This window comes from Tympanuchus pallidicinctus, unplaced genomic scaffold (genome assembly GCF_026119805.1).
Source record: "Tympanuchus pallidicinctus isolate F22 unplaced genomic scaffold, pur_lepc_1.0 scaffold2, whole genome shotgun sequence".
NCBI lineage: Eukaryota > Metazoa > Chordata > Aves > Galliformes > Phasianidae > Tympanuchus > Tympanuchus pallidicinctus.
The window spans coordinates 45,567,318-45,711,496 of NW_026294721.1; the positions used below are offsets into that span (position 1 = coordinate 45,567,318).

The following is a 144,179-nucleotide window of genomic DNA, read 5'->3' on the forward strand; positions in this document are numbered from 1 at the left end:
AATTTGTTGCAGTGGACCACATTTTATCTCCTTTATACATGCCTCTCAGCCCTTTGCAGATTAGATTCAACTATAAATTTCTCTTAAAGGGATGGGCATTTTTCAGGTCAGAATGTTCACTTTTAACATACTGTTTAGTTTCACAGAAAGCTGAACAGCTTGTTGGTCATGTGGTCTGCTTTTGTCCTTGGTAGATACCCGTAATTGTAAAGCTATTTGTCATTTCAAGATTCTAAAAGTGACCCTAGTTTTTAGGGCTCATGTAACAAATAAACACTTGTGCCCCTTGGGAGTAGTTCTACTAGCCTATTACTGACTTTGGCTTACTATACCAAGGTTACTGAACATTTAGTCCTTTTGATGTACTACACGCGATATATGAGAGAATGAGTTGCTTGGAAATACACTCTGTTCATCTATAATATAAACAAGCCATTCTTACTAGTCCCTAGGTAACTAGTTTCTGGCTCAGTGTTTAATCTGCAGTCTCCTGGAAAGACTGTATTTTGGACATGTTTTTATCTAGAGTTTGTTGAAAATATGAAGATTTACTATACAGGATTCCAGAATATATAACCTAAGTTAAATGTTCTGATAACTCTTTTATGTATCAAAGGCACTTAAAGATCAGAATGACTTATTGCTTGAGTTAGGCAGCAGACGCCTACAAAATCTTTTTTGCCTCAGAGATTCCATCCAGTAAACTGAAGCTTGGTAACTCATGAGCTAATAGTACTGTATTTTGCAGGTTTTTCCTGACTGTTTTCTCCCTAATTCTATTACCATTGATGTTTTATTTTTTTTAAATCTACTAATGATTTATGTACAGCATATGATAGTAATTTGAAAATATTTCTCCTAATTTTCAACCCTGTTATTTCAGTCTTAGAATTGGGAAACTGAAAACTGGAGGAGGAGTTTGTGCTCCATCAATTGTTTTTTCAAGCTCTTAAAATGTATTTGTACTGCATTTACAACTTCTTGCTCTGATACTGCAACTTTCTAGCCATCCTATCTTGTCTCCAGACCATAAATTATCTCTCCTTTCAGAGAAATGAAGTGTTTCACATTGCACTTTCTTTTCCATCTATGTTGTCAAACAATTAGGAGAAACAGATCCCTTGTTCATTATCTTCTTCGTGAGCGAAAAGAGGACCTCCAGCATGATATGTTAGGACTTCCCTTTTATGAATACTTTACAATTTCTGAAATGTCTTGTTCAGTGAAGTCCTGCTAGATAGTGACTGGAGTATTCCAATCTTGTGCTACTGCACATTGAGTTATTACAGATGACTTCAGCTATGCTTGTAGTGCTCTCTTTTGTTCTGTTCAGACTGTTTGCAAGCCAGGTGACTATTCAGTAAATAAAAGCATTCTTTTTACTTATAGGGTGAAGCATGATGGTTGCTTTGCTCTTCTAGAGTTACTGAAAAGTATTTTGCTAGTCCTGGGCTTTATCTGTACTGTAATTTCCTATCCTGATCCAGAAAAGAGAACACACTATCTAGTCAGATTCTATTCTGAATATAAACTGACAATGTTTCTTAACTTTTATCAGGACTAAATATCTCCTTTCTCTGCACTCTATCCTCTCTCGAGCACAAACCTTCAGCCTTCACTCCTAGTCCTTGTGCACTGCATCTTCCTTACTGTCTTCAGATGCAGAAGAGAAAAATCATCATTATCTATGTATCCACTTTTTCTTATGCTCTAACATTTCTTCCTTAATAAATACTAGCTTGCAGTTCATATGTCGGGAAGAAGTCATTTCATTCAAAAACAGGGAAAGACTTATGCGTCTAGAAGAGCTAAAATCATTTTCTCTTTGTTTTCTACATATTTGTCATGCAATGTAAAGAGAGTTCCCAGTGTTTCCTGGTATGGTTATCCATATACGCTCTCCTGCAGGTTATAAATTTTGCTTCTTAGCAGCTTGACACAAAGGGGTTAGTCCTCTGAGGCCTGGATTTAGGGCAAAAAATAATCTCCCTTGTCAGTTTGGTTCATGAGCTTATTCATCATGAAAGCAAAACTCAGCAACCCTAGATACTCTAGTTACTCCCTCTCTTACAGTATTTGAGTCTTTTCTCCAGAAACAACAACAAAATAGAACAAACTAGCAAGAAAACCCCATACATACAACTTTCTAGCAAATCCATTTAATCATCAAAAGCTCATCAGCAATCATGTCTCTGACACCTGTGTTCCTTTGTAACAGCACAGCTGAAAAAGTATGGGTGGAATGCAATACAATATACAATAATCTCAGCCTAGGGATTTCATTGTGAGATGAGTTTTTGAAGAACCCTATTACTCAGAGATTTTCAGTCTGAAAACTCTGGCAGCTGTTGATTACTGTATAAATGTTAAATGTTACAGTGAATGAAATAGGCTTCATGAATTTCAGCCAGCATCACAGATATTGTTGCCATCTTACATACAGTTCAAGCTGTAGCTTAAAAAATTCTGGACATTTACCATGACTGTTACTCAGATGTTCAACACTCTCCATTCTTTCTCTACTTTCCTTTTTAACTGCTGTAGCTATTAGTAAACTCTCCTTCCAGTCTAGTTCCTGGGGAATTCACATGTATTCTGCAATGAATCGTGTATCTTTTTCAGATCTTACCATATAAGAGGGAGGACTAGAAAAGTCTCTGTATCATCAAAGAGGACAGAGGTTGTCTTGCTTTCATGCTACAATAGAAAGTACCATACAAGTCCAACTCGAAAGATATAAATGAAAGCAGACATAAAATCTTCCTGTTTAAAGCTGAAGACAGTTCTGTTTTTTTTTTTAAAGTCACTTGAAGACTTTCATATTGGAGAGTGAAAAAATTGTTTCTGTGTTTAAGAAAAAGAGAAAACAAAACAAATGTTGCAAAAGGTAATTCTTTTTTTTTCTGATCCTCCAAGTAATTAAGAAGAAATGTTAGAGGAAACTTTGCATAATTTATAGCATTGTGTGTTCAGAAATATTGGTAGCTTAAGTCATATGATAGCAAAAAGATGATAGGATCTCTTGACTGTTCTTTTTTTTTTTTATTCTTCTTTCATAAAATTCAATTCTAGTATTATCTTCAGAAATTTTCTTGTTAGGTAGAGCCTCAAAGGCACAACAAATAATAATCAGAAGTAAGGCATGTCAGAAATGGGGCTCATTGCCTACTGGTTTTTTGCTACTCCTGAGCAAATTAATTTGATAATTCAAGCCATTACAGATACTTTTCTGTCATTTTATCTATGTTTGCATATATGTTCCACAACGAGCTGCTGAAAAGGAGAAGCAGAAATGTAACGAGCACAGGAAATTATAACTGGCAGTTTGGTGGTAATTAATATAGCTAGAGCTCTTATCTGAAGCTTACACAGCTTGTAAGATAAACGTAATTAAAAGCATACCTAACTGAGTCCATATTACACACAAGTTGAAGCACTATGGGCTTAATAGTGTGTTTTTACTGTTTTATAGCCCCTAATGTGAAAGTACTCTGCAAAAAAGAGTGCTATTAAATTTAGCGTGTTCATACTTATAATTTTGAAAGGAGAACAATATGCCTTTCAAGCCTTTCTCACAAGTTATTTTCTCAGCTATGAGTGCAAGGCAATCTGATTAAAAATACAGATAGCACTAATATTTTATTTTCTTAGGAAGCTTTCCGTGGGAGGTGGGTGAAAATCCTGTGTTCCCAGGTCTGAATCTGATCAGACTAGCGCAACAACTTCATATAAGAAATTATGTTGTGTCTTGTAACCTGGAGTCTGACTTCAAGAGTGCCCTTACCTGACTGGAAGACCTGTAGTAATAGCTTGTATTGGTGAGCACCATGTTCTCCAGTTAAAAGTAAATGCCTTATGTTCTGTAGTACTTACCTTGGTTTTCAGGGTCTTAGTGGTATATTCATGCTAGATTAACTGTTGTTATTCCTGAACTTCCATTGCTTTGTGGCTTCTTTTGTTTGTTTTGAGTTTACTAAAGCCAAATGCCTGAAATAAGGGTAAGACTGGGCTTGCAGCAAGACTGAAGATGTATCCTTCATCTTACACAGTCATTTAACTTTTTCCTTCTCTTTAAGAACTCCTAAAGGCCAAGACAAGAGTCTTAAAGTGATCTCTTGTACTGCAATAAATTCATACCAAAAACTACAAATCTTTGGAGAGTTGACAGTCACAAACAACTTCTTACCATGAATCTAACGGAATAATTTATCTTACAAATACATATTGATGTCTATGAATAGAGTTTTCCAGAAACGACTGCCAGTTGAACGACTTTGACAGATGTCACCGTTAGTTGCTGGTCAGGCGAGGCTTCCATGTATTTTCTGATTAGTATGTTACCTTCAGCCTTGCAAAAAGATGAATGTGCTAGTGCAAATGAAAGTTCTTGCCTTGGGTCTTGCAGGCGTTTACTGTAAGTTGCTGTCATTACTTAGCAAAAGACTTTTAGTCTAGTGGGGTAGCTTGGGGAAAAAAGAGATGGCAACAGTAGCTCCTGTTCTGAATTGACCAGCAAGTGTTTTGATAGCCCTTCCATGTTTTATAATGCAGTTTTGAATCTTTCTCTTATCAGTAGATTCGAAATTAATGTGTCATGTTTCACTTATGAACTGTGAGCTGCTTAGGAAATAGATTTCAGGAAAAATGAATTGTTGCTCTATGAGAGTGCCATCCTGACAATATTAAAATTACAATATAGGAAATATGTTTTTTATTTTTTGTTGGTTACTATTTTTTTTTTTTTTCCATTGTATGGCTCTTAAAATATTGGCTGAAAATTAAATTCTAGACAATAAAGTATAGCATCTGTAACCTTCTAGTGACACATAGAGTTAAAGCAGGCTGAGTACGGTAAATAATCAGCAATACAGCTACAAAACAATGCAATTTTCAATTTCACTATTTAAAAAAAAAAAAAAAAGGAGTGATTTTTCATCTTTATTCTACTTCCAAATGTCCACAGTGGAAAGCAGTGGAAAGGGGGGGGGGGGGGAGAGGAGGGTTTGAAAAAAAATAAAAATTAAAAAAAATAAAAAAAAAAAAATAAAAAAAAAGCAACCCCACCAAACAATAATTTCAATTTTGCTCAAATCTCTGCATGCTATCAAGTTTTAACTCCATATTTAGGTAAAATTTCCTTGTCCAACAGTATGTGGCTGCATGTGATCTTGAGTTCTGCAAAGGTTTTGGTTGCTGCAGATTCATTTTCACAGAGAATGACAGAGACTAGAAGAATTGCTGAATAATTGTCACAGGGAGTCTGTGCTCTCATGTAAAATTAGTTCCTACTCTGTGCCACCAGTAGTTGAGTATAATGTCTTTCACAGTCGTGGAATCTCTCTTCACCAGTGACCCCTGAAAAAGAGACATTGTTTAGTGTTCACTAAAGAGAAACTTTTCTCTGGGAACAGGAACATGAAAGGTACCATTTCCTCCAAAGAATCCTGCAATGAAAGAAATTGCAGAGATGCTGTTCAGTCCCCTGTTGTGTTATACAGAACATTTGGAGTTGTTGTTCAAGATTAATACAGGATGTATGAAGAGTGGCAGCATGTAATGTACAGGCAATCATCTGTGATTTAGACAAAATACTATGTGAGTCAAGGTTGCTTAATTTGAAGTTTAATTTTCTTAGATATGTTTTAATGCAGATTTTTCAAGTGCTTGTGAACTGTACTTTGAGGTAGGTGTTCTTTGGCCTTAATGTGGCTCTTTTTGTTGGTTTTGCACCCGTGTACGTATAATACACATGAAGTGATGAATACCTTTCACTGCATTTGAAGTAAAGTGACTCGTCTCTAAATAAATTTTGGAGATCTACAGGGTTCCTGGCTGGGGACTCTCAGAACACTATGTCAGCTGGGTATATGAAAGAGTTTTATAAATTCAGTTTATAAAGGAGAAGGTGAATGCGGATTGATTTTGATGCCCCTACCACTGTATGAATGAGAAGCATGAAATGAAACCACTGGCGTCCAGAACAAATGACAGAAGATAGTTTACATCTCATTAAGCTGCTGCACAGTGTTGCAGATAAAAGAAAATTTACATGATCTCAAAGAGTGGCAGTTAAAATTCCTGGAACAGAAAAAAGAAACTTTTTTTTTTTTAAAGTAATATACTTCATTTATAGTAAGTATACTTTATTTAAAGTATATATATTTTTTAAAAGTAATATACCTATATACTTTATATACATCAGTTCTGTTCAAAGTGTCTTTGAGCTGCATCTTGCTTCTGTCTAGAAAAATATTACAGAGAATTATAGATACATGATTGCCTGCATCTTTCCAAAGGAACTTAGGGGTCATTGGTCACTGTAAGAGTCAAGACAGCAGGCTGGACAGAATTTCTCCACTCTGATTAGTTCTTTTTTTTTTTTTTTTTTTTTTTTTTTCTTCTGTGTATAAACTGCATCTCTTTCAGAGATATTTGGAGATGCCCAACTGGAAAATGTAAAATAGTAAAAACATTTGGTGTACCTATGTCAGAATTTACCTCTGGAAAAAGCTTTTCTGAAAATGAAATGTTACTTTGAGGTCACAGCTTTCTTAAAAAGAGTTAACTGTTTTTTGCTTCTCAGTCATTTTTGGTTCAAACAGTTGTGGCATTGTTTTGTTTGGGGAATGGGGATAGGTGGTGGACAGGGAGTACTGCAAGATATTGTGTATGCTGGTAATAATTAAGTTAGGCTAGTAAAGGTAGGGATAAGATGTGAGTGATTGTTGTGTGGTATGAGTGATACAAGGATGCTGAAGTATTTCTCGTTTAAATTCTGAAGGCGTTATTAGCTATGGAGGCAGTTTTGTGTTAATTTGCTCAGCTAGTTTCTCAAGGACAAATATATTGCATCAAATGTACTTTTGTGTTTTTAAAGAAGTGCTTAAATTCTTTGAGATCCTAACTGAATTCTTCACGAACAGCTTAAGTAATTCATAATTATCCTGTTGAATAACAATATATTTTATATTACCTTTAAATGAAAAACAATCCTAGTAGCTTCCGCTACATATGTGTAGCAAACACAAATTCATTTCAGAGAGTTTAAGAATTGACATAAAATATTTCTCAGTTGTGGGATTACATCTTCTTGACTGTATCATGCACATGATATTTTTTTCTGATCAAATATATTTCATTTAAATGATATAGTGCACTCGGTTGTAACTTTGAGCACTGTCTTAAAAACTCATAAACCTTATATTTGTGGACTATTCATTATGACTGAAAATAAATCTTTCTTAGTGTCTTTGTCATGTAAGAATGCTTACCTTCTGATAGAAATAAGAGGTGATTTTTGCTTGAGGTTGGAAAGCAGGACAAGATTACATAAGAGCTTGCATTTCAGATAAAAATTGCACTTTATGTGATACCACAGAAAAGAAACTTGGTAGTATGTGGTGTTGGTTTAAGTTTCTGTTCTGAGGTTACTCGCTGCAGGTTCCTGGTAGTCATCTGTAACTGTACTGCTTAAGCTTTTGCAGAGGCTGCTACAGTTTCCTTGCTTGTGATGAAGTTAATGGCTTTGTAAATGTTGCTAGATCACCTTTATACATCTGTGATGATATGAAGTTTAAAGAAATTTAATAATTCCTCTTTGAAAAGAAAAATATCTTAATGTAGTAAGTTCTGGGTGTCTGGGACAAAACTCATGGCTTTAGAAGCACTTTCACATATTATATACCTGTTTATCACTAGTCCCTCTTCTTTAGTGTTGCAAGATAAAACAGAGCACTAAGCTACACATATATTTGGGGAGGAGGAGTTTCATTGCTTTTCTCTTCAGTGACAAAGTATAAATATTTCCAGAGGCACAGAACTGTGTATGACATTGTTTTCCCTGCTCCCTCAGTCACAATAGAGTCAGGGCTGAGGATGAGGGTCCTGTTTTGCTGGAGGAAATCAACAAGTTTAGTGCTGTCCTCGCTTTCTGAATGCATGCATCTGTTCATTATCACTGTGGAAAAAAAAAAAAAAAAAAAAGTAATATCTTTTAAGAGTGCTGTTTGTCAGAATGGCATTACCTGCCTAGATTCTTTTCTTTCTTTTTTCTATTCAAAATAAACAGTATTTTTTTAAGCCAAGAAAGAAAGTACTGTTGTAATGATAAAATAAAATTATGGTAGACCTATTCTTGTCCTTAAATCACATTTTCATTCCTATAGAATGAAAAAAACAGAGTTGCTTCTGAGCATGTGAAGATGGAGAAAGAATGTTTCCCTTTACTTCAATACAGGACTTGATGGAAAATCAGGGGTTGTATTTGCTGGAAATTAATCTTTGTTGCTGTCAGTTTTGCCCTGCCAAGTCCAAGACATTTGAAGATCTATAGGTTTCTTTATGTAGCTTTCTGCCTAAAAAGAAAACACTAGGAATGACATTATCTCAGTGAGGATAGGATCATAGAAAACTGTTATTTGTTGTTATTATTAATTATTAGGTAAACGAAATTTTAATAGCAATAATATCGGAAAATTTTTCAAGCACAAAACAAGCACTTTTCTAGCTACGTATCAGATATTAAGGGGGAAATAATATGTTTAAATTCATATTTATCACTTATGTTATGAATTTACAAATACTGTGCAAGACGTTTTTTCTTTTTTTCTCTCCTGCCCTTTAGGTAGCCTGTCTTGAACATTTCAATAACTGTCAGTTACTGAAACGTAGGAGTATATGTTTCATTTATTCGTGTTATGTATTCTGGTAGCGTATGTATGACTAAGCAGCATGATGTCTTTCATGTCCAAAATGCTTTCCAAAAAGCAGTGAAACTATTTATGCCAGTGTTAAACATAAGCTGAAAACTCATAGGCCTTAACAGATATAATAAAGGCTTGTGTTGTTTTCTGGTGTTGCAGGATGATAAGTCTATGAGAATAACAAGCTTAAAAATTCTGACATGCAAGCACAAGCAAGTAATTTCATAAAATATAAGTATACACTTGTTGTATTAGTGCCATTACTCACTTTCTGTAGATTCTTTGTGGACACCTCTTCAATGTTGGAAAACAATAATTGGGACACTGGTGTATTCAGTGCCTCTTGTATTAAAACCAAATGCCAAAAACAACAGCAAAAAAACAAAAATCAAACAACAACAAAACACAGAAAACAATTTTGAATAAGATATTCTATTTAAGATGTATTTGGACAAGCCAGGGGTAAGTCTGCCTGGGAAAATGAGATTTAAGTGTCTAGAAAATGAGATTAGCCTTTTCCATTTGATCTTTAGTGATATCACATTGAACTGAGATGTTTCAGAGCTGACAGCTCCTGGTGAAATCACTTTTTCTTCATTTTACTGAATTGGAGAGTAGAGGCCACAGACCCTGCTGCCCTTTTATTGTCTCCTGGCTCTCTGGAGTCATTTTGCATGCAAGAACTGCTGCGTGCATTGAGAAGCTAAGGGCCTCACTAATAGTATGTGACACTGCAATAGCATGCAATAGCTTTCTAGCCAGTCATACAGAAAGATTAGGTGGACTCATATCTCTGTGATTATGGATATGTTACTTCACACAGCTTTTTGTCTCTTTGAAGAATTCATAATGAAGGCCATAATGTAGTTATAGTCCATGACCTAGAATAATTTTCTTACGTACAGCAAAAAAAGATAAGTAACAATAATCTCTTCCTTCTTCTAATAAACATTAACATAAATAAGCCTCAGTAGTGGATGTAAAAAGCAGGTTATGTACCTCTTATTGCATTAATTAAGTAATGACTGCGATCACATACATGGTACAGTGTAAAGGGAAAGTAGAATTTTATTGTTCATCAGACCAACTAAATTCAGGAGAACAAAATGTCTTCAGCAGAATTATTGTCTGTTCATAATTTTGTAACAAAATTACCAAAAGGTAGCCTGTAAAGTGTAGTGAAGCCTTGCATGTATAAATCTCTCACATGAAAGTTGTATCTCAGTTGGCTCTCTTTCTGTTCTGCTATTAATTCGGTTGAGTAATTTGCATTTATTGCATAAGGAGCAGCATAGATAAATGTTGAATTTATTTCATCTACAAGTAGATGTGCTGTTTGCAGTAGGAATTTCCTTTCAAACCTTTCTAAAAATCATGAGATCTATTATACCTTTCATTCTTTGTGAGGCAGGGGCTTAGCTTTAAAAAAAAAAAAGGGGGGGTGTGGGGGGGGGAGGAAGATGAACAAGAAATAAATCTAAAATGAAAGCATGAACTCTGTTGAGAAACATTCCTATTTGGTCAAACATATAATTCTGCTGCTTCTTGGTAGTTGAATTACCAATTTGGAGACTGATTTCATAATTAAATTTGTGTGACTTATGTTCTTGGGCATCTTCTTAAATCATGGGGGCTCTCAAGGACAGGATACAGATTCTCAGTGTGAGGCTTTTCTTCAATGTTAGGTATCTCAAAGTTAGATGCATATTCTAAATTACATGCAAACACCTGCTATCACTAACTAATGTATTCTATTGCATGTCCTAAGACTAGTGTCGAAGAAAGGGAGAAAGAGTTCCCCTTTAGCAAGGGTCCATGGTTCTTCATGAGATACAGTGCGACACCAAATATTTGGCTGTAGTCTAGAACCTTAATTCTGAGATGACAGTGGGGAGGTGGAATCCTGCTCCTTGTGCTTTATGGTATGTATATGGCATATAACCTGGTGTGGTTAGTTTTGTTGAATATATGCCTGCACATGACTATTGCTGAGAACAGTTGTTATTCTCCTTTTGGATTTTATGTTCTTTGGACCCACATGAGTTAGTGAATGCTGGCATGGTGTAAGAGGAGTATGGAATAAGGCAATGATGCCCTGAAGGCATCCTGTCATTTGCATGAGTTTTGGTATTTCTTTGTATTGTACGGTCCAACTGCTGAACTGAAGAAAAGTTCAAGCAAGCCAAACTTTTTTAATCCTTGCAGATATGTAAAAAAAAAAAAAATAGTCTGCAATTATTACTTTTTAAACTATTTTGTAGTGAAAGACAGCAGTTTAATGTGAAATGTCTATTTGACATTTGTTTCATCAGAATAAAATAATTTAGCTTTTCTGTGGGGTGAAGGGGTGATTGAGGAAAGAGTTTGCTTGTAAGGTCAAGTGTTCAAGCCAACGTGAAAGAATGAGTAGTGTCATAATTACTCCCGTTGCTGTGCAAATGTGAAGCTGATTGAAATGAGTTGTAATTATAAACTTCAATAGTGTATACTTAAATTAAGCTTTTGAAAACTCTGTGAGCCACGTCCTAACTGTTGTTGAACTAGTCTGAGAGTAGGACAAACTCGAGAAATCTTTTCTTTCCTGTTGTCACTCAGAATTATTATTTAATGAGGCATCAACTACAGAGTTAAACTAAGCAAAATTTCACATGAGAAATATGACAAAACAAACCAACTACCACCTAAAGTAAACCACCTTAAGCTGTCGCACTGTAATGTCTTGTTCTGACTGGGATTAGGGGAAGGCACACTTTTCCTCTGCATTTTTAAAGATCAAATAAATTTTTCAAGACCTTCCAAGAATATGAACAGACTTGCTTTTAATATCACTATATGAATACATCTCTTTCCCATTTGAACAAGAGAATTTTATTTTTTTTCTGATAGACAGTACTTGGATAAAAGCAAGAAAAGGAAAAAAATCAGTTTTTAAGAATTGTATATGATTTGAAAGAAGCCTATTACAACTCAAAAGGATATAATTACAATTAAGAATTGCTCCTAATTCCCACTGTCTGCTTTTGAAGATTTTAGTGTGAAAACTCTGGGCTACAGGTATTACACTATCAGGTGAACAACACTCATTTCAGATCTGTGGGAACAAGCATGCCTTCAAACTATTTCAACCTCTATATTATGTTACCATCTAGAATAATGAGGAACCAAAGATCTGCCAGAAAACACCAACTTTAATTACAAGACATCAGAGATTTACTAGGAGAAACCTAAGAGTAAGAGGTTTGTGGTATGGCCCACTGTGCAATCCCTTGTCGGCATAAAAACACGTTTAAAACTATAATGTAGCCCAGACCTTTTCTCTGTCAGCTGCTTCCATAGTAGCCAGCAGCCTCACATCATTCATAACCCTACAGCTGAGGCAGCCCAGAACCCACCAGCACTGCATCCCTTGTCCATGCAGTGCTTCAGCCATGCTGTCCTGAGGGAACAGGAAATATGTGGATGTGTAAATAGGATTTTTCTCTGTCCTGCTTAGATGTAGCTACTTGCAGCTTGCTAAGTTATACAAATGAGTGAGAATACAACTATGACTAACCTGCTGGTAGGAGAAGCAAAACTGGGTTCCAAACTAATAATGAAAAGCTGGCTATTTCTGATCACACAAAATTAAAATAAATAAATTACTTAACATAATAGTTTGTGTTCTTGTCCAGATGTTTTGTATAGAAGGCTAGGTTCATCTTTGTTTTTTTGTTTTGTTAGTGAATGTATCTTTTCTTTTTACCTCCTCTGAGTTGCTTGGTTGCCCTGGGAAGGTGCCATCACTGCACGGTGTCAAAGGAGCTGGGATTGGTTTTATTTTTGAATACATCTGGGCTTATATTCATTATAAATGGAGAAGATTAGATTGATTTGCACAGCTGGAACCTGCTACTGAAAGTGGTCTGTTGCTCTACCCTTTGCACTCCAGAGTTTTACCCTGGGATGGATTAGTTGAAGTCTCCCTGTGGAGTGCAACAGTAGGACTGTGATGGGATAGGAATTTTTGAAATAGATTAGGCCCAGCATGCTACCTGCTTTTTAAATCAGTAATAGCTGCTTAAATTCAAGTACAAAGAGATAAGCAAGCAGACGGATGAGGGATATGCTGTACTGAAGGCTTCTTTTCTCAGGATGAGCTGGGTCCATGTAGCCTGCATCAGCTGCCTAATCTAGCCTGAAGTACTCAGTGTCTACAGGAGACTGACTAAGGTAAAGATATGAGTAGGTCATGCTGAAAGGAAGGAACTGTTAAGAATTGGTTGCTATATCCCTCGCTAAATAAATTCATTAAGAATAAGGGGGAAAGTTAGCACAGCTTTCACTGTCACAGGAAAGAAATTTCCTGGCTAGACAGTGAAGGAAGGAATTGCTTGTGGCCTCTGATGCAATGTACATCTCAATACACCTTTGGTCTATAATTCTTTGTCACTGCATGTTTGGTGTCCTTATTTCTTCATTTATTTTAGTGGATTTTGGAAAATTAAATGCTTGGCAATTGAATTTTGAATTCTCAAAGATGGTAGCTCTTGATCGTTCTGATTTTGTGCCCAGAATATATCCTTAGGAACAACAACACACTTTATTCAGCACAAAGCACAGCTTTTGAAAGAAACATGTTACATTTTTTTATTAAGCAATTGTTTTAGCAGAGAAGAAAACCTCTGTAGAAACCAATGTACAGGTGGTGTCAGTTCAACTATTTGTGACTTCCTCATCAACAAATGGTGCATGTGTGTATTTCTTCTTAAGATTGAATGATAAAATCTGGTTTCAACTGTAATGACAATAGCACTCCATATTCAATTCATTGTAGATGATAACAAGTATTTTATAGATGGGATTTCTTGTGTACTTTCCTCCAACCTTATCTGTTGGACTAACTACTGCTGCAATATTGATGTGTAAAAATAAGTGTTTTTGTTATGACTAAGTGTGCGTGGTCTGAACATGAGATGGAAAGACAAGAACAAATTCACTTTGTGGTTTGGACCTCAATCAATGAAGAATTGATTCAGTTTCCCTCAAAATATAAGAAATGCCATGCCCTGTTGGCTCAGACTGTCTATACTACCTAGTTTTGTTTCCTGTAGTTGCAGTTGGCAATGTTGTTTAGGGAGAGCATGCAAGACTGTTTGTTTCTGCTGCCCACTTCCCTCATACTCTTCCAACATCTGCATCCATTGAATTAGAATTGCAACAGTTTACTCCTCTATTTTTACCATTTTATTTTATTTACTCATTTACTCAGTACATATTTTTTTATCCTGATCTGATTAGATTTGTAGATGTGTAGCAGCCATGCTGTTAAGTGCTAATACATTTTGTTGACCCTAAATTTATATAGTGACATTACTTCAATTATATACAAATTAGTTTATGCAAAGCTATCAGTGAAGAGGTTACAGTCGGTCATTTTACTGCTGCAGCCAGAGATTCTAACTTGGAACAACATTACTACATGGAGAGATTAACTAGTTCACAGGAAGCTAATATTCTCTGCGTGCCTGTTCATGTGTACAAGGACTCACACAATAGAAGGTAAAATATGATAAAGAGAAACATTTCATTCAGCTGTCTTACATTAAAATCTGTGTGAGAGCTCTCTCTATTCAAATTTTTTTCCAACATTAAAGATACATAATTTGGTTTAGGGAATTCAAGCACTTCCCTTAAGATACTGCCTTGCGCTGCCCATTTTTTTTGCATCACATCAGCCTCTTCCTATGACAAAATTTGCCAGGGTTTTATGCTCTTGCAGTTATCCAGAAGCATAAAGGAATTCTAATGTGAAATGCCAATCATATTAATTTTAAATGTTTAGAAAGAGGATCCCTGAGGACAAAGAAATCCCAATAATCCTGTAATCCTGGGTATCAACCAGTGTCAAAGGCTGAAGATGAAGGATTCCTGTTTTGTCAGTTAATTTTCGAGAGAGGTGAACACGTATATCAAAAGGAAAAGAGAAATTTCCAAATAATAATAAAAAGTTCTGGAAATAATAAAATCCAGAAACACAAAAACACTTGGCCAACTGCCACAGAAAATGGCTTTGCAGATGTGACATCTCTCATTGATTTTAAAGCTATTCATCTTGTCAGTATTTTTAGGTTAAAGCTACGTTGAAGAGTTCTTAGCTGGAAGTTTTGTAAAGAACAGTTTCCTATGGTTTATGGTATATGGTAAGAATGCCTGATTAAAGTCAGAAAAGATTTCAGTTTCTTTTGGTGATCTTCAGGCCCCTTCTCTTTTAAATCCTTTTCTAGGTTCATATAAGGAAATATCAACTGAATGCTTGCACAAAACCAAGCTGTCTTTCCATTGGCTGGTTAGGAATTAGGAAAGTTATTTTGAAGGAGATTGCTGAAACTGTAGAACTTCTAAACATTTCTGGTCAATCCGATATGTTTTGTACAAAGAAGAAGATTTGAGGAGAGAAGTGGACTACAGCATGGAATCCACTGCATTGTTCTTTCTCAGTAGCCAAATTTTCTCTTCTATAGGCTGGTTATATAAAATTGATAAGAAAAAAACACAGGATTTAAAGGTTCATTTGGCACAAAGTTCATTAGTGATCACTGTTCTGGTAGTTTGATACTGAACCTGAAATTCTTTCTTCTACATATATAAATCAGGCTTATTAGCAGTATTTTTACAATGGACTTTGATATTTAAGATATTGATCAATAAAAAATTTTTCCTTCCATGCTTTTAAGTATTGGAGGAAGAAAGGGAGAGTCAGTGCTACAAGGGAGTTTAGGACTAAGTGTACAACAATACTTAATTCCTTGGAATGGCTATAGAATTGCAATTCCTGAGTCTTTTGAGATGCTGCATTTGGGGAAAAAACTATTCTATATTTGATATTTACACTAAAATTATATTTTACTGGCACTCACCAGTAAAGATATGCGCACTGAAATAAAAGCAAACCAAAATGTCTGTCATTTTAACTCTTGGGTACTGTCTGTTTAAGAGGAGAGTGCAAGAGAGATTGATTTGAATCAAACACAAATATTTAAATGACATCCTGAAAGGAAAACGTTTAACAGATTATTATTCAGTCCTGAGACATCTTAAATAAGCAGACTCCACAGTACACAAATAAACCAAATTACAAGAGCATGCTACTGATTTTTATTGCTGCTGTTGATGCTTTCCTGTTCCTGGTGCTCAGCTCATGTTTCTTCCAGTGGTTCCTCTCTCACTTCTTATGTTGCTGTGAAGTGGAGATAGAAAGAAAGCAGGTATTGACATATATCCACTGAATACATCATGTATGTCTCAGTGCTGTAGAGGAACATGCTTCACAGATTGACTTTATGTTAGCTTCATCCTCAGAATGAAGTATGTGTATACTTTAATGTAACTTTAAAACAAGTCCAGGAAAATTAATCAGAAGAAATTTTACATCTGACATCAAATACTTCATTTCTTTTCCAATAGTATCTATTATTGCTGTTAAAACATAACCATTCAAGGCCTGGAATTGTACTTCTACACCATTAGGGACATCTCTTTAGTTTTTTGTGTTTATAGGGTCGATTCACTGCCAGGAGTATGAAGTGCTGCTTAGAACTTGTTATCTACAAATTGTCCTGTAAGCCTTGCATGGATATTTTCATGTAAGGGAAAGATATTAAATCTCCATAATGCAGTGGCTTCTGCTTAATTTGAAGACAAGAGGAAGAATATTAATCACAAGGTGATGATGGGGGGGGGGGGGGGGGGGGGGGGGGAGAAGAGAGATTCTAAACCAGAAAACTGTTAAATTTTCCTGAAAGAATTACTGAAAGAAGACTGAAAGAAATACAGTCTGAATTGATGGAAATCTTTAAAAGCAGTGAAATATCATTTGTAAACCTGAAGATGGTTGAAATCTATGATGCTTCTTATTTTAAAATCCTTATGCTTAGGCTGTGATTTGAGGCACTGTGATGCCTAATTTAAAGTGTCATGACCAGACACTCATAACTAGATTTACAGTGTAACTGGTGGAAATGCTCTCTCATGTAGAAATATTTAATGCTATTTAGGATTTCTATGAATCAAAGGGAAAAGGGAGAGAGTGTTAGTGAGGTGGAAAGTAGACAGTGAAGCCAGCTGATGCTGTGAAAGTACAGCATGAACAGTTTTGTTTTGGGATTTACTGTCAAAGAGATACTCCTTGAATGACAGACTGTCTCTGAAATAAACTGCCTGATTTTGTCATTTTCTACACCAATCTGTAATGCTTGAACTCAAGCCAGCAATGCTGCATTTCTGTGTAAAGGGGCTTAGCATCCTGCAGCATGCTCTTTGGCTTTAATCTGTGCTTTGATCTGCAGCGCTGCAAGGGTCCATTGAAGAACAATTGGATTCATAATGTATTTATGCTATTTTATATCATCGTAGCTGTTCTGCTTAACTTCTAGCCTGGTCCTCTTTTCATTGCTTCGCTGTGTTGTGAAGGTGTTTAAAAAACTGTCGGTGCTTCAATAACTTTGGAGTAACCATGAAAACAGCTTTAAACATTCCCATTGCAAATGGAATGGTTACTTCTTCCTTGCGACGGAATAATCGCTATGTGTAGCAGGAAGATGAAGTGCCATCTTGAAATTGATAAGGAGTAGCACAGACAGCACAGAAGGCGCCTACATGCCTGCTAGGGACCTCTGGTTGTGTAACCCCTGGGGCGCTGCTCCTGAGCGATCACAGAATGGGACTCGGAGGAGCAGGAGCAGTGTAATGTGAGCAGCCTGCCAGCAGCCAACCCGAGCAGCCAGGGCTCTGCCCACACAGCGCGTTCCCATACAGCATGGTACTAAACAATGTTTAAAGGCGATGCAGAATGATTTCAAAAGCTTTTCAAACGCTTACATGTTTCACTAACGCTGTCACGTCACTGCTAGTACAAGGAATGCTTCCGTTTGCTTAGCTGAGCCTTGTGTGGGCTGCTCTGTGTTACTTCATTAGCAATGTGCAATTTGTTGTGGTTTAACTTTTTTTCTTGTGAGCATTACTTTCAATCACAGTCTCAGTGGGGCACAGCATCTGTGCTGTTTGTTCTGGGCTCTGAACGGGATGGAACTTCTGCCAGCTCCAAGCTGTCAGAGATTAGGAGGAGGGTGCTTTTTGGGGTACTATGTCTTAATCTGACAAAATGTTCCACTGCTCTGCTGTCTCAGAGGGGCCACCACTACTCAACAAGGAGCTGATTAGGGTTAAAGAAATCTTGCATCATTCCAAAGGGACTTCAGATAGCATTTTAACCAACTTCATCCGGCCGTTTCACAGCCGATTTCCTAGTTGATTGACTGCAGCTCTCTGAGATCTTTGATTTTCCTCTCGAGGTCCCGGTCCCACTTCGCTTGGGCTTGGACGAGCTGGGCTCCGCTTGACCGCCGGCGTCTCGCTCTGAACAGCCGGCGGCAGGCGGCAGCAGCAGGAGAGAGAAGGAGGAGGAGGAGGAGGAAAGGAGGCTCCTCCCGCCGCTCGGAGCCGCAGGCAGAGGGCGCTTTCGCCATGCGCGGCCCCCGCGCCCGCCGCCGCGCAGCCCCAGGCGCCGCGCAGCCCCCGGCCGAGCGCTCCGCTCCGCGCCGCGCAGCCGCCGGGCCGGGCGGGCCCCGCGGGAGGGCGCCGGCTGCGAGCGGCCGCTGGGTCCCGCTTCCCTCCTTCCTCTCCCTCCTCCTCCTTCTGTCTGCGCTTTCCACCGCTCCCAAGCGAGCGCAGCCTCGGATGTCCGGTTTCCTGGTGGGTTTTTTACCTGGCAAAGTCCGGATAACTTCGGTGAGAATTTGCAAAGAGGCTGGGAAAGCTGGGAGCTCCCCTGCAGGCGTCTGGGAGCTGCTGCTGCCGCCGCATCTTCTCCATCCCGCGGATTTTACTGCCTTGGATATTGCGAGGGGAGGGAGGGGGGTGAGGACAGCGAAAGAAGAGGGGAGGGGGAGAAAAGGAAAAGAAGGAGCCTCGGAATTGTGCCCGCATTCCTGCGGCTGCCCCGCGGCCCCGCTCCGCCCTGCCATCTCCGCACAATGCACTTGCTGGAGATGCTCTCCCTGGGCTGCTGCCTCGCTGCTGGCGCCGTGCTCCTGGGACCCCGGCAGCTGCCCGTCGCCGCCGCCTACGAGTCCGGGCACGGCTACTATGAGGAGGAGCCCGGTGTCGGGGAGCCCAAGGTAAGCTGCTCCGGGCGTCCGGCTCCGCTCCTCCTTGGAAATGCTGCTGGGGAAATAGAGTTGGGATAGGAGACCTTAAGAGTGGGGATTTATTTAAGGGGAAAAAATAAGAATAATCTCGGGTTAAAGGGTTGATGGGGAAAAGAAAATCCCCAGATTTCCCAAGAAATGCGGAGCACCTGACTGGCAGCTCCACTGCTGCCCCTTTGCTTGGGGTGCAGCCGTGCCTGCCCCCAACCGTGCCCGGCGGTCTCCACGTAGGGCAGAGGTGGGCCCGGGGTGCAGCGAGGTGTGAGGAGCCAGATAAAGGGCCGGAGAATGAAGTAATGAGGGGCATGGGGTGGGACGGTGACAACAGAAGCCCAGCCTTGCCGTTTGTTGAAAAGTCGCTTGGAGTTACTGACACTTTGGATGACATACTGCTGTGTGACAGTTAGAGGAGATGTGACACCTTGGGCTGACAACGTGACACTCTGTCCGAGCACAAGGTTAAAGTTCTGCTCAAATCCTTATTTTCAGCCACAGATGCCCACGAGTCAGTGCTAACTTCTATTTGCATAGGAAGTTTTGTACCTTAGCACTGGAGTACCTTTCAGCAAGTGCTGTGGTTTTGCTGTTCCTGCTACATCTGGTGCATAAAAATGATGCCCAGCATGTGGAGCATAAGCATGTGACATTGTTAGGTACACCTTTGATGTCTGAGCTCCATAGCAGCCCTTACCCTCGGCTCATTGTTTTGGAGATTTTCGACATGCTTTCTGAGGGCGATCATGGCCCAGCTCATTCATTATTTGCTTGGGAAGTGGAGTGTGCGGATTAAAAGCTAAGCTGATATTCTGATTGCTTTTTTTCTAGGTTAGCAGCGCTATTTTTTTCTCTGGTTGGAGAAATAAATTGAATGTACCAGTGCTATTTGTTTTACTGAACTGAAATAAGGGAGATTGTACTGAAGCTACGTGGGAAGTTGTGATAGCGTATGTTAGCTGTACGTCTGTTTCTGATATCCAGACTGCTACAGACCATAAACCGCTCTCAGAACTTGTGCATTTCAAGTACTGTTGTGCATTGGAGAAGGTTACTGAGTCTCTCTCCAAATGTTTTAATTACAGTTGAATGCTTACATTGTAATGTTCTAAATGTTAGTGTGCTATCAGTGATCGTATTGCTTAAATGTTTATCCAGCACTCTTCAAAGCGAAGTGTTTAAAAATAGGAACACAGAATCAAGCCAGTGGTCCTCTTATCAAACTATTTATAAGAAAGGCAAAACTTACAAAAAGGTAAAAAAAAAAAAAAAAATAAAAATAAAAATGCTTCAACACTCTACAGTCCATGACTATCATCCAGTTATTTAGTGAGTGAAGCCCGTGTTTGAGTTGCCAATCCCCAGAAGAGCTTGTGCTAAAAAGGTGGAAAGCATGAAAGCTGGCCATGGAGTGTATTTACAGGGCAGAGGCAGAACAGCTGATTGTGGACAAATTCTCCTAAATGATGCTGTGTGGGAATCTATGCATGCACTGTAGATGATCACTGTGTTTCTTGAAGGAAGCCCAGAGACTTTTGGAGCTGCTGCTGTAGGGCACCATGTAGAAGTGCAAGTGTTCCCTAGAAAGAAGGGGGCTGTGAGCAAGTTGAAGAAGGAAAGGTCAAGAGACAGGGCAAGGAATATGACAGTGTGTGTTGAGCCATTGCATTAACAGGAAAATGTTTTTACGCCTGACTAATGGAGAGCAGTGAAGAATGAGAGACTGCATCCCAGAAGGCTTTGTCACATTGGAAGTCTTCAGCTGTGGGTTTGTTGCCTTTGCTGGAACTGTTTGAGGGAGTAAATATTATGCATATTTGTTCCTGCAATGAGAGAACATGGGATGGCTGTCTGAAGTGATTAGATAGGATTAAATAAGTAAACTGTAAGTAATTGTTTCAAGGAAAAAGTGATTATATTGTCAGTAAAAAGTCAGTAGCTTGAACTTTCTGAACTTGAATGAAAAATGTATGATCTCTTGTGTTTGTGGCTGCTGTGGTTCCTGTTTTTACTTTCCATCCATAGTACTGCATAGAATCACAGAATCACTTAGGTTGGAAAGACCAGTAAGATCATCCAATCCAACCATCAACCCATGCCTGTGATTGCATGGTATTACATAAGTGCAGGTCATACAGCATCTTGGGCCAACTCTTGGCACAAGATCTTTATTCCTCTTTACTTCTATTTAAAGAAGTTCAGCTGTAGGAACATTTTTGTGGAGTATGGTTGATGCTAAGGATACTCCAACATAAGAAGCAGAAACATCTAGGGAGGAAATAGAGTGTTGTATTTTTATGCAGGTGTGTAAGTGTTTCATGTTAATGTCCTGGAGATGTGCACCCTGGAAGTGTTACAGATAGATGTGAAGAACTTATTATTTATAGCTCTTGCAGGGGCATGCTGTGCTGCAACTGGGCACTGATAAGCATGTACAACAGTACCTTCCCCACCCTTCCCCCCGCCTTCTTTTTTCATCTCTCAGCCAAAGGGTAAAGTTCATTATTTGATGAGATGACAGGGTTCAGATTAATACTCCTGAGATGATCAGTCTGAGCGGTGGGACGGGAGCGCATCATGACCATAAATCATTTCTCTTGGATTTCCTGCACATGTGGGATTTCCCCCAGCACACAGAAGCCTGCACAACCAGCACCACTGCCTGGCACATGGACATGTCCTCAGTGCCTTGTGCTCCTGTACACTTTAGGAACTGAGAACATGCAATGAGTACTCACTATCTACCCAGGAAGTCAATATGTTCTCAATAATAATACCTTATTGTTTGCTGAAAGCTTCAAAAAGAGCTGGAGGGGCTACGTGGGCGTTCTGGGTATGAACTTAAATTATTGAAATGGAAGCTTGACATTGGCATGTACCTAGACTGAATTAATGGGATTATGGTAACAATAGCAGGAATAGGTTATTATGGTAACAATAGTGGTAGCAGTAATGCGGTAACAATAGTGGGAAAGAAGACAGTGACACAGCTAGGAGGGCTGCAGTCACACCTTCTTTTGCTTTGCACTCAAACCTTTGGGATTATGTGACCAAAGGCGATATTGATCAGCTGTTCCATGTGAGTTTGTAAATACAGAAGAATTCCTAGTTTTGCATTAGAATGAGAATAGCAAATGGAAGTTTGAACGTATGAATGTTCTGAGGTTCATCCCTGAAAGTTGTGATTGAACCTCTCTGTGCAGACGGCAATCCAGAACAGCCTTTGTAATTTGCTTTTCTGAAATGAAAATAGGTGTGCTTATGTGGTCTGTTTATCTTAGTGAGCTCTGTCTATCTTGGATGCTGTCTCGGCTGAGACATATCTTTATCACCATCATTTTATGGTGAAGCTGACCAAATCATGAAATGCTGCTAGTTGATGGCTAATGGAATTCAAATGCTGTTAGTGTGAGAGTGGAAGGAAAAGCAGTTTGATAGTTTCTCAGATTTCTTCCTTTCTTTCTATCCTGGTGGTGGAATCTCAAACCTACAGTACCTAAGGTCACCTCTGAGTTTATGGAGCATGTGCCTCAATGCTGCATGTGCTGCTAAGAGATGAAGGCAAGCTTTACACTCTGCTGGAGCACTGCTACTTTTCATAAACCTCATGCCTGATGACCAAGCAGTGCAAAAACGAGGAGGCAGGGAGAATGTTATCTTTTTTCCCTTTTGTCTCCTGCGACTTTCCTTTTTAGAAACGTGGCCACTCTCTTTTCAGATGTTCATGCAAAGATACTGTTTTTTAGTGACATGGTTTGTATCAAAATTAGCTAGGTGAAATTGAGTAATATAATCGAACTGACTGTGAAGACTGACAAAATCTTCTGCAAGTGAAATTGTTAAGCTTTTGCCTATCCTTCTGTGTGAGAAGAGTGCAATGCTAAGCTCTAAGAGCTTGTGGCACTTTTTCTAGTTCTTGATGTAAGTATGTACATTCCTGGGTATCTTGAGTAAGCACGCTTATGTGTCTGTGATGGTTTTCACAAGATTGCTGCTGACAAATAAGTGCATTTTTGGAGGCTCTAAAAAGCTCTGGGTATTATTTTAAGTAACTGTAGTATTTGGAGGATTACAGAAACATCCCTTCAAAAATATTATTCTTAAGCTCATTTAGGTTCAGTGTGTGTTAAGCTTTTACATGTTATTTCAGGGTGTGTGTACTCACTTATTTTAGAAAAAATAAACCCAGACTAGCTGGTTTTGCTGTTGTAGCTGAAGTGGAGGTAACAATCATCTCCCATAGATAGTCTACATCCAGAATAGGTAGTCTGTCTAGAACCTCATGCTCAGCAGCTGCTTTTTTGAATGTGGTTAGTGATTCATTAAAACAAAATGCTTGGAACAAAGGAAATCCATATGAAGTCAGACTGGTATCAACTTTAATATCCTTGTTTAATATAAAAAATGTGCTACAGCTGTTTGTAGAATGAATTATAAGAAATGCCAAGTAAGGTTGTTATTTGAAAGATGCAGGCTCTTTCCAAGTTGTGTAAGAATTTAAGGTCTTCAATTTTGTTTGATGACTAGGATAGCTGTAATTGATTTCATTATTACAAGCGTTCAGTACCTGTTATTTGCTGCTGAGGGGACTGGGGAGGATGATTTCCACCTTTAATTTTTTTTTTTAATCTAAGTGATATATAGTACCAAATTCCCCTTCATGCATATACAAACAGCAATTACTGTCTTTTATGCAGATATATAAATTGCAGCAGATTTTTAACTTAAAACATTGATAGCTTAGAGAGATCCCAGGGTGTTCATTGAATTCTTATTATGTAGGAATTCGTCAGCTTCTTTTCCTAATATGAAAGGTTTTGTGTTAATGTCACCAACAGGTTTTCTGGTGCCATGATACATAGATCACTCTGAAAGTAGTGCCTCCTATTTATTTCCATGTAAACTAGTATTTGATAGAGCAAACTTTCATATCAAAATGCTCTTCTGTAACATGGTCACCACAATTAACTATACATTTTCACAAGGGAGGAACTCGAGCCTGTGTGCCACTCTTTGCACCAGCAGAGATGACCCACTATTTCACAATTTCAAGAGAAAGGCTGTCTTTTTCTCTGGCCTGACTCTGAAAGTTCCCAGCTTTCAGCTTAGTCAGCAACATGGTGTAGCAGTCAGAGTTGGTAGGTTGTCTGGGTTTCAGGGAATACAGAAGGACCACCCATTTTCCGTCTCAAAAGGCAGTGCACATCACTTTATTCACTGAAGGCTGTGTCTTGTACTTTTTCTTTGATGAGAAATTAATGTGTTGCCACTTCATAGACTGTTGTTTTGACTCCAGCTCCGTAGTCTTAACACAAGATTTTGTCACTGGTAATGGTTCAATCCAGGAAACTGTCACCTTCAGCCCTATATTGGTTCAACAGATCCTGACAAACTTGCATATGCTGTTCTTTTTGTTCCTGTGTGAGTATTCATGGGACCCACCTGGTGCAAATTTTGCAGTATCTCAACATTGCCACCATTGTTTCCAGTGCATTGAAGCTGATATTCAGTTCCTTACACAGTTCTCTGGTCATAATCCTCTGTCCTGTGTGTACCAGCTGATCAGGATGCTCTTCATTTTGTACTGTGACAGCTGTGCATGGCCGTCCAGAACGTGGCTTATCTTTCACACCACTGTCACCACTGCTGAAATGCACTACCCACTGCCTAACTGTGCTCTCATGTACTGTTTGGTCTCCATAAGTATTCAGCAAGTTTCAGCGAATGTCAGTGGGTGCCATTTTTTTTTTCTGTGTGGAAGAATTCAGTTCCCCAGTTTTGTTTCTTATGTGATTCCGTGTCAGATACTGTTCTGTCAGACTGCCCCTCTGCTGCCATCTGCGTCATGGCAACAACAAGTAATGGGATATTGGTGGGAAGGCTCATCCTTTACTGCCATACCAAAAGCATCCACCTCTGACTTAGTGGGTCAGTATCATAAAAGGGCATTACTTTCAGATCAGCCCTCATAGTGATGCATTGTGGTATTTCTTCCCCCCCTTTTGTTGCTTTTCAGACATCAGTTAGGAAATAGCTAAACCACAAGTCATTTGCTGTTCTACTTTTGTATTGCAGTAACGGTGATGTCAGTCTCTCTAGTTTCTTAGTCATTTGTAGTTTTATTTTGAAATTTCTTAATGTGTCTAATGTGGCTGTAACTGCTGACAAGTATGTGGAGACTGCAATTGCCAATGGCGTGAGTGTTTTGGTAAGATGCTCCAGTAAGCAAAGTAACCAGGAGGAATGAAGCTCATTAAAAAGGAAGACAAAAAGTACAAGAAAAACATCTAATGGCAACTGGAAAAAAATAATAATAGTAGTTGGTAGATTTCAATTAGACTGTATGTATGACTTCTCTTTTTGTCGTCTTGCTACGAAATATGTTGTCTTCCTGGAAAAAGGTATTGATGCATTATCTCCTCTGAATGTAATTGTGCATACATTGTTTGGGGTGAATTCAAGGAAAAATTATTGATTCTGAAAGTAACCTGAGTTACCTGATACTGCTGTCACCCTGAATCTCATTGGGGATTTTGTGCAGCCTGTTCCTCCTAGAGGAGAGCAAGGCTTTTTGTTCTGGATGAGGGAAAATATTGACAAAGAACTTGGAGAAGCCTTAGAAGACACCAGAAGGCTATGCTGGGGAGCAGGGTACAGGGTGTTTGTGTTTGACTCATAGATGTTGCAGTCTCTGTTATCCTGCCTGCTTATGTCTGTGTAGTGAAATACAGGCAAAGACAGCGTCTTATTCTTGAAATTGTTGTCCGGAGCAAAGTGCTTTACACTGTAAAATGGTTTCATTTTTCTTTTAGCTTTCTTTATTCAAGAGCTGTGCTCAGTTCCCAGAGAGATTACTTCTAATAGCTGTAGTGCTTCGTAACTTTCTCAGTTCTTTTCCAAATGAGATCTGTAGCACTCCATGTGCATGTGCAAGAAAATTTCCAGCACTTGAAAAGATAGTCAGAAACAGTAGAAGTCCTGCTAAAAATCATTCAGAAGGAGCAAAATTAGTGTCTAGTTATTCTTCAAATTTATTTAACTGTAGAATTGAGGACACCTTCTTGCATTTGTGGTGGGCTACCACAACTGCCCTGCGTGTGCTTGTTGCATCCCAACAGCCTAAAGGAAAACTGGCCAAGTGGAACTTCATGCATTGTTAGCTGCTGTCTACTCATTTTGTGATTTTTTTTTTTTTTTAATTTTTATTTTTTTTCCTCCCATGGGTGTATTGTTTTGTTTTTCTAACTGGCTAGGAGAGATGCAGCAGGTAGTAACCTCTATAGTTTGCTGCAAAAATATTTACAATAGAGAAACAAAGAAATTGTAGAGGTTCAGGTATCACTTGCAGGTAAAATGTTGATTTGCCAGAGCAGTAATATTCTAATAAAAGTAAGAGCCATTTCCTTCTTTCCGTATAAGTGGCTTAACCTTCATTACCTCAAAGTATTCATATACACAGCCATGTGGGGAAAAGCTGATGGTGGCTGTGTAAGATGTGCTGTCAGCAGATGTTGAGATCTACGTTTCTGCTCCCTGCTTGGAGTCCTGTTTTTGCAGGATTCCTGCTGATGAAGCAGCTGAATACAGCTTCCTTTTATGGCCCCTCCTGGAACTCAAAGCAAGCCCAAGTGGACAACACTACAAAACTGTTCTTGTGCCCAAGGAGCCTTTAGCACCAAGACTTGAAATTTGCACTTAATTGTATTTAAAAGTTCTCTAATGATGATGGAGCTGCAGGAACTGGCATGTATAGGTGGTCTCGCTTTGTGCTACTTATGTATTATAGAAACATGGGGTAAGAAAAATCTCACAGTGGCTTAAAACCTAAGGAAAGCCTAAACCAAACCAAGCTTTAAAACATGCTTTAACAACTTAGCTTTAAGTGCTTGGATATCCTTTTGGTATGTATTTAAATATATATATATATATATATATATATATGTCAGTATTTCTTGGCAAATCTTGCACGTGGAGCCCCACAAAGGCTCCAAGAAAAACCTTGACTTGTCATTCTTCTTGACAGACATCTGCTAGGGATTGAGAACTGTGACAGTGTAATAGCTTCTGCAATTTGGTGACAGGGGATACCATGCAAGTAGGACTCATTGGAAGTCAGAGCATTGTATTTTGTATCTCTGAAATGATAGTTTGTTATCTGGTGTAATACTTAGGGTAGAAATCTGCAAGTTTCCAGTTTCTCTGTTTTTCAGAGAGCATAATTCCAACTATTTCTTGTTAGAAATAACACAGAAAAGGCAAATTATGTAACATCCATCATTCTGGTTGTGTTCTATATATTTGTTTCTGGCAGCAGATACACTTGATAGAAACTTACACTGCCTTTCAGTGCAATAGTGCCAAGACTGTTTATAGAGACTGCATGTATCTCTTCATGGAATTCCTACTGAGGGTTAGGTTGATGGTATAATTAACTAAGGAAACTAAGCAATGAAATAGAGGTAGTGCCTTAATGACGTTTGTCCTTTGCCTAGGGACAGATGTTTCCAAATGAAAGCAGAGCCCTGTGACTTCCTCTTCACCCCACCCACTCCCAGCAGATCTTGCATAACAGGCAGAGTGCTGCTGTGGTACAAACGTGACCATTTACTTCATGTTTCATTTTAATCATGTATGTCAAGGCATTCCTGTTAACATTTCAACGTTCCTTTGTCATGAGGAGTTGATTTTTGTTTTTATCTTTTTGTTTTTATTTTTATTTTTTTAATCCTCTGTATCTTTAATATTGGAACATTCTGTGATTTGGAAGAAGTGATACAATCTTGCTAATAATCAGCAGGCCTTTACTGTTGAATCAGAGCAGGTTCAGTGAAGATGGAGAAGTGCTTTTTCCAGGAAGGAAGATAATGATGGACAATGATTGTCTTTCCATTTGGGCATGTTTCTGGTTGGCTACGATGAGCAAGAAAAGGAGTTCTGAGAACTTCTTTCTCTAAATAGCTGTGGAGAGACTGATGAGACAGTAAAAGCACACTGAACTGTGATCTTGTAGCAGGAAATAAGCTGGGGAACACGGGAAGGATTTTCAGAGGCTGGGACCATATTCTTCAAAGGAGAAGAGAAATAGCTGCTTTATTTCATGAAGCAGAACTAAAGAGTTAGGCAAACTCTAAACTTGAACAGTCATGGTTAATCTGGATTAACAGCATAAAAAAGCTCTTTGTAGTAATGAAACTCTTTGAATATTTTAGCATAGCAGTTTCAGGAAATTAATGAAATTTTCAAATCCTCATCTCTTATGACAGATGGATGGTCTGTGTTTTTCTCTTGAACTTTTAAGTAGATGCTTTACTCCAAGAATAGTCAGCCTGTGGTATTTATTCTAAGTATTGAAGTAACATAAGACTAATATAAGGCTGCACCCAGTCAGACAAAATGCCTAATTAGACCTTCAGGCCTTTTCAGCAGTATTCAGTGTGACCAACCTCACTGCATATCCACTACTTTGTGTGTACAATGATGCCCACTGATGTGACAGGATGATGTGGAGAGTGATGTTGCTGTTGGAGACCTCTTCCACAGCATGTGACAAGGAGCAGTTTGTTCCCCAGTTTGTTCCAGGTGGAGGCTATCATTTAGCCAAAGGCATATCTCTTCTTGCAGGAAGACAGACGCGGTGAGTCCTGATTCCCAAAGGTTTCATTCTTGTTTCCCCTTGAGTTGCTTCTTGCACAGAACCCAGCTGCTTTTTCCCAAACCATTCCATGGCAATAACTCAGCAGGTTCATACCCCCCTTGCATTCTTTCTTCTCCTTTGTGTTCCACAGATTTCAGGAGGATTCCTGAAGCTGAGTGTGTGTTTGTGTGTGTGTGTGTTCCTGCTATGTGGTCAGCTGGAGCTGGAAAATCTGTCAGCAGGCAGTGGCAGGGGAAGTAAGGGAGATGTTTGTATGGTCCCGGGTTCATCATGTTGTTTTTAGTGAGAGAGCAACCATGGCAACATGCACCTGGCTACAGCCACTCTTCTGGCTCTTCCAGTACCTCTTAGTTCGGATTTTTGGCTGGACTTTTTCTTTCCTTTTTATTTATGCCCTTACCATTCAAGGCCCTGCCAAATTACAGGACCTACTTGACAACCTCCTTCTGAGCATAAGAAATGGAAAGTGTCACTACATGCTTACAGGCTGTTGGCAGCAGGGCAGCTTGTAGGCTTCCTTTTCTTCAGTGATGTTGGAGGGGATGCTTTTGTTTTAAAATGTTTCAGTTGACTTTTCTCCTGTGTATTGTCAAGGTGCTTATTGAGCCCATGGAAGCTTTTAATATCAGCAGCTCTTTCTATTAAGAAAACTTTTTCTACTAAGCTTTATGTAGGTGTTCTATTTGCCTGTGTATTTAAAATAAGCAATAACAAAACTGAAAAAACAGTTCCTTTTATTTGCCTTGAGCTTGATGCCTGTTAGTTATGTATGAATCTTCCTTCATCCTTATTCTGGCCAATGCAGGGAACAATTCTGTTCATACTTACCGTGATTTTATTGAGTTTCCTTCTCAGTTGCTCTTTTTGAGGTACACAATCCTTTTATATATATCCTGTTTCTGGTAATGAAGCTGTTCCTCACCTTTGGTCATCTGACTTCATAGCTTTCCAGGTTCTCTTTAAGACTGTGTAACAAGGAGAAGGGAGAGCCAGGAGTGCTCACAGTTTTCCGGATGCAGGACATCACGTTCGGATTAATTCCACTTACTTCACAAGTCTCTTGATTGGAGAGTATTTTGTAGCATTTCCAACACAAGCATGATTAAAGTGCCTCTTTAAAAGATCTGCCGTATTTATATTGGAGAATTGGGTGAGGAAGGCATTTCATAGTTATTTACTTCCTCAAAGTTCTCATAAAAGCTGTTCTTAGAGGCCTGCTTCAAGATGATGCATGGTTATTTAATCTATGCATTCATTATGCTCTGAAAGTGTTTTTCTGCCTGCCACATGTGCACAGTGAGAGTTAGTGGGACTAGCTATCTCACGAGTTATAAACCATGGTCTGTATGTTTAATGTCTCTAAGTACTTTCTTTTCTGCTTTTTTTTTTTTTTGTTGTTGTTGTTTTTAAATAAAGAAATGAGATGTATTATTCTCAGAGTAGTCGGATATATGCCAACAATCTTGCACAGGCTGTTTACACCTGTTAACAATAAGAGGTTACTGTCAGGCAAGATTTGTGAAACTTGGTTATGTATACTAACTCGGTGCATCTGACTAAGCAAATTTATCATGAAACTACTCACACTTGCAAATTTTTAGATGCATGCCAGGCCTAGCCTAAAGCCTAAGAATACATGAAATGCCCTATGGGGGCAGACTTAAGTTTGTCTAGACAAGTGTTTTGCCTCTGACAGTTTCAGCAGTGTGGTATTTAGGGAGAATGTCTGGACTTAGTTGCTCTCTGCAGGTCTCATGCCCTCTGACCATTCCCAGTTGTCAGACTCAGGGTATTAGAGGATGCCTTTGTGTACCTTCACTGTCCGTTTGTCCGTGGATGTGTCTAGATCCATACCAAAGACATCACAACTGGTCAGTAGAATTTTGAGTTATTTTATGACTCTGTCAGGAGCATTTTTTATTTTAATTACTTGCAGTATTTGAAATAACAATTTCTGCAGTTAATGTTCTCTATTCTTTTGTTCCTTGGAATCCTTCGTGTTACACTGACACAAAAGTTATTTTAGAAATTAGCAAGTAAAATTTACTTTTTGTTTTAGAATAATAGCCTTGATTTTATTCTTTTTTCTCCTCCATGGATAATGTGTACAATGAATTCCTCAAAATCCATTACTGTCTTTGTCATACAGTCAATTATTTTATTGTTTTATGGGTTGAAGTGCAGTGTTGAGAGACTTAAAGCAAAGGCAAAGTTTTGCTAAGCCATGGAATTAATTGGTTATCATGAAATTTGCACTGATAGCTGAGAAGCTATCTTAAAAGAAAGGAGGAATTTAATAAGCACTGGTTTTAGTAATCATTATGGTGACTGAATTTCATGCAAGGTTACTGTTATCCACTGCTTACTACTTATTTGCTAATGTCTATATATAAAATCAGAATTATTTTGCAGTCTGTGTCTTGATACTCAGAAATGACAGTGCTTTACCTGGGACCGGAATATTGATTTCAAATTCTTTGAAGAGATTGAAAGAAAAACAAACAAAACAACCCCACAGCCTATCTAGCTTTACTGGGTTTTGGTTTTAACACAGAAATTTCTACCATCCATTCTGGGGCAAATTCTTATGCCAAATTGTGGCAGACCTGTACCTGGGGAAAGACAATTTATGTTTTATTTATTTTGTTCTGATATCTTTTTTTGTTGTAATTGAAATTTTGCTCTTCTGAGAAAAATAACTTTTTAGTCAGCAGAAAAATTACTTGTTGTATTTCTTAAATTTTCGTATACAAGAAATTACAATATATGAAATAAAAGATGATGGAAACACTTTATGGAGGAGTAATTAGTGCCATGTTATCTACTATTGACTTTACGTTTTATACTTTTTTCTTATATGCATATAAAGTTCAGTGATATTCCAGCGAAGAACTGATGATATCAGACCACACTGTGAATTTAACTAGCCAGTTGTGCCTGCTGTAGAAGGTGGTGCAGGATCAACTCTTAAGCTCCAACTCAGCTTTTTTTTGTGATTAGTTAGTGCTGAGGGTGTGTTCTGTGTAGTGAGAGAGAGATCTGGTTAATAGCATTTGTAAGCAGCTTAATTACTGTAACGGTATTAATGCAGCTCCTGAACAGCTGAAGTTATGCTGATGGTTTGTACAGCAGTTCCCCTGGTCAATTGTTATTTGTGTTAATGTTGAGTGGAAGCAGTTACTCAAATGCATTCTGTGGAAGTACTATAACTGAAATGAATGTGATCTGTATTTAACTAAGGAAGGGCATATAAGGAAGTATTTCTTACCTTCTGCTTTGGAAATTGTCTATCAGTGATGTGAGTTCAGTGTCTGAAAGCCTTTTTCTTGCTACAGTGAAGATTTACAAATCCCTGTTTTCCTGTGATTCCATCTAAATAATGTGCTGCTCAACGGCCAAGTAGTATCTATTAGTAAGTAATAGTAGTACTGATGGACACTGCATCTTAAAATGTAGTATGTGAAAATAGATACTGATTTGCTATTCCAATTAAATCAAGCATTCAGAAGTTACAAAATTCTAGAATTAAAATTCTTTTTTTTTTTTTTTTTTTTTTTTTTTTTTTTTTATTAATTTTTAGGTTGTGTTAATACACTTTGGAGGTATGTAATTTCCAGCAACTTTAAAGAGACTACCAAAAATGCTTACAGTTATATCATCTGCATCTGCAGTGGACAAGGGCATTGTGTCCAGCAGGTGTGTTAGGTGCTCTGCCCTTCCCCTGATGCCATCTCTGCTGCCCTCCATGGTCCCACATGGTTCTGTCTTCTATCTTTCATGCTCTGCCTGGTCTTGCCTGGCAGAGTGGGGCTTAGGGTTAGGAGGTGTTAACATGGCCTTGCTGCTTCTGTGTTCCTTGCTGCTGCGTATCTGGGAGCTGTGAATCCATAACAAAACTGATCCAGCTGGTGGACAGATCATAGAATGACTTGTGTTGGAAGGGGGGGCCTTAAAGATTACAACCTCCCTGCTGTGGGCACAATTGCCAACCAGCAACTAGCTCAGGTTGACCAGGGCCCCATCCACCCCGGCCTTGAGAACCTCCAGGGATGGGGCAGCTTCTTTGGAAAGATGGAAGCCCATGTGTTAAGAACTTTTGTGTCGTCCTCCTTCCCCCCTCCAGGACACCTGTTTCTTTCTCTTCCCTACCACTCCAGGTCATACTTCCCTATCAGTTTAAGGTGCTACACATCTACAGTAAACAGGCTGTGTGGTTTTTTAGGACAGTTCCTAGTGGAAGAAAATCGAACTTCACGTTAAAGTCTGTCAAAATCTTTGAATAAACAATAAGAAGTAATGTCTTATACGTGGAAAAACAGGATGTGTTCCAGGTGAAGGAACAGCTTAAGCTGTTATTTGGTGCTGCTAGCTGAAGAAGCATTCCTGTTGCCCACCTACTTGTTTGTCCTTTCTGGAGAGCCAGTTTAGGTGTGTTGTGACACTTCTACAACCTGCTTGACCTCTTTGTTTCATGTGTGCGCACAGGGCACAAGGGCTTGGGGTGCTGGAACAGGAAGCTGAAAGCAGGTAGAGCAGGGCATTTCTCATGGCTAACCCAGGACATTTGTTGAACAATAACTTCAAATCATGGCAGTATGGCTAGCTCTGCTGCAGGGACCTTTTTTTTTTTTCTTTTTTTTTTCCCCACTTTGCAATCTGCTATGAAACAAAAGAAATAGCATGAGAGTACAAAAGATCTTGAATAAGGCAGTAATCCTTTGGAAGGAGCTCGGAATCACTGGCTGTATTTATCACACTTTATCTGCGTTGAAGTTAGGTGACTGATTTGTGCTGTCTGCACTCCTTCATAATAAGAAGGCAGAAACAGGCATGTATTGAGGAATATGGGAAACTACTTCAGCCACTGTTTCAAGTTCTTTTTTTCTTCTATTTTCAAGTTTCAGAAGTTATCACTTTGAATTGGGCTTAAAGATTTAGGGGGCCTTAAATAGTCACGTGCATGTGAGTGCCTGTATCTCATGTAACCAGAGCAAGTCCTTTCAACTGCATTCCATCTTCTCCAGGTTAGTTGCTGTGCTGATGTTTTGCTTGCCATTTGAATTACGTTGGTTGATGCTGAGTTATTAATAACAAGTGGCTGAAGGAGAGGATGACAGGGGTAAAGAAAAGCAGCAGCAGAACAGGGAGGAGGAAGGAGAAGGGGAAAAATCCATGTACTTATTACCACAGCCCCAGCAGTAAGTAAGGTTAATAGGAACACTATATATGATATGCTGTGCTGAGAATCTAAAGTACATTTAAAAAAAATAAACCTTGCCTGAGATCAATACATCTGATACCCAAGACCAACTGAGGTCTTTATTCCTGTTCAGTGCTAATATGGTGATATTTAAGGGGAGAGATAATTTTAGCATGGAATTTTCTGAGGTCATGTACTTTTATTTTAATGTATTGTTCAGTATCCGGATGCTGTTGCTTAATTTAGACCTAGCTGTAGAATATAATGATGCCTTTCCCACCCTATATGTATAGACACACATAAATGTGCACATACACACAAACTGTGTGAATCTGTATATACGGGTAAACGTGTGAATGCATATATATATACACAACCCCTTTTAAATATGTATTGTTTTCAGTGTATCTGATGTGTTCTTAAAACTGTCAGCTAACAATTCTGCTATAGCTGAAGTAAAATGACTCTTATCTTTTTCTCATGGGAAAATCTCTTCTAATTTTATAGTTTGGTTTCCAGTTGGGCAGTTAAAATTAGAAGAATCATAGGGAAAAATAATTTAAAGTTTTCTTTTGTTTTTAAATATATGCCTATTGTTAAAACTAGCTGCCAATTTTTATACAATGCCCAAAACTTTGTTGTCAACTCTGGTAAATGTGGAGGGAGAGGCTAATAGCAGATGGAGAAGTTTTTTAGGAGTTCATAATTATGTTACAGTATTTATAAGAATATCATACCTACATACATTTTAAGACTAGAGGATATTTGCTTCCTTTTTCATTAATATTTTATAAGTGTCAAGTTTCAGTCTGTATACTCTTATGTTAATGGTTTATTGAAATCTACTGCAGTGGAACACTGTTGTGTTAGTTGCTTGACTTGCACTCAAATCACATTGTCTACTTTATCTGGTGTGAATGGCTAGTAGACTGAGTTGAGCTAACTTCTGATCTTCTCACTTAAATATTGTCTTACTACTTTGAGGTATAAAAGTTAATAAAGGTATACACGAGGCAGACATGATCGATTTAATAATCTTCTTTTTATTTATCTGATACCTTCAAATAGTTTTTGAGCTCTTTATTCCCTCATCTGCGCTGATGGAAGTTAATGAATTATTATAGATTTTTCATAGTTCCCTTCATAATTAACTATGGTGTTTCACACGTGTACCCTTAAATACACTCAGAGATCTTTGTGGAAGTGCCAATGAAGCAATTGCCTGCACTCTACTGCTATAGATGTTTTCTCTTTCACTCCTGTTCCTACTCATCTGACCCCATCTTTGTTTTTCCCTAATTAATATTTTCTTTCTGAGTGGAGAAATGAGGCTTGTCAACATTGTCACAATAACTCATTTCTGTGAATTCATCTGAATCAAAAATGATTCACAGTGACCTTGTTTGTTTCTCATATTTTCTCCAGAGTGAATTGTAACTGAATGGGTCTTCCTGCTTTAGATCAGAGAAAAAGATGTTTTTAGTAAGCCACAAATAAGGAAATAAGGAAACAGTTGCTTTGTACTTGAAATGTAGTTCTCCACCCTAGCTAGCACTTCAAGAGGTTGTTCTATAGAAAATACGACCAGTGAGAGACACAGAATACAATTTCCTGTATTTCCCACTTGTGGTGTGATTTATTTATTTTTGTCGTTGTTGTTGTTACTTTAATGATAAGAGGCTGTCCAACTTTGTTAGAGAGAAAGTTGGAGTCAGTCAACTAAAACCTGTACTTTAATCAAATGGAGTACTCTAATTTTTCAGCTTGGTAAAGCTGACCCTGTCAGGCCTCCTGGTTATGACTGGTAATTAACATTAGCAAAAACAAAATATTAGATGATAAAATGTCTTTCTTGAAAGCTTGAGAACTTTATCTTAATAGTTCAACTGCTGTACCATGATAGTTTGGAGTTAGTAATAAATTGCAATAGCATTTTACGTGGCCTATAAAATGTCAACCTATAAAGATAGGGGGAGCGAAAAGCAAACATCCGTTGCAAAAGTACTTCCTATGTTATTTATGTGCTATATCTTATACAAACAGTTTCCATTCCATTTCTAGTGTAAGACCAAGGTGAATGGAGTATTAGTTTAAGAAGGTTGTTTTATTTTCATCCTGCTATAGTAAATTACTGGCAGTCCCAAACACAAGGAAAACAAAACAACAACAACAACTACAACAACAATAACAACAACAAAAAATAAGCCACCCAAAACCATATGGGTCAGACAAAACAAAATAGGGACTTCAAACAAAACTGTGATATAGGTTGGATGGGTTTTGCCTTCATGTGCATAAGAGTTGAGTATGCTTGATACGTAGATGACTATGTTTTGATAAGTAATGCTAGAAGAAAGATTTAAGAGCCTCAGGAAATATGTCTGTGTGTGATCCTTCATTAGACTGTTGCATCTGGCAAAGTGTCATAAGAACCTAGTGTAAAAAGGGAAGCAGTAAGCAGCAGCAGGGAAGTACCCTCCTCTCCTTATATGGATGTCTGCAGATGAACCTACACTGACAAATTGGGATGAGGGAGAGACAAGCATAACAATAAAAGGGGAAAAAGGAAAATAACTTTTAGTGAGTCTTAAAGAAAAACAGGTCAAAAGGTGACTGATAAAAACATATAGATGTATATAGAAAAGAGAAGATAGGAAAAATATATATAACAGTAAATTAAAACCTTAACAGTAGCTTTATTTATTTATTTATTTATTGAGCTATGAGGAGTGACTAAATGATGAAATAAACTGACATGGGAAATGCTGACTTTAGCATCTCTTCTGATTTTGTCAAATCTACGTGCTCTCAGATAAATGGCTTAAAGATTACAAGGTGCTAGATTCTGCATGCTGTGATGTATAAATGGAAGTGGCCATAGCACAAAAGTGTTTGGAGCAGGTGATCTATTTCTGTGGCACCTGACTCTTCAAGCAGCGTAGCTTCCTTGTACACAGACACATATATCAAGACGTCCCAAACTGCAAGTACAAATGAAACAAGAAAATCTGGGTTAGTTTTTCATTTAACTTGATTGTAAATGCTGGGAACTTTAAGGACTGTATTTAGAGAGACTGTATTTAGAGATCTTTATCCTTTTTTTTTCCCCCCCTCCATCAGGCAGCAGTTTAGGCCTGAAGCAGAGAGACTCTAGCCAGTCACATTTGTTACCCAGTTATACAATCATCCCCCAAGGTTTTCCAAATCCCTGGCTTCTGCAGCACTCCAGGGCAATGTGCTTTGGTTGCACAATGGATTTATCTTGTCAGAGAGGAGGAACTCACTTTTCTTTGTTTTCAGCTTGCTGTTTGGCTGTTTCTTTAGATTTCAGTCAGTTCTTGTTTTGTGAGAGATAGCGTATTTAATTGTATTTTTCCTATTTGGCATTTTGCAGCTCTCAGAAAAGGTTTGGCACTGTGGACATTTCTTGTTTTTATGCCTTCTTGAGACTTCTTTTCATTTTAAGATGGGATGATTCAATTTTTGCATGATGTGAGACAATGTGATAATTATTTGAGATATAATTGTACATGGCCAAAATGTAATTATTTCCTGTCAAATCAACAGATAACAGAAGTCTCTTTTATTTGCATGATGTAACCAAGCATGCCTTTCTCCTGAGACACTCATCAATGAGTAACGTGCAGGTGTACATCTCCATTGGAAGGGATATATATATTTCATCACGTGGATATGTGTTTCATCACAAAACTGGAGATTGTGTGCTGCCTCTTACCTGTCCTTACATGTCCTCTTACAAGCAAAGATGTTTCTTTTGTGTGAGTGAACGTTTGGCTATTGTATGTAAGTAAATATATAAGTAAAAGAGCAGCCATCACCATGACATGCCTGCTTCTGGTTGAGCAAAGAGAGAACTATGATCTTTACATTAGCAATCTAAAAGGAAGAGCAATTAATGCAGCCCCACCTTGCTCATATTCATATCTTCAAGTATTTGAAAAAGGGGCCAGGAGGGAGTAAGCCCTAGCTATCTGCTGAAGGAATTATTCTACAGGGTCAAATCCAGTCAGTAATTTGGGCATCTCAGTCCAACTGACTTCACTGGTTTTGGAAGGAGTATTACATTTTTGAGAGCTTTTTGTCATTTCTATGTTTTTTAATAGGAGTATAAGGGAAAGCTTGAATTGTGCTTGCATCCAAAAGTTGTAAGTAAAACAGTAAAGGTTGTGTTGGAAGATGAAAGTAAAATTTAGCAATATTATTTAAAAAAAAAAAAAAAAAAAAACAACATAAATTGTTCTTTCACACAGCATTTTTAGGCAACTAAAGTAACTTGTTTCATAATTCAGTATGAATGCACCACTTTTCTGAAACAAAGCATGCCAAACAAGCTGGGATACAATTTATGCATCAAAATAGATGAATTGTTCTAATTTGTTGGAGGGTTTAATAGGTGTAAACTAAAATAAAGTTTATAAGATTGTTTCAGCTAATGTTTTGTTAGAGATATATCTCAAAAAATTGTGTTAAGCCAGTAGTCTGCACTAACTTGGAAGCATAACTTGATCCCCATGATGTTATAATCTACAGATGTACATGCAGATCCGTGTGTAGGAAGGAACATAATCTGTTGATAATATCCCTACTAGTACAGATCTGAAGGCTTTACTCTTGATTGTATTTTTGAGTAAAAGATGAAGAATCTGGTCAGTAATAAGAATGGGGAAAAACGCTAATAAGCTGCTAATGGCCAGTCCTGGAATACTGGATTCCCATTTTTTAGTTAAACTATTCAAATAAATTTATTTGAATTATTTTATATATATATATATATATATATATGAACATGTTTTGATTTTTTTTTTTTTAAATATATTTTTATGCTGCTTTGAAATTGCAGGCCAGAATAGCAGTGACATGGGTGTTCTGCTATGAGCATTTTTGATCTTCCTTTTATTCCCTTACTAAGAGGTTCTGCTTGGAAAACTGGTAGCACTTGCTGTGAAATGCTTCTGCTCAAGAAAGTGCTCCTTGTAGCCAGACAGTCCCCTTCCCATCCCATAAATGCAGCTGAAGTGTCATATATGAAGGCGAGATCAAGTCAGACTAATTCCCACTTTAGTTGTTTCAGGCAGTTCATCTCCTGCATGCTGCTCTCCCATTCTTCCTCCTCAAAAGAGCAAGGGGGGAGAATACAATAAAGAAGGTCTTGTGAGTTGAGATACGGACAGGGGCATCACTTCTCAGTTGCTGTCACAGGCAAAAGAGACTTGGCATAAGGGAGATTTAATCCTCACTGCTTTATGAATAAAGCCAGTCAAGCTGTTTGTAGCTCTCACCCCTCTCATTGAACTGAATATGTTTGTTTGTTTATTCTGATTTTCTCTGTGGTTTGTTCTATCACAACTTTAAATATTTTATCACATTCAAATGGAGGAATGTAGGTGACATCCTGAGATCTGGTGTGCTGAAATTCACAAGAGCCATGTAGCTCTATCATACAACATCTAATACAGTCTCTTGTTTAATCTTTTTTGAAGCTAATTTTAGTTAATATATTTTGTCAGATGTTTGTTGACATGATATTTATTGTTGCTTAGCTATTCCAAAATCAAACCAGTAATATGGAGGAGTTTAAAAATGAGTGTGCATGCCAAGCAAATGTCCGAACAGGTGATGTGGATCACGTTTTAGTTGACTCAGATTTGTTTTCTTACTGTCAAATCTTTTCTTCTGCCTTACTCAAACCTTACCAAGGTATGTTTTTATCAGTGAATAGAAAGGAAATTACCTGTTGATAGCTATTGCAGTATGCATCATGAAAGGAGAAGAGTTTGAATACGTAAATGCTATCCTGGCAAATCTTAAGAGTTTTACTGTTGGAGATTTCTATTTGCAGCAAATGAAATTGGTCTTGGAGCTTCAAGTTTTCGTTTAATTGAATCCTAACGCTAGCTAATTTTTAAGGTGGAACTGTTTCAGAGAGCATTCAGAAGTATGTGGTTAAGAGTTTTATGTTGTTCTTCCATTTCTATGCAAGGACTTTAAAATGAACTTGAATTATAATAAAAGTGGGGTAATTTGTTTGTTTGTTTATTCTTTCTAAAATTGATTTAAAACAGCAAAATACTTGAGCAGTTATTTTAGAACAGTGGTGATACTGATTTTTATTATAGAGAAAAATTCCTTCCAAAAAACAAATACTGCAGGTTTGTGTTACGTAGTTATTACGAAAGATAACCACTGTAAGTTCAAGTTGTCGTACAAATCAAATAGGCTGATGTGATTGCAGTGGTTCTCCAGATTAAAGCCATAATGCAACAGTGACTGTGTTTTTATGCTTAATTAATACTGTTATCGGTTTTAGAACTTCAAAATGCTTCTGCTGCTAAGAAAATCGTAGCACTAAAAATGTATCTATCATTTAAATAATGCAGTGTTTCCTTCCTGACTCTTTTCAATTCTGGAAATGCAGTGAGTTGCTTCTGGTGTTACAGTTTAAACTGATATTGTAGTTAAATATTCAAGTACTTCAAAACATTATTTGGAAAGTGAAGTAAAACTGTGGTGTCCTAATTGTTCATTTTTAAAAATCCTTATCTGTCTCATGTTACTCGAGGTTCATTTGTTTTTGCTCAAGTTTTTTCCTCGCTGTGATGATGTGCAGGAAAGATAAATAGTGGACACACACATAAACTTGACCAGTTATCACTACATTATGAGCTTATTTAAACAAAGAAGGTCTATGGCAAAGGCTGTTCTAAGTGCTCCTGCAAACTCCCTGGAGGAGGTGAGTAAGTGTGGGTTAGCCTGTATGAATGAATGATTGCACGTGGCATTGAAGCTGAATGAGTTTAGGACCTGCCCTTAAGTTCTTTCCTCTTCTTACATCTTCCACTTGAGAATATTTTCTGCGTAACCCACATGCTGAAGGTTTTTGAAGTTATGAAGTCAGTACTTACCATTGTTCTTACCCGTTTCTGAAGTGTAGACTCAGGCAATCTTTCTATGTTTACTTCATGTTCCACCAGAACTGGAAGAAATTTTGCTCTTTGACTGCAGTGAGGTTTGGACCAAGATTGCTTATATGCGTAGAAATCTCTTTTTCATTAAAAGCTTGTATCTTAATTAGAAGCTTTACTTGTGCAAGAGTGTTGCAAACTTCTGCTCTGTTTAGCATCCCATGAGAGTTTCTTAGTTTTATTTTTAAGAGAAGAGGGATTTGATCTCTATTTTCCTGTGCCCTACACTACTTGATAGTAAGGTACAACTTTTTATTACTTTTAATTACATTGTGTTACTTTATATGGCAGTTTACTTATGATTTCATGAAGCTAACAAAATTCCTTATTTTTCACTATTTCGTTATAAGGTTACTGTATTATCACAAAGCATTTTATGAAATAAAAGGGCAGTGTGATTTTTAGAAAATGATGTCATAACATTTTTATTCAAACTAAAACTGTTTAGTAAGGAATCTTCTATTTAAATGCAAAACTTTTGACTTCAGAAAGGTCCTCAATATTATGTGTGCTGGCTCTATATACATCACTTCACCACACTTCTGTTTGTTGTGAATGTAACATTTTAAAACTAAATTTTACTTTTTCTTCTAAAGAACTTCAGATTCTTGTAATGAGTCAGTAAATCAAGCAGGTATATGTGTGTTTGTTTCACACTGTGTCTGTGTAATGCAGTTTGGAATAAAGGGTGGGTTTGTGGCAAGCCACAAATACGATTTTTTAAATAGACCCAGCACAGAAATGGGTGGCTTATGTTTGAATTCATGAATGGAAATAGTAGCCAGACAATGATAGAAGCATGTGTTGCTGGCTGAAAGATTACATTTCACTGCCATGACTCCCTTGTGATTTATTTAACCCCAAATATGTTTCTGCTTGTTCTCGTATTCACTTTTATATGTACCTCTGTATGTTGCGTTACGTGGTTGGTGAGGATTTTGTAGCCTGAGAGGCATAAATTCTATGGGCATCAAAAATAAATAGGATCCTTACATTTTAAATTGTATTTACATTCCCTGTGAGAGTGATGCTGCTTCTAAAACAGCATTTAAAATGGTTTCATTAGTCATAAGAAGATCTGTTTACCTTTTATTTCTTCCCCTTACCCTCAGCCTCTTAAAGTAACAGGTGCAGTCTGTTAGACAGAGTCTTGATTTTGGAACAGATGCTTAAATGATAGTTGTTAGGTCATTTTTTAACTGTAATGGAAAATAATAGTTTAGAAGAGCTTCATATACTTTCAGAAAGAGATTTTGTTGTCTGGTTTTGTCTAACCATATATCTACTGAAAAATCAATCTACTGGATTATTCAATGTGTATTCTGTAAGCAGTTCTACTTTTCTTCTAGTATATATATTGTATATATGTATTCACACACTTAAGAACTTTTTTATGGAATTAAACTCCACTGTTAGGACTAAGTATCTTGTAGCTGCCCATATAAAGCTGTCTACACCAATTTTGAGGCAGTATCTGGTCCACTGAATCTGGCTGAGGCCTGTGAAAAAAATAAATTGTGGATTAACACACCTTTATTTTGTTATATATACTTGGAATGTTAGCATGTAGCAATTTTTATAAGATATGTTGTTATATTTCAATTAGAGAAAATATTTCAATTAGGGGGAAATGCTTCTGCATCTGCTTCTGTTTCTTGTATCCTTAACCAGTGCAACATGTTGGAGAAAGGGCCTGTTTCTTTATCAGTCTCTTTAACTGGATTTCTATTGCATTGGCACCTCACAACATCATGTGTAGGAGTAGGATTGTGAAGAAAACAAACAGAAAAACACAGAAGCATATACAAGTGTTCTGTGTGCAACTATCACAGTTTTTAGCTACAAACTTTCATTACTGTAAGGAGATGGGCATTTACAGAGTATCTATAGTAAGTCTAGCAGCAAAAGCTACCTGAATGTGGTCGCTGCATCTGCATACTGAAATGGTGCAGTACTGGGAGAAGATTATTAGGAGCCATGAGTTGGAGTTATTGGCTGCAAGGAGGAAGTGTGGCTCTTCCCCACATGAAAATCTTGGACTGCTGCTTATTACCATGATGAGATTTTATCCTAAGTGATCTGATTCCGCATGCTGCATCTGTAATCAGTGTGAATCACTTCCCTGTTGCAAAAGGTGCTCTGTTGTTGTTTTTGTCAGATTTGAATGTATCTTAGGGAAAACTAGAGAAAGGCATTTGATTTTTAAAGCATCCAGGTAAACACATTGGAGAACACTTAGTGCTTTTCCAATTCCAAATGAAGGTCTTTGTGTTATTCATGTCATATGCAATTGCATGATTGCAATTGACTTTCTTTTGGTCAAAAAAGAGACTGAAAAATGTGTCTTCTGGTTTATCTGACAATAAGCTTCTCTCCATCAAGTAGATAATCAGCTTTCTTTCGAAGGTTAATGGACTTTTCAATCAAATGCTGGACTTCCTCCTTCACTTTTTGGACTATGTTTTCCCATATAGTTCAACTCAAATTTCAAAACAAGTTTTCTCTCTGTCAGAAAGATGTTGTAAGTACATAACAGAAACTGGCTGGAAAATCTCTTCTGTTTCATTCTTACCTCAGCGGATATAAAAATTGTTCTGGGAAACAGTTTGTGTATTTTTTTCATCAGATCTTGAGAATATGTGTCCTTCCCACTGGAACAGGTTGCTCAAGTAGGTTGTGGATGCCCCATCCCTGGAGGCACTTAAGGCGAGGCTGGATGTGGCTCTGGGCAGCCTGGTCTTGGTGGTTGGTGACCCTGCCTGTGGCAGGGGGGTTGAAACTAGATAATCGTTGTGGCCCTTTTCAACCCAGGCCATTCTGTGATTCTATGATTCCCATCTTATTGTTGCATCCTGAGCACCACACCTTTATTGTTTGCATTCTTGTGATTATTCAGTTACAATAGTCTGTTCATAAACAGCACGTGCTTCTGTAGATATGCACAGGTGGTATCTATTGTAATTGCAATGTGGACCAAAATCAGTCAGACTTATTAATGGTCCTTTTTACCAGTTATGTAAGAATATTCTGTTCAGAATGCAGTCACTGTGGTGGGGAAAAAAAAAAAAAATCTGTAAATTTTGTAAAATAAAATAGGCAAATTTTTCTGCCTCGTACATCATTTCAACTGATTAGAAGAACGAGAGATGGATTTAGAGTGTTATTCCTTTACATAAGCTAACAATCTGGTCTAGGAAAAGCAGCTTTATATTTGTAGGGACAGAAGGTAGATTTATCATAGTTTGTGTTGTTAGTGATTGATGTAGTACATAGACATAACAAGTGCCAGCTGTTCTTCCCTATTAATCAGAAACAATGATATTTCCTCTTATTTCAGTTTGAACTGTGTGACTTGGTTGAATTCCTTTTTGAATTCAAAGGACTTTTTATTTACAGTTACAAATTAAGGCTTTATCTACACTAACAAATTAGAAACATAATATTATAGTGAGATCAGAAAGCAACATCAAAAATACCTGCTTATTTCGAGGGATTGCTATGCTTCAAGAACTATGTCAATGGCATTTTTCCATTTTTGCCCGTATTTCATAAATATGTATTTCTGTCATTCTCCATTAAAGTTGTTCTGATTGTGGCTGCCCGCATCACTTGGTATTCTAGCTATGTATGGAAGCATCATGCTTTGTGTTGTTAACCAGAATGAAACAGATTTTACTGTCTTATTCCTTTTGATCTCCACTTTCAAAGTTCGTGCTTTGTCAGCAGCTGTTCAAGAAGTGATTTACATATTTAGCGTGAAAAAATCCAGATGTTTGACATAGTAACATATAAATCCAGTGATCTACATGCTGCAAGTAGCTGTGTGAAAATCATGATTGATCTGTTTTCTTTAGGCTTAACATTTCACTTCCATACTGTTTCTTTCAATTTTTTCTGCTACTAATGGTTGTGTAGATAAATAGAGTGTGTGGTATAATAGGTTAAAAAAAAAAAAAATCACATATTTGCATTGTGTGAAAGGTTGTGGAGTACATAAAATAAAAGCGAGTAAAGTTGAATTGAATTGAAGCACTTGTTCAGTATGCATAGTCATGTAACGTAACAAGCACGTTCTTGCTGCTTGTTAACAAATTCAATAAATGAGAGTTATCAACAGCTGGTATCAGATTTTATAGTTATCCAAATGAACAACTGGTGCATGGAGACCTTTGATAATTTATTTTAATTTTACTTTTAGTGGCTACTTAGAGTTCTCTGGCAGGTTTAGCTAATACAAATTCCGTATGCTGACATTCTTGTAGATAATGCGTGTCTTGCACTATTGCTTGACCTTCAGGTTATATGGATTTTTGTCTTTTCATTTCAAAACACACCTCTGCTTGCAAAACAAGACAAGGCCGCTCTGTTCATCTCTCTGATAAATGGCACCAGTTCTCTTAAAACATCTTGCTCAGTTCAGATGGCATTTCTAGGCCCATATTCTGCTAGCTTGTATATGCTCTATATAATGCAAATTTTACTAAATTTTCAACTTCAGACTGGGATAGGTTACAGATGGAACACGATATACCATGCTTTTTGTTTACATCTGAATTGTGTGGGGTTTTCTTCCTATTAGCATATATGAAAAAAGTCTGATTTTCTATTGTGTGGCTTTCTCATGTCCTGATTTTTAGACGAAAGTTAACTAGGGTTTTTTTCTATTTATGAAAACTCATGAAACTACTAGTTTCTTCTTAATGTTTTTTATTCTTTCATTTTAATCCATTTAGTCATTTAAAAGACTATTAGAAGTCATGAGACAGAGGTGATACTGCTTACAATTGTAACTGAACCTTTATTATTTCAGGAGTTGCGCTTTTCAGAAATATGTTTCTCTAATTTGACCCTCAATAACCCTTGAGAGACATAAGCACATGTTACAAACTAATTAAATGAATTGCTTTACTGGAACTTGTTAGGCATTTTCTGTTTATACATTAATGTAATATAAATATAGCTTAGGCAACAAAAGCCCTTGGGACAAATTTATGTCCTGAGTAACCCTGTTCTAATGACCTCAACAAAATTACTCAAAGTCAAGACAGAATTTAAATTGGAAGGCCAGATCTTCACCCGCTGTAAGTAGTCAAACTTCACTAAAATCACTGTAGCTGTAGTCACAACAGCTGTGAAGACAGTATCGTGCCTTCAACTCTAATTTGATTGGATTTCTTGGTCTGCAAGCACTTCTAGTAATGGGGAAAATTATATTAGCAATTAAACGGTCTTGCTTAAGTGTATGTAAATATGGAACTGTTTGTTTCTGCTTCCCAACAGCTTTGTTTCAAAAGTAAATTTTTAAAATAGCTCGTCTGTATTCAGTCCTACAAATATGTGTAGTGCTTTTAGTGCTTTTCTTTAGCCTTGGAGATTATCTTCTTGGTTGAACTGGAAAAAAAAAAAATGTGCTTAGTGTTAAGTCTGGTGAAACTGGTTTCACCATTGGAAACTTGAATTTTGCTTATAAGTAGCAATAAGCAATCTGTAATTTTCCCAATATTATTGCAGTAGCCCATCAGTGGAAGCTATCAGACAAGCATTTTTCAAGTCAGTAGTCACTATAAGTATTGATTATTTTTTTTTCAGCACATTGAGATGTGTAACTGTTTCTCCTCTCAGAGATTACCTAGCTGTAGCTACAGGGGAATATATCTGAGCTTTGGAAAGTGGTAGAGTAAGTGCTGCAACCCATTTTATGCATCTCAAAGAGTTCAGAAAGATTCCTTTTCTCTGTAACAGTGCAGTTACACAGTCACCTTCTCTGAGACATTCTCCTTGTAACGTGGTTTTACGCTGGCTTTTCAACAAACATTTCAGCTTAAAGGGACAGCTCTGGTCTCTTCTGAATACTTCATGTTCTGGTTCAGGGTTCATCCCATGCAAAGCAATGAAGTTGAGCAGTTCAGCTCTGGAATCTGTGGAAGTACCTAGGGTGACTTCTAAAAGAGGTAGCTGGAGTACCAGTGCAGGATGGCTGTATTTATATATTGCATTGAGTGAACAGTTATATTATTTCCAGCTTACCATGACAGTCTTTAAAATCACTGTGTGAGAATAGACTTAGGCTATGTTTAGTGTTTTGTCTATAAGACTTTGCTTCTATGGCCTGTATATTTAATACTAATTGAAAACTCTAATGTGCATAGACTTCTATAGTTTTTTCATCTGTATTTCAGTTTGAGCTCTATTGCTCAAATTGCAGTGTTCCCAAAAGGTAGTAATGCTAATTTGAAAGTGCGATATCTGCCAGGTAAAGCACTACTGTGGTCAGTTTGTCTATACTCTTCTTAAATTAATGTTTTCTTACTGGAATGCTGAGCAATTGAAACAGATTAGAGGGGGGAAAAAAAAATGTTGGGAGAAAAGATTCCAGAATTTGGATGACAGACAGAAAAGTATTGTCAGCAGACTGTCAAATCTGAGGAAAAACTCTGAAGCAAAACATAAATCTGGCTTATAGACTGTCAGGGAATAATTGCTTGCACAGAGATGGACGTGGCTGAGGAATCAAACAGGAGGAGGCAGAGTTTGGTTTCTTTAGAAGTGGGTGGGATCTTTGGAGGCATTGTGGTTTTGCTAGTGGCAAATCATGCTTGACTAATCTGATCACCATCTATAATTAAATTAATTGCTCTGTGGTTGAGGTTAGTAGATATCACCTACCTTGACTTCAGCAAGGTTTTTGATGCTGTGTCCCACAGCATTCTTCTATTCAAGTTAGGATGCTGTGGTCTCCATGGGTGAAAAAACAGGTGAGAAAGTTTGTTGGAACACTGAGTTCCACAGGGTAGCTTGCAATTTGCAAGTGTCTTTTGTCAGGGGCCTTTCCCAGGTTTTATTGATAAAGGTACAAAACCTCAATAACAGAAGAGTGCATTTTCATAAAGCTTGTAAATAGCACCAGATTAGAGAGGAAGAGGTGGCGTAACTGACATTTTTTATGGAGAGCTGACAGTCAGGGAGGCTTAGGAAGACTGGAGAAATGGACTGAAAGGAATCCAATTAAATTCAGTAAAGACAGATGTCTTTAACCTGAGAAAGAAGAATTCCCTGCAGTGATAGTGTCAGGGTTGGCTGACTGGCTGGGGAACAGCTATGTAGAAAAGGACTTGGACTTCCACCCTGGATGATTCTATGATTCTAAGAGGAATAGGCAGTAACCATTGCTGGTTGCCATCGAACAGCAAAACAAATGAAAGGAGGATTTGAAAAAAAAAAAACAACCTACTTTCAAACATTCTTCAGTTCAGACATTTTTGCTAGACTCAAATAAATGGTTAGTGAAGTATGCTGTAGGTTTATTACATACAAATACACCACACTATTACAACTTAAATGTGGTGTTAACAGTATTCTATGAAAACTAATATTTGGTAATGGTGAAGGGTGTAGGACATACAAAGAGAAATAAATGCATTCCTATTTTCAGAAACCATAAAAATTAATTCCCCGTATTCCAGTGGGGAATGTGCAGATGTCAGAAATATAGAAAATGATAATAATTAAAAGATCAGCACTTTGAATATTTGAATATTGCTATTAAACTGAATTATTGTTCTCCAGTCTAGTTTTTTTATTTGGGCTTGATGAGGAAATACGTTCTACTGACATTAATACTTTCAGTGTGGATATAGGTGCTCTAGTCTCCCTAATCATATCTAATGGGTATGAATTCGGGTGGTAAAATACTGTTCTTGACTCAGTATTGAAAGAAAGAAGATGAAATTCCAAAGAAATGAAATTTAAAATTGAGTATCCAGGAGAAGAGCGGAGAGGCGTAGACAGTAAGATTTTTTTTTTTATAGGAGTCCCGTGACACAAACTCAAAAATAGCACAAGAGACAGAATGTGAGACACATCTGTGCTGTATCATTGCTTTAAAAATGAAATGCAATCCATTGCTGACTTTTTTTTGTTTGTTAACTAATTATAATTTTAAAGTGGTATAATGGTAGAGTTCATCTGTCTTTCAAGATAAAGCAAGTCAATTCCAGAGTAACACTGTCTGGAGGTTAGCACTCTCAGTTTGTTTTTAACATCTGTCATTCAAATACATATGACTTCATAAAGTTAGTAACTTCCATTATATTCTCAGTGTCGATATTTTATGAACAAATGCATATAAGGAGAAATGTAATCCTGTCATAGACTTCAACAAATCTTGTTATTTAAAAGATTCAATCATTTTTAAAAAATCAAATTTTAAAAACATAGTAGTTATTGATATTCAGTTCAACTATTAAGGTGTTGGCATGTTCTGTTGCTTGGAATTTCTTCTGGGGTATCAGTAGGCATTAAATGCTCTTTTGTGTTTAAAGTAAATAACTGATAAAATATGTTGACAAGCATGAGCTTTTCAAACATGAAAAGAGCAGGTGCAAATGTCAACTTTTTTACTCTGTTTTGGAACGTAATGCAACCTAATGCACAAGTCAACCCGATTAAATTGTATTCTGATCATTCACATTGTGGTATCAGACAGTAGAAATCTTGAGCAGTGACTTTTTTCTGGTTTTCTGTTGCTTGCAGCTAACTGGTGACTTTATAACTAAAAGAATATACTTTATTCAGTGTGTCACTAGTTAATGCTGCTCATTCTTGTGCATCCAATTCTTCATCTTTCATCTACTTCTTAAAAATTCTTGTTCAAATAAAATTATACTGAAATGTATGTGTGCTAGACGATGAAAAATAGCTAGAGTTACATTTCTAACCACAAGAATGTAGGGAGAAATGGATTTGATGGATGGACCACTTGCTAGATAAGGAATTGGCTGATGGTCGTGCTCAGAGAGTTGCGGTCAATGGCTCAATGTCCAAGTAGAGACCAGCAGCGAGTTGCATTTCTTCTTGAAAATCCATTTTGGAGCCCATTTAATCTGCTAACATTGATTATTTTATTTTTTTCTCTATGTTTATATCGAAGTGTACTGGTACAACAGAAGAGTAGATACCTCTGAGAACATTACTTTGGTGTACGCAGTAGGGACTTGAGGTAGGACAGGGGATGTGAGGCAGTTCAGAGTTGTGAGACAGGTAACTAATATTTTCCTACTATAAGTACTTGGCTTTCCATCTGGGAAACACTGCCTGTAGTATCTTTGGTGTTTTGCTTGAGATGCTTGCAGTAACAGAATCTTTGATGTGTAAAGTCTGTCACCATTAATGATTTTCTGCATAATCCAGTGAAAGCTTTCAAATATTGCTGGTTTGGGAGTTTGAGGTAGATATATTTTCAGGCTGTGCCTCAGGGAGGATGATACTGTGTAAAAATCCATCATATCATAGAATCGCAAGGTTGGAAAGGACCTGCAAGATCATCTAGTCCAAATATCCTAGAAATTTATCTGGGAAGTACAATTATTATAGAGCTACAGCACCCTGAAGGTGCTTGGTTTCAGCCTACATGGGGAGCCTACATGGGGAGTGCTGTAAATCATATGCATTTACTCTTAAATTCTTTGATTTGTTCCCACTTTTTTGGAAGTCTTTGTTCCAGGCCTTATTTTGTGAAGCATGATGAATTAGTCACAATTTATAAAATTATCTCCTTGCATGCATCTCTCTTGTACGGTATTTCTAGGACATCTCTGTGGACTGTATTTAGAAGCAGCAGTGGTCTCCAGACTACTTGGGTGTGGGTCAGTTCTTGTCAATAATGCTGGAACTTAATACTGCTTGGACCACACGCATTTGGCCTAGCAGTTTATACAAGTCCTTTGGTCCTTGTGTAACATCTCTGAAGTGCAATTAATTTTGTTGTTGTTGCTTTAGGAGATACTTAAGAAATATTTTTTTGTCATTTTGAGGTGTCTATCACTGGAAAGGTGTTTGCACAGTGCAGTGTTGCAAAATTCCACTGTGTGCTTTGGGAGGTGGCAGGGAGGGCTCTCTGAGTGATAAAGCAGATGGGATGTGCTGGAGCTCAACTCATGGCATTTTGTGTTTGTGCTATTTGAAGTAGGCCCTTGAGTGAACTCTCTCATCAGCTGTGTCTGGGTTTCCTCATGCATTTGGTTCGGATGAGGAAGAGACCAACAGGCCTGAGCTGACAACACAGAAACACCCTTGCCTTTGAGTAGTACAGCTGGCCTGATTAAAAGATAACAGCATGCACTTTGTCTAGATTGTAGTGTTTGCTTAATGATAGAAAAATGCTTTATGCTCATATGTTGTGGGGTAAACTAAGGAAGGACTGCAGGCGACCTGATGTAAACATCTAAAGAAAAAAAAATGGAATTGGGAATCATACAAACATGCTGTGACAGGCAAAAATGTTTAGAGAAGTCAAGAAAATCTATTATGGGCATTGGTCAGTTCATCTGAAAATCAGCAGACTGCTTTAATAAGGAGCTGAAGTGCAAGCAGGACTTTTCGAAAAAGACTTGTATGTAGGAAAAATGTTCTTTGTGTTCAGACAGGATGAGTACTGATAGTTCTGTCAACAGTTTTTCAAAACAATTAGCATGTTTGAAATGAAAAATATGGCAGCAAAGAAATAAATGTTAGCCGCCAGATAGGTAGTTTAAAAAATTATCCAATAATGTGAAATAGGAAAAGAAAGTCAAGTATAACAGAAAGAAACTGAGTTTCAAGGCTTTTGGAGAGGCAAATACTTCTAAAGTCTCAATATGATATTTAGAGCTAGTAAAACTGGCTATTGTGACCAAAGGAACTGAAACATGCTACACATAGTGATGTATAGATGCAATACTTAAACAAGCTAGGAGGCTAAATCCTGTAATCCTCACTAAACAAAAATCCCATTGAAGTCAGTAGAAGATTTGGGTGAACAAGGAATGTGTAACTGGGCAATTAGAGACAAACTTGCAGCCTGACCTTGACTGGGCCTTTGTGCCTGTGATTAGCTGTACCCACAGCATCTGGGCACATTTCTTTAAAGACATAGTCAATTTCAATGAAATCACCAAACGATATAACAATGCTGCAGTTAAGTTTCTAATTAATCCAAATGACAAATTTGAATAATTACAGAGACACGAATGAAGGCCACATTCGTGAAATCTGAGTCTTGTGGAAAATCAGAATTCTACATTCTTTCTTTATTTCCTGCTCAGAAAGCAGGAATTTTATAGATACTCGTCTAGTTTTGTCCCTAATAATATAGGGTGATAGTTAAGTGCCTTTTCAGAAACTGAAGACAGCAAAAAAGATTGTGTTGCATGTCAGAAATGATCTCCAAGTAAACTAATAAAAGCATATAGCAGTATCTGCCATGCATGTTAATAAATCTATATTAATAATTGTACTCATTACTATTCTTAATCTATTTCATTACAAAACAAAACTTTCTTAAAGTTCATTCATCTATGTTTTGTTTTTTCTTCTTTTGCTATCATAATAAAAAGTAAAATTGAAAATAAAACAATTTTGTTTGAAACAAAATTTTGCTCAGCGTACTAGAACATCATGATCTCTGCTGGTTTACTCTAGTTGGACGTGTGCTCCTTCTGTCTGAACCTACTTTGTTTGAAAAGAGCTGTAGTCTCAAAGCATTGGGGAAATTGGAGTTCTCAATTCAAAAAAATGCTAGAAATGTGTGCGGGCACAGACAAACTTTTAAATGATTTCATCTTGTAAGTAGTAACCTCAGTAACTACAATGGGCTCTTGATGTCAACATGTATGTATTCAAAATTCCAGTTTCTGTGACTGTGATCCTGCAAAGACTTGTGTGTTGCATCATGGTGTGTGCAATAAACTGCTAGGAAAAAAAGTCAAATCCCACTACATCAGGTTTGTACACAAATAACTCTATCGTGGTTTTTATATGCAAATTGTTATAAATAATCTCTGCAGATTGACTTTAGGAAGGGATATCATATGCTTGAAATAGCTCTTCCTTAAGGGCTTCTGATCATACTACAAAATATGAAATTTGTCTTCTGCATAAAGTCTTCTGCTTTGACACTTTCTTCTACTAAAATCTCAAAATAAAAAAAATAAAAATGGAAACATATTTTCAGAAAACTGGGAAGTGTGATAAGATTTGTTTCATTCAAAAAGTTCATAGCCCTTTGATTTAATTTATTCCTTTTGTATTAGAATATAAAACTGTAATTAGAGGCCATCTGTACTTCCAAGTGCATCTTATACCTCAGAATGAATACTTTTGCTTCTGAACAAAACCTTGGGATGATCAGAACCTGACATGAGGAGTTAGCATGAACTATCCTTCATTACTCATCTTTTTCCCAGCGGTATCCCCATTTTTTCCTTGATATCTGGATTTATGCATTTCCAGTTTTTCAGTGCAAGACTATGTGATCAAGTGATTAAAAAATGCACTGATCCAAAGCAGGTTTAGTCCAAATGTTTTTTTGGTTTTTTGTTTTTTTGTTTTTTTTTTTCCCAAGAAATTATTGAAAGCTTAACATGAGAAAAATATTTTAACTTAAGGGTAAGAGATTTAGCATGTGCTTAGCTTAATTTTAAACATCTCCCTTATATCTTTCTAGAGGCATGAAATAACTAGAAACAGTGTTCGCCTTTTTTTTTTTTTTTTTCTGCTCTCTGTATGCCTTCTTTTAATATATATAATCCCTATAAATCTGTCCCCTTTTTCATTAGTTTCTAGGACTGGATAAGAATGCAGGCAACTCAGCAAGATATCATAGGGTACATTTCAGCTAATGGTACTGTCATGGATTCTAGGGTGCCATATTTTAATTTAATAATCAAAGAGAACGTATATTCTTGCAATGTAGCGGATTTTTCACGGCATGCTTTGTAGATCAGTTTTTGCAAAAACTTCATTCTGTAATCAAGACTTCTTTGAGAAGTCTTCTGTGTTCAGTACTGGATTATGCTGTGTCCTGTCAGTATAAATTAAAGTCTTGTTTTAATAGTGCTGATGTTCTCTGCCTTTTCTTTCTTTCTTTTTTTTTTTTTTTTTTTTAAGTAACATTACAGTACAATACACTATTCAGAATAATTTAAGCCAAAAATAATGGGCAACATATCTTTGTCCTGATTCAGTTGCTTGAAAGAGAATTGTGACCATGTCTCAGACTAGTTCTTGGATTTGCCTTTCTTAAGGATTCTTTTGCCTTTTCCCATCCATCGTGCTTTACTGACAAATCTCTTAATACCTGTCAGGTTTTACATGGTACAGTAAGCTTTCTCTTCCAGTGATGCACAAGACTTGCTTCTCTTTTTGCAATCAAAAGCCCCTGTTGTTTTTCATTTTACCGCTGTCTTGTACAGAAGGATGGGACAGTGTCACAGAACTATTGGTCTTTTATACTGTAGTTTGCAATGAAGTTAGCCTGTCAGAGACAGCCAAGGTGTGTGTTGCCATGTTACTTACCCCTTCTGTAACGAGGCGTACTTGGGCTGACTGCAGTCTGTGAAGCATTAGTCTGATATAGGCTAGGAGGAATAAAATGGTCTTCTTCCATGCCAAACTATTCCCTAGTTTTTAAATATTGAAGTGTTGAAGTGCTGTATTTACATGTGTTTAAATATTTGCTCTTAATGGAACAATATGGCCTTGTGTGTACTAAAGAGTTTTGTTTGTGTCTTCTGTTTTTAAACTGCTTTCAATGTAATGTTGCACTTAAAAGCTTGAGAATAAATCTTCTTCTCTTTGTACTGTTCTAATCCTTTTGGAATTTTGGGATTAAGATTGGATAGTGCTTTTCTCTGTTATCTGGCTATTTTTTCCTGCACTATCAAAGCATATAAAAAACCCCAGATATATTATAGGCTCAGTATCTAAACAAGTGCTTTTGCTTTTGTATAATTTCTCTGTAACAGATGTCAGATGGTAATCCAAGTAATGTTTCACACAGAATTTAGGATGAAACAAATTTCAAACCAGATTATCAGAATGGGCACAAGTGTGCAGTGGATAGCAAGTCCTTTTTATTCTGTGCCTACTGCAGGCTAACGAAATGCAGATGACCTCTTTGTTTTGTCTTTATTTAGCAAAAAAACTTTACATAAAATATTTGAGTAAGATTTTGTCAACAACAAAAAAAAGCTTCTTGTGGCATTTTTTGTATGAATGAAACCTCAAAATTTTATGACTTAGTTACCAAAGAGTTAGCTTTGTGATTTGTCAGTCTTGCGTGTTATTTTGAGTTACTAAATAGACTTTTTAAAAGTCTTCTGTACATGCTAAATAAAAGGATCAGATAGTAATGTAATTATAGCAGAATGTGCTTAGAAACTCAAAATTTAATGGAATGCACAGGTTTATTAGGATCTTTGTTTCTTTAATCATTTGTGCAAAGCCCGTCTGTAATAATTTAAACAGAGGTTTTGCAATTGGAATTGTTGTATTGTAACTTGCTCATTATTCTTTCGTATTTTTGTTGAGTTTTGAGTTGACTATTCTGTTTAGAACAGGCATATTTGTTGAAATAGGCAATGTTACAAAGTAGGTGGTCTTCTAATTAATATTTCTTTACAGATCTGTAAACAGTAAAAGGCTTGTTTAACAACACAGAAATCATGTCCTGTTAGATTAAGACATTTGTTTAGGAATAAAGTTCAGCTTTTTCTTTGAAATTCAATTGATCTTGTTTCATGGTCTGTGAAATTATTTATTTTAAGAACTGCTTTAAAAGTATAATTAATTCAAGAAATTTCTGTGACCCGTGGCTAAATATTTAGACCAGGGATTAATTATGTTTGCACAGAGCTTTAAATAGTGATTTAAAATCTTGGTGAAAGGGAAAGTTACTTTGCTGTGAGAGAAATTATGCAACGATGATAAGAGGTGATGTGTCCATATAATCCTTCTGTTCTATAAAAAGGCACATTGTTAAAAATTCAAGAATAAACAGGAGAATTGAATTTTTAAAACTGAATACTGTCATCATGGTGAGAATGTCCCATATGTGTTCAGCATAACTCAGAAACGTTCTTAAGAACATGCAATTTTTTATTCCAGCTGCTAGTAAACCTTTTTGCATGACAAAATGATCTGTGGAATAGATAGTATTACCTAACAATCTATAGCCACTGCCTTTTTTGACGCCCAACACTTGCTGTGTGGCCAGAACTCTGATTTCATACTAGCTTATTTGGGTCTAGGCTGTCTTCATGTGGTGAATGGCTGGAATGGGCCAGCTCAGATTAAAATGAAAGTTTTTTCCTTTACCTTTCATGCTAGTCTATCTCTGGTTGTGTTTCAGGGCTTTTTAATTCCCACTGCCAGTGTTAACAACTGATGAAGTGATGACAGATAATTGCTGTGCTACAATGCTACTAGTTTTCTTCAGAAACCTTCTCTGTGTTTGTTTGCTTTTACTGACAAAGTTAATGGCAGTTGATTTAAAAAAAAAATTAAAAAAAATCATGCCAATGAAAGTTCAGTAAAGACTGAAAATAAACAATCTCTTACAAAGTCATGATAGTTCTTGTATTGATTTTAATGAGATATGTCTGACTGTCGGAAAGAATAGGCTGAAACCTCATCAAAAAAGGCCATAGACATTCAGGGTCTGGCTATGGTGCTTCCAACATCTTTCTCTAAGTTACTTTCTGTCAGAGTCAGGAGTGGTGTTTAACATCTTTTCCTTACTAATTTCTACATGCACAAATTTGTGTGTTAAAAATAAAATTCTAGATCTGGTGGGTTTCTGTCACAGCACTGTGGCATTGCCATCTCTAATTGTATCAGATACCATGTCACCTACAGCACTGTCCCAAAAACTTAGGAAAATCAGCCACCTTAGAAGCTTTTAAAGAAACCATCCAGCAGAGCAGGAAGTTGATCTACAAAGGGAGAGGTGGTTTCTGGCTGCTTCCTGAGGAAATTAGAGTCAGATCAAAAAAAGGGCATTTTCATAAATAATTCCCTTTACACGAGAGTGCTGGCATTTTAGTAGGGAATGTTCAGATCTGTTCAGGAATGCAAGTGCTTGAGGCATAAGCATAAGTCAGAAAGTGTGTTTCAGAATCCCAGTAACACCAAAATGTTGACTGAATGCCTTTGTATAAATGTACAATCTTTGACTGCTTGTAGGCAATTTCTAAAAATAGCTAAATAAAATAAATGGTGATTCACATAAAAATTGGATTTCCAATTTACGGGAAATTGTACACAAAAAACTTAAGTGGTTGTACTCCTAAACAGAAGAGTAATATCAAACAGTAGATTATCGGCATGATTCTCCAGTAGTTTATACTCACAAAAATGCTCTGGACCAAAGAAAATGTGTGATTTGTAGGACAGAAGTGAAATTCTATAGTCTTAATTTGTCCTAATAGCTTAATAAATTTTTTGTCCTTAGCTTATGAAATTTTTAGCTTAATAATTCTGTCTTTCAAATCTCTTCACAAAATATTTCTCCTTTCCCGCACACTTTGCACATTTTTGTTTTCTTTGCCTTGTGTTGCTCTTGACATTTAAAATGGCAGTGAATAAAGGCCACTTAAAATATAATGTAATTCAGACAATTTTGTCTGTTTTCTAATTACTGTTTTTTTTTTTATATTTCCATTCTTATTTGTTATGCTTGTTTAATGTGTTTAGTCAGCTCTTTTGTAGCAGTTATAGATTCTCATCTCTTTGCTGTTTCTTATAGTGCTCTGATTTAGTTCAAATTAACTTCACTGGTTTTACTACATTTGTTCTGTATTATTATTTTTATTATTTTTTTAATACAGTCAGTTTTACTATTTTATTTCAGCAAAACATTGTTTTGTAACTTTATGTGGTAGAAACATTGAAGTTTGCAATAATGGACAGTCATTCAAAATCAGGGCTATTCTGGCATGGCTTAAGGGAAACATCACTCCCATATTCAAGAAGGGGAGAAAGGAAGACTCAAGGAAGTACAGGCCAAGGAGCCTCATGTCTGGGAAAATCATGGAGTAGATCCTATTGGAAAATATTTTAAGGCACATGTGAGATGAGGCGTTGATCTGAGACAGCTGGCTTCATTAAGGCACATCATGCCTGATCAATCTGGTAGCCTTCTGTGATGGAGTGACAACATCAGTCAACAAAGGTAGAGAAACTGATGTCACCTACCTGGACTTGTGTGAGACCTTTGTCATGGTCCCCCACCACATCCTCCTCTGTAAATTAGAGAGGTATGGATTTGAAAGCTGGACTGCTTGGGGGGTAAGGAATTTGGATGTTTGCAGCCAGGTGGTTGTTATCAGTGGTGGAGACTGGTGACAAAAGGTGTCCCCTCGGGTCCATCTTAGGGCCAGTGCTCTTCAAATTTTCATCAGTGACAGAGACAGCAGGATTGAGTGTATACTCAGTAAGTTTGCTGATAGCATCAAGTTGAGTGAGATAGCTGACACAGTAGAAGGTAGAGATGCTATCCAGAGGGACCCAGATGTGCTCAAATTGTAGGCAGACGTGAATCTAATGATGTTTAATGAGGCCAAGTGCATGGTGTTACAGTTGGACTGAAGCAATCCCAGATACGAGTACAGACTGGGAGAAGAACACCTTGAGAGCAGCCCTGTGGAGAAGGGCCTGGGGGATCCCCAAGGGTAAAAAGGTGGAGCCAGCAGTGTGCTTTTCTGGCCCAGAAGCCCAATTATATCCTGGGCTGCATCAAAAGAGAGGTAGCCGGCAGGGAGGTGATTGTATGCCTCTCTACTCTGCCCTTGTGAGGCCCCACCTGGAGGACAGTGTCCTTGCCTGGGGCCCCCAGTACAGGAAGGATGTAGAGATGTTGAAGTGGGTCCAAAGGAGGGCCTCAAAGATGATCAGAGGGCTGGACTACCTCTGCTATGAAGAAACATTTATGGAGTTGGGCTTGTTTAGCTTGGAGAAGGGATGGCTCTGGGGAGACATCGTTGTGGCCATCCAGTATTTGAAGAGAGCTTAACAAGTAGGAGGAAGATGAATTTTTTTTTTTTTTTTTTTTTTTTTTTTTTTTTTTTAATTTTTACATGATCTGATAGAGATACGACCAGGGGAATGGCTTTAAACTGAAAGAGAGTGAGTTTAGTTTAGATGTTAAGAATTTTTTCTTTTTACTCAGAGAGGGTGGTGAGGCACTGGAACAGGCTGCCCAGAGGAGCTGTGGATGCCCAATCCCTGTAGACATTCAAGGCCAGGTGGGGTGGAATCTGAGCAGCCAGATTGAGTGGGTGGCAACCCTGCACATGGCAGTAGGATTGGAACTGCATGAACTTGAAGGTTCCTTCCAACCTGAGCCATTATATGATGGTTGTGGGGAGAAAAAAAAAAAAAAAAGTTGATTTCAATTTTGAAGTCTGGATAATATATTTTCTCTAATTATGATATTTTCTCTTTTTACTGATAAGAACTCGTAAAAACAATGCTGAAATACATGAAAATAACAATGAAGTAGTATGCAAATAAAATGTTTATATGTACTTTTGCAATATTTCCATTTGTTTGAGGGGTTTGTTTCAACATTCTAATTTAACTGCTTGATTTTTAATGCATTTCAATCAGCCAGTAAATACAGAATATATACATATTAGAGTGGAGGGGTTTATAGACAGAATTTTCTTATTAAAGTTTGTAAACAAAATCCTTGAAAATAAAATGAGCTGACAACTATAATTGGAGCAGATGTGTAAAGTACCATTATAGCACATTGCACCATCGATTACGTGTCATGCATTCTGCCAGATATTAAGTGTTCTGACCTTTGTTATTAGTAATAGAGGCAGACACTGGGTATGTGAGAGACAGTCAGTGTAATGCATGGAAAATCTACTGGAGATGTGATTTTGTTAATGGTTGTGGAGCCTACTTTATCTCCTCTCTCTTCCTGAGCTATAAGTTTATGGAAAACTGGACATTCCATGTAGTGAAAAAACACATTGTGAAGTGCATGCTTTGTTAGAATAATATGTTCTCAAATAATTTATAATGGAAGATCTTATCAGCAAGCTTTACTGCATTTATGCATGTATTTCCCATTTTCCTCTGATCCTTAGTAATAATGTGGAAGAAGTGGAATGAAGCAAGACTTGTCTTTACTGTGTTCTCCATGAACTGTATTTTTAAATTGTTCTTTTATGCAGTATTTTCTGTCATCATGTAGAGACTGTGCAGTCAAAAGTTTGGCTAAATCCTAGCTTCGGGTATTTTTAAGCAACCTCTCAGGACAAAAAAATTGGTTATAGGAAAAAAAACAAAAAACAAAAAACAAACAAACAAAAAAAACCAACAATAAAAACAGTATAAAGGTCAACTAAAGGACAGCGATAGGCAGTTACAAGTTCAGTGGTCATACTTGGCAAGGAATGGAAAAAGAGTAGGGGAAAGGAGAAAGGAAAGGAGAAGGGAAGGGGACAGAGACTAACAACCTCTCAACTGACTTGCAAAGAGCAAAAGAAATAGAAATCATAGGTCAGAGAAAACTCCAACCTCAGGAGACACTGGTTTTAAGCTTCCTTCTCAATGTTGGACATAGAACACAGAATGTCTTTCCAGTAAAACATCTAAGCAATTATTCCAAGACTTAATGTGGAGTGTACTTAAAACTAATTCATGTGAAAATCAGTGGGTTGTTGTCATGTGGCTTGAAAGCATGATTGGTCCTAAAAGTATTAAACTTCACTTGTGAAAGACATGTTACTTTCAGACAACAGAGAATTATTTAGTATCCTTTTTTTTTATTATTAATTTGAGATTACATTTGGGAATAACAAGCTTGGTGGCAGTAACTGTGATCTCAAATGAGGTTACGAAAAAAAAGAAAGAGCTCCTCTGTAGCGCATTTTTTATCTTGTTACTTTGTCTTGTCATAAATTATAAGTAGGTGTTGAATTCTGGAATTCCATTGCATTTCTAGGTTTGAAATAATTTTTAAAGTGTGTCCTAAACTAAAAGCCAATTCACATTTTGAGAAAGAGGAAGTAATTTGGGACAGAAAGTAGGGACAGAGTCAGCAAATTTTGTGAAATTAGACAAAATTTGGACAAAATAGGAAATGTTGCCAGACAACTGTTATGTTTACAAAAGCAGTTGCATTCGATTCTTAAAACTTACAAACTCCTTTTAACAGTTCTAAATGATCTAGTGTTTTTACTATATGTAATATTTTTCTAACCAACCAAAATTTAAGATTTACTTTGATGTTCATGGCAAAAATCAAAATATCAAAAATCAAGTCATACTACAAGCTGTGTACAGTTATGATCTTCTAAGCAATTTGGCACAGATTAATTTGCCTCAATTCAAAAATGCATGCCTTTTGGAGTCTTACAGTGAATATAGCAAGAAGAGATCATAGAGCTGGGATACTCTATGTATGTGTATGTGTGTGTATATTTGTGCATATATTTCTTTTTGAAAAATACATATATGTGTCTATATATACATATGTGCACACACACGTGTTTTATATACATATGTGTATATATATATATATATATATGTGTGTATATATATATACACACACACACAGAGTTGACTTCCTCACCAGAGAGGGATTTCATAAGCAATATTATTTCAATCATATATAGTCTCGCTTCAACATACAATAGCTTCAACCAAGTCATTTTGAACTTATTTTTCTACTGATCTAGGCCTGTAATTCAGATAAGTAAAACAGCAGTAGCCAACATTTTGTCTACAGATGACTTAACAGTTTTTAGGAAGTGATTGGAAGGTGTTAGGTACCGGTTCCCTTTCCTATTCTGTGCCAGCCCTCCATCTACTGGGTGTAGCTATTAGATGCTAGATGAGCAAACAGTCTCCCTCTCTGCACCCTTTATGTAATGGACTGGCATCCAGCTTTGTGACTGGATATACAAGGAGCCTCCTAGCTGTGACCTCCTGTGTGACATATTCCCTCACTTGTCATTTCCTACATTGTTTCATCAGTGTACTTCCATTCAAGGGCTCTTAGGAAACAGCCTGGCAGGAATGAGGCTACTCACACCATTCTCTTTTCACATCTTGAGGGAGCTGGTAGCAGGCAGACGTTGGCTGAAGTAGTTGTTTGTTCAGCAGGGAGGTTCGTCTGTGACCCACTTGTTGAGAACCTAGGAGAGCAAGGAGTGATGGAATACAAGATGTTTTGGAGTGGTAACTTGTTGAAAACAGTGCTCAAGATCCTGCTTACTGCATGTCTTGGATCAGAGATGACTCCAGAGAGGTCAAGGAAAGGATTCAAGTCCTGAATGAGGCTGAGAGCTTGACTGAAAATCTCTAAGGACAAAGTTGTTTGTTATGACATTGTGGGTAGGCTTGAGTGAAAACTAGGCTTGAGTGACAACTTCTTTTTTAAGCCACAACACTTGGACCTGTAAAATGAGTTTGGAATCTGCATTTTCTCTTGCGTCTGTACTTATGAGAATGAGTTCTCTGAGTCTGTCTTACCAAAGCATTTCTCCTGGATTTGTTATTGGAAAGGAAGCGTGTGCTGTCCTGAACCATTTTTTACTCTTCTTGATGTTTGTGAGACAAGGAACAGTTTTAGTTTGGATGGGCCAGTTCAGAACTAGTTACTTTATTTGATGCATTTATTTGATAGCTTATGAAAGCTAATTGGGTGTTTAAGCACTGAAAAACTGACAGAATTATTGAGTTGAGATAATTTTTTATTTTCTTAATAGTGAATTTTGATAAAGAATCTTCAACGTGAAATTCTCTAGTTTCTGGTCTTGCATGTACATTTTATTAAAGCTGTGTTTCTTGTGTCAACAAAGCAGTAGTTTTCTAGTATATACATAAGGTCAGTTAACAGCTGGACCTTTGTAGAGAGCACCTCTATATTTCATGTCTCATACTGCCATCTAAGGGCCACAAAGGCTGAGAAGGTGACTAAAGTTCCTTTAATGTTTTCTGCTTACCGCTCTTCTTTTTGGGAAGTCAACAATTCACGAGTGAAAGGATGGGCAAGGAATCATAGCAATCACAGCAGACTCTTGGTGCTAAGTATTGTTTCAACTGAGGGCACAGATGAATCTTCTAGGAATCTGGAGTAAATGGAAAATCAGAATGTAAATCTGAGTTGTAGTCTTTTAGGAAAATGTTATTGCAATGAGTCTGTGTAAAAGTGAGTAAATAAGAAAGTGAAATTCATTGGATTTTAGATTTCTCTTCAATTAACTTGCTTGTACGATCATAGAATGGTTTGGCTTGGAAGAGACCCTAAGGACCATGTAGTTCCAACCATTCTGCCAAGGGCAGGGACATCTTGCACTAGATGGATCAGGTTGCTCAAAGCCCGATCCAACTGACATTCAACACCTCTAGCAATGTGGCATCCACAACTTTTCTAAGCAATCTGTTCCAGTGCCTCACCACTCTCAGTGTGAAGAATTTCTTCCTGATGTCTAGCCTAAACCTACCGTCTTTTAGTTTAAAGCCATTGTACCTTGTCCTTAGTCCTGAAGAATTTCAGCTGAAACTCTTAACGGTGCAGGAGTGTGCTGTTCAGAGTCTCAAAGGTACCAAAGTCCTTGATTCATAATAATGTAACGATTAGTACTTATAATGAGAAATTATTCACCATGGTTATCCTTAAAATGATACAAAATCAGATAAACTATTTTTTTCCTAACTTTGCTTTCATCCTTTTTGTATTTGAGTGTTTCCATTTTTCTAGACTTTTGGAAAATTGTCAAAAAAATTGATGTTAAATATTAAATAGCATGAGTTTAAGCGTTCAAAATTTTATCAGGAAAGCTTTTGTTTCCAGGAAAAAAGAATGCTGCTTTTTGTTTGTTTTTAATCTGAAAACTGTACTTCTATAGGCTTAATTCCACAGCATCTTTCTCACCCAGATGTTTTAAACTACAGGTATGATAAGGTTTCAGTATTTGCTGATAGGGTGCTGTGTTGACATCAACAGACTGAAGTAGCTGTTGTAATGAGGACCCCTTTGAGCAAAACTCTATTTTACAATATATGAGTTGTCTTTCAGGCTAGTTTCCAGCAAACCTTGTGTAATAGAGAAAGTAATTAATCTTGCATGTTACTTTGACAGGCTCATGCAAGCAAAGACCTGGAAGAGCAGTTGCGATCTGTGTCCAGTGTGGATGAACTCATGACAGTACTTTACCCAGAATACTGGAAAATGTTCAAATGTCAGTTGAGGAAAGGAGGTTGGCAACACAACAGGGAACACTCCAGCTCTGACACAAGATCAGATGATTCATTGAAATTTGCCGCAGCACATTATAATGCAGAGATCCTGAAAAGTAAGTGCAAGATATAAAATAGGTTGTAATATGCAATAAATTAAAATCCAAAGGCATGTCAGTTATGTCAGCAATATGCTAAAGATAATCATCATCAATAAACCACCCTCAAACACAATTCTTTTCCACAGAAGTAGTTTTGGTACTTTATTCCCAGGAAGGTATAGATTGCTTTATCAGCTCAGTAAACGTATTTGTCTTTAGGTATTAGAAATCCTAATTTGTAGAGACTGTGAAGATTTTTGGAAAAAGCAAAGGGAGCGTTAACAGTTCAATTCAGTGAAATGATTTTGCTCACTTTCTGTAAAATCGTGGCTGATAACATTTTTTTCTCTGACACGTTATCAGTTAGGAGATGAAATAATTCATTTGTAATAAATACTTCTACAGCCCGTTGATATTTCACATGGCCTGATTAAAAATATAATTCGCTCACAATTGTGAGGAGAAGGGAACACAGGATTTATAGCAATCGTTTTTGACTTGATATTGGAAATCATGGACCTTCGCAGAGCCTGTTTTCTGTGAATTGCCTACCAACAACTGGCTCCATGAGAGAATAAAGGGACTGTACAACTGCAGTTCTCATGCCTATTTAGCATAAGGTTATATTTGGCAAAGGCTGTATATGAAATGTTTGCCTAAATTTGCATTGATAATCTGGGCATAAATATGGCCTTTCAGCTTAACTCATGTTAATTTATAGAGATGTGCAATGCTTCCCTAGAGTTCAAAGTAGAACTCACCTGAAGCAAAAAAGAAAGGACAAGTATCAGCTTCAGCTGTGGTTTCTGTGTATCTGCCCAACTTTGTTAGGTTCCCTCTAAGCATCACTGTGACATCTTCTCCATGGCACATTCCTGTGAAGAAGAAATTAGCTCAAAGTTAACGCTGAACAACATGCATTTCATCCACTAAAGGATGAGACACTTGCAACACATATTCTGATTCTAAGCATGAAAATCCTCCTATTGATTTACTGTAAGAGAGTATTGTTTTTAAACAGCTGCTTTATAACATACAAAATTCCCTATAACTTGGCAGGTATTGATACTGAATGGAGAAAAACTCAGTGCATGCCACGTGAAGTGTGTGTGGATGTGGGGAAAGAGTTTGGAGCAACTACAAACACCTTCTTTAAACCCCCGTGTGTATCCATCTACAGATGTGGAGGTTGCTGCAATAGTGAAGGACTCCAGTGTATGAATATCAGCACAAATTACATCAGCAAGACAGTAAGTTCTCATTCTTACTATAGTCCACATGCACCTTGCAGATCCATTTATGATCATGCATATTTACATCTCTCTTATTGCCACTATGAGAAAAGTGAATAAATGAATGCCAGAATACCTAGGAAAAACAGCTGGAAAAACTACTGGCTGAAAAAAAACCACAACCTTTAACATTCTCTTTCCCCAAATATACTTTGCTTAAAAATAAATAAAATTATTATGTCCAGTTCTCATTTATGAGATTATCCATGAAAGTTAATTCTGTCCTTTTTTTTTATTCTTTTTCTTTCTCTTGTTTTGCATTTACTATTTGCCTGCTGTGTGACGCACGTAATGTCTGGAAAACTAGCCTGCAGTTTTGTTAGTGAAAAGTGTATTAGGACATGTGCAGACAGGATTCATGTTGCAGAAAGAGCCTTTTTAGAGCCAAACTTTGCTATATATTATGAGATATTAGTGTAATCTAGCTTTCTGTTGTGTTTTCATGTAACTTCGTTGGACTAGATCAGGGCTAGTGAGCAGGTAGGAATGTGGGAATTATGCCTTAAACTTCTGTTAAAGGAAAGATGTCATCTTAAGTCATGTAAAAAAATAATCACAATGTTTGTGAGAGTATTTTGCTCTTGTTACAATATTCAGTAGAGTTTTGTGGTGGTGGTTGAGAGTTTTTTCCTCTTCTATCTAATTTCTTCATTAAAAAAAAAAAAAAAAAAAAAAAAAAAAAGAAAGCTCATTTACTGTAAATCTTGCTTCATTTTCCAACCAGATACTTAAAGTTGAATATCGTAGTATGTGTTTATAAAACATATATACAACTGCATAGGCAGCTACTAACTACTAGGTTGGAAATGTCATGTCCCTGTCATGAAAGTTCTCAGTGCTCTGAACCTTCTTGAAAGGGGAATTAAAAAAAGAAAATTACAGGAAAAAGTATTATTCATTTTAAATAAATCTTCTGTATTCACTTCTCACCAAACCTGAAATTTGAAAATTTTTAAATCCCAAGTGAGCTAGGGCTAAAGAGCCACATAGCACAGGGATAATGCAACTCCAAATCGCTTGAGCAGGAAAAGTTACAACAGTGATAACTCTCAGCTCTGTAGTTATTTCCCCTAATGCTGTCCTAATTCTAGTTGCTTGAAAGATGCAAATATATTTTTTTCACGTTAAGAACGAACAAATATGACCCTCTATTGTTATTCAGTTTATATAAAGTTTACCTTACTGCAAGAAAGGATGACCTAGTTAGAGAAAGTTGTTACATTTAGCAAAGGTTTTCTGGTCTTGGAGTACAGCGTAAGTTTTGGGTAAATAATCCTTTTCTATTCATCTTTCTTTTCATATCTTTTGAGTGAAGTCATTAGTCATTTTGTTGCCTAGAGTAAAATGTTTAGACTAGTACTGAGTTTCTTTTTTTAAGTTCTTGATGTCATTGATGATACAGGAGTAATTAAAGTATTGAAAGCTCTGTAAAGGAAAATGTTACAGGACTTATGAGAAGAAAGAGGCAATGGTATTTTGTTTTCTTGCCTATCCTGCAAAATAATAATAATCTCTGCATTTTATATCTTAGGTTTCCCGATTCTGTCTGGTTTTTGACAGAATGAATTTAAAAAACAAACAAACAAAAAAAAAAAAACCAACAGCCTTATAAAGAAAGCTATAGCTATCTCTCTTTACCTGGTGTCATCTCAAATTCATTAAAGTTATATGACCACAGACACTGGGTACTATGTCAGATGAGCATTAGGAAGAAAAAAGTACTGGATTCAAGGCTCTTCTATGGAATTCAAGTGCCCTGCACACTTATTTTCACTACTGTTTCCTTCTGTTTCCTGCATGAAAGGAGAACAAATGCTTAGTAGCCAGTTGTTTTCTGTTTATTCATAAGTCACCATTTTTTGTACCCTTATTTTTGGTGTGTAAATTCCTGAAGACAAGTCTCACACTGATCGCCCTGCTGAAAAATGATTTAATGTGAAGCAAATTTTTCAGCTGGAGGTCTTACTGTGAAGGCAAACCATAGCATTGGTTCCAGACATTAAAATCTAAGTAAAGTTAATATCAGCTTTCATCAGAATTAGTCATAAAGAAAAGAGCTCATTACAGAAAATACTTTTATGGAGAGCAAATGGCTGATTGGCAGGAAAATGGACTAGATCAGATGTTCCCAGATTGACTTGTGAAACAGTGTGGTAGTCCAGAGAGAGGTCAACAGTTCTTTAGATCTGGCAGTAGTTCTAATGTTCCTCCTTTCTAGCTACTTAGCTTTCTTAGGAGAAAAAATAGAAAAATATTCAGCTTTGTTTTAATACAGATTGTTTCAACAAAATCTGTGGGTTTTTTAGTTGCTAAGGAGAGTTTATACAATCTTGGCTGGGTTTTGAAACAATTTCTTAAATAAGATGTGGTACAACATCTATGACAACATTTGAGGATCACCCTAGTCAAATTTGAAAAATGAAGTAGATCTTTTTCTTCTTCTTTATCCATGACACTGCAATAGCACAGGTTAGCAGAGGTTTGTTGTATGTCTTGGCTTGTCTAATAAAGGTCTGTGGGGAAGGTGATTGGATGAGTCATTTTGGGGTTTTGATTGTTTTTTTTTTTTCTAAATTGTTATCGATAAAATATTCATTCTCTTTTTACATGGCAAGTAATTCAACAATTACAGAGATGGGAACTACCTGGTGCAAATGCAGCCTATCCCTCAGCTGTACATTTAGTATGCCCCACCTATAAGTTCTTTATTTGTGGAATGAAGGGAAGCAATGAGCAGATGTCAAAAAGCCATCTCATTCCATTCTTCTTGGCTGGCAGAATGGAAGTTTTTTGGCTTCTTACAGATCATGTCATGTAAAGGTCCCAAATCGTCTTTTTTCATGTTTAGAGTAATAGTTCCACAAGGGAAAACATCTTTCCAAAGAGTTTGAAATGAGATTTAGAGGAGCTTTTCTCACAGGAAACAAGCTAGCAGCTTGAAATTGTTTGCCATATTTGAAATGCACATTGCGTTCCTTTGTACAACTTGGAGATGTATGTAACACAAGAATTTTCACTTGTTTTGAACTTTACCATTTATGTCTTTTCCCATGCATTTTTCTATGTTAGACTAATGATCATAATGATAGAGTAACTACTATTAATAGTGGAAGATAGATTGATATTCAATCTCTAATGTTCTCTGTTAAAATTTCTTGAAAAAAAATCTGAACTGATTCAAATACAAGAAGGTAGAAGGGGTGATAGCACATTAACAAATATGAAATACAAGATTTTATATAAGCTACCTGATATCAGACATAAGTTTTGAAATACAGTTGTTGGTATTTTTTTTTTTTTTTTCAAAGAAGATAGTAAAATATATAATGATAATACAAGATTTTTCACATAACCTATTTTCATTCTTTTCAGTATAGTAATGTTTAGTGTTTTTAAATCAAACAGCTCTATATCCTTAGCTTGAAAATCTCTTTAGACACATTGCGCTTTCTTAGGCAGGCTATGTTTGGCTGGCCTTACTGATGCTTTAGGAAATGCAAAGATCACAAGTAATGGAAACTGAATCAATCAATTTAAGGGAAATCTGCCAAAACAAACTGCAATCCATCAGAAAACATAATGTAGTTAATGTAAATCTGGGAAAAAAGTAGTACCTCTCCTGCAGAGAAAGGCTGGGGTAGCTGGGGGTGTTCAGCCTGGAGAAGAGAAGGCTCTGGGGAGACTTGACTGAAGTTTTCCACTACTTGAAAGGAGCTTACAAACAGGAGGGAGAATGACTTCTTATATGGTCTGATAGTGATAGGACCAAGGAGAATGGCTTTAAACTAAAAGAGGGGAAATTTAGATTGGATGTGGAGGAAATTTTTTACTTGGTGCGTAGTGAGGCACAGGAACAGGACACCCACAGAAGCTGTAAGAGCCCCATCCCTGGAGGTGTTAATTTACAGCCAGGTTGGATGGTGCCCTGGGCAGCCTGAGCTGATGGGTGGCAGCCCTGTCCACGGCAGGGGGATTGGGATTGGGTGGGCTTTAAGGTCCATTCCAATTCTGTAATCTAGACTGATAAACTTCTCTCATCTTAATATGGAAAGTTTTGTTATATTTCATAAATTACTGATAAATTTGTGTGCTGATACAGCTGCACGTATGATGATAACAGTGAATAAATAAATTTAGCTACTGAAGCAATGAAATATACTTTGTATAGAAATCAAGAACTATTTTTCTTCCGGAAAGTATGGCATGAGCTCCTATTAATCTGAAGGGAGTTGTCAATGCAGTGAATCAAAAATACATGTCTTAATAAGAATTGGTGACCATTACCATATGTGAATTTTTCTTTGACTGGAATGCTGATAGGTTTTTTGATCAAGAGTAGGAGAGTCCTCTCCACTGCTGGATTTAATTTTTTTTACAGTTAAAATCACTCTGAGTTCTAGTTTGCCCCCATCCTTGTTTCTGTAACTCCAGCTCTGTAAATGAATGAAGGAAGAATTCCAGCAGTGTGGGAGCTGGAAGCAGCCAGCCACATGGCAGTATATGTGGGACACAGTTCTAGCCAGGAAGATCTTGCAAGGGTAGCTGAAGGAGCACCCTTCAGGTTGGAAAGGAGACTGTTGCACTTGGCATCACAGTAATTGCAGATTGTGGAGTGCTAAAGGTCAAGATGGCTTGGATGGAACAAGTCAGAGCTATCTTTGCCTTGTATCCTCTGGCTGTTTCTCACCTAAGAAGTACAGCATAGAGCATATGTTCCTCTGTTTCTGAGGATTTAAAAACTAATTTACATATAAAAGAATTAAAGTTTAGGGAAAAAATGGGTTTTAATAGCATTCATGCTTCTAGAAAGGATCGAATTATTCTCTTACCTCTGTGTTTGTCTGAAAAGTAGTGTAATTGCATACCTCTTTGTACCAAGAGACAGAAAATACCAGCAAGAGAAGCTGACATTGAGATCTGTAGGACATGCTGCCTTTTAGTTTAGGCTGGTACAGTGGCATGAAGGTTAAGTATTAATTAAGCCAAAAATACACCTGATTACAGGCTGTGTTTGAGAAATTACAGGTCTCCTCAACTCCTCTGAACAACAACAAAATCAGACTTTTCAAGCCTTTTAAAGTACAAATTGTATTTGTATTTCAGTGCTGCGCCTTGCAAACAGAATGTGTTTTAATATTATACATATTCTAAAATTAAGATATGAGTTGAAGATGGATAGGTATCTTTTCCTGACATTGAAGGATTTATGAAATATATTGGATAGTGAAATATCTACTTGATTTTTATTTTTTATTTTTTTGCTAAAAATCAGTACTATGGAGAATAAAAAGTGATTAAGTGCCCAGATATTTATGAAAATATCTATGGACTATAACAATAGACCCTAAAGTCTGTAGTCCAAATATATGAAGAAAAATGAACCTTTCTTCATTTCTGAAAACAAGCATTTCAGTTTTGGCTAGGTTGAAAGATGTATGGTGGGATAAATATATTCAAAGTATTACCTGTAGATTTGTGATGTGTATACTTATTTATGATAGAGGTTTTCATTTTCTCTTTCTGTTCCTCTTCATTTTTTTTTTTTTTTGTTGTTGTACTCAGAAAAAATTGGACAGAAAATTACTCTTCTTTGTTTTAAAATGTCAAGATTTCTCAATCTGAGCTATCGAGTTTTTTGGTTCAAGAAGCTGTAAATACAGTATTCTTTAGTAATTTCTATGTGTAACTGTGGTTGTTTTCTATTTGTTTTCTGACCTTAATGAAGTGTTGGTAGCACACAGGTACAGAACAGTATGTGCAAGATCAGTCTATTAGGATCATTTCATATACTTTAATTTGCTGTCTCATACACTATAATTATTATTTTTCTCAAAACTGTGAGCAATAAAAGCTCTCCACCTTGAAATAACCTGACCTAATACCTACTACTATTAGATCTCTTGTTCTTTTGGAGATAGAATCTCACTCTTTGCAGTCTTTCATCTTGAATGTCTGTCTTTATTAAATGGCTCACTAAGAATAGACCTGGTAGAAATGTCTTTCACCTTACTGCATGTAGCATGAATTAGTCCAATTTTTTATTTGAAGCTGAGAAGGAGGGGAAGATATGAGCCTTTGAGCATACAGGTAAAATCAGTCCTTTACTGAATGGGGGCATCAGACCAAAACACTGGAGAGCTACTCTCCAGGAGCAGCTACCCACAGGGACGGTAGACAACCAGTGATAGTGTCAGGAAAGAAGGCAGGCTAAACTGGCTTCATACACAGATGTTATAGTGCCTTTCTCAAAGTTCTTTCTAGATCTTGATATTCGGTGGTTAGATGTTACCAAGTATGTCTTGTAGTGACAAAAGTTTTTGAAATCATTGTTCTGAAGAATAGCAAGAAATAAATTAGAGATGCTGACAAAACCAGAAAGCATCACAGGAGGTCAGATAACCTAACCTGAAATGATTTCTTGAGATGGTGATTCAAATCCAACTTATGTATATTCACTTTCACTTAAACAGCTTCATTGGATTTAGAGATGCTGCTAGCACAGCTCAGACCAGAACACTGGTTATTTTTCAGTATGAATGTGATTTCAAAATACCAAAGATTATTTAAGCACATTTTCTATAACAGTCTGCTTTTCAATTATGTTTTTCTTGTGAAATGCCTTCTTGATATTTATCTTTCCTGTTAGATATAGAAAACATGTCTCCTTTGTTCAGTATGCATCAGAATATAGTCTCCTAGTATATATGCAGACACGCTAGAAAGAGAAGGAAGAACAAGTCAACAAATCCAATTCTGTTTTTTTACTTCTGTCATTTCCATTGAGGAAGAACAGATCTGGTTCTATTGTTTTCAGAAATGCTGGCCTATGTATCATCTTCAGCAATTTCTAGAAATGAGGACCGGAGTGACACAAGTAGTATAATAATATAATCTCTAAGATAAATAGTTGTCTTTGTTTTATTGACTGTTTATAAACCGTAGCTTCTAGAGGGTATTGTAAAACACATTGCTTTTAACAGAATTTAGTAGAATAAATTGAAAGTGACCAATGAGAATAAGGAATCCAGTTTACATTTCTGTTACTTAGCGAGGTTTTTTTGTGGTGTACCAATGAATGGTAATACTTGTTGGCAACATTCATCTCTAAAGTGATACCTTTCTCATTTTAAGTGGGTGGATAAATGCAGATGAAACAGTGATAAACATGAATTCACATCTTCAGCTCATACTATGGAAGTGTTAGAATTTTTAGTGAAGTTTATGTTAGCGTATTCTTGAAGGCCAACAAGTGCTTAGGGATTGTAACCAGCATCCTACACAGCCCACTCCAGTGGTCTGGAATCTGTTAGATTTTGCAGTATGGCAAACCGACGCGCTCCAAGAACAGAGGAAGAACAAAGCATGCCCTTTTATTTCAAATAGCTGTAGCTTGTTTCATGCAACTAATCGTGCTTCTTTTCAGCTGTTTTTATTAGTCCTCTCTGTAATGGGCTTTTACTTCTGTTTTGGAGTAGCAAATTCATAATGTTATGAGAGCAGAGAGAGATGCATATTCATTGTCCCACACTTTAGTTCGTATGAAGAAGAATGTTTTTTACAAGGGACTTTATGACGCATGACAGTGCAGAAACATAGAATGGCTTAGGTTGCAGGAGATCTCAAAGATCGCCTAGTTTGAACTCCCTGCCATGGCCAGGGTTGCTACCTACTATACCAGGCTACCTAGGATCCCATCCAATCTGGCCTTGAATATGCCTCCAGAGATATTCATCCACAAAGTCTCCAGACAGCATGTCACAGTGCCCTCACCACCCTCTGAGTAAAAAATTTCTTCCTAACTTCTAACCTAAATCTCCTCTCTCTTATATTAAATCCATCCCCCCTTATTCTATCATTATCAGACTGTATAAAACATCTGTCCCTCAAGTTCTATTGAAGTACTGGAAGGCTACAGTGATGTCTCTCTGGAGCCTTGTCTTTTCCAAGCTAAACAAGCCCAAAAAGTAAAGGATCCAATATTTGTTTGTAAGCCAAAAATGAGTATAATAATAACAAAAAGTCAGTAGAAAGTCCATTTACTGAATTCTCTGTTGAACTTAATAAAAGCCCTGGAGGCTTGTCCAAATAAATATCATTATCACAGAGGGAAAAATGGATTTGCCATTCATTTAAATAGTACCAAACTTTAAACTAAACTAATTGACTTACGCCTGTACTCATTAATGATCCAGGATCAAAATTTTAAGAACGGTATTTTGCAATTGCAGCAGGAATCCAAATGTTAATATTCTTTGAAATGTCTCTCTAAAAAGAGGAATTCTTTCCATGCTAACTCCATAGAAGGGTTGTTTTTCTCTATTGGCACAGTGATTACGTGAAAAACTTTTTTTTATTTGGTTTTCCCTTCTACAGAATCAAATACAGATTAATTTTAATTTTGAGATGTTACTGGAAAAAAATTTTTAAACTAACATAATGGATGTAGTAGTTCTTGCATTAAAAGCTAATTGCATTGTAATTCTCTGTAACAGAGTATAATGCAAATATTTCTACCAACTCAGTTATTTTATGATGGCACTCCCATTTTTAAACTTTTAAAAAATTCAGTTACTAAATACTGCCAGAATTCATTTTGTTAAATAGATATTTGTCATAGTAGACAACGCTTTACAAAGTTTAGGTTTAAGCTGTATAATTTAGAATGGCAATAATATGATATTTATATGAGCTGTACAAGCACACTCATACCTTGCGGGTACTTGATGAGTACACACCACACTGCTGCACCTGCATGCCTGTCAGCACCCAGGCTCACTTGTGTAATTCTGTGCAAGATTTTGTGTTTGAGATATCTTGTAGATGTACTTTGCTTTTTGAATCATTTAAAATTATAGTTTTTTGGGGTTTTTTTCCAGTTACTTTAGCATGCAGTGTGTCTGCCATGCTATAAAAGTTATGGATTATAAACAAGGCTTTGACCTAAAAGTATGTCCTAACTTTTCAGTAGAGTATTGAGATTTTAGTCTTGAAGTGAAATCTCTTCAAGTTTTTCTGCTTTTTTTAGCAAGATACCATTGAAGTAATCTTTGTTCACTTGTTAAACTACATTTCCCACTAAAACTGGCATTTTATTCATTAGCATACATGAATATTTAAAAACTGATTATTTCTTTATGTTCTGGTAAAATATTCAATATATGTTCCATTAGATGACCATCTAATTTACATTTATATCAATACCAGAAAGAAAAACTATACTTTATGATGTATATCAACATTTCTTCATGCAAAAATGTTTTGTCTAAATCCAACATAGTGTTGTTATAAATAAGCTCTGTAAATTTTGCAACAATTTATTATTATGCAACATATATATTATTATAACCAATTGCAGTTTTTCCCTTTTAAAAATTATTCTTGTTTTCCAACTTTCCAATGCATATTCCAAGTACTATGTTTTAAATATTAAGAAGACTGGCAATTTGAAGTAATTTCCTCTAGAAGAATGAGTTCTTCATGCATTTTTCTTAACACCTTTGGTAACTTTGAATTGAATGCAGTAGTATGCAAACAGGCATGTAATAGGAGTTAACATTGAAAATATTAAATTTAATAATTTTTGTAATAATGATTTATCCGTTCAATTAAATATTTCACTGAATCATATTGAAGAAGAAAAAGCAGAGGTTAAGTTCCCAATGGCTGTGTCTATATATATATGTCTGTATTATCTTCAGTTGTACTGTTACTAGACTATAAACAAGTTCTTTTATTCTCTTTGCTTTCCCTTCTGTAGTTATTTGAGATTACAGTGCCTCTCTCTCATGGCCCCAAACCCGTAACTGTCAGTTTTGCCAATCACACGTCCTGCCGATGCATGTCTAAGTTGGATGTTTACAGACAAGTTCATTCTATCATAAGACGTTCCTTGCCAGCAACACAAACCCAGTAAGTATGAGACTTGTCTTTCCTTTCATGTTATGAGAAAGCCTATGTGATTAAATATAAAATATTGCTGGAAGCTTTCACAGTTAGGATGGGTAAACCTGTATGTATCAGTAGTAGCAAAACATATTTTGCAAAGGAGCTGATATTGTTTTACAACAAAAGACCGTTACTAAAGTAATTAGCTCAGTACCTTTCTGACCAATGTGCCAACTAGGGGTAGATCAGTAGAAAGTGAAAAGTAATGAGTTGGTTTCTCAATGGAAAGAGCTAAAGTGAAATTGAAGTGTTAAAATAAATTAAAAAAATCACTTGTAATCGTTACATTAAAGGAAAACTATCCAAAAACATTTATTTTTACAGATAAGGAGTTTGACATTTCTCCCTCAAACTGTATTTATTTTCCTTTTAAAATGAAACAGAAACAGACAAAAAGTCCTACACTTTTTAAAAGAAAAATCCTGCCAGAAGTGAAAACAGATCAGAGTGGGAAGAGGAAGTAAAGTGTTAATAAGTAGTCCATTGAACTGACAGATAGATTTGTTCAGTTAGTCCATAGGCTTGGTGATTTTGACAGGATTATTTCAGCACTTAAAGCACTCATTTCTATCATTTTAGAGGACTGAGTGTTTGATTTCATGACGAATAAATATTAAGTAGATGATGTGTAGATAACAGTCTAATGGGTCTTTATAGAAGACCAATGAATAAAAGCTCACCTGGAATTAATTGTATGCATTTTTAGTAAGGTGAATGAACAGTTTAAAACACTCATAGAAACTAGGTTGTCTTCTTTGGGTGTTTTCATTCACTTTAAGTTGGGATGTTCTCTGATGCGTTCAAGCTAAACACAGATTATATTCTGTTTGAATTCAAATTGTTGAACTGGTTCATCAAAATTTGGATCATGATTAGTGGATTAGAAGAGCATTAGGGAATAAATCTAGTGTTGGTTTAATTAATTGGATAATACACAGATTTTAAAAACTCAAAACCTAAGAGTCAATAATAAAGTCAAATTACGCTGACTGTTGGCAGCTTCTCAGTGCTTCTATGCTAAGAACAGCTGCAATTATCATGGTAAGGCTTTATTCTAGCCAGAAAACAACTACCTGTTAAAGAGAAGTATGGAGATGCCAGACTTCTGACTGTCCCATAATGCTAGATTGAACAAACTCTGTATAGGTTTTATTCTTAAGCACTGTTTTTACTTTCATTTCCAGGATCTCGAAGCAATTAAGATGCTTTTGTTTGTTTTTAATATGTTCTTTTTAAAAGAAGTCATAGCATTTAAACTAAAAGCAATTGATTGTGTTGCTAATGGGTGTCTGAACGCTTTTTGGAATCCCACTGCGTATTTTAGTGGAGGTTTTAGCCTCATGTATAGCACTCATGTTACAGGGGCAGGTCTGTATGTGCTCTTTTTAAGAGAGATGTGATGATCTCATGAATTATTGCAAAGAAAATCCTGAGAATAAACTTTTGTTTTTAGGGTTGTAATGCTTAGGATTTAGTAGTCTGGACTGTGTCACAATCCATGTTAGGAAGAAGAGAAAAACTACTTGTAAGACTGAATATAACTTGTTGACCTTTTTTTATGAAGTATATTTTCTGCACAACTTGATCATTTGAATTAAGGCCCATGGCTTTACCTGTTCTCCTACTTTATTCTATTTATTTCCTTTTAATAAGTAAGTGGTAGCTACTTCTACATACTTGTACAGCTGAGGCATGTCAGTTCATGCTAACTAGTGTTTCAGAATACCTTCTGGATTAATGACTTCTTACGCTGTATCCTTCTCTGCTTATGTAAAATTTCATTGAGATTTGCAGCTCAGAAAATTGATGCTTTGTTTTGGAAATTTGGTGATTTTACAGGCAGTAGGGGCTAGAAGTAAAGACCAGGTGCTGCTCTCCTGCTTCAATACATGTCATAGAGATCCAATTCTCTCTTTTTCCATGGTAGTGTAAGTAAAGTAGGTGCTTAGAAAGTTGATCTATATTGTAGGTGCTACATATTTCTCTCATGTGTCAGGTAATGGCTTAGCATACTATTTTATGTTGAAAATGTGAAAAGTAGTATTGAAATTTTTTTGAAAGTTTTTTGTCTGATTTTTTTTTAAGCACTCTTGAACTTTCCTAAAATAAGTCATTTTAATGTTTCAGTCATTTTCTGTAGTATCTTTCTTTCCCCTAGCAGCCAGAGAAGAACTTGTAAACAAGCAGTTTCATCCCTTTTGCTGTCGATCTCCAATTCTGATGTTCAACTTCTTGGCTTTCATATCACATTGCCTTAGTGTAGTTCATCTGTGCATAGTGTTTTCTCACACTGTCACTCTGGATGCCTTCTTTAATAAGTTTTAAACGTGTGGTATGACCAAGCTGCTCCAGGTGCAAGTTGTTTTTGTATTCAGCTTTTAAACAAAATAGCATTATAGGCCTGTAAATTCTCTGTGCCATTTCCCACGCTGAAACGGGAGACAGGCAAAAGGACATTGTGTGCCAAGCAAGGGAGCAAGGATGATCTCATTAGTGGAGTGAAATCAGGAAACACCAGCTTGATAAAGCATGAGGTGGTGCAAGGTGATGTTAAACTACAGGAAAAGAGCTGTTTAATGTGGTGAAGGGGAGTGGTATCCTTGAATGATAATCATGGAAGAATGTCTTAGCACCTGCATTTTTCAGTGGGTGAGTAATGGTGCTTCTCTCATGGAAAGGAGAAAGTGCCTAAAATGGATTATGTGTGTGTTGGTTTAACAGATGAGAATTTTAGAAGTACTACAGAAATAATGAATAGATTACAGAGCCTGGATGCATGAAATTAGGCATGACTCATTAGAAGTATAATGGCAACTGTAGTAATGAAGAAATTATAAGCAAGGAAGATCAGAAAATACTTATTCACATATCCTTTGTGTGGTGAACTTACCCATGGAGCATCATATCCTTTAACAGCTGCTGTTAGGACTTTTTAACTGTAATCTAGCAAATACAGAAAACTATATGTTAAATGGTTTATTTTCTCTCATGTCTAAAGTGACTTCATTAGTGCTGAAGTCCAAATCCTTAGAGTCGAGAAAGATGTCTGAGATTTGAGCGGCTGATAAGGAATAATCAGTTAATGACAACTTCTGTGTAAAGAAAGGATGTTAATAATTGGATTTTGGATTGGGTATGTTTTGAAGATTTGAGTTTGGTTTACAACAGTAAGTCAGAAATTACTGTCACTTATCTTATGCCTGTTTGTCAGAGTACCACCAAAAGTAATGTAGAAAATTTTGTCTGGTACCACCTATGTAGTATCTCATGTACAGATATCTTTACACTGATCCATTGATACGTAAGGTTTACATTGAAGGGTTAGAAAGCACTCACAGTGGTTTTTGGAAGCCAGAGCTAAAACTTGAAAGGTGAGATGATATCTTCAGCAAATGGTTGAACATTTCTGCACGGGGGCAGGACCTTGACTAGTTACTGATGTGATAGGAGCTGAAAGTAAGATTATGAAAGCTTTTTGTAATGGAGGGAAACAAATGGAAACAGCACTCAAAATCAATTTTTTGTTATTATGGCAATAAACCAGCAGTGTATTTCATTCAATAGGTGCCACGTGGCAAACAGGACCTGTCCAAAAAATCATGTCTGGAATAATCAAATTTGCAGATGCTTAGCACAGCAAGATTTTGGTTTCTCTACTCACCTTGGAGATTCTGGTAAGTAGTTTTGCTTAGAGGATTAATTGTAGTTCCATATTTTGATTTGCCTAAAGAAGAAATTATAAGAGTTGATTTAAGAGGTTGATTATTTTTCTTTATTTCTAGCATTAAAGAACATTGCTTCTCTTTTGATGTATATTTGTTCCTGAAATGCCTCAAAGTATGAATTGGATGTTGTTTTTTTCCATGTAAAAATACAAGAGTAGGAGTACAAAATCAGAATCAAACAAAACAAAATTCTGATAATTGTGCAACTTTTCTGTGATTTTCCAGACACGTCTGAAGGATTCCATATTTGTGGGCCCAACAAAGAGCTGGATGAAGAAACCTGTCAATGCGTCTGCAAAGGAGGTGTGCGGCCCTCAAGCTGTGGCCCTCACAAAGAATTAGACAGGGCATCATGTCAATGCATGTGCAAAAACAAACTGCTCCCCGCTTCCTGTGGGCCCAACAAAGAATTTGATGAAGAAAAGTGCCAATGTGTATGTAAAAAGACCTGTCCCAAACATCAGCCACTAAATCCTGCAAAATGCATCTGCGAATGTATAGAATCTCCCAATAAATGTTTCTTAAAAGGAAAAAGATTTCATCACCAGACGTGCAGGTAAAAATTCAGTTCTTTAGCCTTTTTAATCTATCTAAAGTATAAAATTTGTGGTTACATTGTTAGCTGTTTTATTGAATCGTTTTGTAGCCACAAATTGTAAGCCTCTCTTAATTCCGTCTTTATCTTCCATATCTTTCATTGACCCAAAAATAAGCTGTTACTTACATAGACTGAAGCAGCACGAAGTAATGTTACTCTCTTAGTTACAAAGACCACACTTGTGAAATAATCCAGGATTATTAGCACTGAAAACACTGAACAAGATATGAATAGTTAATAAATGCCATATTTGCAGCTTCCTCATTCCTTGTTGCTTTCTTCATAGCTCATTGGTTGAACTAACCAGTTTGAAGTAACTTAACTGTAATCCAGACCTGGTATCATAAACAAATTATTGCAAAGTGGTATCCAAATCAAGCATGCAGCGTGTTAACTTACCCGTAGGAATAACAAGATTAGCCTCAAGCCTGAAAAAAAATTGCCTGGGGAAAAAAAGGATTATGAAATTGTCTTAGAGTATACTGTAGTGGTTTCGAACTGAAGCTAGCAATAGATCATAACGTCTGTCTTTCACAAACAGGCACCTATTTAAATACAGGTTTCAAGTATAACTGTTGAAATTTGAAACTTATACTTTTCTCATTTGAGTCATTGCCAGTGTCTGGACAAAAAAAACCACACCAGACTTGTACTTTATCTCCATTATACACTAGAAAGTATTTAGCATTGTTATTGTAAGGTTACTTTAGGTCGCATTCTCATTGTAATAGAATAAAAGAATAAAAAAAGGGAAAGGAAGAGGAGTTCAGGGACAACCACAGATAACTATCTTTGTATAAGTTCTATTCTTCAGTCAAGGAGAAATTGTCCCCTTTTTTAGGTATGTATGCTTTAATGCTTGTTGTCATTGAACTTATTTGAATCTAAGAGAGGCTTTTCTGTTCTTTTTTTTTTTTTGTGAAGTTTGTCTTAAGCATGTAGTCACTGATCTTACTTCAGAATGCACATAGATGTAATATGAAGTACAGATGTAGTGCTACTGAAATCAGAGAGTAACTGAAGGAGTTTACTACCTGAAGGAAGTATGTTCTCATTTTCAAGATCATAGTTATGATGTGACATAAACATACATACCATAAACAGGGTAATGCACGCCCACTGCATTAGTAAAGAAGTAAGAAACAGTTCTGGGTAGGAAAACAGCAGACACAACTATCAACCAAGTCTGGATTTCCACCTCAAGCTTGACAGGATAGAGAATGGTTAGCTGATTGCAAACCAATTTAGAAGCAGAAAAATATTACTCTATCTTCAAAATTAGAGGGGAAAAAAACAAGGTTTGAATGGAACTACAACCAGGCAATACTTCAAAAATATTCCTGAGAATCTCTTGAAATAAACCTGCTTATCTACAATAATATAGCATTGTGTTTTGTGAAGAACAGACCAGCTAAAAGTGGTTGCAAGAATATGATAGCTGCATATTAATGCCCACTCTTTATTTTTTCAGTTGTTACAGACCGCCATGTACAGTCCGAACGAAACGCTGTGATGCTGGATTTTATTTCAGTGAAGAAGTGTGCCGCTGTGTACCCACATATTGGAAAAGACCTCTTATGAATTAGTGAAGAAAGCTACTTGCTATTTTGGTGTACATTTTTTCCATTAGAACAAAAGAACAACAGAAACTTTGCAAATACTTGGAATTTAATGTTCACCAGAGACCCTGTGGGGCTTTCACAGACAAATACATTGTGCTTTTCTCAAGATGTGGAAAGCAAATGTAGAAAATAACTGGGGTTCATGTTTTATAAAGAACTCAGTAAGGACTTATTTTCTGCCAATGACCAAACAGCCTAGGTTCTACTTCTTGTGATTTTTTTTAAAGAGATAATGACTATATAATTTATTTCCACTAAAACCATTGTGCAGCATTTGTTTATAGCAGTAACAATTGTTAAAGCTCACTGTGATCAATATTTTTATATCATGCAAAGTATGTTTAAAATAAAATGGAAATTGTATTATATAATGATGAGAACGTTTGATCCATCTGCCTATGGAAGGGAACTACAATTCGTCTACATTACCAGAGCTCGAAAAAAGGAGAGAAAGATATTAAGAGAAAGCACTTGTATAAGAAAAAAAATTCAGATGTTTCCTTGGAGCTGTTGTATATAGCATTTGAAATACAATGAGTTAATATTTCATAATCCAGTGATACTTCGTCTTTGGAATAAAATCAGCAAAGCAAGAACAGTTAGTAACTAATGAAAACATTGCAGATCTTGCACGTACCTTGTGCAACCATAAGGTCCACAGCAACTAGTTGTGTTCCAAAATGTACGTTCTTTAATTTCTTGTTGTCCTGGTTTTATCAGTATTCCATATCGTGACATCATGCAGCAAGCTGTTTGGTGCCGGAGCGCTACGATTCCCGGGTCCTGTGCTCCTATCAGTCTCAATTATTCTCACGTGAGTTCTGGCTTTCTGAGAGGAAGATAACTGAGAAGAGACAGACTACGCTTCCCAGACGACAGTTTTCCAGTACTCACGTGATTTCCAGTTCTGGGTGATGGGGCAGAGCGCTCTCCCCTTCCAGGAGGCCAGCTGTGAGTATCTGCTTATAAAGACTTAGACTCTGTCTGTCTGTCTCTGTAATAGTGTTGAACATTGCTCTGTAGACATGAGCCAGGCCCCAAATAATTTGTTCCTCCTTAGATTTGCTGAGGCTGCAACCATGCTGTCTTAAAGCTGCCTAAAATTTAGGGTTCTGTAGGTGTCCAGGAGTGAAACTTTAACACACCAGGGCTGCCCATTTCTCTAAGGTCTCTCCGAAGTCCATCCACACTCCCTGCCATTCAGTGTTCTCTGGATTTGGGGGAGGCTTTCTCCAGATACTGTAAATACAAATACTGAGTAAAATGATGTGGAATGATTCAGGGAGTTTCACAGCATGATTATTGACCAAAAATTTCAAAAATGTGTAAAGGAATTGAAGGAGAAAGTGGAAGCTTGGTTAAAAGTCACACGTTCTATAAAATAATTATTAACTCCCGCTGGGGCATAACCTCCAATGTTAAAATCATACCATATTGTATATAGACTCCAGATATATGTTTCCACCAAGTGATTATAATTTTTATACACGCTAACAGCCATAAAGAGCAAAGTGACAAACTTAAAAAAGACCCAGAACATTCTAAGTACCACAACCTGAAACATGATAGAATGTAATCCCTTAGCAAGTTGTATTAAAAGGGATAAAATCAGTTTCTTTTTTTTCTTTTAAGCTATTAAGAGCAAGTTGGCAAGGTGTCAGAAATAATAAAGAATAATATAAAATAAATATAAAATAATGATCTATTGAAAGTTATTACTACGAAAGTTAAAATGCCATCATCCTTTCTATGTTAGTATATATAGTAAAGGCTGTATACTACTAAAATAATTCAGAATGCCTTGATGTAGTTTTATTCTATCATAGAGTCAGTCAGATATCCTGGTCAAAAATCTGTGTGTAAAAAAATAATTTGAAGGAACACATTTTATACTATGCTGGGGACATGAAAGGGTTTCCACCAGTCCAGTATGGATCAACATCTTGTCTGCCTAAAAAGTTGTCAGGACTTCTCTTTGTTAAAGTGAGTGCAAAATCAAGCATCTACAACTCTGGGAAAAAGGTAAGACTTTTAACTTGTATGGTAATAACAGTGCATATAGAAAATCCACTCAAAATTAAAATGTTTCAGAAATTGGAAGGGATTTGTTAAATTACACAAAATTTATTGTGTATAGAAATCAAGCAAAGCAAGATTTTTGTAGTAGTGGGAAGATCTACTAAGATATATTTAGATGTCATTATTTTCAAGTACTGGTTCTAAGCAGCAGCTCTTCTCTTTTTTTAATAAGATGGTAAATAGTACTTCCAGTTATTTCCTACATTGTTGAGGTTTACTTTTCTGGATAATTGCACGCTCAGATAGCACAGCTCTTTAAACTGTTTTAAATAAAAAACCACCTATTTATTATTTAAACAGCATGAAGTTTAGGCATACAAATACTGAGGCATATCTTTATTACTGTATCGCCTCAGCAATCAAATGCAGGTTGAACTCCAGCTGAAAACTTTATGATAATACAACCAGACTCGACTTCAGTTAGATTGTTAGTCATGCAAAGCAGCAGTGATTAAATTGACAATGAGAGCCTAATAGCAAGAGACCAATAGCCAGAACTTCATCCAGTATTACTAAAGATCAAAAAATCTACTTCTATGTCTCAGCAGCTTAAAAAAAAAACAACAACAAAATACCCTAAGAAATCAATTCAAAAGCAATTGTTATGAAGATTTAAGTGAAAAAACTGTAGGTGAAGCTCCTGGAGTAAGCTTCCTAAATTCTATTAACGTCCAATATAGAAGAGAAGAAAGAATCAAAATCTGAAACCAGGAACAAAAGCCAAGTAATCCAATATCTAACAAGTTAGATAATACACAGTTGTGGTTCAAAAGGAGGAGAACACAAGCAACAACAGAGCAAAACCGCATTCCAGCAAGTATGTAGATTATAAAAACTGAATATTTTTATAAAATATATAAAATATATTAAAAAAAAAAAAAAAGCAAAACAAACCAACAAATGACCACCAAACAGAGCAATGCTCACTTTAAATAATTTGAAATGCATTCAGTAAAACAAAAGAGCTAATAAAAATCATTCTATTGCAGCAAATATTTGGATTTCTACTGAAGACGATATTCTAAAGCTGCTCTCCAAAATGAAAGTTACTTTCTTGAATGCATTTTTAAAAAATTTATAACCTGGAGGACTTTTGAACATTGTAAATCACTAAGAAAAACTAAGATATGAAGAAAGCAAAGACTTGGCTTTTGAAATATGTTACAAATCAGATTTATGTTTGAGCAGTGGACTGGCCAGGAATTCTTAAAGATATACAGATAAGCAGAATAAGACACGAATGCAATTGATGGCATTTTTGGGTAATCATGCTCTCCTTCCTTACATCAAACATATAGAAGAGCTGATAGATTTACAGCATTTCCAGATTGAGGTATTATTTCATTTTAATCTTGCAATTTTCAGCTTCAATTTAGTCCTTAATTACCTACTCATTAAATATATTAAAAAAATAGTAGATGTACCCTAAAAATATGGGTGATAATCATATATACAATTTATTTTGCACTAACTCTGCAATAAAAACTTTATACTGCCATTTTTGTAAAAACAAACAAAAAAAAACCCATCTACCATCTAGAAAAAAAATACAGGGAAAAGAAAAAAAGACTGCAGTCAATCATGCTTAATAGTAAGCAGGTTAATGCTTACACTGCATCAGGAATTTACAGCAGTTCCTGTATTTTTTCAATTATCATAACTGTATAGAGACCATAAAAAGCAGCATCTCTCTACCTTGATTAACAGAAGGGCATACAATTTACAATATGAACATTGTTAGTGCTCAGCCATGTTTGTTTAATTCATGTTAAACATGCTGATGTTAAATCAATTCTCTTAGATCCACTTACAGGACCAGTATGAAATCTTGTATGCCTATTGGAGTCATTTTGAAAGGCTTAGCATTAGTATTGCTTTGAATATTTTCATTTTTCAGTCTTCAAATCCCAATGATAACTTCAGATGCCTTTGAATTTTAATGAATTTTAACATCATTCTCTGTAATTTCCTGGCGTAATACATAGCTATCACATCTGTTCCAAAAGCTAGAAATGGACTCATAGAATCATTGAGGTTGGAAAAGACCTCTAAGATTGCCTAGTCCAACCATCCAGACACCACCAAAATTACCCACTAAACCACATCCCTCAGTAAAACCATCTACGCATTTCTTGAAAAACCTCCAGGAATGGTGAATCCACCAGCTCCCTGGCAGCCTGTTCCAATGCATTACCACACTCTTGGAGAATTTTTTCCTAATATCCAACCTGAACATCCCCTGGTGATGCTTGAGGCTATTACTTCTCATCTTATCTCTGTTACCTGATGAGAAGAGACCGGCTCCCAGTTCACCATAACCTTCTTTCAGATGGTAGTAGTAGTAGAGGGCAGTGTCTCCCTGTGAGCCTCCTGTGAGCCTCCTCTTCCGCAGACTGAACAATCCCAGTTCCCTCAGCTGCTCCTCAGAAGATGTGTGTTCCAAACAATGTTTCACAGTTTCGTTGCCCTTCTCTGGACATGCCCCAGGGCCTCAATGGCTTTCCTGTAGTGAGGGACCCAAAACTGAACACCATACTTGAGGTGAGAATATGCAATCAAAAGTAAGCTCACAAACAGATTTAATATAATATAGTATGTATAAATATGTATAAATATATAAGAATATATTATAAATATAAATATTCTATAAATATAAATATTCTATTAATCAGACTAAAAATTTTTTTTAACTTATTTGAAGGTATAGAACATTGATTGTGCTCAAATAGTTTCAAGGCAGACAAATCAGAGTTTTCAACTTTTGTAATTTAGTCAATATTGTATAGTCGTAATTTATAACATCAAAGGATTACTACTTAATTGGGAAAAAAAAAAAAAAAAAAAAAAAAAGTGATATCTGATAATGTATTCCATAGATTATTTCCGTTCACTTTTCCAATTTCAGATAAAACTTGAAAACAAAAAATACAGGACAACTTTCTGACTGGGTGATGAAGTAGACCAGGTATTTAATTACTTTTTTTCTTATGTAATAAATCTGAACAAAGGTTTAAGAAAATTAGGCCAGTTTAATACAGGCTAAACACTCCAGACTACTCTAGAGTCATTAAATAGCTCTAGATAGATGAAAACATTATACAGTATCATATCTAGACTCATCTATATTTTCACATACAAATATTGTAATGGAATCTGAACAGTAACAAGCACCGAATTCACAATAGCACAGTTTCTAACATTTAAATAACTTATCATTATAAAAATGTACATTTCATCTATAGTCTGCAACTATGAAGCAGGAAAGCTTAAGGTCAGGAATGCGGTGCATCACAAAAAAAAAATATCACATTACAGAAAAAAAACATCTTCAAACACAATACTTTGCTGTTTTACATGAACATTGCCATTTGTTGGCAAACTTGTCTGGAAATCTCTGCTTGTATGGTAATTGCATATTACAATTTATTCTCTATTCTACTAAGCAAAACACCGTCATGAAGGTTACATTGTGTAGCTTCAGACATTTTTCCTGGTAAGGGGTCTGAAGCTGTTCATTATAGATACTGACCTTTCATCCCCATTTCAGCAAACTGTATCCATTCTTTACATTTGTATCAGGCAATTGTGGTCATTGAACTCTTCCCCTTTGCCCCCTTTCTCAACTTAAATTACTTCTCTTAGATTTCTGGACCATATCTCAGTCTCCCCATAAGCAAGGCTAAAAGGGAAGTTCTATTATTAACCTATCACAGTTAACTCTATCTCCTCCAAATTGCCTTTTATGTCTTATCTCCCACTGAAAACATAATTGTTTTCCTGTATATTACTATTAAGACCCCTTTCAGATAATCATCCAAACAAGGGGATTTAAATGTTTCTGAATGTCTGGTGATACTTTTAGCTATACATACATGAAAGTGGTGTTAACAAGAAGTCTGAAAGTGAATGAATTGAAGCTTCACCTTCAAAGGCTATAAGTGCCATCTAAGAGGGAAATAATAATAAAAGTGATTACACAGTTGAGACCTTCCTAAAGCAAGCTTGCAAATAAGAACAACACAGACAGAAATGCTAGCAAATTATACTCAAAACATAAAAGCGGATTTTCATCATAAATTTACAATACCTCTGTACAAAATACAACTTATAGTTCTGCTGTAAGCCTTCTTCAGTCTAACACTGCACTCATACAGTCCTCAGTGATGACCAACACAGCAGCTTGGAACTACACTTAGCCTTGTAATTGGGTTGGTAGTCACCTCTCATACATACTGCATGGAAACAAGTCAGGGCTCAGGAGCAAGTAAGGTGACTTTAAGATCATACCTCCAAAAAACTTGAGATCTGTGCTGTGTTGAGATCAAATAGAAAGGAAAAAAAAAATAATCTAAAAGAAAATAATAAAACCTACTGACCTCTGAGAAGATCATCAAGAAGAATTTAGCCAAAAGCAAGTCAAAACCATTACATCTGCAGGAGACAGCTTGCTGCTGACATCACTGATTCTTTCCTCTGATTTAAATGTTATTATTCATTTTAATGGCATGACTGTGATCAGTCTCCACAGTAGCAAGGCCTGGTAAATGTCATCAAGCACTCCTATTCTTTACAAGTTGTTCTAGCAGCACTAAGTGTTCAAGGCATTGTGTCCATAATTGACTACAAGAAGTTTACCTTCAGTGCCCAACTCCTGATACAATCCCAGCTGGCTGCAGGAAGCTGCCCCCATCCAAAACTGAATTCACATCACGGTCCAGTTCTTGAGGAAGAGGGAATGGCTGCATCTGAAAAACAACAGGGAGGACCGTGAGAAAAATAATGCACTACAGCCCCAGAATAGTCATTAAGAAAATACTTTCCTCTTCCTACAAGAGTGTGATAATCAGTAACTCAGAAAGCCTTTTCTTTAAAAAAAAAAAAAAAAACAAAACCAAAACAACAACAACAAGAAAAAAAACCAAAAAGTAAACCAACAACAAAACAAAGAAAACAAACAAAAAATAACACAGCTTTCCTTCTACTTTGTGTAAATCAATGAATTCAATGAACATCACACAGAAGTAGATCTCAGATTAATGGGAAATACTTTATAGGCAAAATTTAGGTACCAACATCCAAGTCAAACAAACAGATACTTAAGTTAAGAGTGCTCTCCAAAAAGTAATTCCTGTATTTCGTATTCATACTTACTGTGTAAATAGAGTAATAGGAACATGATAACTTCTTTTAAAGTGTACAGCTAAACTATTTTTCTTCTATTTTGGCTAGTACCTGTAAATTCCTGAAGGCGTTCATTTAGATAAGGAATATATTTTGTCGCAGACTTACAGGGGTTGGAAGGAACCTCTGGAGATCATCAAGTTCAAGCCCCCACTACAGCAAGTTCCCCGTGTTTATAGATGAAAGTATGGCATAATTATACATGTATATAATATAAACAAAATGCAAATACATGCACATATGTATCCACGTTTATATATGAGTAAGCAAGGTCAACATATATCAGAGATTAGAGTTTCAAAACAAAATGAAAATTGGGGAAAAACTATTGTTTTGAACTGCTTCTTATTTTATTAGAAATTTATGTTTATGGATGAGCAAAGATACTAGATCTTTGAGATTATCCGTTACCACAGCAATTCTCAAAAATTGTCTCCATTTTCCCATAATGCACCATCTCCTCCCAGTAAATATTATGGAGGAATTCCAAGGTGTGTTTATTTGCCTACTATTGTATAATCTGTAAGAGATCTATATGTATGTTTAGTTTTTCTAAGAAAGTACGCATTATGCAGTACTTCTGAAATGTAATTCCATGTCAAATATTAAGTCTCTTTGAGTTTCTCTATCCTTTTACCTGCTGCACTTAATCTCACAGACAATCCTTGAATAGCGATTGAAGTCCCACTCTTGGGTTTTCAGTCATTGGCTGTATCATTATATGCTCACACCTCAGCGAGTGCTGTGTCATGCAATCTGATTACATATGCTGACATTGGAAGAATCATAGAATGGCTTGGGTTGGAACTGTGCTTAGTTTCCTCTCGTAGTAGAAACATACAGTCTCAAAATTTTACTCAATGATTCAGAATTTTGGATACTTACATTGCAAAACTGATACCTAGCATCTCTGTAATTACCTTCTTTAATAAGCAGATATGAAAATATCAACCTTCATGCAATTGTACATACATCATCTACTTTGATTACTGAAGTACAGAGATCAAACTAAGTTCTGTTTTCTCAGTAATGATTTTCTAAGTTCATGCAAATTGATGGGGGAAAAAAAGCTCTGCTGAACGTACATTTTCTTATTTCACTTTAAGTCTACATTTTACATTTTAGTTACAACCAAAGCTATGCTGTAGGGCATAAAATTATCATGAAAATGGTTGAACTGTCTTGATTATAAAGGGAACGAATGCATTAGCAAGTTAAGTTACTTCAGTGCTTCTCACCAAATAGCAGCCTATAAAAATATTTCTGAGCTCATTTATTCCCCAAGTATAAACTTGTACAGCAGTTGTTTATAGTGAATATATAATTCCAGCTATGTCTTTCTACACAGCGTAGTAAAACTGGTGAATGAAAACAGGAAACATGATTGCTTTGGATCAAAGCCATTGAGGTTTTTTTTCTCTGGTAGGAAAATTATATGATGTTAGGCTCATTAGTTCATTAGCACAACATCTGCACAGTAGTCAGGTATCCACCTATTCCCAAATGAATGACTGTAGCAACAGCTTCTCTTTTTTTTTTTTTTTTTTTAACATTTAAGCAGAGGAAACCTGTATCTGAATTTTTCAAACACAACACTAATGCATGAGTCACAAACCCATCACCATGTTGCTCAAAATGCTGAGAGAAGGCACAGCCTTCACAGTAAAAGCAGTAGGAGACAACTGCTCTTGGAGTGCCTCCAAGCAACAGGTCCCAGTATGCATCAAGTCCATAGGGTAAGCCCTGCCTCAAGCAGCCCATGCCACCACCAGTCACTTGGCCATGCCAGTATCAGTCACTTGTACTATGAGTATGAGAGCTTCCCCTAAAATCCAAGGCTCCCAAGAGACACATATGTACCATTCAACACTAGCTGATTCCCATATAAATTAAAAATTTAATTTATACTTACTTGAATTTGAACAGATGTTAGACTTCATTATTCCTTTTAACAGAAGTCACAGCACCTGGTGAAGAAAGTAGAGCACTCATTCTCCGCAAGTAGAATGACCACTTGTATACTAAGCAATAATAATAATCCTATTAAGACTAAAAAAAAAAAAAAAAAAGTGTTAAACATTGTGTGTTTCACACATAAAAACACTGCAGTTTTTTCCTTATTATTGCTACAAAAAATAAAATGCACATTTGATGCTTACTGTTGGGTCATTTGAAACCATTTCCAGTTGTATTTTTAATAGCTTGCCTAGGAATTATGATTGCACACCATTCACAATTATAAAACATTTAATGCATTTAATACTTTAAATAGTTTCACCCTCTATTTGGAATAGAGTTTTATTTAAAATAGTATATTGGATAAACCATCTGGCCACCAGAGACAGATAATGAGCAATAACAACACAGTGAAATTCAAATTTCTTTCAGCATTTTTTTTTTAGTTTAGAAAATCTCTCATCCCTGGAGGTATTTAAGAGACTTAGGGATACAGCACTAAGGGGCATAGTTTAGTGATAGGACTTGGTAAAGCAGGTTGATGCTTGGACTTCATAATCCTGGATTTCTTTTCCAAACCATATGATTCAGGGATGAACTGATCCAGGGTTAACTGGTCACTACTGAGACATATTTTCCCTTCAAATTTTTTCCATTGGAAATCGACTTTTTTTTCCAAACATTTTGCAAGACAAAGAAATTAGACCAAGCTGTAACCAGAAGTACCCAAGAAAGAAGGAAATATGAAAACCCAGATACTAGAAACACTTTCGAGCAATCTAGTATAATTGATTTTATTCATCATGGTTTATTAAATAAGAATGAATATTTCATTACTGACCTGTTAAGCATATATATCTATATACACTAATACTGTTCATTAATTAGTAGAATATAAGAAGATTATTTCTGTGACTGAATATAGGTATTTCTTTCCATTATAGACCACAAGTATATCTGATACATCAGTCAGGACTGGGAGATATAAATGCAAGGCCTAGAAAGATCATGATATACTTGGACATCTGAAATGCCAGCAGACGTATTTACTTTCTCAGTTAACCATTATAATGCTTTGGTTTCTTTCCTTATTCCTGTTTGAGATATTTAATTATTCAGTTAGGTTTTTAGCTAATTCAGACTTACGAATAAAATTTTACTATTTTTTAACCTAATATGCATTCAAATGTAATACTGTCTATCTCTGTAATACCTGCTAACCTTCTGCTAACTAGTCTAAATCAACACTAGTATTTGCATGCATATACATAAGGACACTCCTTGTAAGAAGTTCTTATTCCAGTTACACTGTTTCTTAAAAATTTTCAGTTACAACCTCCCCTCTGACTCACTCTAACCTCATGAACTAGGAACATTTTGAGTCAATTCCATCATTGTTCGTATCTCCTGCTACACCTGAGAAGGCATTTGATCTTATACAATATGAAGCTGTTGCTATTGTTCTAAAAATGGCCTCTAATGCATTTTCTGTGTGAACCATTTCTGAAAATTATGATGGTTGAATTTGTGGTCAAGTCAGTCATTCTGAGAAAGATCATAAAATCCCAAGAGACACGCAAAGAACAATCAATCCCTACACCAGGAAGCAAAAAGGAAGTGCCAACCCAGTGGAAATTTATTTATTACACGTTTGAAGTCTGCTGAAATAACAAAAAGTTGGACTTAACTGTCAAATGGGGCATATACAAAAGCAATGGGATTAAATCTTATTTTCAGACAGGGAATGGTATTCATGTAGATATTAAAAATTGATTTTTTTTTTTTTTTTTTTCAAATCTCTCCTATAGAAGTTAAAAAAAGAAAAAGCAAATGTGATCATATGAATTACATTAGGCATCAGTGAGAAACTTTCCTTGAACTATATCCTTGCAGGAAATTGGCTAAATGTAGCCCTTTGGCGCCAAGGAGGTCATGAGCTCTGCGTCAGTGCTAATTCATTTTTTGTGACCATGTTGTGTTGGGAAATCCTGATTCCCAGCGCTGATGTGTAAAACAAGACATTAAACTCTCTTGGGTTATACACCTGATATGCCTAACGTGAATGCAATTTAATTTCCCTAAACCTGTAAGGAGTGTATGAATATAGAACGTATTTTGTATACCAGTAGGAATTTTATTTTCTAAAGTTCTGGATACTTTTTTCCCTTAATGCATCCCTGAATACAGAAATCACAGCATTCAGCATAGACTTTTTTAGCGTGTCAAACTTTAGGCTATGTTTCCACCATGTTTAATAAAATCAGGGATAATTTTGGAGAGTTTCACTTAAGAGAGAAAAAATAATCTTTTCATCTACTGTGCAATTACCATAGACATATAGGTACAAACTAGAATTCAAGGCATTGTAATTTAGGATGGATTTTCAAAGCCTTGTTGAAACTGCCTGGAGGGTCTCACCAGTTCTAACACCTGCTCCACCCATCAGTTATTGCTGTCTGTCCAGAGCTGTCCTGAACTAATTTCTTCTATAAAAGGGATGAAGAAAAGCATGCCACAAGACACCGCTGAAGTCACGAGAGTCAATGTGTCTGTGAGGCACTGCAGAGTCATACCTGAAATGGCTTAATGGACATAATCCTGTATACACAGTCACAGAATCACAGAATCACCTGGGTTGGAAGGGACCTCAAGGATCATGTAGTTCCAATCCCCCTGCCTAGCAGGGCCACCAAACATACACATTCAGATCAGGTTGCCCAGGACCCCGTCCAACCTGGCCTTGAACACGTCCAAGGATGGGGCATCACACGTCCAAGGACGGGGCATCACATGTCCAAGGACGGGGCAGCCTCCAGAACTGCCTTTTGCAGAATTTAGAAGAAGGTTGACTTAATCAGCAGAGCAGAGAGGTTTAATAAGTTAAGTGCTCTTCCTGTTACTGAAATGGCTTGATAAAAAGTTAGTAGGCAACAGAGGAGCTCTTAAGACTAGGACGTATATGAATCATCATCAGGAGGGAGCACCAGTACATTAAAAAACTCAATGTATTTACTAGATATATTACTTGAGAGGGATAAAGTACATAAATGTACCTACCATGGCAACAGATACAACTTGATATTAGGGAAGAAGTTGACTGATAATTGCATACAGGAATTGATTTCCATTTCTCTCCTTTGTGCTTCCATATTGGCAAGAAGGGTAACTGCCTCAGGATTATATCACTGTTGGAACAGATTGAACAGTGCAATTCCTGCAGCCCAGAGCTTTCACTACAGCCAATGCACTGTTTGTTTGTTTTTGTGTTTTTTTTCCCCTTTTTCCTTTTTATTTTATTATTATTATTTTTTTTAAGTGGAAACCAACCTAACCTCTTCTACTGAAAACTTGACAGCAATTATGGAATTTATGCAAACAACTTCCTACCCAAGTATAGCACCAGTGGAGTTGCAAGTTCTCTTTACACTTTGTTCTTGGTCTATACTCATTCCCCATTTTCTTTGGTCTCTTCCTGCTCTGCCACCACATGTTAAAGGAAAATTTTTACCACATCCCACTGACAGTGGTTTTATTTGTTATCTGTTCTTCAAATAATCCACATAAAAATAACACACATTATGGAGGTCTGAATTCCAAAGAGAAATTAGATTTAGAACAGATTTTAAAATAATGACTATGGTGTCAGCACAAATGCCTTTTAGAAAGGAAAGAGGCTAAATTATTACCCAGTGGTGGCTTTTAGTTATCAAGATGACACAGGACTTTTGTGAGAAAAGCTAAAGAGCCAATCAACTGTGCTGGACTGAACACACTTTAAATATACATGAGCAAAGAAAGCATCTGAACTTACAGTTATGTGCTCTGGTCGTTTTAAAATCCATATATTTCCGATTTAGTACTTAAGAGCAAGTAATTTCATAGGTACTCGCAGCATAGACAAGCGATTGATTTTCAGAGCTGACAGTATCCAATACAGAATCACAGAATCAGAGTACAAATTGCCCCAGGCAAAGCAAAGAAAAAATGTTTAATAAAAAAAAAAAAAAAAGTAAACAGTAGGCATCTCACTCCTTAGTTAAACGTTAAGAAAGATTTTGTTGGCCAGGCCCCTACACTCATTTCTCCGAACAGTCTGTGAATAGTAGCTACTGTCTCTTTAGAAAAAAAAAAAAAAAATCTAATAAAATTTGTCTTCAGTTGCTTGTGAAAAAGAAATTGTGGTTCAAAGCTCTTGGCTTTTCTCCACAATGCCACTTGAAATAGGTGAATTGTGCCTTTGGAAAGCAGATTTTCTCCAAGGTCACTGGAGAGCAAGAGTTTCTCACTGTAGTCAGGGCATTAACTTCCATTAATAACCAGTGTTTATAATGCATTCATAATGTAGCCTTTAATCCCTCTCCAAACCTTATAATTAATTCCTTCTTTAAACATGGTAGAACTGCACAATCCTATATTTTGAGGGCTGGAGATCTGTTTCCTGCCTTGTGAGCAATAACATATATAGACAGGTTGTGACAGTAGGTAAGCAGGCAACCATTTACTATTATTTTCCACAAAATCTCAGACTACTATGGGTTGGAAGGGACCACTGGAGATAGATCATCAGTCCAACCCTCCTCTGCTATACCCAACAGTAGGTTACACAGGAAAATATCCAGATGGGTCTTGAATGTCTCCAGAGAAGGAGAATCCACAACCTCTCTGGGCATTTATTCCAATGCTCTGTCATCCTCACAGCAAAGTTTTTCCTTACGTTTGCATGAAAATTCCTATGTACCAGCTTGTACCTACTGCCCCTAGTTCTGTCACCAGGAACCATTCTATCACAAGAAGTTCATTCAGGAAGGGTTTTGTTTATGACCAGCTAGCATCACCACTTACATATATTTGCACAGAATACATCTTATAATGAGAGACAAGGCAAGAATTTATGTGGCACCCTGCATACGGGAAGAGAAGTTCCCTGGAGGAAAATTTCATGCAGGTGTAAGGCACCAACCCTCAGAATTCAAGTGATCAGGCAGAGAACCTACAGAGTCCACAGAAATGATGCACTCCATGCCAGCACAAAACAAGCCATAAAACATTGCACTGCTCCACAGCAAGTGTTGAACATTTAATACAAAGCACAATCCACAATGACCATGGAACACAGAAGTTATATATCAAAAGCTTGAACATTTAGTTAGTGGAATTAGAAAATAACTATACGCATGATCAGAATTAGAAATTATCTTAAAGGTTAAGCTAGTTCAGAAAGATATATAATTTATAAACTTAAATTGTAGCTTACTCTTTCAACTTCTTCCTTATTAAATGAGAATATTTGTTAAAATAATGTTAAGTAAACTTATTTATTTTCTTAATGCTTGCTAGCAGATCTGAAATGTCAAAAGTTTTGAAAGGACTTACCCCCTTTCCACCAAGAATCCATTTGGAACACTTCACATTCTGAGCTTTGTTTTGATCAATAAGAAAGTGATTTCTATTATTGCAGGTTTATAATGACTAAGTATCAAGTTTTGCAGACTTTTTTGCTCCACCATTTAAAACTAAACCAAAATACTGCTCTTGTTTTGGGACCAATGCAAATCCTTATTTATCTAAATAATCTTTTTGTTTGTTTGTATTTCCATACAAAGTCTGTTTCAGATCAACTTCTGGCAATTCTAACCTTTTCCTATTTCATCTGACCTACAAGATATGCCTCTCTTTCATGCTGTCTTACAGAGGGGAGATTTGGGCAGAGAGGAGAGAGCAAAGGGAAGAAATTTTTCTTAGGTCACCAGTCATCCAGATAAGCCTGGAGACCTTCCCTAACAGGGAATGCTTGAGGATCTATTTATTTATTCGTTTATGCTGACTTCAAAAGGCACTGAATTCTACACTGGGAAAAAAAAAGAAATCATATTTTCTACACGTATTTTCATTGTTTGTTTTAGTATCTGGAAATATTAATACTAAAATACAGCTCTTCACAAATTCAGATGATATTTTGATCCCCCAGGCTTAGTCAAACATTTACTCTCTTTTAAGTAGTATAAATAATTTGAAACCCAAGCAGAATGTCTCTTTCCAAGTTGATTAGTTTACTCAAGGTCTGACACACACGTGTGTAGTAGGTCAGACAAAACGCACATTAGGTGTTGTCCCACATCCCAAGGATGTTATTTGATGTGTCAACAGTACAGTTGTTATTAGTCCCCTGAGTTGCACTAATTTTGACATCTGCTAAACTCATTTTCTTACATTTTAACTGCTCTAAGAAGGTCATCATAAGGGGACAAATCCTCCTTCGCTTCATAACGGAGGAAAGTTTTACACAAGCTTTTTAAAACACGATGAAAGCAAAGCAATCAGTGTGAGTTTTTCTTTCCATTCAAGGCAAGGCAAACTGCCCAAAACTGTGATCTTTGTCCTTCTGCTGCTCCAGCCTCTCAGTATTTAGATGTCTACCTAAGTGCAGATCTTTAAAATTATGTATTCTGACATTTCCTAAACTGTAGGGATAAGCTAGTGAACAATTGCATCACTGACAGTTTTCTGAAGTCAATTACGGCATCAAATCACTACCATAACTCTTTAAAAAGACCACCTCTGAAGAAATATCTTACCCTTAGAATTTAATTTATATTTAAGTTTATTTATTTTAAAAGGAAGATTGGAATTGGGAAGACACACATCCTTCTGGAGAAACCACTGTTTTTTTCAGGTTAAGCAACAAGTAGTGAATAATGAAATTAAAAATTAATGAAATTAAGCATCCAAACTACCATCATACTCAAACTATGAGTACTTGATATTCATCGCTTTCATGTAAATGATTCTTTCAAATGAATATCCAGAAGCAAGCCTGAAAGCAAATTTCACAGGCCAGAATCTGAAGGTCTTGCATACGCCATTAGAGACATACCCTCTCCTCCAATTTTCATACCATGAAGCTATTCAAGATAACATGCCAACTATTCCAATAATTCTAATTACAACCAGTGTCCACCTGAAATACACATGGAAAGTTTTCACTACTGAGACTCCTTCTTCCAGTCTCTTAGAAGTCAGCAAAACCATTGTCTCCTCATCTGATCCCCACTGCAATTACTTTTTTCCTCTTTATTATAAGACAAATTATATTTATTGTATAGTTGGCTACACTAGCATTGTGCTTACAACAAGACACTCTACAAACCTTCAATACTGAGGCTCTCTAAGAATTTATTTAGCCTCCCCTTCAGAAGTCCCACTACTCTCATTAAATTGGCCAAAAAGCACTCCCCATTTACTTGCAGATTCACTAGAACGCTGCCATGACATCAAGACAGTGTTAGTAAAAAGCAATACGGAGAAATTATTAACAGATTATACAGACCTGTGCCAACTGCAAAATGGAGTTAACATGAGCAGATACCCACTGTCCCTCTCTTGTTCTGTCCAGGCATATTTCTCACCCCACAGCTGACTTCCATTGAAATGAAGCCTCAAGGAAAATATTTGATTTTGTCTTTACTCTTAACATGACTTATAGGAGAATGAATTATAATTGCCCTCATCGCTTTTAAGATTTCATTAAGAAATAATTCTGCATGCTCCCCTGGAAAATACTTTTGTTCTTAATTCACATCTTTTATCTAAGGTTGCACAACAGAACTACTTTACAGAGCATTCGCTTACAAACACCCTCAACGCCACCATAAATGTCATATCCTGAGATATTGTCATCTTGTTGCAGAACTGAAGACAGAGTCAAAAATGACTTAGTGGCTATTTTAAAAGGCTTTTCTTTAACAGCACCCTTAAAGGCATTTCCTGGTATTGTCTTTGGAAAGCTATATCAACTGTTCATTGTTCACCAGGGCTTAACTGACAGCATCATATTTCAGCGCATCCAAGTTTGAGTGCTGCCTTCCATTTTTAGTAATACTTAGGCTGCAAAAAGTTAACATATATAGTTTTCAAAACTGGAATTTCAACTTTTAAATCTCTTTGAAATTGTTTCTGTGGAGCACTACAGAGTAAAAAATCATCCTGAAGAACACATGACCTGTTTCCAAGGATCAGCAACCTCGTACAGTATTTTAGCAAATTTACTTCGTTTCTCCCAGCTCCATGCCACATCTTCATGCACATGTATTTTTCCTCCACAAATACCTCCTCCAGCATCTATTTAGCTAGAAAAGCATCTTTACAAATGTCAGGTAATGCATTCATGCTTTTTAACTCTTAAACTCTATTTCAATTTCAATGCATGCATTTGAGGATCATGTTTGCTTTAAAAATTTCATGAGGGATATCAAGTTACTCACAACAATGGGAGCATGACTTAAAAATTACACAGTAGGCTACTTGGGCTTCTGTGGACTGCAAGCTTAGTTTTAATTTACTTTCTCTTATCACAAAGTTAGTGTAAGCAAGGAGTTAAGTACATCACCATTAATATAATCAAAATCTCTCAGGATATACATACACAACCAGAATACTTTTCAGTGACTTGGACTGAAATAATTTTCTTAATTACTAGGCATTAAATAAATGCACAAAACTCTCACAGTGCACAATAGTCAAAACAATTTGAAAATCTGTCCATACCTCTTATGTTTTTCATTTCTAAGATGTTATAGATATTTTCTCCTCTTTTCCTGTACCCTTTTTTTTCTGCTTCGAGGAACGTATACCTACTAGTCTATGATAAAAGTATTACATCTCTCAGAAAGTAATTCAGCCATTTTCTGCAGAAAGCCCAAGAGTAGTTATGTATTTCTTCTTTCAATACCCAGTTTTTCTGCTGCTTAGTTCTAGAGAATTAGTTCTAGAGAACACTTTTTTTTTTTTTTTAACAACCTGTTCTTAAAAAAACTTCACTACATTCATCACACTTAAGGATATCTATTACATAGATATCTAAGGATATCTATCTACTCTTCAATAGTTCCACATGATACATTTTCTTGTTCCTTTTGTTTTGTTGTTCTTATTTGCTTGTTTAGATTTATGTCTTGATTATTATTATTTTGCTATGTATAAGGAGCCCATTCTACTTCAATTAGCAATCAGCACTTACAAAACATTGTATGTAATATGGTAGACCATGTATTGTGCAGACTAAAAACACAGCAGGAAAAAAAAAAAGAAAAAAGAGATAGTGGTAGAAAGTTTCTCCAAGTGCCCTCAAGATAACCTACAGTACATTCAAAAATGTTAAGAACCACCCACACTCAATTCTTGAAAAAAAGACAATTAGATTAGAAGGAAATATTCAAATAAGCAGTGAGAGAGATCCTGCAAGCTAGGAATTCTATTTATCTGCCCTTAACACTGACATGTTTCTGTCTTGCTTTTTTGTCCTTACTGCAACTTGAACCCAACTGATTTCTGTATTAACTGTAGACAAGAAAAAAATCCAAGAAAAAATAAATTTCCCTGCAAAAAATGTGTAAGACATTGTACCAGGAGAAATCAGCTTCAGTATCAACCAACAGAGCTGTAAATAGTTTACACAAGAAAAAAAAAAAAAGAACGTACTATTAAATGAAGAACAGTTTTCAAGGAAAAAAAAAAAGTGTAGTATCAGATAGTTATGATCATGCATCTAACCGGTTTAAGATAGAATTTACTCTGGTGGGTTCTTACAATGGGTAAAAAGTGCACAAGAGAAGTGTGTCGCTCTTTACTTATCTGTGGGATCCAAAAATGAGGAATTCACTAAGTCTGTCTGTACAGAAGAGAATTCCTCAAGCAGCAGATCCCACAGATGTCTCAATCTTTCTTCTGAAATACGCTCTGAATTGAAGTCCCAAGTGAAGCTTAGGCACACTAACTCACACTGTTCCTCCTTTTCATGGGAGTCTAAGAAATCAGTTGGAAATAGTGCACACAACCTTGCTGAAAGCAGATTACTACTAAATAAACCTTTGGAGCCAATTTGTAAACAGCCAGAAACATGCAGCCAGTTTTCTGTAAACAGCTGAGTCACGCACAGGCGGAGGACAGCAGTCTTCTGCAGGAGGTTTTGGTTGATATTTAACAGAGTTACCTTTCAAACCAGCCAGTACTCACAGGTATTATCATTGCAATTTGATTGCATAAACTAAAAAACACTTCAAAAAATTAGCCACAGCCTGTGCTGATCTAGTGACACAAAGACTGATGGGACAGAATAAATCAGAGGGAAAGTCAGCCATTCTCCTTCTAAAATATGACAGGTCAATTTATACCCAAGTTCATCCTCAGCCCTCATGGAAAAAAATTAATTCACCTTGAGTTTACTCAGAGCAACAGACTTAAGTGCAAATGCCTTGCTTGTTTGCTTCTTTCTGCTTTACACAAGCCCTCCATTAACATACTTCAAGAAGGAATTAAACTGATCATGCGAATGACTTCCCTGACCTCCAAGAGCTTGAAAGATTTGAAACTCGTATTTACTCAGAGAAAGAGAACATATTTTATCCAAAGTAATTCTTCTTATTTTGTTGGGGTTTCTAACTTTTTAAAAATTTTACTCATTTTTTTATTATAAAGTGAATGCATCATATCACACCCACAGGAATTCTGTTTAACCAACTCAGTCTTTTAATCTTACCTCTTCAACTGTACCTTAAATATAAACTAAATTACTGTAAAACAGTGCCACAAAAATAAACACTTAATGAATTGTTCACAATTCAGGTTCAGACTGCTCCTGCAAATTGCTTGGTGTAGCTTTTCTATCTCCTGAGAACTTTTAGCTTGAACAGCAATACAAAAATGAAAATTGTTGACAAAATGAATACATTTATATGTTTTTCTATACATTTTTTTTTTCCCTTGCAGAGATAAATTACCTACTATCTGCTCTTCTCTGTTTTGCTGATATAAACCAAAGGTGACACTGCAGGATTCGATACTCTGAGATTTTGAATGTTCATTTTCAGGCTTTACAAAAAGATATCCCAGAGCCTATTTCACTATTTTTATTTTATAGTAACCACGACTATTATTTGTAGCATAACCTAAGACAATACAAAGCTTAAAATAGTCCTCCTAACTCTCCCCTTTTTTAAAGAATGAAAAAAGGATTGTCTTCCAAAAACTTAAAGACTACTAAAGAAAATGGAAGATATCTAAACAGAAAAGCTTAAGCATAACACAATCCTATTACTAGTGCAAATTTCTTAGAAACTTCAGTCAAGTGTGAACCTAAAAGGAGGAGGTAAGTACTTTCAAGTACCTCCAAGCAAGAGGGTAAGACTGGTTAACGTATCTAGGGCACCCTGATATCTGTGATTAACATGCAAAAATGTTAGGAATTTTGTTTTGGCATGAATTCTGAAAACAATTTCACAAACCTAAATTTAAAAGATTTCTATGGAACTACAGATTTATTTCTCAGAGTTCAACCTATAATTCATCTTAACATTATCTTACATCAATTGTAAATTCAAAGGATGTGATATCACAAAGAAAAAAAATCATAGATTAGGTCATTGTTGACTATTCTTAAACAGAAAGAAAACTGGATATCTGGATTATTACTGGTCAAGCTAATGACTGATTTTTTAATTTATGAAATACTAAGGTCATGCTTACTGTAATAAAACAACATTAGAAGAATGCTACAGCTAATATAAACATACCTGAAAGTTTACAAAACATTTTATATCTGAAAACCACAGAAGTAATCTTTGTTCTTATTACCAGTAGTTGGATGCAGAAAACATAATGGTGGGCCAACGGGAGAGGTAGAAAGCAGGCTACACCTACTTTCTCTAGGTTTTCATGTTTGCATAGTTGGCAGGATGTTCTCCACACATGCCAAGGAACTAATCAAGGAGCACATTTAGCAGTTTTTACTGTGGATTGGCAACTACTGAACGTCATCTTTGGCAGGAAGAGTTTGGTAATTTTTGTCAAATTCATGTAAACATTAGGTATTCCCAAACCTCACCAGCGTTAACAGCTAAACCTTTATAGTAGGATATTATTAATATGACAGATATCAAAGAGAGATGCACTGGAAGGGGAGAATTTTGAGGGACTCAACAGAATTAATCTCTGAATTGAAGTGATATTTGATTACAGCAACTTCCTGTATTTATTTTGAAAACAAACAAGCCTACAAACGTAAGTGAAAAATTCCAACTAGCCTAATGCTCTGTCTTTAGATATTGAAATTACCAGCAACAAATTTTACTGTAAGCAAACAGAGAGAACTTTCGTCTTACATCAGTCCAGGGGGAAAATACACAGAGAATAACAAACTGAAAAGTTTGTGGCACAAATCACTCTTTTCATTGAACAGTTATGGAACAAGGAAGGATGCAATATGAACTTTTCAAAATCACAAAGATTCTCTGGAATGGTACTTCATTAAGCTACTAGCAGTATACCAGTGGTAAGTTATTTTCTACAAGATTCTTTTCCAGCTTTAATTATAATTTTACAATTACACAATGAGTATAAGATATCATGGTCTTTTGTCTAAAACTGATAGCATCTTTCTCATCTCAAAATAAGTGTTCATTGTTTCAACTTCCTTGAGGGAAATGGCATTTTCTTACCCTGACATGTCATATTAGAAGATGTAACATTACAGCTCATCCAAATTACTACAAGTTATCTAATTTTCCTCATCAACTGAAGGTAGCCTAAAGATGCGAGTTAAAAAAAAAAAAAAAAAAAAAAATTAAAAAAAATTGGTCAACTTCTACTGAGAACTGCATAGTATTTTGTTCAGAAGTCTAACTGCGAAAAGCAAGGTGCTTCCATTCATGATACTGATACAGCAAAAAAAATCATTTTTTTCTTTTGTAATTATGAAACCCTAAATAAATTCCACTTAACAAGATAAAAGAAAAATAAATCTCACAGACTGTATACAATTCCCATATCTAAAACATACTGCTCTAGAGATTTACTCAATTGATTACAAATCAATTGATTACAGCTCTTGATGCCTGTTGGTCCGAGTCACTATAAAAAAAAAAAAAGCATATGCATCACAATTTGTTCTCTGCAGGTGGGCAGATCTGGTGAGTTTACATGCCTAACTAAAGAAACGGAATCCCCTATGCAGCACAACTGAACTCCTGCCAGCGAGGAGCTGCTGCTGCCATTGCCTTCAGCACAGCAGTGGCTCCGGCACACCAAGAGTGGGGTTGAAAGCAGCAGAGTCATCACACCATACGAAAGTTGTCCATAGAGAGCAATTTTATAGAGGACTGGGAAAAAAAAAATCTCAAGAAGCTGGAGAAAAGATTTCCTGATATTTGCACTTTTTGTATCAAAGCTAACTTAAACTTCAAATACAGTCAGTGCTGACAGCATGCTTTTAAAAGGATTCTATTCATTGTTCAACACTGTTAGACTTAATTTATTGTTAATTTCTGCAATATATGTCTATATAAAGCAAAGAGAATTCTTTCTGACGTGACAGTAAACATATGATGAAACCTTACTTGTCAGTGGATATCGGCTTGTAATTACAGTTTAATATGGGACATTGGATAAGAGAAAAACAATATTTAAACAACCTAAAAATTTGTTGTAGTAAAATAGTATCTAATTAGTGTAAAACTAATAAAAAATCTAGTAGTTTTGATTTGCTTCAATGGTATAGATTCAAACTCTGTAACAAATGTTGATTTAAATGTTTGACTGGAATGCTCTCACATCCCCCCACACCATTTCCCATTCATGTCCCGAGGAGTATTTTCAGCTGTTACTAGCTTAACAAGAACACTGTGAATGCACACTACTCTGTAATCGATGCATACAAAAAAAATACATGTAATGTTTCCAAGATAATTTCATTTACCTCTGCAACAACCTTTGCTTTGAAGATTATACTCTCTTATTTTTACTTGTCAAGAAATTGTCTTAAGGTATGATGGTGGTACAATACTAATATTGCCTTAAAGTGGACATACTTAAAGAGCAGCAAGAAAGCGCTATGAAAGAATTATTAAACATTGCATCTTGAAACCTATACGGTATATATAAAGTCCTACACATCCTACTCCTTCAAATGTTTCGTCTCCTTTCCCCTCCTTGTGCAACGATCCCCAAGAGGGGTAAGTATAACAGAGCTGTTAATGTTTTGGAGATCTTACTGTTGCATTATGGCGTATGCTGACCATCACCTTGCTGATTGTTATCTCCTCCAGGAGAAGTGTAACAGTGAAGTTCTCTTTCACCTTTCTAAGATCTTTGTACATTTTTGATGTATTTTCTAACACAGCTCTCATCACTGGTTTACAATTCCACGTCACTACCAATTTATTGTATATAGTATGTTTAAGGTAGCTCTCTGTTATTCTCTTTGCAGTCCCCAACAGTGGTCTTGCCCAGCTTCCAGGATTGCACTTCTGTTGTGACCATGGGAACACTTCGTAGGACTGGGGCCTCTAGTATAGTTTTTAAGATTTCCACTGCTAATCCCTGCCCCTGTTCTCTGCTTCACATTTTATTGCAGGGTAAAAGATAGTCCATGCTACATAGAAGAATGTCATGATATTAGTACCAATTATTAAAATATATACACCCATAATGCAACACAAGACAAACTCATGTCCAAAATCTGGATCCTAAGTACAAAGAGAATCAAAATCTATTGGCCATGATTTCATTGACCAAAAAATTAAAATTTGACGAATGAAAGCACGCGATGCTCTTCCTAACAAATAAAAGATCAGTAACAGCATCTCAAAATGCTCACAAAGTATTTCAGTATTCAGTAAAATTTCAGAAGTATTTGTGAAACCATAAAAAGCTAACTGCAACAAGTTCTACCTTGACAGTAGGAAAGCACAACAAATGCATATTCAACAATTGCTATTAGGATTACAGCACCACCTAGCGTGTTCTGGTACAGCTCCTTCAAGAATACTTTTAACTTGTGTTTCACCTTAGAAATTGAAATCCAGATTTTCTGGATTTCTTTTTTCTTTTTTTCCCACAATTCTTTTGATTTGTATTGTACAATTACAGTTGGAATTTCATTACTTTCATGGGTTTTGACTCCATAAGAATGTCATCAGAGGAAGTGTTGCATATTGCTATGCTATTGTGTGCTCAGCTGCTAATTGAGGACTTACCCTGTTACATAATGAAAAGAGCCAATAGAACTTTTTCTCCTCCAAATCTCTTTTAAGTCAGTAAACATAATTTCCTCTACACTCTTTGAAGGAAGAACTGTGTAGGAACACAGCAGTATGACCAGCTGCCCTCATAACCCCTAAATTTGGGCTTTTCTCATTCCCAAATTTTTCATAAAGTAGATTAACACCTACTTTATATTTACCTTGAGCACGCTGAGAAACTATGGAATAAACCCAGTATTTGAGCAATAAAGTATATGTTGGGGTTTTTTTTGTGTTTATCCCAGCTAATCTTAGGCATAGTTTGATAATGATACCTGATATGCTCCCTTTTATATCTCTTTCTCTGATAGCAATGCTTATACAAGAGGGGACAGTGGTTAATTTCAACAGGTAAGTTAGGTTATTTATTTACTTACTTATCAATAAGGAAGAACAGAACTAAAATTTAAGAGGAAGAAGAAAGAACGAATTCAACAGGACCGAGTTTTTACTTGTGAAGTCACAGTTCAATTGTATCATTCAGCTACTTAGAGATCTGAAATGGATGCATTGGTATGTATTTTTTTATTTGTTTTCCATGAGAAAGAATGACCAGGAGGACTGGGAAACTGCAATCTTATGAAGTATTCCACAACATATTTGTAGATTTAAATATAATTAAATATATTTAACAATTTACAAGTTGTAACAATTGAAATCCAGCTTGTAAATTCCAGTTTCAAATTGTGTAAGCTCATCCTTGTCACTGCAAAAGCGGAGTTTGCAAAATTACACACAATTTTCTTTTCACTGCATTCCTGTCTCATACAGTGAACTTGCTGATGAACATAAATGCTTCTCAGAAATAATTGTTTCCTCTTCTGTTCTTTAGATACAACTTTTCTGTACGTTATTTAAACTCAATGCTGAAGATAAAGATAGTCAGGTTTCTCAGCTACGATTTCAGCCATGGAGAAAGGCAAAAAAAAAAATTGTAGCAATTGTAGCAGCTACCCATCTTTCTACAATCTTAGCACGATCAACTGGTCCAGGAATTAACAACCCTTCCTAACTGATAAGCTATGAGTGGGCTGTAATGACTGTAAGAGTCTGCTTTCCCTCAGTAGTAAATGGTTCCCTATGATAAAAGGTTTCAAATATTTAACTCACATGCGACAACCTGATTGAGTAGCCCAACAAAGACGACATTTCCCATGGGAAGCAATGCAGTCTTCTTTCAGTTTACTGCATCACTTCTGCACTTATCTTCAATGCCTCTGAACAAATTTCTCCAGGGATAACCTACAAAGGAATCAAAGATTCCATTTCCTCTGCCTACCGTAATTTACTTCATCATAAAAATTCAAAGCTGAAGTTCTACAGCTTTCTCAAGAATGAGCACATCATTTACTAAATATTAAACTAATAAAACCCAAGGATAGTCCAAGTATGTAAGAGCAAAACTGCAGACCTGACCATAATTACATTTATCACAATCTGTTCTACCTTACTAATATCTTTATTTGCACTGCTTATTCATTTTTTTTTTTTTTTAATTTTGCATGACCACACGTCATGATTAATTTTTCATAAAAGTCATTCAGGATGATTATTCCACCAGCACTTTTTTTTCCCTCTTTTTTTAATACATTGGCAAACTTATGCAAACATCAGACAAACCAGAATATTCTTAACAACAGGAATGCAGAATGAGAACCCCATCTCTGGAAGTGCTTAAAACCAAGCTAAATGGGGCTTTGTGCAACCTGATCTAGTAGGAGGCATCTGTCTTGGGGGTTGGGGGGAAATGTTGAACCTGAATGGTCTTACTACACAAACTTTATATTATTCTATAATAGTTCAAAGAATTCAGATTTTAAAGTGTTCAATGTAGAAGTGATCAATTAACAATCACAGTCTATCTGTACAGAATATGAGAGTCTCCAAAATCCATTTGGACTAATACGTTAAAATACAAGGGAATGCACTTCCAAAGATTTCTGTTTCTTAAATAAATAAATTAAATTGGTGGGGGAGGGGAAGACTGGAATTCACTTGTTATTTTAAGAAAATAAGGGCATCTATGCTGTTATAAACTATAGCAGTACTTTTTCAAAAAATAGTATCAGAGACATTAATAGTATTAAGTATATAAAAACATATTTCATTTCTATCAAGATTCTAATCAAATTAAGGGCTTAAAGTAAGGAATTGACTGAAGTGAATACTAAGGTTAAAGAAGGCTCAGAAGCTGATGATCTGTAACTTAGAAATCAAGAGACAACATATTTTGTTGGATTATGCAAAGCAGAAGTTGTTGAGGGGTATGGAGGGTGAATGGACAAGAAAAAGCCATAGTTACATTCACTTGTAAATCTTCATTTAAGTTATTGTATCTTTAGACTATGTGTTGGTATAAAAGAGTTGAACAAGACCTTATCCATATCATACACTAGCACATTTTTATACTGATTACAGAAATATCTGACTTGTGACAAGGCAACAAGTAAAGGAGAGAAATGAATAAGCCAAAGTAAACCAAAGTAAAGGCAGAAAAAATTTACAGTCAGAATTAAAACTAGCAGTATTTTTTATCTTGAATAAATGAGATATGAGATATATACACACACAATAACCTCTCAGGAACATAATCACCAACAAAAAGACACAAGACAAATACAAACAGACATGAAGTGCAAGATAACATTTAGAGCAATCTGTGATATTGTGAGGATGAAATATTCTCTTCAGATAAAATAAAATCATATCCTCCAAGGAAACAGACCTTCCTATTTATATGTCTTCATATGGCATGGAATCAATTTTTTTTTTTTCCCCATGGAGCTGTGAGTACAAAGACTGCTTGACAGCTCAGAAACTTGGCAATACTTAATGGTAGTATGTTACAGTGGCATATTTTAAGAACAGCTAAAGCCCCAATTTTTCTTCAGTTGTATTCAGCAAAGATAAATTAACCATGAAGTGTAAAAATTTTTTGTGAGCCTCTTTTTGTTGAAAGATGTGTCTGGTCTTTGAATTTCAGCCTAACAATCCAAGAAAAACAAAGAGAAACTGTATACCATTCTGGAATACTACTGAAAATATTCGAATAAAAATGAATATAAACGAACTTTTCTGCCCTAAAAATTCTTCAGTTCTTCACAATTTTAAGGGTCATCTTCTGGAGTGGAAAGACGATAAGTCTGTTCTGCACTGCAATACAATTACGACACTGCAGAAATTCACACTCAAAGACTACTATGTTTGTCCAGTAATTATTCAATATAATATTTTCTGTTCATTACTTTTAGTTATTAATATGATTTTCTCATTTTCTATAAGAATTTAAGTATATGAATCTCCCAGATAAATTTAACAGACATGCAATAACATGCATATTTTCCTTCTGCACAAAAATTCCATCAAGACCAATTCACCTATAAGTTCACCAACCCCCAATTTACCACCATTTGAGACGAGAGGAAAGCTTTTTGAGGATGACATAAATAAAAAAAACTCTTAGAATTTCTGTTGTCAGAGGAAATTGCCTGAAGTAAATACCTATCATAAATGACGTGGGCCTTATTTTCTTTTCACATGTGAGATTGAAGCAAAGAAAAGAAAAACCACAAGTCAAAGGTAGAAGTAAAATTCTGTCATACATTTCCTTATAATAACAAACTGTTCCATCTAGAGGCCTTAAAATGACACTACACAATTTTTTTTATCCTAAGCATTTTCCTTTTCAGAACCAGGATCTTGTTGATGTCTTCGTTTAATAAAATTTGAATTTTCACTTATATTACTAGTTGATCTAACACAGATGAATATACGAGACTGTCTCCTAGGTACAGGCAAGGAGAACAAGACGGTAGGAGAGGAATGAATAGCTTGTGGGTAGTATTTGAATTCCTTACAGATGTCTATTCTTCTCGCATATTCATATGCATGTCTTATGATTTTTCTTCTTGGAAGTTAAAAGTGTGCCTAGTTGCCTTAGAGACAAGTTAGTTGCACCATCAACTAAAATATAACTTGCTACAGGGAATTTACAGGAAAAATGCACTTAATAAAAGAGTTCAGAACTACTTGTGCCAAAAGCCCACCAAGTATAAACATAAGCTGGCAACCAAAAATGTTATTGTTTCTTTGCCCTTACAATACAACTTATGCTCTTCCTCTGAAGATGGTGTTTTTGCTTTTGGTTTTTACCCAAACTGGCTGACTGCATTGGTAAAATCTGGATCATCACTTGTTAAGTACTTGTTTAAAGATTTTTTCACACTCACATCATGATCGTTATCATGTAAAGAAGCTAAGTATGAATTTGGGAATAAAACAAAATTTATCAGTGGAATGTGTATTTGGCATTCCAGGCATGTAAACAATGTTGTGAAAAGTTTCTCTAGGGCTGATCAGAGTTTCATAGAAAAACAAGGTTTTTAAAAAATGCAATATAAAAAGCAATATGACAATCATGTACTACATGGATAATGATTAAATCAAGCACACTAAAGCTAATATTAACCAAGGAGCACCACCATAACCACAAGCAACAAAATCAATCTATGAAAAAAAAAAAAACCAAACTACTACAAACAAGAATGAAAACTAAGTTGATTCCTAAGAAATGCCTCAGATTCAGCCTTCTTCCCAAGACCTTGAGTTAATTCCCTGAAGGATGGTATGAAATGAATGACTCATTCTTTATTTATCTTTGACAAAATCCTAGTTTTCTCTCATGGTTTGTTAAGATTCTGATAAAGTCAATATGTCCTTGGGTTGTAAAAGAATTCAAGAGCCATACCAGGAAAGGTTCAGGCTGGACATCAGGAAAAAATTCTTGATTATGAGTATGGTCAAACACTGGAATAGGATTTGTAGTGAGGTTGTTGATACCTTCTGCCTGCCAGTGTTCAAGAGGCCTTTGGATAATGTCTTAATAACATCCTTTAATTTTTGGCTAGTCCTGAAGGGGCCATCTTAGACAAGATGGTTTTTGAAGGTTCCTTCTAGCTATCCTATTTATAAATACTTATCTAAATAACTCAGAAATAACTCATTGTTGTGATGTAGAGAAAGATTTACTTGTATAAATGCAAAAAGAGAACAGAAAATTGATTAGTCAAATGTGTCATTAGGTATTAAAATTGAGATTTTGCAATGCAGAGAAAAGATGAAGCTTTTGCAGGATTTCGCTTTTATACCAACAAAATGTGAATATCTTGTCTATAGTTAATTTTTTCTGCCATAGAATGTGAATATTTTCAGGGGCTTGTTAGTGAAGCCAGCTTTGAGACAGTTATTATCACTGTGTAATAGCATAAAGATTAACATCAGGTTAGTATAGCAGAGCAGTCAACTTGAGGACAGTTATGCTGTAAGTCATTCACAGCCTTGCCACTGCTGATGTAGAACAATGTAATCCTACTTGTGAGTGAAGGTGAGAAGAATGAGGCTTTTATCTTAATTTTTCACATTTTTAAGTCAAGTTTAGGTTAGAACATTACAGACAAATCTAGCTAATCCCATCACTTCCCACTCTAAGCAAGAACACGTCAAGCCCTTTCAGAAAACCTGCAATTCAAACCTGCTTTTTAGATAAGCAGAAACTGGTGTCGCATTCATAAACAGAAACTAAATGTTTCTTGTTTGTCCTTGAAGTAACAGCAATGTTATTGCACTGAATGCTGAAGCTCAGGATATCTATAGCTCTCTATTCCCACAAGTAACACCAACTGAAGATTCTAATTGTATTTCACACTACTAATTTGGGTTCTTCATAGATCCCCCAGAAAATCTCTTTTTTTTCCTACTCTGAACTTGTATCTTATGCTCTATAGACTCTATCAGCAACTCTTCTATGCCAAAATAGCTTCATAAACCAGCACAGACTTTCTCGTTGTCTTTATGCTGATGAATAAGATAACTACTTGTTCTCTTCAATGTCATCTTCCTTTGTCCAAAGTAAGATCAGTCTAGTCTCTTTCTAGAGGTACATTACCCACAGAAAGCCATCAGAGAACTGACCTAAGGTTTAAATCTCCCTTTCAGCAACATATTAACGAGGAAGTAAAAGTCCTCACGTACTAAAAAGAAAAATCTCAAGTAAGAGGAAAATGATGACAGCAAAAATGTTTAAACCATTGTAAGCCAGTTTGACAGCTTGCAGGCAGGCGTTATTGACTGAGGGAGCAGCTACAGATTTTGACATTTGTTCAGAAGATTCTTCCTTGCCAACCTTATCTAGATTGCAACCAAGCCAGATGGCCTTAGTCCAGGACTTGTAATCAGCCAAATGCAAAGGAAGGCAACTGCTCTAGCTGAAAAGGAAATAAAACAAAACTTCAAAAATACTAATGACAATCCATGGTAATGGTAATATGCATCCACTCATAGATCTTCTGCAGAAAATCTATTTATTGAAAAATAAAAAGATGCTACGTCTGTTGCTCTTAGTATTTCTGAGGCTGTGGCTTTACACGGAAAGGTAGTTGTCTCTGTACCACATCCTGTGATGTCTCAAATAAGAATGAATGGAACTACGTCATAATCTTTCCTTCTACATCAAAACACTCAAAATCAACAATAGCTCCTGCCAGCTAAAGTTGAAATTCGGTGAATAATAACATGCTTCAGTTCTCAAAATGTTATGTTTATAAGAGGCAGGGAGGAAAGGTCTGTTTTAATCTACCTGAAATATTTTGCTTAACTTCCCTTCAATTTACACTGATTTCTAAAGTGGAAATAGTATTTCAAAATGAGAGTTAAGTTTCTCCAAATAACAAATTAAACATTTACAAGTTTATTATTATTATTATTAAAATGAAAAAAATAAAAACAATCAAGAAAAGCAAAGCCTTGAGAGAAAAAAAAAAGAAAAAAAAAGAGTAATGACTTTGGAAAATGCCATAAGAACACATGATTTTAGCCAATGAAAATAAAATACCATTATTGAATTTAATTCATTTAAATCTGTTCTAAATATGCAGCATTCTTTTTTCCATTATATTTCTCATTAGGTCTTCTTATTCAGTAATATCTGGTAGTTATCAACAAGTCAGCTATATTTAAAGGCTATATTTAAAGGAGGTTTGCTTTTCAGTCTTCCCCCAAGAAACCATACATATCTTGATGGAGTATAGGCCTAGCAGCTACTTTTTCATCATTTGTTAGCAGACAAAAGGATTGGAGCTAATTTATAATTTTCACAGAGATCATCTCAAACATTCAACATTTAAAGAAGTTCTCAGCTGTTTCCTTCTACTCTGACAAACAACCATAGGTTTATTTCCAGATATCACATGCCTATCTGTCAAGAAGAATAAGACATGCTACTTACTAAAAATAAAAAAGAAATGAATTTTTACTGCATAGTCTTATTGCTGAAAAAACAGGAAAGATACTAGAAGTCTTCTAGATCACTTTTCATTACTTCTAATCCCATACAAATCAATGAACCAGATGTTTTCCAAAAGTTTCATCCTACTGAATGCTGCCACTCGGTAAGCTCAGACTTGCAGTCACATGTATTTCTGACATTTCAACTACATTGAAAAACAAGTGTGAACAGCACAGCAGGCTGTTAATCTCACAAAAACTTTCTTAAGTCAATATACATTTTTTAAATAACTTGAAAGAAACCTAAAAAAACAAACAAACAAACAAAAAAAACTTATATCAGGTTTTTGTCTTCACAGAATAGGAAAAGAAACTCGAAAAGATTTACCTTAGCACTCATCATCAGATAGATAATTTCAAAATCTTTCATTTACTAAGAAAATAATCTCACTACCAGATCTATTTGACATCTGCTTTGAACCACAGACTTTAATCTTTACTCTTAATAAGCTAAAATATTATTTACTGAAGTCAGACTTTAACCAAGTAAGATCAATCTTTAAAATATTTTACAATTATTTCCAAACAGGCAAATATTTTATGCTGTGTCATCACAGAGTTACTTTGACAAAGTTGATTCACTTTAATAACACTCTACTTTGCATTGATTTTCCCTTTTTGGGTATGTAATTATTTGTCGTATTTGGATGCCAAAAGCCTCTCTAATGAGCTGTAGGTATGCATGAAGAATGCTATCCTCTTCTCTTCTTTAAGAAGCAATGTTCAGTGGCCTGCCTGTACTCCAGAACTGAAATGCAAGCTCCGTATATTTGTCCAGTAACTACTGGAAATAATTATTTAAATAACAAAGATAATAATCCCGAAAAGAAAATAATCATTCTTATCTTTACAGAAAGTTGAAGCACAACCTTCATAATACAACATTTTTGAGATAGAGTCCTCTTGGTGAAAAATTGAAAGACTCCATAAATTTATAATCAGTCACCTGTTATACTTACGAAGAGCTAGAACTTGTTAGTACAGACTTGTCCCCTATCACAAGCCATAATCTTTCTCACAACTGTCTCACAAATTACTAGGTTCTATAACTTCTGTTGGCATATCATGCCAATTTTAATTTCTTCCAGTAAACATGAACTTACTTTTCTTTCTAATCTAGTTCATCAGTTTCCTGTTTCTTCTGCTACAGTTTTTACCATGATGGTTTTTCTCAGATTGTAACTGTATTTCTATTATGATCCTAACAATCTGTCTTGTCCTTACCCACCCTTCTTTATCTTCTTGGTCATCATTTGCTTTTTGTCTACTCATGAAATGATTTTCAGTGACAGACTCACCAGCAAAACAATCTGAGTTTCCAGTACAGACTTGCTCTAGTAAGCGTAAACAGAAAGCATCACTGTCTACCAAGCAGTTCTTAAATTTCTTGTTTGTGCACTTCTCCAAAAGGTAAATATCTGGTTGTAGGTGTTCATTAGAAAGGTTAACTGAAGTTCACCTCTTTCTTTTAATGCCGCATATAGAATTTATCAGGGACTCTTCCAAATGGGTCGGTTGTTCTTGTCACTGGCATGCATCTTTTTGAGAGGAAGGCAGATTACACCTTGGAAGATCAATATCTTTGGAGAAAATTTCCAGACAAGTATTATGTATTTAGCATTTCCCCATACTCTAATCAGTCAGTTGATCCATTATAAAAGCCCACGTCAATAAGTGCATAAAACTCTCAGCTTACCAAATAGGCCTTGAAATTGATCAAGCAAGAAAACACGCCCTTTTCTTTCCTTATTATTGAAACACTAAACACTCCACCCTCTAATTAGTGGAATAAGACTTTCAAACAATGTACAAGCTCTACAGATACACAGAGCCAACTGTATTTATTATTACCTATAATTCCTGATTTATTCATGGATTAAGTTAATTAATACCCTACTAGGGATTGAGCTGCTCAATTCAAGAATCACAATAGCCAGAGAGAGCTGCCAAGTTTCAGTAAAATATTTTAGAGCCAGGATTATTTTGAAATGATTTGCTGCTGCAATGCAAGCTTGTTAAAAGGAGAGGTATGCTAACTAGATTCAATTTTGACATCAAAACCGGCAGAGCATTTTCTGAATATGAAGCTTTTAAATTGATGACATGAGCTAAGTCAGTGTATTTTCTTATTATTATCATGTATTTTTCCTATTATTATCAAGGAAAAATCTAGTAACATAAAATAAGTTGTGCTCAATTGTTTTTTTGTTTGTTTGTTTGTTTTTTGTTTTTGTTTTTCTCATTCATGAGGGTGTGCAGGAGAAAAGTAGAAATTTTTAAATAAGATATTGTAAGCCAGCAAGTTTTCTTGCTTTTCTTGTATTGCAGCTCTTCATATATTTCATAAACACTACATGAAATCACTAGTCATTTTCATTGTTAAGACAAGGATGAGCAAGAAATTCATGATGAAACTACATATTAATACAAGCTTGTATTTTTAGATTCGGGATTTCTGCTTGCACACACCTGATATTGAGATGTGTGTACGCGTCTTTAAAATACTGAGAGGGAGAAAGACCAACCCTTCAACCTTAGCTTGACAGCCCCTCAAGCCCTTAGGGACATCCAAGTAACCTTTTTATCAGTATATCTGAAAGTGAACAGGAAGTACCAGCCCAATGGACCTCCACCTATTACTTGTTTGACAGCTATGAGGTAATATATGAGCAAGCGGACAATGGGCAAACATGATGGGGTCATCCTTAATGGTGATAAATGAAATCTGATAAAGCACAGGATTTTACAGGGTTGCTAATGAAGGCACTCCGGAAGCAATGAAAGGAAGACAAGAACTATACAACATTTTTTCCATCTTCAAATGTCTTGCAAGAGGAATCAAAATTTTAGACTGAACAATTTGCAGATGAGCTCCCTTCAAGCACTAATGGACAGGAGTATACGACATCCTGTTTCCTTCTACTCACAGAAGTAAAAACCCACAGCTCGGTTCCTGAGGGTAAAGGTCTACCTGAATACAAAGGAAATGAAATCAGATCTCAGCCCATTTTGTTGTCAAAACTTAGTTTTCCTAATAATTATGTTTAGTCAAGTTAGTTAACAAATGCAGTATTATTGTGAACTGCCTCATTTAGAAACAAAGCCTTAAAGTATAAAATCCTCAAAATCCTTATTATTTTAACTCTTCCAAGTGCCACGAAGTGACCAGAGTAGCTTCAATATTACACTAAGGGGCAAAGATGGCAAAAAATACCCAGAAAAATATTTAGCCTTCAATAAATTATTTATGCTATCCTAGGAAGACAAAGGAAAGATACTGTGTGTGTGTTAATCATACATAGATTTGCATAGCAGTTAAACTGCTATGTAACTTGGAAATAGACCATATGCCACTGAAATGCAGTTGATAGGTTCCAATGATACAAAAATATTCTACAGCAATACCGATTATTAAAATTTCTTTTTTCAAGTATGAGAAGATGTACAGAACATAAGACAAAATAACAGAAGACAAAGTAGTTTAAAATCTAACAAATCACATAAGAGCAGTGTAAATCTTATCTATATTTGAGAATGAAAACAAAATGTATAGAAATCTTTTAAATATGACATTACATATATTATTATACATTGTGTACTGTGTATAGATAATTGTGGTTAATTATGCCACAAATACCCAATGAATTTTGATGTTTTTGATGGAATAGCAATCTTGTTTTCTACACGTGTGAAATTAAAGAATCCAGGGAAAACAAATTGTACCATCAACCACTTGGTAGCAATTCACATGAAAAATCCTAGTATAACAGAAAACATCTAGTGAAACTGAATTGAATTTACCTTGCTGTGGTTAACTTCTATTTATTAGATACTGTCTAGCCTACAAAAAGCTACAGGATACAAAAATACTAACAGTAAAGTTAGGAACTTACATAAAATATATATATATATATATGTTGTATCTGTACATATATATACACACGATGGTATAATTTCAGAAAATGTTCATAAATATAGTAGAGAGAATGTATGCATAAAGGCCCTTAAGTATTTTAAGAAGTGTTAAATTTTTCTTCCTAAAAATCAAGTTAGACTTCAAAACACAACAAAATGCACCCTTCTTATTTATTTGTTCAACAGAAATTAATTTGTAAATCAGATTAATGACCAATTAACTCCATCAATATTTTGGGGGTTCAGTCTTCCTCTGAATTTAGCAGAGCTAATTTGGTTAATTAGATAATTTGCTTTTTTGCTTTGAAAGGCCATGAGACTAAGTAGGTCAATTATATTGTTAGTTTTGACTCATTTTACCATCACCAAAATTGACTTTTCCCTCTGCTTATTCCATGCCAGAGGACAAGCTTTCAAAACTCCTCCTCCTGTCCTCCCTAAAATTTATCATTTCCGGAACTCCTCTATCTGATGTAACCCCATCTTTGCACACAAGCAGTTTTCTGCTTTGCTGTGATCCATCCACAAATGTGTCTAAACTCAGGCAAAAAACTCCCTTCAAACTAGCTAGTTCTTCGCAGTAAATCCAAAAGTCACTTGTTTAGCTGTAACCACTACAGGATTTTAGAATGCAGAAAGAGTACTATCAACTTTGCCAGGTGTTTGCACATAGGAAAAGAAAAGTGCGCACAAAATGTTGACAGGGGCTCATAATTATATGGGAAAAAAACTTTGATGGCTAGGAAATCCTGCCTCCACCCTATCACATAACTTTCACTGCCTACCTAAACAAATAAAGCGTTGTATGACTTATGCTCCTTAATTAGTTTTCTTTTCTTGTTTCCTTTCAAAAATCAAATGAATGTTTTTAGGCATTTAAAAATGTTTGTTTTGTTTTCTTAAAAACTATAAGGAAAACAACTTGTAAATTAAATTTTGACATTAGAAAAATATGTCAAGGATCTATAATGTTACAGTAGTCAAAATACTGTTGGATATTTAAGAAGTATTTTAAGGATATGGAATAATACTCTGTATAAAGTGTGCAGCAATATCCACTAGTGACATCTTATCTAAAAAACACAATTAAAAAATGTATATAGATGTGTGTGACAAAGAGACTAGAGTTCATATAAAAAAATGCAGCTCTTAAATTATAAGTTGTTCTGCATGGTCAGCAAGGTGAGGGGGGTGACTCTCACCCTCTGCTCTGCCCTGGTGACGCCACATTTAGACTACTGGGTCAGTTCTAGGCTCCCCAGTTCAAGAAAGACAAGGATCTCCTAAAAAAAGTCCAGTGATAAGCCACAAAGTTCATTAGGCATCTGAAGCATCTCCTGTATGAAGAAAGGCTGAGATACCTGGGATTCTTCAGTTTGGATAAAAGAAGTCGAAGAGGGATCTCATCACAACTATAAATATCTCAAGTGTGGGAATCAAGTCCTTGTTTGTAGACTCTTTTCACCAAGAGAACAAGACACAGAAAGTAGAACACAGGAAGTTCTGTACTAAAATGAGGAAGAATTTCTTCACTGTCAAAGTGACAGAGCACTGGAACAGGTTGCTCAGAGAAGTGGAATAGTTCATCTCTGGAGATGAACAAGTTCTGTCTAGATGCTTACCTGTACAAACTATTGTAGGGAACCTGATTTAGCATGAGGTGGGCTGTATCTCCCCAGAGGTCCCTTCCAACTCCTGCAACCCTCCAACCCCTTGGTTGGAAACAATGAAACCCTGACTAGAGATTTTCATATTCTCTTCACATTTCTCTTTGTATTTGTTGCATTGGCTGTCAGTGAGTAACGAGAATTTATCAGGCTCAGCTCTCCCCACCATATACTTCAGAGAACCACGGTTCCCCAACTGCAGTTTGGATGTAAAATAAAGGCAATCTTTTTCAGCATCTATTCAAGTATAAGATATTGCACATTCCACTGCCAGGTAGATGAACGTCACAAGATAGTCATTAGGAGTATCCTGACATCCTGCCCAAAAAGGTAATCTTTAATTCAGTCCTTCCTAGCCTTATCATGAACAAAAACATTTTCTAATAAACATTTCAAATCAAAACGATAATAGTCCTTTCACATACAGCAGGTAAAGATTTTAAACTTTACAAGTTCCAGAGAAATTTCAAGCTGTAAGAGACCATCCATTTGTAACTTCTGTAAAGATTTCACATTACATTATTCTCAAATGCCAAAAAAAAGTCTAGCTCACCTACAGATTATTGTTTCAGGAATAGAGAAAGCATCTGAGAACTAAAACATTTTTTATAAACTATCATACTAACTTAATTTTTAGACTTGGAGACAGTTGAAGTTGCTGTTGAGAGGCTCTTACATTTAGATAAAATTTCTGCAAATTGAAGTCCTATATTTTTCACCTAATAGAAACGGTTTGGATTTATTTATTTATTTTTTCCTCTCGAGGTATTCAGAAATTCCAGGTCTTTATCTCATCTGATAAAAAGAAAAACATACTCTTTGAAATCCATGCAAGTTTCCCATAGAATCATAGAATGGCTTGGGATGGAAGGGGCCTCAAGGTCGTCAAGCTCCAACCTTCCTGCCACAAGTAAGGCCACAAACCTCCCCATTTAATACTAGACCAGGCTGCCCAGGGCCCCATCCAACCTGGCCTTCAACACCTCCAGGGACCCAGTTCCACCCAGGGGGAATCCAAACAATTTTCCATATGTCAAGAAATAGTTGTTTTAATTGAATTTGGAACAGGACAGCAGTTACTTTCCAAGCATGACTTAAGAATCAATCTCCCTACACTTCCATACAGCATCTGCAGAATTACTATCCACTGTTGTGAAATAAATAATAACCTTCGTAGCACTGTGCAAAATACCTTTTACTTATACTTTTTTGGTTTACTATCTAAACAAAAGAGAGAATAGCTGGACATCAAAACATAGCAAGTACTTTACAGTCTGCAACAACGTCTGATTACAATCATCTTGTACATACAACAAAACTGATTGCTAGACTGAACATTTAAGGAAGTAACTACTGTATGTTGTTCAAGTAGGAGTAAGATTTAGCTGTTCCTGTGTTTTGATCTTTATTAGTATTCAAGTTGTCATTTAATCAGAACACTGCCAAAGCATTTAATATTGCTAATTCTGCCTAATTACATGCAGAGAGTCAACAGAACATTGAAGGAGATTAAAATAAACTCATTGGTGAAATTAAGCTTTCCGACAAAGGAATATAGTTGTTTAAGGTTTTCATTTTCTTTCCAGCCTCACTTAAACAATTTATTGTTACTATTTCAGCTGAAATAAATCTGAAAAGGAATTGACATCTGCTTTCACTTTGTTTTGGCATAGCATTCAAAAAAAGACTTTGATATAATTTGATAAAATGGGTTGCAACTACTGCACAGAATATGCCATCATTATCACTCATTAAATCTAGCCCGCAATTTTTCTTTATAGAAAATTCACAAAAATTCTTTTCCACCCTTTTGAATTTTCTTCTCAATCGTTTATTCACTAATGAAAATACAATTACTACAGAAATCAGTTTCTGTAAACCTCCAATTCAGAGCGCGTTAGGTATTTTATTATTTAAAAAATGGAGAAAAAAAATACTGCACCTCAGATTGATTTTAGAGAATAAAATAAAAAACTGTTACAGAACAACTGCATTTTACCACACTGTAACACAGGTAGCCAATTAGCACTATGGGGAAAGAAAAAAGCGCAAAAACCCATGCAACAAAACAACCTATTTCAGAACAAAAACATTTAGTTTAGATATAATCTTGGTGAGCTAATCAGCTAAATATTGTTTTAAGGCCAAGGTGCTAAAGACTACAGTGACACTTTAGACCATGTTTGGCACGATCCAATAAAACAAATATTTGACAGCATGGTTTTCTAAAACTTTCCTAATAGAACAGGTGCAAAATGAAGTTAAAGGAAGTCTTACTGTGAAGTACACAAAAAACACCTTCTCACATGCCTATCTGTTGTTGTAAAGAAACAGGATTACTTATTTGGATCAGTTCAATTCGAACAATGAATTTTGATCACTTCCCTCTTTGGAAAACAAATTCTTGGCAAATGCAGCTAAGGCTTTTAAAAAATACCAGCCTTTATAAAAGCTGCCCAGTAGTATTTCCTGTATTCATGAAAATCCACATAGAATTATGTTGCTGAATATAATCAATTTGAACTCAGAAGATACTTAAAAATTGCTATCTTGCTAAGTAGCATTAATGCCAGTACTCAGCAAAATTACTATTTTGTTTTACATCTGCAATTACCACTGATAACATATTGCATGAATTTGTATTTTCCCTAATATTTTACTTCTGCTGAACAACTTAGAGCAAGAAAAAAAAAAAAAAAAAAAAAAAAAAAAAAGCTTGTAGGTTTTACAAAGGGAAATTATTTTATCGTGTTCTACTCACAAACCAGAAAAAAATCCTTGTTTAACCAACACAACATTCTTCAAATGCATAAAAACAACTGCCTTCGAAACATCGTAGAAAATCTGGGTGATCATTTGATCAGGCACATTGCAATAGCTTCTTTTTAGAAGCATGGAAAGACAACAGTCAATATGACTTCAATATCACAAAGGCCTTTTCTAGTGGTAAGAACAGCAAAACAGTCACAGCATTTATTCAGGGCTGCTGGAGATGCATGCACAGTTGGATCTTAAATACTTTTTAGGAGCTACAAATATACAAATATTACTCCTTTGGGAGTAAGACAATAATCTACACAATCTCTTTCCCTTCACTGAAGACAATTTCTACAGCTTTCTATGATTTCTGATTCAGAAAAAATAAAAGTATTTAAAAAAAAAAATAAAATGTGCTTTCAACACAGTTGCAAGAAAGACATAAGTTGTACAGTCCACCAGAGCACTGAGTGAATTTCACTGCTGTGACAGTAACCTGGCTTCACTCCTCTATTTCACAGACTGCTCTTCCTGTTATATATATCATGTCTCTGTGTGCATCATTTCTAATACAGAAGCCCCAAAGAACAAGCGAATTTCCTGAGAGGAGATCCAAGTTGCTGGCAAAATTAAAAGATACCTTCTTTGTAAAGAGGTGCAAAATATGTATCAATACAAAAACATGTCTACACACATATGTATACAGATTTCCCCTCCTGTAAGTAGTCATACTAAGTTTGGGACTTTTTACCTAATCGAAATGTACCAACAGTCATTTACTCCCATGGATCTCAAATAAATTTGCAGTGACTGCAATTGCATAATTTGATTCAAATTATTTATTTTCTTTTATTAGTTTCTGAATAGAAACTTAAACACTATTAAAAATATCTAAGAACATCATTATTTCAGTATTCTAAAGTAGATTTCCTGTGATAATTGCATTGTATTTAACCACGTTTCAGTGTTTTTAAGAGAAAAAAACTTGAGAATTAAAAATTACCTACAAATCAAATGTTTTTCAACAAGAAAATGTAAAGTAAAATTTACACAGAAAAAAAAAATCTGAATACATAAAGGAAGCAAATACACAATAAGCTGCTCACATAGCTTCTAGATTACCATCATGTAGCTGTTATAAAATGCACTTACGCTACAGCATTAATTCATTTCAGCTGTTTTATTGCTGGTTAAACATAACTATTTTCTTATTTTTGTTTTATTAAATTGATTTGTGATGTATTTTGCTAAATATATGGGATGTTAGGATCTTTCATTTTAACAAAGTCAAAAAGAAGCTGAAAATATTATTTTGATTGCATACAAAACTATATCCAATAGGAGTGTGAATATATTTATCACTATAAAAACATATATTGTTAAAAAAGTGACTACATATTATGGAACAGGAGCCAGAGCTGTACAGAAACTGAATGAGACTTATCTGTGGCAGAACACACAAACTCACTCCCCCTTCAAAATAGAACGTGGTGCTGTTTACATCTAGTTTACTTGCACAGTGGTAACCACCAACTCTGAAAATGACTAACCTCTTCGTTTTATAGGAAGTTTAGCAATGAAGAATCCTTATTATCAGTAAGCCATTGAAATTAGTGTCACCCAAAAGAAAATACATTGCAGTGTACTATCCAATTATTTCAGCATGTTTATACAAGATCAGAAAACTCAGATAAGGACATTGTTACACTACACCAACAAGAGCAGGTTTCTGCGCTGGCTTCTCCTACTTGCTGTATCATTCAGTATCACGTTAGATTAAAAAGAAAAATTAACTGAAATAGCATCTTAACTCCGGAGTTTATGAAGCATTACATCTCTCAATTTCCCATAAACTTCTGATGTTAACAAAGTGAGGTTTGGATGCACTGACTAGAGGCTAAGTTTTCAGTCAGGACTTGTTAAACATAATGGCAAACGGTTCTTGGATCACTAACACAGATATCAGGATTAGTTTCAAAATCCTTTTCAAAAAATTTTAAATGAAGTCTTAAATTTTCTGTCCCTCTCTTCAGCCCTTACAGCAGCACAGACAGCTTTAAAGTATTGCCTACAAGATAAAACACGGAATGTCTGTTGAAAACAACCTGGGGACACCAGATTGAAAGAAGTTTCATCATTTTCTTTCTTTTTGGTGTAGAACAGGTTACCCAGAAAAAAAGACCTCAGTGATTTTCATAGGACCAAACTATACATTTTTTCCCCATGTTCAAGACATGTTTTTTGCATTAAATCTGTTTGGTATTGTAATTTGCCTTTAAGTAGTGCATACAGAGATAACATTAAAAGTTGCCAAGTAACAAATGAAATTTCCTCTTATTGTGAGGAAGAAAACACTCCTCCTTAGTCACGTTTAGTGGAGAAGAAGGGGGAATAAAGTTGCAAGGCTGTTTCGTTATTTAGTTATGGTTGCCAAATTGGACCATATTCACGTTCATCAAGTATTTCAAGCAAGTTCCTTTCTTAAATTGTCTACAGTATCTCATTTTTGTATATAGTTCAATTATAAGAGAGGCAGATTAATGCTAAAAGTTAATTGCAGTATTGAATTAAAAACTCTGCTTTGTCAGAATACTTTTTTTTTTTTTTTTAAATGAACACAGCTTTCTGACAAAGAACATTAAAATATCCAATAATTCAAAAATATTTTATATTAACTTTTGAATAAATTCATTAAACTGTAAGCAGTCTTAAAGTTCACTTAGAAAAGATATCTTTTTTTAAAAAAAAAATATACTCTCTATATAGATGTTCCCTACAGTAGCTGGTACTGTAGCCTGTGTTACCAATACTAGAATAGAGTGTTTAATTTGATGAAAGCAACTGCCAAATAATATTGGCTTAATTTACAAATAACAGCAGCTTCAACTTCCTCTCTGATTTCAGCATGGGAATTTGATCTTTCATAAGGATAAGAGAAGAACCTAGTGTACACTTAACAACTCTTAACTGCAACTATCCTGTTAAAAATAAAATACTTGACAGAATAGATCATTCATGCTAACAAGGCCTTGGGAAACAGTTTCTCAGAAGTTACACCTTTGTTATGAGTTTCAGTCATTTCATATGAAGTTCCATTGTAATTCAAGTGAGAAACATTGATATCTTCATTCTGAATCATCTCATCATCATATTCAATCACCAAGGACTCCACAAGGACAATGCATAGTGTCTAATACAAATACCCTCTCTATTTCCTCCTTTATCTAACCACTAACCTACCTGTGTATGATTTCATGGGTTAATAACTTGTCCCCCCTTCCTCTAAATGAGACTCACACATACTAAACATTATTTCCATTCTGCTTGGCTGTCATTAAGGTACAAAGGTCCAGAATGTAGCTCATTAAATCTTCCAACAATTTTAAAAGAAATGCAGATAATACTGCATATATGCAAGCACAGCAGTTCAAGTTTTAGTTATATTTTGTAATGTGTCTCACTGCAAAAGAATAAGATTGCATCAAATCTAAATTTGTTGCTCTTAAACAAACTAAAGGAAATATTTTTTTCACAGAGTGCTGATAAAATTTTGTGAAAGGTGACAAGAGTGAAAAGCAAAACATACATTTACAAAAACATCCAGACTGTTAGACATAGTAGTTCTCATTTTCAACTTTTTGTGATGTTTTGCCCTGTTTATTTAATTGGAAGAATTTGACTACTGATTTAGGTAGTTTGCCCTAAATTGCCCCAAACTACAGTGCTTTTCCAGCAATTTTCCATGTAAGGTAAATAAAGAGATCTTTAAATGAGCTTGCTTGGCTATCAGAAATACTTATATACTGATACCAGGAACTTTGTGGATTTATGTGAGATCAGACCATTCCTTACTACTCATCCCTTAACATTTCCACAGTCCACCAATACAACCATCTTCTTTAGTTCTTTATTCCTTAAGGTTTTCTTTTTCTTCCCCCTCTCCCCCCCCATCCCCCCAAGAACAGGAACAAGTTCAGAAAGACCAAAATAAAGAATTCAGGTTCAAAATATTAATCCCAGAGCTTTAACCTAATTCTCATTAGAAGAAATGTAAATTCTAACCCCCGTACAGATGACACAAACAAGCTGTGAATGCAACACAGAACTCCTTGTATAACAAAACATTAACAAAAAGAAAGATCTTCCAAATCTACCTCAAGTACCTATGAAGAACACGGTTGTGCTGTTCATTTTTTTTTTCAAAAGAAATATTAATATCTCCAGAGAACACTTTTCTAATGGAGATCAAGAGATCATATTAAGCACATTTCACAAAATTTGTAAACTACAGAGACAACAACAGCATGCACGTTTTTCTGTGCCTGACTTTCTCACTCATCTATTATTTCTAACAGCTAGAAAGAATCCCCATAAGGCTTTCACTGATTGGAAAGCCAGTTGTTTTCTTTAGAGTCCAGTACAAAAGACATCACTCAGCACATAACCCATGACAAGGATTGGCTTGATAGCTATTCAGTCGTGACAACACAAAAGAAACTGAAGCCCTACTGTCCTCACCACTTCAGAATGAAACCTTCAGCTTAGGACCAGATGATGTCCCTTTACACCTCCTGTGCATTCAGTTAAACAGAAAATCAAAGAACGTTTCCGAAATTTGAGAAGTAGCATTTATATCACACACAAGAGGATGCACAGGTACACCATAATCAAATTTTATATGGTCAAGTTTTGGATTACTTAGAACAAATCTTCTTCTACTTGGTGTCTGCTTTTCATGAGACTGAATTACCCACAACAAAGACAGACCACTGCAGAACTTTGTCTTAAATTTGTAAAAGTAATTTGTATCATGCCATTTGTAATTATTCTTCATGGTATACATTTTTGCATGTTTCTAGCCATTCATATAAGGAGATCTCATTTAAAAAAAAAAAGAAAAAAGACAACTGTAATTGGGAAAAAAAATCAACTATTATATCTAGAGGCCAAGTCAATATCTAGTTAAGAAAACAATCCACACACAATGAAAGGAACAAAATGATCAACCAAAAGAAATCAGTGCACACAGCAAGTGTACAAACAGATGAGTTTGTCTTCAGATTTTAGTTAGTTTTGTTCTTCAAGAATTACTTAAATATAGGCATATCATTCCTGTTACTTAATTTTTTCCCAGCTGAAAACCAAAAAAGGTTTTTTTTCCTAGATAAATTCACTGTGACCAGAGTTCCATAATCTGTTAAAAGCAAAAACAAACAACACACCCTGATTCTGCTATATGGATGGTCTAAACTGAATATAGATACACACATACTAGTGTACACACATACTAGTGTACACACATACTAGTGTACACACATACTAGTGTACACACATACTAGTGTACACACATACTAGTGTACACACATACTAGTGTACACACATATGGCTCTCTAACACATAATCATTAACTGATCTAGTTAAAAAGACCTACAAGAAAGCAGTACAGGCTGAAGAGCAAGCAGAAAGCAGCATAAACTGAGACAGCAGAAAGCATACACGAACTCATCCTCTGGTGGGACACCCAATTACACCTCACAATTCTTAAGTACTATGAACTTGATGCTAAATCACATAATATCTATTAAGTGCTTGGACTTAAGTGCTTTCTGTGTTATCAGAAAAAATAGCCTGATATGCATGAAAATTGTCTTCTGGGGGAAGGTATAAACATTTGGAGTCAAATATGTTTCTTTCTTATTTATTATACTTAGTAAGAAAATTCTTATATATATATTAGAAGAAATAATTCATATTTATTATTTCTATTTTAATCAAGTGACCAAAACAATGCTGGAAAGAAATGGTAGCAAAGGCACAGCCTGGAACAACTTGATACTGCTCAGATTAGCATGAAAACTATCAGCATCAGAAAGCAGAAGAACAGAAACAGTCTATTTATTTGTTTACTAAGACAGTGAAACTCAAAAGTTTGTAACCCAGTGCTTAACATTTTTTTCAAACTACGGAGCCCCATGTCTAACACATAATGAGTTCAGTTTCATAGCTTGAGATCAAGTCAGAAAAGAAACCACTATATTTGACTTAGATATCCTGTAGCTCTTTAGGCTTTGAAGAGAGCACTTTGCACTTTAACATAATGAGAAAATAATTAACCAGAAACATTCTCTTTGCAGACACTGAAAATGAAAGGCATTTTACAGCTTATTCTTTAGGTAATTCAGGTATCGGATCTGAAAAGCCTGAGTAAAGTCCAATACAAATTTCTCACAGATTAAATTATTCCATAGATTACAACTTTTTTTTTTTTTTTTTTTTTTTTTTTTTTTTTTTTTTTTTTTTTTTTTTTTTTTCGGTACACAGCAGAAAGTCTCCTATGCCTCTGCTTTTTGGGACTTCATGTTTACACAGATATTTTTCTTCTTTCCTTGTTACAAGCTTATTTCTTTATAAAAGCCTCTGTAAGTTACGGAACTTTAGTCCAAGCCACATGCACTAGTTCTAGGTTTGGAGACCACTGTTGCATTTTACTTATTTCTAATACTTCTGCCAGACCAATTTGCCATTTAATTTGTCCAGCAACTTTTGCTGAAGGGATGTTGTAATTTTGTTTTATTTTTCAAGTCAAGAGTTGGCAAAACTCATCCAGCAGTAGCAGCAAGAGCTACATTTGCAACAGCTACCATTACAAGAAGTTAACACCCTTAACTCTATACCTTGCCCTACACTTCAAAATGATTACATTTAGCTAGGGATACACATGCTGCAGCTTAGAAGGTTCCCCTCCAACGTGAATTCCCTGGAGGCTTCCCCAAAGTTCCTACTTCTGCTAACTGCTACAACGGCTCTTTTTTCTTACTAAGCTATATTTTCCTCCAAGATCTGAAGCAGAGAGATCAGGAACCAAGAATTAATTTGGATTAGTATTTCCAACACCTCTCGTGTATGATTACTTTGATCTAAAGTTTGAAAATATTTGGCTGACTTAATACAGTGTGAAAGCACAGGCTCTGTGCATAGTTTCCGTGCCCATATTTGTTTTACACTAAATCCAAACCAACTGACTAGTGGCTTAATCCTGATTTAGGTGAATGCATGCATATTCATTAACAAAGAGTATATCCTATGGATAGTTCAGATCACAAGCAAGAGTTTTCCCCTAAAACTGTTGAGGTTTTCTGGGAGAGGTCCCCAGTCTGTTGAAAAGTTTCATTGTTTTGTAGCTGACACTATTTCTGTCTATGCATTTAAAGAAACTTCCCACATCAACAGATTTCAGATTTGGCACAAGAAAAGGGGGTTTGCATTAGTTTCTATATTTGGGCTGTCTCACCATCTGTACAAAGCTCATAAACCTAAACGTTAAGTTGCAGTATCAAAATTAAAGTGGCCTTAGAAGAGGACTGTCCTAGCCAGCAGCTAAGCTCCCTCCCAGGAGGAAAGTAAAACTAACTCATGAGTCAATACAAAGACAGTTTAGTAAGTGAAGTCAAAGAAAAACATTTTAAAAAAGCAACAACAAAAAAGCAAAACACAGGTGATGCAGAGATAACAACTCACCACCTTCCACCAGCAGACTGATGCCCACCTCCAACCAACAGCTACCTCTGAAAAGCCTACTCCCACCTTTTATTGCCAGGCATGACTCTACATGGGCTATCCCTTTGGTCAGCTGGGGCCAGCTGTCTCAGCTGCATCCTCTCCTAGCTCCTTGCCCACTCCATGATCCCAGGGATGGGGGGCCTTTAGGTTGTGCTGGCAGTGCTCAAACAGAGATAAAACAGCTTTATCAACACCCTTCTGCTCAAAAACCTAAAACGCAAAACATCAGGCTGCTAAGAAGAAAATTAAGTTAATCTACCATACCTAGGACAAATACTAAGCATGAGTGAAAGGTATTTTAATGGCAAGAAAAAATATAACAAAATCCAAACTTAGAAAATAAATTGACAGCATTTGTCTCAATAATGTTCAAAGCCACAACACCCATCAAGAAGTGTCTCTCTATTGATATACCTACAACTCTGGGTTCTGTTGATAGCCAGGTAAGAAATCAAGCCCTTCAAACTGTAACAAGCTCTACAAGCTCAACTCCTACAAATTAGCTATTATCATTTGGGCTTTATTAGCAGGAGAAAGAAAAAAAAAAAATCAGAGTAGCAGCCATATCTGAGATGCAAGTGAGTCTAAATCAGTTATAGAATTAGTTCGCTTTGTTTTAAATGGCATTTGTATACACCAAAGGAAGTGCTCATAATGTACAATTATTTTTATTTTAATAGTTAATGCCTATAAAAAGTAAATGACTGGCAGCAGGAAAAGGGGAGACAAAGGACAAACCTCCTGTCCCACCAGTGACCTCTACCATGAGTTACAGCTACTGCATTCTGCAGATGTCAGAAGCGATTTATTGTTTGTGCCCCTTCACTCCAAAGCAGCTCCCAAATGCAGAATGAAAGCAACAAACACCTGTGGCAAAGACACAGCATAGAGCTAAAAAGACCCCTGCACCAGCTGAAGCTAGCCACAGTTCTTTTGATGTTGAGATCCTGTTATATTAAGATTTAAACTACTATTCACTTAGACTTAAAAACATTTTGGGGGCAAACAGTTTAACTTTGCAAAAGGAAGAATAGCATAGCTGCATCACAGTCAGTAAACGAGAAATCTAGATTTTCTTGAAGGAAATGAAAAAAGATAAAAAAATCAAATCTGTTATATGTAGATGCTGGAGCTCATTCTCTAAGCAGATCTGCTACAGTTCTCTATGAGAAGGTTAAAAAGGACGCGCTTAAAGGTGTCAAAGAAAACAACAAATCTGTACAACACAATACAAGCCGCAAAAAACTGCCAGATCTTTCAGAGGCCAGTTGGTTGACATGAGAAGAAAAATAATCTTGAAAGAAAAACTGTACGCAATCCGACAAACTTGCTTTAATATTTTACCCTGAGCAGCAAAGTTCACTACCGAAGCATACACTGGAACAAGCTTACAAAGATTTCCCTTCAGTCTCCTATAAACACAGGGATGTAACTCCTAGAACTTCAAGCCAGAGCTGCAAGCAGACTTCTTTTCCTAGCTCAACACAAAGGCTTTAACTATCCTTAACCTTTCTTTGTCCTTAAGCAACTACAATCTGCTCACATAATTGACAGGCATCAAAAATATTAAGATGTAAAATCCTCCTGATAAATGGCTTCAGGTTGCCTCCTATCACACAGTGCAGCCCAGAGGAAGTGGGACTGAGAATCCACTAAGGTCAGCAGCAGAATGCCAATGACCTGAAACGAAATGAGAATTTCATCATTTCATCCTTTTTTGTATCCAAATTTGGGGATGAAAATGATAGTTGTCCCTTTGTCAGTTTTTCATGCAAATATCAAAATAAAAATTGAATAAAATATAATTATCTTATACTATTTAAGCATTTCCTGTAATTTTTTCATTGTTTTTATTTGTTTGGGGGATTAGACTGTCCTAGCTCCCTTTTAACATTGGAAACATCAGACTACTTAAATGATACAAATTCATATTATTTACTGCAATGTGCTCCTGTGAGTAATACCTAAATGAATATTTATGTTGTAAAAATATAGTAAAAATACAGCAACAAGTTGCTCATTCTATAGAAAACCACTGACCCAATCCCAGAAGACTTACATAGAAGTCAGCGTCATAATTTATACTTAAGCTAACGCTAATAATTAAATAAACTAATAAATGAACAACAGAACTACATCCAAACAGAAATCAATAATGTGCTAGGGATAGAATAGGCATACTATATAAACTAAGCATTTTATTTTCTCATTGGATTGTTTATTAAACTTGGATGGGAAAAGCTAAGTTTCAGCTGTTCTTATAGCACATTTTTTATGCAGCCTTCTCATTTAACTAACTGATCCTGTGGCAGCAAAATCATTAATTCATCTTCTGCTAGCAGTGGCCAAACCTCTTATTCCTCTCTATTCTCTTCTTGCTGGAAAGGAGGAGATGAACTTCTCAGCCTCCTTTTCCTTTACATTGGCTTTCTTCCACGTCTCTCATATTATGATTTTACTTATCACTCATCCTCTTATCAGAAGCAGCTTAGCCATTCCTAAGACAAGACTGATTATTTTGTGCTGTTCTGCATAGGCTGTTGTTTATGGAACTTCAGCTTAGACATTACATATATATTATTATTGAGTATCTCTGGAAAGGACATCAGAATATAATTACTGTAACATAACTGAGTTTATTTGATGCTGCTAGCAAGTCAAGTTATGTTGGGTTTGTTTTATCCCTAGTCCATAGTAGTTTGCAGACTACTTCACCACTTTCAAAGGTCAGACAGCCATACCCAGCGCCGTGCCATTCAAACTCCTAATCACACAAATGATAACTTCCTGCAGTCACTGGGATCAGTACGGAGCAACAAATCACAAACATTTGGTCTGAGTGGTGTTATCCATTTGAAGTATATCAGATTAGTGAATGACTCCCAGATAGGCAACAACTTTCTGAAAGAAGCTATTAGAAACAACAGTAATAGCTATGGAACAAAATAGCTTACAATTTTCATATAATAATAGTTCTGCCCCCAGCATGGCTTTGCTGGTATCAACTGGAAAAGGAAAGTATTCCTTAATGTCAGGACATCCCAGTGCAACACAGTGATACACAACACAGTTGTTCTGAATACAACCAGTGCCAAGAGGTGAAAAAAAAACTTTTAAGGGGTTGCTATCAAAAAACACAGTAGGGAAATTTTTTTAGACTGAGGAAAAAAACTATTCTGTTTTTCCATTGAAATAAAGTTTACATTTTGTTTTTAACTATCTTTCTCTGCAGCACTGTTTAAGTGGCCCAAAAGCACTGTTCCCATCCTCCTGAATAAAAAAGGGTTTTGTTAGGAAAAAAGACTCTTTACTTAAATAAGCGGAGACATATGCTATAATAGCATACGTCCAACTATTCTAGTTTGGAACTAAGCATCACTCTCAGCACTGATTTATTGGGGTTATATTTGCTGTAAGCACCAATTTGAGACTGTACTATGCTTTCCACTTCACATACTGCCCCAAACGTTTACAAGAACACAGCGCCTGTAACAATGTTTATTCATCCACTTTTTAAAACATGCCATAATAAAAGTGTTCCCTTGCAGTTCCCAGACTCATAATATTTTCTATTAGACTTTCTAAAACAAAGTCAGTCTGTAGCTGTGGAAAACAAAATGTATTAGAATAAAATGAAAACAAAAATTAGCCATCCGACTAGACAGATTTCTCCATTGGTTGTACAATCAGAACAGTTTCTTGTTGACATACATGATGCTTCTATTTTGGTTCTAGAGACAAAAGGGTGCAGGCTCAGAGTAAAAGATCATCAGGACAAGTATCCTCTCTCTCAAAGATTGGCCAGCACGACTGGAAAGAGTAAGTGTATAATAATAAAATACAAGGGTATAACAATACTTTCCTTGAGTGCTCTTCCAGCATCCAACCGAATAATGATGTAGTGACTTCCTGATGTAATATCAGTCTTTTCTTGAGTGAACTTAGCCAGCCTATCCTTCTGCCTATGAGGATTTCAATCATTAAAAAGGAAGTGTAGCAGCTGCAGATATATCATCATCTTTCAAACTATGTACATAAATAACACAATGCAGGTATGACACTGGTTTTAGTCCAGTGCTTCCAACTCTTACTCATCAAGGCCAGCTGTGGTAATGGTTCAGGCACACACAGCTTTTAAGTATATTGAATGTACAGAAAACTGCAAAAATAAAATGCTAAGGTTTGCATTTAAAATATGCCTTATTGCACAAGTGAAAAAGACAGCCTGAGCTGAAGCCTGCAGCAGGCTTGTATAGAGCGCTTTTACTAGTCAGACAGCAAAGCACTGCTGTCAGTGAAAATGTGATCCTTCTTGAAAGCTTTCCCTTTTTCAATCCCTCTCTCTTCCCATCAGAGGAGAGGTACAAGAAGATTCTGTTCCACCACTTTCGGAAATGAAAGTGCGGATGGAGGCAGAACTATTGGCATCATCAAACCAGGCCTCACAGCTAGTCTTGAGGACAAAAAAGAAACAGAAAAAAACCAACATTCTTATCCTGTAAACTGGACAACATTTATTTTTAAGAACAAAGCTTATCTATTGTGAGTAGGAGAAAGAAAGGGGTTGCTTTCACCATCAAAACTTTGAAAACACAGCTGCACCTGCAAGCTTTCTCCTACAGTGAAAGCATTTCCCAAAGCTTTCTTAAGGAGTGCCTGGAAGCTAAAGGTGCAAAATAAACTGAAATCTTGTCCATGAGAAAACAAAATCCTCTCTTTATTCTTCCATTACAATTTATTTTGCTTTTTTGTAATTGATGTGGAGGAATTCTGGATGAGAATGCAGCTGCCACCTCCAATTATTTTGTTTCAGACAGGCAGAAAAAGAAAAAATAGGACATTTGTAACACATCTTGAAGCAGCAGAAAAAGATCCACATTAAAGTGAGCTGTTTAGATGTTATTATAATCAAGAAACAATCACAGGGGAGCATGCTGTAGTCCTGCTCCCTCTGCCCTCATACTATATTCATGCCCCCTCCCAGTCTGTAGCTAAATCCTGTACACTGTCTAATAGTTTCCTGGCAAACCACTTAAAGTTGTTTTAGCTCTGCAATCTCTGCAGCCACATGGGTAAAATGATCCAAAGGGCTCAAAACTCTGCCTAAGAAAATGATGACTCCGAAAGAACATCAAACGAGAACTGATACAAATCCTAACTGAAAATGTTAATGTCCAAGTATCTCAGATTCAGTATTTAAGAAGCAGGTCAATCCAGAAAATACTTTGTAGATCCCCAATAAGTGTTCATGAATATAAGCTGTAAGGTAATGCCATTCCCTGTTGACAGAATCCTTGAAAAAAAGAAGTAACCCAGCAGGGATATGCAGGTTTGAGCTCTCCTACATCAGGTTAACTGTACAGATTAACTGCACCCAATAAATGTCATGTAAATCTGAACCCAATAAATGCTACGTGAATGAGATCAACAGATATAAATACAGCTGACAGGATGCATTTTAAATCTGGACAAGGTGAAGTTTATACCTGCACTGAAGGCTAGTTAACACTTCTTGCTGTAGCTGTTCTGTGAGACCCTGTATTCGGAAGAAGGCAGAATTCCAAGCTAAGGTTAGGATCACTTGTCCTCCCCATGGGTGGTCCTCCTCCTCTCAGCCTGAGACCCACAGCTAACATTCAGTATGTTCTGCAGTTTCATTCTCCCTTCTCTCTCGCTGTATAGACTTTCTTATTTTCTCCCCCTGCCCCAGTCGACTTTCTCCTCCTCCTTTCCCTTCATTCTCTCCTGACCTCGGATTAGCTGTATGTGGCTACAAACATTAATTCTTACCAACAATGTTTGTTGGGCAGTAAGCTCTCTGTGTTCTCACTGGCTGTTATTCCAAATGCTAGCCACATCGCTTAAGTTGAGAATTACAACATCTGCATTTGTATACTGAAGGACTTTCTGAAAAGAAAGCAGGAGACCAAATTCTGATCTCACTTATGTCACTGAATAATTTCACTGACGCTAAAAAGAGTTGCTACAGACTTTCCTCCAGGATAGCTGAGGTCAGCATTTGACCATTTGCTTTAATAACGTGCTGATATTTTCTTCAAATAAATAATAAGAAAAGAAAAATTATCGATGCTGGCATTCCAAATATTTGCTCCCTGTGAATATTTCTATGAAAAACTGCATTTTATTGTTTCTCCATTCTCAAATCTACATCTTCAATAGATGGGAAATTGCATGAGTATCTCCCCACACTGGCCTTTCAATTTAGAAGAATAGTATTTACAATTCAAAAGAATAGCAGGAAATGTTTAATAGACTTAGCACTTGGTCTCTAGGAAACAAGAAATACCATGCTAATCACTGAAGGCTGCACCTTAGCTATATTAAAAGTGTTTAAGAGAGCATGAGAAAGCCTTTACCTTTCTATATTATGAACAGACTGTATAGATATTAAAAGTGAAAGATCCAAAATCTGTTATATGAGAAAATTATATTCTTTCATTCCAGATTTAAAAGGCAATAGAATTAACTGAATCGGCACAAACATTCTGAAAAGTATCTTGGATATCTTAAAGATGCTTATGATCTTAAAAAAAAAAACAAACAAAAAAACAAAACAAAAAAAAAACCAATCCACCCAATGTTTTCCATATCATATATGTAGTTTGCAGGTAGAAACAAAACAAAACATGTTAAAAGTTCAGCACTGCAACCATAGTAAAAAATGGTATTTTAGCAGTTTTAGTTAGACAAGTTGTACTCCACTGTTGCTTATTTTTAAGGTTAGTAATATTTTTACGTTAACTTGCAGCACAAAGTTGCTGAAAATTCATTTTACTAATCTTAAAAATCTCCAATATATTTTAAAAAGTTTTTAACATTGCACGAATAGTTTACAGTGAATGTAGCAAAGAACATTAATATTCAACCCTACAAATCCAAGTAAAATGTAAAATCCAGCTTAGACGCTGTAGTTCTTATGCACATTTAATGTTACTAGCATGTATTAGACAAAATGCAGCCCAGAAATACGGCTGTGCAGTTTTATTTTCCTCTGCTTGCCCAAAACAGCACACAACTTTACGGCAGTATTAGCCTTTCTCAGGTGTAATGATCAGTATAAACAGAAAAAGTAATCCTCAGTCTATGTGAGAAACACCGTTACTTGCCTTGGCAAAACAAAGCAACTTGCACATATCTTATTTTTAACTTCAAGACTAATTCACTGTTTAACACGTGTGTGGAGAAAATCCACCTGGCACAAGCACATCAAACTACACCTAGAATACAATGGAAAATTACACAGATAACATGTTACAAAACCAAAGCAATTAGGCGCTGAAGATAACAAGAGGGACAAGAACTTTTTGACACTGTCTTTTCTGGAAGTTTTTTAGGAAATTACTTCCCAGTCTCATGTGTTCAAGCATGAATGATGCACTTGTTACTCTTATCACAGAGACTATTAACACAAGTGTCACTAGTATGTTGAATGGTTCTACAGACCAAAGCTACCTCTTCCACCCTGTGTGCACTCACAGCTGTATGAAGTTAAACTTACTGGGAAGTTAAAATCCACAGCAGGAAAACGAATCTCCTCGAGTAAATATACATTTCTCAATTTGGTCACAAATCCTGACCCCACTATAAGGGGGGGGAAGGGGGTTCGTACTCACTATAGCAACACATTAAAGTCTTAGATATCTTTAATTTGGACTGTAATACTTTCAGCCAGTCAGAGATAGGACGTATAGCACATATAATTACAATTTCTGTAATTTTAGCATAAACAGATTTCACCCCTATACTTACATCAGTGTCAAGAAAACCAGCTCAAATACAGGCAATTCAGAACCACAAATTCTTTTTAAGGTGAATTGGGATTTTGACATCAACTGAACTTGTTTATTAGCTCACAGTATCATGTTAAATAGCATCTTCAGGATAGACAGCTACTGTACTTACAGTTCAGCTATACCTTGCAGCATAAAGACATGACTATGTAAAGAGACCTTTGAGAAATATCGCCTCTGAAAACAAGCCAGTAGCACAGAGATATAGAGTGCAACCATTGTGGAGTTCCCTTGGATGTACCAGGAAATCGGCAAACTGGGCAAGACCATCACGAAGGCCCTGTGCACCTCACCCTGGCTGCCAACACAGAATGCACAGCCAAGCACAGCTAAGGCAAAGCTGCAGCTAGCAATCCCTTAGCTTTTGTCAGCCACTCTGGGCCAGGGCCTGCCCAAATGTCTGCTGTCAGCAAACCATTCCAGCCTCTGGCCCTGACCCCCTGGCCTAGTGCCACAATTACAGGGCAATGTCTAACACTGGCTCTCCTCAGAGGATTTGATCCTCACCCTTACCTGCAGGCTGACAGGTGTTCTTCCCAGTAAGGTGACCAATAGCCAGTGCTATCCCTTGTCACCCTGCTCCCTGGCTAGGGGGTGAGATGTCCCTGCCCAGACATGGGACACCATGAATCACCCAACCTGATGCTAAAAATGGTGCTTCTTAGATAGGAAGTTTGGACCACTGTCACCACTGCTGAAATGCACCTCCCACTGCCTTACTGTGCTCATATCCACTGTTCAGATGTTTCCTAGAAACACTGAGCAAGTATCAATGAATGTCAGTGGGTGCCATTTTTTTCTGCATGGAGGAATTCAGTGACACACTTTTTATTCATATGTGCTTCCATGTCAGATACCGCTGTGTCAGACTGCCCCTCTGCTGCCATCTGTCACACAGCAACAACACATAATGGAATATTGCTGTACCAGCAACATCTGCATCTCACATCTGGTAGACAAACACCATAAAATAGGAGGCATTACTTTTAGAGCAGCCCTCACATTGTTCCTCCAAGTTCCTAAGATACAGAAATCACAGAATCACAAGATCACTTAGGACCCTGTTGAGGTCATCTTGTCCAGCTGCCAAGGAACTTTTCTTTTTTTTTATTTTTCACAGAATCATAGAATCACCAAGGTTGGAAAAGACCTAAAAGATCATCCAGTCCAACCGTTCACCGATTCCCAATAGCTCCCACTAAACCATGTCCCTCAACACAACATCTAGCCTTTCCTTGAACACCCCCAGGCTCGGTGACTCCACCACCTCCCTGAATTTTTAGTTATTTAATGAGCCCAGATATTTGTAGAAATCTTCAATTTATGGAAAGCTTAAAAAAGAAATAGCAAAAACACATTTTCTACCCCTCTCATAAACACATGGACTGTTTTTAAAACAAAGTCACTGCATTTCTGGCCTTAATCAGTGTATTTTTGAAAGTGTCTTGTGATAGCTGCATTGCATCACTTAATCCTCCTAATTAGGACCATCTAAAAGTACTTATTCTATTAATATATTAGATTCAAGTTTACACTCAGAATGTTAGTCTCAATTAACATAGGTCAAAGCAATTATGCAAGCATATTTACATCTTGAATTAATTGTACAAACAATAATTTCCTAAATAAGTAGACCCTTAGCATGTTGTTATCTGCTGTATTCCTATTCACCTTTAAAGGGAAGAAAGCAGTGTCCAGCACAAAACCTTCTCTTCAGAAAATATTGTGTTTCAGCATTACAACTATGAATTATCACATGTTCTGGATAGAAAGAAACTTGACTCATAGTAGATTGTATTTATAATAGCCCTTTAAATGTTGGCATTTACAACCTTGAATTTTGGTAGAATATTGCAGTTAACCCACAGGCTTGTACTTATTTCGTAACGAAGGGAACAGTCTGAGCAGTTACTTACAAAACAAAAACATCAGATTTTTTATTATGTCTTGTTTATCTACTGCAATGAGATTTTAAAGTCAATAAAAGTTAAGCAAATCATAATTCTGGATAATGTTTTAGTAACTTGTAACACTACTATTTTATTCTTATACAATACTTTCCATCAAGATCTCAAAGGTTTTTTTTTTTTTTTTTTTTTTAAGGAAGGAAATGTCACTGAACCATTTTACAGGTAGATAAATTTTACAGATTTCAGTTTTTCTCTGCCTATTTCACATCCTCCTATGCAAGGAGAAACAATGGATACTATATTTAGTAATGGTTTCCAAACTGGTCTGAGACTGTATTCAGCAATCCTCACAGCCGTACACAAAGAGTGTTTTTGGTTGCCCCTTACAAAGTCTGTATTCATCCAGAAATCCTGAAATTCCATGGCTGATAACTGGCCTCCAAAATTTCCAATATTGCTGTCCATCTATAAGCCTTCCCAATACCAGCCCCAGCAGTGAAAACCATCTCAGCCATAGAAGTCTTTAGAAGTATCTTTTGGGGATTAAGAAAAGGAAGTCTTTCAATAGCACATTTGCATTCTCCCCTTCTAAATTTGATACTTTGCATTATTACAGCATACTCCAGGCAAATCATAACCTAATAACGATCTTTTCAGGAAGAAAATCTGAAGGTAGTTTAAGTCCTATTAAATTTATTCACTTGATGACAAAAAACTAATAAGCAAGAATGCTTTTCTTTTTCTACACACCTAACACTTAAACACAGTTGGTTTTATATCTAATTTCCAGCTCAACTAAATGGGATTGAATCAGAAATAATAAAAAATAAATAAGAAAAATTTGAAAATACTTAACTGCCAAACCATGTGAGACAAATCCCGACAGCAGTAACACCTAAACAGCATTTCATGTGCAAATGCTTGACTTGCAACAGGAAAGTATTTATTTCTAATTGATACTGTAAAACATATTCAGCAGCACATATTTTTAACGAATGCCTTCACTTGGAAGAACTGGAAGAGATGTATAAGTCAAAAGAATAGTTATCAAATTTTTAATTCAATTGCACTGAAGATTTCATAAAGCAATTGAAATCCCTATGAAATATTTTCAGAAAGTTGTATATGCATATGTGTACACACCTTTACACGTATGAGAAGTACATTAATTTTAGACAATAAATAGTAGAATACGCACTCACTTGAAAGCCCTATATCTACAGATTTTGCAATAGTTTTATGAATGTTTCTGGTTTCTTCAAGTCATCGTTTAGTCTGGAGAAGGCTCACAGGAGAAACCTTATGGCTCTCTACAACTGCCTGAAAGCAGATTGTGGTTAACTTCTGCTCCCATGTGACAGTATTGGACAAGAGGGAATGGCTTCAAGTATCACCAGGGGAGATTCAGCTTTGATATTAGGACAAATTTCTTCTCATAAAGAGCTGTGAGGTACTGGAATGGGCTGCCCAGGAAGCGGTGGATTCACTGTCCCTGGAAGTGTTCAAGAATTGTGGGGATGTGGCACTGAAGAACATGGTTAGTGAGCATGGTGGGGATGTTTTGACAGTTGGACTTGATGATCTTAGAGGATTTTCTCCAACTGAAATGACTTTGTGATTCTATGATTAAATTCTCAATTACACAAGTAAACATAAGTGAAATGTGATAACAAATTCATGTTCTGTAATGTAACAAGCAAAACTTAGGAGTACTTGGTGAGACCAAGAGTCCACATAGATAAGTACCTTAATCTTCCATGGTTGAAAAGAAATGAGAACAAAAGAAATGAGCTTGTTCACGAAAAAGCCCTCTCAATAATTTTAATCTCAAAGTTTACCCCAAGTTTGGTGTATGTTTTTTTTTTTTTTTTTTATGTTTGTTTAACAACGGTATGTACAAATTTTTTTTTCAACTACTTATCCATTACCCCTTGAGCTCAAGCAGATACTTCTTCATGAGCATAGTCCTTGTTCTGCAAATAGTTCTGGAAACAGCTTCCAGCTGAGACTTCTCTAAAGCATCAGGCTCTGAAATTACAGAGAATTTATCTCTGTGTAAACAAAAGATTCAGTGTTCTAAAAATAGTAAGGAGTGAGAAAATGACTTCTAAAAGCCATAGTATTAGGTGAGAATAACTCTAAAATATGTCTATGAAAATCATAAAAGTATAACTTGCATACAAAGGCATGAGGAGGCCAAAATTTGCTCTTAGACAGAAGAGAAATATCCGTGAACAACTGTTGAACCAAATTCATGATTCATGAACCAAACTGTTACTGATCACCTTTCAACCTGAAGATTTTTATTATTTCAAATATGCATACTGTTACTAAACTTTCATGCACTGCAAATGGCTGACAAAATCCTAAGCCTATTCCATTCAGAAGTGGCAGTCAAAAACTTGTGGTACTGCAGAAGTTGCTCAAAATATACAAACACATTGCCGGTAGAAACCTCTGTGTCACCGCCAGGAACATAAAATATCGTTTAAATATTTTTTTTACTTGTCTTTCTCTTCCTATTACAGCTGTCAAGAGTATTCAAATATACTCAGAATACTTCAGATCAAGGTCCAGAATGACAAGAGTTGATCCAAAAGCCCAATTCTGTTTGCCTATTTTTGAAGTAATACTAAGACCTTAAAATCCAAACAGATAGAAGAGCAGGGAAGAATAGGGCCTTATGTCAATTTATCTCAGCCAATTTTCTTAAAGAATACAGAAGAAAAAGATAATATTTGTTTTAACCAATGCATAAAAAATAATAGAAGAATTTCCAGCTATGAGAATTTGTGGTGCTATCTCACCAGTTTCCCGTATCTGAAAGAATCTGAGGACAACTTTTATGGAACCAGAGAAAATACAAAAATCAATCGCAGCTCTTTTTATACTAATGTTTCAGCAAATTATTTGTAAACCACAACTATTTCATTAGATAATCTGAAGTGTGGGACAAGCAAACATCTGGTGTATTACATCAGCAAAAAGTAGCAATTTCCTTTTTTGTGTGTGTGTTTTCAGTATTTATCTCAAATCAACTTTACTTGGATACCACAATTTAATCAATACTGCATTTTCACCTTATCTTACGACTTTCAGAGATCATCAATTACTGCCTATTTTTCCATATACAGATTTAATTCCTTGAGGCAAATTTTTACAATTGACTGTCAAAAGTAAAGCAAATTTGTGGGGAAAAAAATAAAAAGTTTCCTGGCATAGTTCACTTTTTTTTTTTTTTTTTTTTTTTAATAACAGGACAAAATAATTAAAAAAAATATTTTATTTGTACCCTGAAGTCCCATTTGTAAAAGGAGAAAAAGAAAACAAACAAATAGCAAATATTAAAAAAAAAAATATACAAAGACGTATTTAAGATGTATTTCATATTTTTCTGTTTCAAGTTTGCATATTTTAAGATATAATCCATTTCCTCATTTGATAAGCAAAGGTAAATTTGTCAAGCTGACAGATCAGGAGTAGGTTTTTGTGGTACTATTTCTATTCACTCATAACAGAGAACGATGCTACTATTTACATTCTGTTAACTTTACTACTCCAATGATATTCCTGTTTACCTTTCTTCTACTATTACTGACAGCTAGTCCCTCCCTGCAAGCAAATCAAACTGTCACGTTTCTACTACAAAACTTGAATCATAAGCCTTTTGAAAACCCCAGTACTTTAGTGGCTTTAAAAGTCATTTACACACGACCATTTTCCTATGGCAATCTGTTCAATTCAGTTAGGTTTTCAGGGAACACTCACAGAGGACACCACAGAGCAGGTTCTGTAGGAAAATATACATACAAAAATCTAACACATCCACGGGGGAAAGAAAAAAAAGGAAAAAAAAAAAAAGAAATAAAAGGCATCCATCTCAAAGCCAGCTTTAGCTTTCTTGCAGAAGGGGAGACAGCTGGCTGGGCAAGGATCAGCATAACTGAGCTGCCAGGCCCCAGCCATGGGACATTTCTGTCTATGTGTGCTGGTCAGCCTCAGCTGTCAAGAAGCTCTTGGGAAACAAGCTAATGAACCATCATAACTTCAAATGCGGTAAATAATTATCATCCTTCTTTCACAAATGAGTAAATAAAGATAGTGGATAAATTACTGGTCTGAAGACACAAAGAGACTTCTGTAGTTCCAGAAACAGAATACCAGATTCCATGTTTATGTGTTCCCTTCTGAGGGCTTCTATCTCACTCTGTTTCTTGGTAGAAATTATAGACCAGTCAGTCTCTTAGTGCTTCCAGCTAGCACACTTAGCACAGATTCACAGACAATGGGAAATTCGCATTCACAAGGGAATAGAATAACGTATGCATCACAGAATACAACGCAGTGCAGAAATCCCTGAGCTGGGTCCAGGACAGGTACCTTAGAACAAAATAATTTATCAATAACGTGGAGATTTACTGCAGTAAGTTTCTAGGTTGTGACAACACCAGCCTTCACACCTGCAATGTATCCTCCCACCACACTCTACTACTTGTTACAGCCAAGAAGTCATTTTGCTAGGAGTTGGATACCTAAATACATAACAAAATTTCAGCCTAAGTGATTTGGACTCTAGTAGTATGTTGCCTGGTAGATAACCTTTGATGCTATCAAATTGCATCCAGAAGCACAGCACAGGCTGCAGATCAACTGTACTGTTTAATTTTGTTAAAGACAGTCGCGGTACGTGAGGAGCTAGGAAGAGACACTACTGAGCTGCTCTAACAGGGTTTACACAGTGTGCTACTATGTAGGAACTGAAACCTTAGTACAACCTCTGCTTCTTTAGAGTTAAAGCTGAAAGCTTTCTACTTCAGGTTATTAAAGACCAGCACCACAAAAGATGGTAGCATAAAACAACACATTTGGGAAAGATATCTCTCAGCAGCAAATTGTGACCAAGCAGAAAGCAAACATCAACTTATTTACTTAAAGTAGTCAGCAGTAAAGAAATGATCAGTTAAAAGAGTGTGATGGAATCACAAGACACTGCACAATACCACATATGGCAAATGGAGATGGAAACGAAGCTATCTCTTCAAACGCAAAAATTGGGCAACACTTAGTCCTGAAAAGCAAAACCTAGATGACACTTGATCCTCTTACCATTACTTTTGTTCCTGAATCAAGTGTTGATGTGGTCATTTCAATGTTGTTTTTTGTTGTTGTTTGTTTTGTTTGGTTTTTGTTTTAAATGGCAGCACACCAGGAATCGGGAGAAGGTAACTGAAAGCTAACTGAAAGTTAGTATTTTGGTAATCATTTTTTTTCTTAATTCTGCATTCAGAAAAAAATAATAAATCCTTCTTTCCATCCTTGATCACACACAGCACTTTCATGCCTTAAATGATACAAAGCCTCATTTACAAGAGTCACTACAATTTCTGTATTTAACATTGCAGTGCTTTAATGCATTAGAATCTGAATAGTCCTACAGTATCAAGGATGCATTTTAAGACATTTTCTTTCCAAAAACATTTCCTAAAAAATTAGCATCTGAAGAGTGCTTTGTGTTTTCTACTTAATTCCTCTATGTTCAGCAGCTTAAGTAAGAATGATGAAGCACTTAGACACGGTTGTAAGTATCCATTTGAAAGTTCACATAGAGTTTATTTATTAAAAAAATATGTATGATCTGAAGCTGTATTTTTATTGTTATTCATGTCACAGCATATTTAATGATTTTAAATAGACAAGAAATGGAAATATCTGGTAACTTGGTAACATTAATATGCCTGTATAAAAGAAAAGGCTCAATTATGGCTTTTATTGTAAAAATAAAAAGAACACATACACTTTAGGAGTAACTCATCCACATGGCAGTTTCAAGAGTTTGCCAGATACAGTTAAAGAGCACTGATAAATTAACATGAAAATGACCGTGTGCAACATGGTATGTTTTCTGTTTAGAGGA

General features: G+C 36.1%; 1 protein-coding gene across 1 annotated transcript; it reads left to right on the forward strand.

Moving 5' to 3' along the window:
• Window positions 1-18,203: 18,203 nt before the first annotated feature.
• On the forward strand, window positions 18,204-81,388 carry VEGFC (vascular endothelial growth factor C). The gene is given in 8 exon segments (XM_052682100.1): window positions 18,204-18,507; window positions 18,510-18,856; window positions 63,637-63,850; window positions 64,895-65,085; window positions 74,885-75,036; window positions 78,637-78,746; window positions 79,023-79,353; window positions 80,867-81,388. Coding segments are annotated over 8 exon segments (1,764 nt in total). The 3' UTR covers window positions 80,982-81,388.
• The last annotated feature ends 62,791 nt before the right edge of the window (window positions 81,389-144,179 follow it).